General features: G+C 42.7%; 1 protein-coding gene and 1 long non-coding RNA gene across 3 annotated transcripts; one reads left to right on the plus strand and one right to left on the minus strand.

Moving 5' to 3' along the window:
• Window positions 1-17,423: 17,423 nt before the first annotated feature.
• Window positions 17,424-95,464, minus strand: ITGA6 (integrin subunit alpha 6). 2 transcript variants are annotated; one of them, XM_047085750.1, is made up of 26 exons: window positions 95,077-95,464; window positions 56,965-57,089; window positions 55,457-55,536; window positions 53,766-54,021; window positions 51,230-51,361; window positions 47,900-48,110; window positions 46,971-47,164; window positions 46,732-46,820; window positions 45,915-46,033; window positions 42,974-43,072; window positions 42,453-42,514; window positions 38,266-38,426; window positions 37,726-37,869; window positions 35,996-36,111; window positions 35,682-35,871; window positions 35,508-35,591; window positions 35,331-35,410; window positions 35,104-35,181; window positions 34,915-35,017; window positions 33,460-33,633; window positions 31,822-31,920; window positions 31,611-31,721; window positions 31,413-31,511; window positions 24,938-25,063; window positions 21,626-21,755; window positions 19,418-19,505 (listed from the first exon to the last, which is right to left on the minus strand). In XM_047085750.1, the coding sequence occupies exons 1-25, from the start codon at window positions 95,256-95,258 to the stop codon at window positions 21,648-21,650; spliced, it is 3,222 nt and encodes a 1,073-aa protein (XP_046941706.1). In that variant the 5' UTR covers window positions 95,259-95,464; the 3' UTR covers window positions 19,418-19,505; window positions 21,626-21,647. The 2 variants fall into 2 exon arrangements, with proteins under 2 accessions (XP_046941705.1, XP_046941706.1); XM_047085749.1 differs by lacking the exon at window positions 21,626-21,755 and having other exon boundaries at window positions 17,424-19,505.
• Window positions 18,609-20,105, plus strand: LOC124516430 (uncharacterized). The gene is made up of 2 exons (XR_006963045.1): window positions 18,609-18,696; window positions 19,398-20,105. It is a non-coding gene; the product is annotated as an uncharacterized LOC124516430 (long non-coding RNA).
• Window positions 95,465-144,179: the final 48,715 nt, after the last annotated feature.

Raw genomic sequence — 144,179 nt, forward strand, 5'->3', positions numbered from 1 at the left:
ATTCCAAATTGTATGATAGCTCTACACCAGGACACTAGGTCTGAAAGTACCAGTTTAAACATTTATTGGAATTTATTCAGACTTAGGGGTTTTTCCCATCAAGGCAAATGATGTACGCCTCCTGAAAGTCTTTGCTTAGAGTGGCCATGAAAGCAGAATAGTAATACTGCAGGAACACACTGAAAGAGTTAACCTAGTGCATTTGGGAAAATACGATGCAGGCATAAATATGAAGCAATATAATGAACTTTTTGCAATGAAAATAGCAAAGCTTCAAGGATGTATTAAATGCTTGTTATTTCAATGGGGCGCCTGGGTGGCTCAGTCGGCTGAGTGGCCGGCTTCGGCTCAGGTCACGATCTCGCAGTCCGTGAGTTCAAGCCCCGCGTCGGGCTCTGTGCTGACAGCTCAGAGCCTGGAGCCTGTTTCAGATTCTGTGTCTCCCTCTCTCTTCCCCTCCCCCATTCATGCTCTGTCTCGCTCTGTCTCAAAAATAAATAAACGTTAAAAAAAATTTTTTAAAAAACAAAAATGTTTGTTATTTCAAAAGCATTATTTGGAACTAAATGTTATCAATAATATAGTCTGAAAAGTTATGAATCTGGAAACCATGAATTTGGATAAGAATCCAGAGTCAGTTAATAGTCTAGATGAAAAAAGACTTTTGTGAATCTTGAACCTTCTAATCCTTCAGAAGGAGCAAGTGAAAATATTTGTCATGAGATCATGACAAGGTTATTTCCAAAAGGCCATGGTCAAGAGAAGAGGTATTCTCCCTTTGGCAAGGGTTTGGGAAATGCAGACATTGGCACTGTTTCCACAAAAGAGATAGTAGAAGCAAACAGTGAGAGAAAGACAGATAGGTCTGATCCAGACATCTTGGGAAAGCTGTCTCATCAGATGTCTTCTGCTTCAATTCTGAGAAATATTTACTTTCAGGTCACCAGATGGTGTGCAGGTCCAGTCAGGGTTTGGTAGGTTAGGTATGTCACATGAATCTAGGAGTCTATTCCTTGGGAGGTTCCTTGGGCTATTTTCATCCAGTGTGTGGCCTACCCTTCACTAAGCACGTGGACTAATTGATGTAAATCTGAGAAAAATCAGGTTGGTAGGTTTGAATAACTATGTTAAATTCTTCAGTAAACTTATGGGGGCCCTTTAGTTACTTTAGAGAACTCTTTAACTGTGGCTCCCAATTCAGCTTAGTTCAGAGAATGTAAGAATCTTGGGGTTTCCTTAGTTCCTCAGAAGACTTAACTTTAAAGTAACAGGTTTTAAAAGGTTCAGTAAAGGAGAAAATGGGGCGAAGTTTGGAGGAAAAGGGAAGTCCAGCAAAAAGAAAATAGTGCTGGAGGCAGGCCTTGAGCACAAGGTGGCTGCCACAGGTCTGCAAAGAAGATGAGGGAGGTGAAAAAGAGGCCTTGGAAGACATTTCGACTTCTTTCTGTAGAAATAGTATTTTGCAAGGAGAATCCTGAAAACATTTGGAAGCGTAAGGTACCAATTAAAGTATGCATTCCCATTTAGCTTAGTTTGTTTTAGAAGCTGTGGCTTTCTAACTTAATTTGGAGAAAAACAAGTTTGGGAGATTTGAAAGTTCCCCATAATGGCCATTGACGTTCTAAATTACTTTTGGTTAAGTCCATCCATTTAGTTAGAAATGCACAGGAGGAGGGATCATAGTCTTTAAACATAAAATTGGGGTCCAGTAAGGCAGGATGCCCTCAAAGCATTTTGGTAGCTGGGATCCCATTTCTTAGAGGTTTTTCTCTAGAGTAGGAAGAAAATTTCCTAAACAGCACAGTTTCAACAGTCACAGCATCATTCCAGAAGGAATCGGACCAAAGACTAGCACAGTTCCAATAGAACAGTCCAGTTCCAAAAAGAAATCAGACCAAAGGCAAGCACAGTTCCACTAGGAACAATCCATTTCCAAAAAGAAATGACCACAGGCTAGCACAGTTACAATAGGAACAGTTTGGTTCCAAACAGGAGCTGGAACAAAGGTCAGCACATTTTTCATTAGGGACAGTCTGGTTCCAAAAAGGGATTGGATCAAAGGCTAGTGCAATCCCAACAGGCACAGTTCCAACAAGTATAGTCCACTCACAAAAATGGGAGTCAGACCAAAAACTGGCACAGTTCCAACAGGAACAGTCTGTTTCCAAAAAGGGGTTAGACTGAAGGCCAAAGGAATATTCTCAGAAAGAACCAAGTCTTTAATAGAACCCAAATAAAGCTTGGAGAGCTCAAACACAAAGAGTGGAGCTTGAAATCTGGGAGAAAATTACCCTCAAACTCCAAGGTCAGCAAAAAAGCAGTGAGTAGTCCAGTTGGCTCTGTGGGTTCTGATGAGCACCTGTTTGCTCATCAGCGTTAAGGTTGTTGGGGGGTCTTCCGAGGATCCCACCTCTGATCACCAAGTAATGTTAACCTTCAAAATAAAACTGTCAGTTATTTTACCAGCAAAGTGGGTTTATTCAAGAATAACAGAGAATTGCTATTTGGGACAAACAAGCTATGGCAGAACCATATGGAAGTCTAACAAACAAAGGAAAAGAATCTTCTTTTATCCAGAAGAGGGATGAATTTTAGAGTTGTTCTGAAGGAAAGTCCATTGGAGAAAAGCAAGAGTTTAGGGTGATGACAGTTTCTCATTGGCTGAGCTGCTGAGGTAGTTGATTTCTTCTAGGAAATGCAATGTCTTTCCCTGTTGGAATCTGTCATGGATGACTCTTTTCTGTTGATGGTTCTGTCATGATCTGCAATTGACAAGTCTTCCTGTAATTGGCATTGAGTAGTACTGCTACCCCTTCCAGCTTCTCCTTCTAGCCTCCCAAATCCAGTTTAGTAAAGTGCTTTACTAATTTTCATAGTCATGGCCATTAATTTTTATCTTAAGTGTAATTTCTGTTCTTTTATCTTGTCAAAGGAGTCCCTAATGCTAGCTGTTATACTAATAAGACAATTGAGAGCTCTCCATAAAGATTTTTTTTCTTTCAAATATAGCCAACTTAAAGGATCCATCATCTGGCCATTGGCAAGTAGGATCTATTAGTAGTGTCTCAAACCAATAAGCCTTTTAATGGATTAACCAAAGATACAAGAGGCGTTCTTAGGGAATAGATGAATGATGCAGCTTCATGATCCAAAAGTTCCTAAGAAAGCAAAGGCCTTCACTGTATAGGCAGTAAGGATGGTGTATAGTAAAACAGTGTCCCTGGTCTCCCCCCAGAATGTGAGATGCCTCCAGTCACAGATTTGCCGATCTGTGACACCAGGCAGGTGCCACCAGAAAGGGACTTCACAGCACTAACAAGCAACGAAGGTCGAGACAACAAAGATTTCTTATAGTCCGGGACCTCTTTATGACAAACTTCCCTGAGAGCTGGCACAGTCAGACAAGAACTATGAGGGACTCTGTTTTTAAACAGCTGTGTCAAAACACAGGGAATCACGTGTTTTCCCTACTTTGAACAGAATAGGATGACTTACCAAGCCAAAACTTCACCCCAATTTTTGTTTAATTCCCTAAGTTTGAGTCCACAGCCTATTCAGCTATCCCCCAGATGTGCACTGGTATGTACATCCTTCAGAGCTTATGCCAAGCTCTCAGGACATACAAGATGAAAGGAAAACCTCATCTAATTTTTCTTATGTGCACATTTAACAGCTTTAGCTAAGCCACGGGTCTCTTGGAGCCCAACATATTAGGAGGGATGTGCCATGGAGTTAGAGATTGTGTGGTGTTTTACAGTGTACCATGTTGCATGGAAGTTTGCTTGAAGTTGACAGGTGACCTAGTCTCCATCTAACCCATTCTGTGAGTTGATGGATAAGATATGACCAACATATCCTAACACAGGAGTCTTTGAGTTAGGTGGCAGGCACTCTAACAGCTTTTGAGTGTGCAACCCATACCCAACTATTTTGTGGCTTTGGTTTCCAAGATGTCCCTTCGCAACACCCTTTTCCTCATGTGTATGTACATTAACAGCAAAGTTTATCTAAACAGATGCCAGTCTGGTAAGAACCATGAACTCAACAATCTGTGAGGCCAGGTTGAACAGCAGACTTACAATAGGGCCTATGCCTGCATTCTTGCCCTATGGTTTTTCCTATTAATGACAAACAACATAACAAAGATGAGAACAAAGACCATCTCTGGGAGGAAATGGATTAATCAAACCAAGAGTACTCTACCAAATTTAGCAAGAGTTGCTAAGTCCAAGGAACTAGTTTTCACAAATATTTTCTCCTGCTAATCTAATTTAGAAAGAGGGGCGCCTAGGTGGCTCAGTTGGCTCAGTTGGTGGAGTGTCCCAACTTTGGCTTAGGTCATGATCTCACAGTTCGTGGGTTTGAGCCCTGCATTGGGCTCTGTGCTGACAGTTCACAACCTGGAGCCTACTTGCATTCTGTGTCTCCCTCTCTCTCTCTGTCCTTCCCCTGCTTGCTCTCCCTCACTTTTTCCCAAAAATGAATAAAATTTAAAAAAAGAAAAAAATTAAAAAAAATAAATTTAGAAAGAGAAATCTTGTTCCATTGGACCCTGCAGACAGAAATTCTGGGAGGCTGACACAGTAAGAAAACTTACCTTCTGCTGTATGTATGTCAAATGCCCAAGAATATCAGTTGAAGCAGTACTGGGGCAAGCTTCCACAAAGTTGTCCACAAAGTTAAAGTATCCTGCTGACTTTGCTAGCTGTTGGGGAGGAAGAAATTTTACTGTGCCCTTCAAGGTTCTTCTAACTGAACTAAGAATTAAATAGGCGTGAGACAGAGCTGAAAATGAAATTTAATTTTCTATGTACAGAGAATCCACATAGACATGAGATTCCAAAGTCAGGCAAAATGAGGTATATATCTCATCCTGAACTAAGGAGAATGGTAGGGGTCTGGGACTTCAAAGGGAAGGAATACCATTCACAGGAGGATGAAAAGGAGTAAATGCTTGGTAAACAAATGTTTTCTGGGCCATTCAGAAACAATGGGACATAGAGAGGACCTTGACCAGATAGTCCATGCCAAAGTGGTCCATCTTGGGAAGGTCTGACATTGGCCCTTACACAGATAACTCGCTGTCTGTAATGAAAATGATAATTGGAATTATTGAGATCATCTAGGGAAGGTATGAAGCCAGAGACAATTCTCCAATGCAACAGCGTTTAAGTGATGATCACTAGTAGAAACTAAAGGAAGAGTGCTTTCAAAAATGAGGGGGCATTCAACACTGTTAGATATTTCTCAGCAGTCAGGTAAGATGAGAACTGAGAAGTATGCTTTAGATTTAACCAAAATGTTGATGGCTTTGGAATGAGTGGTTTTATGAGAATAGGAGTGGGGAAGTAAAGATAACTAAATAAATACAGTCATTGGGAAGTACCATGGAGTTGAATTGGTTTATTCATGTATTTTACAAAGGGAAGGTTTTGAGTATGTCTAAATGCTGGAGCTGAGGGACCAGTGAGTCAAACTGTATATAAAGAGGGAGAAGTTAAGTACCTGAATAGAGTCCTAGAGGACTGGAGGTTTGCCTGAGGAACCTGTCTCTGATTGGGATGCATTACAGTGTGTTTGAGAAATGTGTGGAATTGATGTGGGCAGACATAGGTTGGAATTAAGGCATCTCCACTTTCTAAACTCTGTAACCTTGGCTGAGCTGCTCATTGTCTTCAGTGATTATGGCTGTTTCTCTTACTGAGCACTCTTTATGCTACAGGCACTAACCAATGAAATCATTTTGTGGGGGTTTTTTTTGTGTGTGGGATTTTTGTTTTGTTTTGTTTTGTTTTTACATTGGAGAATGCTAAGGCTATATAGCCTAGTGGAGAGAACATGTTTGTTAAAGTAACTTAGACCACCGCCCAAATCTAAGCCGGAAATTGAGAAAATCCTTCTATGATAATTTACTTTTTTGTGTGTGTGAAGCAGGAGACAGAATACAGCTGAAGCTAAAGGGAAAGGTGGGAGAAGCCCGCTGTATAAACCATGTAAAGAAAGGAAATTCAGAATGACCAAATATTTATCTACTTTAGATAATCCTGTCAGTGATGTCATGGAGTTGACAGGTTTTACTGTGTATTAGGCAGGACTCTTGGAGACTCCGGTACGGAAAAGCCAACTCAAACTTCCTTAAATAAAAAGAGACTATTTTGTCTCAAGTCACTGAAAAATCTTCAGGTGGAACCAGAGCGTCAGAGTGTATCCTGCCCTCCTTCTTCTCCCTTGTCTTCCTCCCCATATTTCATCTCTGTTTTCTTTGCTGTTGGCTTCACAAGACTGACTGTATCCTTGTAATGACAGAGATGGACAAAGTAGCACCAGCCTGCAGCAGTCCTAGATTGGCAAAATCTCCCTAATGAGCACCTCTCTCCTTAATTGCTCTAGAGAAGCACCAAGATTGACTCTGATTGGCCAAGCATGGGGCATGTTTCCACTCCTAGAAATTGGGAATAGGTTTGGTGATGTACACACACACACACACACACACACACACAATCTCTCCCACTGATTTAGGAGCGGGAAGGATCCCCAAAGAACACAGCAGATCCTTTCACTCAAAGAAAGGATGCTGGGCAGGGGAAAACAACACACTGATTATCTGTTTCCATGTTCTGCAGACTGGAAACATGTTTTTTTATAGTGTATTTGTACTTACAAATTTCTTACTGAATATTTTTTCATTATTGCTAGAATTCCTTACTGGGATATAATGAACACATTCAGTCCATGAAATGTGACATTCTGAAATTTAAAGAATAATGATTATTCACATTTTTCTCTTTTTTATTCCTCTTATTTGGTGATGTTTCTTTTCTAAGTCAGGTAATGCATGTATACATTTCCACCTTCTCTTAGAGGAGATTTAGAAAAAAGAAATACGATTCACCTGAATATGAGTTTATTGGACATAAATCTTAGAAAATCAAGTTGCTCTTAAAAGCAGTGAAAGTATTCTGAATCTGGCAAGTAGCTGGAAAAAGGCAGCCACATCCTTAGTACCTATGTTCTCTTTCAGTTTCTTAGCTCTTTAGCATTTTCTTTGGGTGAGTGGCCATATTAGTCAGGGTTCAGTGAATAAAACAGAAGTCACTCTAGCTATTATTGGCATGAAGGGATTTAATTCAGGAAATTACATGTATACAAAATAGACTAAGGTGAGTTCTAGGCTGGGCCTCTGAGGATAATTTCGAGAATAATGATCTACCTGAGAAGCTTTGGGGAAGTTGCTGAAAGTTCAGGTGAAGACATATACTTGTAGCTGCAGTCCAAGGCGAGGAAAATGAATGAAGAGACCACCACCAGTTAACCCTGCTCTGATACTCAGAAAGCTAGAAGGCTCCCAACACTGAAATTTTGATCTCCACAGTCATGCTCATTAGTAGAAATACCCACTGTGAGTTTACCTTTCAGATCTCAAATGAAGGTATGTATTCATAGTCTCTAACTCACATGCAAAACCCTAGCTACAAGGGAGTCTGGAAATGTCTACTTAGCTTTTCCAACCAGAAGGGTGGAATAGAGGTTGAACAAGCCAATCCACAGTTAATTATCACAATGGCTGAGGCATTTTCTTTCTTTTTATGTTTTCTGGCAGGAGTAGTTGGATTGTTTGTGGTGGGAATAGGCAGAGGAAAACTGAAGAACAGTTGCTGCTTGAAAAAGGAAATGTCGAATTGCAAAAGCTTAACTCTTGGAGTCATCCTGAGCCTTATTTCAATCTTTCTGTTTCCCTACAGACTTAGAGAAGTCACTATAACCAGACCGATATATCACTGTTTCTGTGAGTCATCGACAAGAACTGGCATATTGTTCCTCATTCAGTTCTAATGGTGTTCATTGTAATGGAATTTTGCTTCTAGCAGGGCATGTATCCTGAAGGCATGGGCCACAAAGGCCAATGTCATTATCCTTTCAATATAGTGAATACTGTGCACTCAGATATAAGAAAGATTAAAATGTGCCCCCAATGCTCTTTATCTATATGTTTGAGGATGTTAGGGGGTTGGAGGTTGTATAGAGGTGAGTAGGATAGAGTCTGTTTCCTAGGGGCCTGGTTATTCCATATGCCATTTTACAGATGAAGAAATTAAGTTATTAGGGGTTAGCAATTTTTTTTTTTAATTTCAATTTCCAGTATGTCTTCTTTATCCATTCATCTGTTGATGGATACTTGGGCTGCTTCCCTAGTTTGGCTATTGTAAATAATGTTGACATAAATATAAGAGGTGCATATATCCCCTTGAGTTAGTGTTTTCATATTCTTTGGGTAAACACCCAGTAGTATGATTACTGGATCATAGAGTAGTTCTATTTTCAACTTTTTGAGGAAACTTCATACTGTACCAGTTGGCTGCACCAGTTTGCATTCCCACCAACAGTGCACGAGGGTTCCTTTTTCTCTACATCCTTGCCAACACCTATTTTTTTCTTGTATTGTTGGTTTTAGCCATTCTGACAGGTGTGAGGTGATCTCTCATTGTGGTTTTGATTTGCATTTCCCTGTTGATGGGAGATGTTGAGCATCTTTTCATGTGTCTGTTGGCCACATGTATGTCTTCTTTGGAGAAATGTCTGTTCATATCTTCTGCCCATTTTTTTAAAGTTTATATATCTTGAGAGAGAGCGAGCGAGAGCGCATGCAAGCAAGGGAGGGGCAGAGAGAGAGAGGAAGAGAGGATCCCAAACAGGTTCTGTGCTGTTAGCATAGAGCCCAACACAGGGCTCAATCTCATGAACTGTGAGATCATGACCTGAACCAAAACTAAGAGACGCTTAACCAACTGAGCTACCCAGGGGCCCCTCTTCTGCCCATTTTTAATTGGATTATTTGTTTGGTGTTGGGTTGTATAAGATCTTTATATTTTTTGGATATTAACCCCTTATCAGGCAGGTGTATCATTTGCAGATATCTTCTCCCATTCAGTAGGTTGTCTTTTAGTTTTGTTGGTGGTGTCCTTTTTTGTGCAGGAGCTTTTTACTTTGATGTAGTCCCAAAAGTTTATTTTTGTTTATGTTCTCTTGCTTCAGGAGACCTATTTAGGAAAATGTTGCTATGTCTGATACCAGAAAAATTCCTTCCTGTGTTCTCTTCTAGGATTTTTATGGTTTCAAGTCTCACATTTAAGTCCCTAATCCATTTACTTTATCTTTGTGTATAGTGTAAGAAAGTGTTCCAGTTTCTTTTTTTTTTTTTTTTTTTTTGCATGTAGCTGTTCCAGATTTCGCACCATTTGTTGAAAAGACTGTCTTTTTACCATTGCATATTTTTGCCTCCTTTGTTGAAGATTGACCATATAATCATGGGTTTATTTATGGGCTCTTTGTTCTTTTGATCTCTGTGTCTGTTTTTGTGCCAGTACCATACTGTTTGGATTACTACAGCTTTGTAGTATATCTTGAAATCTGGGATTGGAATACCTCCAGTTTTGTTCTTTTTAAAAATTGCTTTGGCTCTTCGGAGTCTTCTGTGGTTCCATACAAACTTTAGGATTGTTTGCTTTAGTTCTGTGAAAAATGCTGTTGATGAGCACTGGGTGTTGTATGGAAATCAATTTGACAATAAACTTCATATATTGGACAAAAAAAATGCTGTTGGTATTCTGATATGGATTGCATTAAATCCATAGACTTCTTTGAGTAGTATAGATACTTGAACAATATCTGTTCTTCCAATCTATGAGCATGGAGGGTCTTTCCATTTCTTTGTGCCATCTTCAGTTTCTTTCATCAATATTTTACAGTTTTCAGAGTACAAGTCTTTCACCTCTTTAGTTAAGTTTATTCCTAAGTATTTTATTATTTTTGGTAAATGGGATTGTTTTCTTAATTTCTCTTTCTGCTTCATTATTAGTGTATAGAAATGCAATGGATTTCTGTATATCGATTTTATATACTGTGACTTTACTGAACTCATTTATCAGTTCTAGAAGTTTTTTGGTGGAATCTTTTGAGTTTTCTATATATAGTATCATGTCAGCTTCAAATGATGAAAGTTTTACTTACTTCTTACCAATTTGGATGCCTTTTGTTTCTTTTTGTTGTCGGATTGCTGTGGCTAGGACTTCTAGTATTATGTTGAATAAAAGTGGTGAGAGTGGACATCTTTGTCTTGTTCCTGACCTCTCCTGAGAGCATTTCCCCACTGAGTGTGATGTTCACTGTGGTTTTTCATATAACGCTTTTTTTATGTTTTCATATAACGCCTATTTTATGTTCCCTGCAAAACTACTTTGTTGAGGGTTTTTTATCATGAATGGATATTGTACTTTGTCAAATGCTTTTTCTGCATCTATTGAAATGATCCTGTGGTTTTTATCCTTTCTCTTATTGATGTGATGTATCACACTGATTGATTTGCAAATATTAAGCCACCCTTGCATCCTGGGAATAAATTGCACTTGATTATGTTGAATGATTTTTAAATGTATTATTGGATTCAGGTTGCGAATTGTTGAGGATTTTTGCATCTATGTTTATCAGAGATACTGGCCTATAGTTCCCTTTTTTTGGTGGTGTCTTTGGTTTTGGTATCAGGGTAAATGCTGACTTCATAGAGTGATTTTGGAATTTTTCCTTATGGGAATGGTTTGAAAATAATAGGTATTAGCTCTTCTTTAAATGTTATGTAGAATTTGCCTGTGAAGCTGTCTAGTTCTGGACTTTTGTTTGTTGGGAGTTTTTTGATTATTGCCTCCATTTCATTGCTGGTAATCGGTCTGTTCAAATTTTCTATCTTCTCCTGCTTCAGTTTTGGTAGGCTACTTGTTTCTAGGAATTTATTCATTTCTTCTAGGTTGTCCAGTTTGTTGGCATATAGTTTTTCGTAATTCTCTTAGAATCCTTTGTATTTATTTGGTGTTTGTTGTTATCTGTACTCTTTCATTTGTGATTTTGAGTTCTCTACCCCCTCTCCCCCCGAATCTGCTAGAGGTTTATCAATTTTGTTGACCTTTTCAAAGGACCAGCTCCTGTTGTCATTGACCTGCTGTATTGTTTTTTTAGTTTCTATATCATTTATTTCTGCTCTAATCTTTATTGTTTCCTCCTGCTGGTTTGGGGTTTTGTTTGTTCTTCCAGGTTATTTACACTGATGTGGGTGTTATCTAGTTGTATCTATGGAACAAAATGAGGCTAGGATCCTCCTACTCTGCCTTCTTCCCCAGAAGTCAGGGGTTAGCATATTTGTCCAAGGTCACACAAGTAGGAAGTGGCAGAGAAGTAACTTAGACAAAGACTTATCCCTGAAACCATTGCTACCCAAAGTGTAATCCATGGACCAGCAGGTTTGCAGCACCTGGAGCTTGTTAGAAATGTTGATTCTTAGGCTCTGTTGCAGACTGCCTGAATCAGAACCTTCATCTTCACAAGATCTCCAGGTGATTCTTGGCTTGTTAAAGTATGAGGAGTCTGCTCATAGCCACTCTGCTGATTGAGACTTCCTAACCAGGAGTAGCTTTCTCCCTGAGGCAGGTGCCCTAGAACTTGGGTTCTGTCAGTAATTTGATGAAGCAGAACCTGTCTTCCTAGGGGAAAGTGCTCATTTTTTCATTTTTGCCTTTAATAAGTCTTTCTGTCTGTGCATTATGACATGTCAGAGGGAGAAATGGGAGTTTTCAAGCTGTTCTTCCAATAGTAAACTCTAATCTTTAATGTTCATGATGTAAGTCAAGCACAAGATGGGCCCTGTGAGCATTTCCTCTTCTGCATAGCAATAAAGGTAATAAGCAACAAAACGGTAGGGCACCCTCCCACTAAAGGAAACCAAAGAATTGATAGTGTGTGTAAAGAACTAAGAAAGCATTTTAAAAAAGAATCTGCTTTTTTTTACATTCTTCTATTTCAGAAAAAAAAAAAATCCAAAATCAGTACAAAGCAATTTCAAGATGCCTACACACTGACTTTGTGTGCATGCCCCAACCCCAGCCTGCATTACAGTTATTGTATTAAGGGGTAAGACACAGAAATAAGGTCAGTCTTATTGTACAAAGTAACCTATGTTGATAAGCAGTTCAAATTCAAGACTTCAGTTCACAGTACTTTGTAGTTAAAGGTACTTAAGTTTGTAGGTTGTAGCTATAACACCCACTAGTAAATCATGGAGTGTGATAGACATTGAAGAGTGAGACAGAAGGTCAGTGAGAATCAAAAGAAACTATGTCTCCCCATCTGTGAAATGGGGAAGTAAAACTAGATTTCTCTACTTCCTTCCTACTTTATTTAATGTGTTATGATTCTACATAAAAACCAGTGTAATTACAAAAACATTTAACAAGCACTTCCGAATCATCTCATTTACTCTTTACCAGAACCTATGAGAGGGGCATTTGAGGGCTCACTGGGTTGAGCGTCCGACTCTTGATTTTGGCTCAGGTCATGATCCCAGGGTCGTGGGATTGAGCCCTGCATTGGGCTCCATGCTCAGTGTGGAACGTGCTTGAGATTCTTTCTCCCTCTGTCCCTCTCCCCTTGCTCATGCTCTCTCTGTATAATTAAAAATATATATTTTTTTAAAGAACCTGTGAGGTTCCTACTATCAGTCCTGTTTTATAGATGAGGAACCTGGGGCACAAACATGTCAGTCACTCACCAGGTTATATTCTAGGAGCAGAAGCCAATTCACACTCAGCAGTGTGGCTCGAGCCTTGCTCTTATACACCCTGACCACTTGCTTCCTCTTTATGGCAAATATGCCTCTGGCTTCTCAGCTTTTGTTGCTGGTGCGGTGGAAGCACCATAAGCAGAAACGAGGCATTTCCCATGAGTGAAGAGCCCTTTCCATAAATATCCAGGCCACCCAGTGACTTCTAAAGCAGTTGTCAACATCAGCTGCACTTTGAGTCATGTGGGGAACCTTGAACAGCACTGATGCATGGGGTCCCATCCTGAGATTCCAACAGAGTCTATCTGGCATGTCTAAGCATTGGGATTTTTTAAAATTTTATGTTCCTTAGAAATTCAAATGTGCAGCCCAGGTTGAGAATGACTATTCCAGATTTTCCAGGAATGGGGTTGGTTCTGAAGGCAAGTTCTACCCACATAGGATCAGGTACTCCTCTTATGTCAACCATTGATATCTTAATGCAAGATTTTAAATTCTGTTACTTCTATAAAGTGAGTTCATCTGTGTTTGACAGCACCATCTGTTGTTTTATCTAAACATTTTTCTTTCTTAGAGTCTTTTAAGTATTGCAGTATTTTATTACACTACTGGTAAGAGTTAAAAGAAAGGGAAAGAACACAAATTGATTCCTACTGAAAGCATCCATTACATTATTTTACTCTTTGGGAATAACTTTTTCACAAATTCTGATTATGATTTTTGGTCCATTCTATACAAGATCTGGTAAGTAATATCATTATGTAGACAAAAGGCAGTGGATTTTATATTTAAAAGTATAAATTAGCTATCATGCCATCCAACCACTTTTTTGATTAAGTATTAGTTATCATATGGTAAGTTCCACAAGAACAAGAATCAAGTCTGTGTTACTTCTGTATCTCTGTCGCCTTCCATAGACGTTGGCCTGTAATAGGTACTTTAACAGGTTCTTTATGACTATTGAATGTCAAAATAAATGAATTATAATAGCTTCACATAATGAAGAAACCCAAACTATTGCATACTTCTACCCAAAAGTGACCATAAAAGAAAATAAATCATACTTTTGTTAAGATCCTCTCCCATTCTTAGAGGTCAGATAAAAGGTATGGGGAGGACTGTGGTAATGATAGAGAATTTGTGTGTGTGCGTGTGTGTGTGTGATTTTTTTTAAAATCAAGGTATAGTTAACACATGGTGTTAGTTACAGGTATACAACATAGTAGACAAGTCTATACATTATGCTGTGCTCATCACAAGTATAGATGCCATCTGTCACCATAAAATGCTATTACAGTATTAATGACTGTATTACCTGTGCTGTACCTTTCATCCCTGTGACTTACACATTCCATAACTGAAAGCCTCCATCTCCCACTCCCCTTCACCCATTTTCTTGTTTCCTCGCCACACCCCCTTTCCCTCTGGCAACCACCAATTCTCTGTGGTCATCTGTCTCTGCTTTGCTTTGTTTTTTATATTCCACATATAAGTGAAATTATATGGCATCTGTCTTTCTCTGACTTACTTCACTTAGCATAATGTGCTCTAGGTCCACCCATGTTGTCACAAATGGCAAGATCTCATTTTTTTATGACTAATATTTCACAGAACGTAAATACCGCATCTTCTTTATCCATTCGTCTATCAGTGGACACTGAGGTTGCTTCCATATCTTGGCTATTGTAAATAATGCTGCAGTAAACATAGGGGTGTCTGTGTCTTTTTAAATTAGTATTTTTTTCTTTGAGTAAATACCCAGTAATGGAATTACTGAATCATGTGGTATTTCTAATTTGAGGAACCTCCATACTATTTTCCACAGTGGCTGCACCAATTCACATTCCCACCAATAGCACATGAGGGTTCCCTTTTCTCCACATCTCTACCAACACTTACTTGTTTCTTGTGTTTTTGATACTAGCCATTCTGACAGGTGTGATAGGTGTGAGGTGATATCTGATTATGATTTGATTTGGATTTCCCTGGTATTTAGTGAGGCTAAGCATCTTTTCATGTATCTGTTAGCCACGTGTGTCTTGTTTGGAAAAGTGTCTATTTAGGTCCTCTACTCATTTTTAATTGGACTATTTCTACTTTTGGTGTCAAGTTGTAGGAGTTCTTTATGTATTTTGTATATAATCCCCTTATCGGATGTTTCATTTGCAAATATCTTCTCCCATTCAACAGGTTGCCTTTTCCTTTCGTGGGTTCCTTCACTATGCAAATGCTTTTGATCTTGGCATAGTCCCAATAGTTTATTTTTGCTTTTGTTTCCCTTGCCTGAGAAAACCTGGCCAGAAGAATGTTGCTAACTAAGGCTGATGTCAGAGATTACTACATAGGTTTTCTTCTAGGAGTTAATGATTTCATGTCTCCCATTTAGGTCTTTAATCCATTTTGAGTTTTTGTGTATGGTGTAAGAAACTAGTTTTCCCAGCACCATTTATTAAGACTATCTTTTCCCTATTGTATATTTCTGCTTCCTTTGTCATAAACTGATAAGTTTGGATTTATTTCTAGGCTCTCTCTTTTGTTTCATCGATATAGGTCTTTTTTTGTGCTTGTACCGTAGTGTTATGATTATTATAGATTCGTAGTATATCTGGGATACATCCCTTTAGCTCTGTTCTTCTTAAGATTGCTTTGGTTTGCCATCTGTTGTTTTAGGTAAGCTTCCTATAAGAGGTCTCATTTGTATGTGTATCCCCAGAGTCTATTACCATCCTTAGAAGTTTTACTTCCAACTGGAAGAAACAGTTAAATGACATCTATCTCCATTTCACAATGACAGGGTGTTAGCAGAATATTCACTTAAATCTATCTACTGGTTATTGGTGAATTGAATGCTTATCTGCTAAGCTCTGGATAACAAAAGAAGTAATGTCATCCCTATAGTTTGAGACTTTTTTGTGAATGTTCTAGAAGAATGAATAGTAGGAAATTTTCTCTGATCTCTGCTAACATGGGTCTGTTGCTGCCCATTTCCATGCAACAGACAGCCTGAGAGATGGCATCAGAAGGGCAGAGACTGATGCCCATGAGCTCCACTGACTTATAAAATTTGCACTTGACTCCTTTACTCCAAGGTCCTCATTAACCATTCCCTGGCTGGTTATATACTTTGTGGCACCTTCTTCACCCTCACACTGTGCTAGACCAGTTTTCTCACTCTGATTTGTGTTTTATAATTCACTTATTCTTGGAGGATTTAACCATGAATCCTTTCACAACTGTCCCTCTAGATAGGTCTGTTGTTATCGCCTTTGCACACCTGGCCTCAGCCACTGGTACTCAGCACTCAGTGCTCCCCATTCTAACAGCTGGGCCTTTCAGAGTCAGCAAAACCTTTTTTTTTTTTTTAAGAGAAAGAAAGAGAAAGAAAACACTTGCCATTTGACCAGAAGCAGGAACTACTAGAAGAACAGAGGCCTACTAGCTTTTTTTTGCGATAGCTACTGTTTTGAAATCATTCTGAAGTTAATTTTCTTCATCTCTTTGAACCTTGCCTTCTCCTTGGTGGTTGAGCCATGACTGGACCCTACCCTTAGGTGTTATAGAATTGCCTGTAATCATTTACTTTATGCTACCCCACCTGATCACAACTTTCATACATTCCTGTTTTCTTAGCCCTCAGGTTGTATTCATGTGGAACCCAGCCACCTATAGCATTTCACTCTTTTCTTCAAAACAAAACAATCTGTTAATCCCAGTCTGTCTTCCCACATTGTCCTTTCATAGGTTAGTGTACTGGAGATCACTTCTCAATAAGATATTTTCATTTAGAGTAGAAGTCTTGGTCTTATCCTTACTCCCCTGGTCTGGACAATTTAAAGCATTCCCACTTACATCTCAATAGTCTCAACTAGTCTCAACCCCAAGGGCATGACCCAGCATGTGGTTGTGGCAAGTAATCTGTAACCAACAACAAAACGTCAGTGTTTGTAAATGGATCCCATTACTCTACAACTGTCATTTCTAGGCATTCCTGTACGATTTTTTAAGAGGGAGAGAAAGGGGTAGAATCCCTGGCGTCCTATAAAGATTGGCATGATGTCCAGTGCAAGTCATTTATGCCATCACCCTAGCCAGGCGACAGCTACTGACACTCTGAGTGATTACACACTGTAGTAATTAACCTGGGCGGATCCTTGGGACTGTGAATAAGAGGTTCACAGCCACTGGTCTGTCATTAAAAACTACCACATTTCTTTGGGTGGTAATACCTGTCTGATCTTCAGAGAACTAAGACTACAATTCACTATATAATACCAAATAGAAAACTATTAATTTACTAGACAGTATATTTTGCATTGGAAAATTATTCAGGCCAGTGCATGCTGTGTTATCTGAGCACTACATACATGCCTTATTTTTATTTATTAGATTGTGATAAACCAGCTAGAAAAGGTTCATAAAATTGCTTAAATCTAAACAAAATCCTTTGGTGAAGAAAATATTTTCAGACTGGTCAATTCTGCCAGATCAGTCCTTGGTGATTGGTAATGACACATATCTCATCCAAAATACCTTCTAAGAAGAAAGCAACTTTGCCCTAAGAACTTTTACTCTTCATTCCATGGTATCATTGCTAAACGACATCTCTCAATTTGTAGGCATCTTGAATAAACCATCTTTAAGATCATTTTCTTTTGACATCAACTGAACAGTAGAGCCCAAAGGAAAAAAAGAAAACCTTCAATCATATAAAATAAAAACCTCAAATACTTCAGTTTGGCTCCATGGAATAAAAAAAAGCAATTCAGGTTATAATTTTAGAGTTTGTTTCACATATATAATGTGGTGTTACTAAGCAATGAACACTTTCATAAAAAATTTATTTCACACTTTTATACAAATATCCACAGGTATTTTCTAATCATGAAATAATTTTACAGTGCTAGTTAGTATTAAAATGTATCAAATGCAAACAGACCAGTGACTTGACTTGAGATGACATTTTTAACAATATACACCACTACATTCTTGTTTCATTGTTGTTGAACCACCCTTCCACCTCCTCCCTCCCTTTTATTCATTTTTTTTAATAACAAAGGTCTGTAACACTCAAAATACCAGCTTCTTAGCAACCTAGAAAGACAGTGCATTAGGTTACAAGTTACCTAAGGAAGAAATTGAGATTTCAGACACTGGTATGACCGATTTTAGAGAAATTTTTGTAAACAAAGTATCATTTGTAAAACTGTCTTTGTGAATGAAAATCCCAAAGTACAACAAGAGTATCTTAAGGGCATACGATTTCTGAAAAGAAAAAAAAAAAAGCTCCACAGCAAAAATGGCACATATAGCTGTATTTTGTTCTTTTGAAAGATTGAGACACTGCTTATACTATATGCAAACAAATTAGCACCTGCTTGCTATTATTCCCCATATAACATTTTGAAATTTTTTTAAATTCAGCTTTACTATCTATTCAATCTCTGTTGAATGTATAAAAATGCCACTTCATTCTTATAATTAAGCCATTTAAAATTGTGGTTAGTGCAGTCCCAAAGTAATTTGGGGGAATACAGATTAGGGGAGGAAACAAAGTTAAAGACAGAACATTGACTCACTGTTTCCAACATTTAAAAACTTAAAAGCCATGATGTTCTGACTTTCGGTATCAGATACTCAGTAGTCTCACACTGGATCAGTCTGGATCTGCCAGAGGCACCCACCATTTCTTTCAAGTCCTGATTATACAATACTTGCAGTAAGGACTAAACTGCACTGAAGTTCAGCAAACGAACACATTATTTCCAAGGGTTCCTGAAAGTTACAGCACAAAATGCAGGACACATCACACAGGGCTCCAAACTCAGAAATATCCACTGTGTGGTAAGGATTAAACCTCTATGGTTAATTCCTATTTCTTAAACATTTTGGGTCTGGAGGAAGGCGTGTGAGGGCTGTCATGAAGGGAGATGCAGTAGGAACTTTATAAGGAATGTTGTTGTTGTTTTGCAGTAAATCCAAACCAGTGACAATCCAGGTTCTAATTCTGATGGTTTAATCCAACTGGAAGAGAATCTTTGGCCTGCCAATGACAAAATGGTTTATAAAGAAGAAAAAATAAATACCATATACAAGTAAGTATAACTAGCATTCAAGTCTGTTGCACCTGTGTGTTTTAGTGAAAAGGAAGCATGAAACCTGTATGTTATCTAGTGTGAGTATTCACACATCTAGGAAATGGGAAAAAATGGCAGGATGGCAACATCACCTATTGCACATTTAAGAATAGCACTTTAAATCGAAATACAACTCCCCCGACGGCATAGTCTTGTGATGAGGGACAGTTAACTTGCGAGTTCTCGAGTCCTATGGGAAGGAACAATGTGTGCAGAGGCAGCGCCAGGTTAGGACCAGTCTGTTAGCGCCGAGACGGGGAGCCCTCTTCAGCTAGGCTAAGCGGGAAGATGTCACGTGAGCGCCACCCGGCGGTCCCTGTCCCGGCACGTGTAAGTCAGCCACACCAAAACAACAAAGGCAACCCGGAAAGTTAAATTAAGGCAGTGAAAGAAAAATCCATTCCAACAGTCTTAAATTTGGCTGTGCAAAACCGGAGCCTCAGGCTACATGACCACGTCCACAGTTGAAACTGCTCAGTTCGTACTGTGTGTAGTCTGTCTGAAGTTAATATTCCAGGGATGGAGCAGCCTTTTAAGTCCGTTTCGATTTGAGTTGGGAGGGGGAGGGTGCAGTTTGGGAACTGTGAAGCTTTTTCTGGCCCCCTTTAAGAGTAGCTTTCATTTTCATTCCACCTTGTGATCCACTGTTTTTTTTCAAGGTTATCATTATATTTTTCATCTTTGATCTCCCGCTCTTCCTTCCGGATCCTCACAGCATGGTATCGGGGAACGCTATCATCGTACCTAGAGCGTTTAAAGAATCCGCACTGACGAAGGGGAAAGAGAAACAGAAACAAACTAAGTATCTCAAGAAAAGCAAATGCACAAAATGGGAATGTCTAAGCTTTCTGTTCAGCTACGCCTACCTTTGGATGAAGGGGAAAAAATAAAGATGGTTTCTTTTAAGAAGGAACTAGTAGGTCCAAAAGACATACCAGCAGTGGGGATAAACAGAAGAGAAGACAGCTGTAACATTGGAAGAAAAGTCCGTTTTTCCATTGTGTCTCTACTAACAAACTTAAGAGTTATGGAAAAATGCTTCCATTTTTTATAATCACAATATTATATGTTAAAGATCTAATTTTCAGGTTAAAAAGATTGGTCTTTAAAAAATGATATTCTAATAAAGGCCATAAACCAAAGATTATTCATACCCCTTTCCCACTAACAAAATGGAATCAGATCACAAATATTTTACAAATTACTACTTAAATATGCCAGTGTTCAAATGGGCCAATTTAAGAATCTTCTCTCCTCCAAGGCTCAGCACATATCTCTCATTAGCTACCAGGCAATTTACACTGCCTGGATTTCCTGTTGTGCTTATAAATTAAGCTGTTTCATTAATAAATCATGTAGTAACTGTGTCCTGTAATAAAATCAATTGTGTACCACAAAGAACTTGAGGACAGTAGCACTACATTGAATTTCCGAGCACCCCTGATTTTTTTGGCAAAGGAAATTTAACACTTAAATTATTAATATATATTTTATTCATTTTTTAAAAAATATTCAATCTAATCGAAAGTAGATTTTTATTGAGAACATATTAGGAAGTTTTTTACTCAAACTGAATTTTTAAAATGAATAAAATATACGTTTAATGAAACAGATGTTGTTTTCAATTTAAAAATGCAGATAGAGGGAAGATGAGGAAGACAGTTGGAAGGGTCAATTTGTATCACGTAACAGGAATGGAACATTTAGATGTTATAAAAGGTCACAGGGCAAAGTAAAATTATATCCAGGCATCACTAAATCAATAGGAAAAACTGACCAAGACATTTTGTTCTAAGGCCATTTCTACATTGGACTCCATAATTATTCTGTGCAAAAAGCCAAAATACCTATCAGTTACAAAATGTGGCTCATTTAGACAAAGGAGGAAATCAAGGGTGGTATGTAAAACTGAAATGGAAATGCTGGGGTTCATCATGACAATGCCATGGAAAGGGATTATGGAGTCTATCCTCTCATGCCCAGAGAAATGGAAAAAGGAATTATCACCAATTCCTGTTTCCATGGATCTACACACAAGAGAAGCAAAATACATGAACTTAAAATCAACCAAGAACCAAAGTTGAATAAAATCTCTAGGAACATGAAACAAGATCAAACTCCATTACAACAACATTGAAATAGTAACTGTCCAGAGCATTTTTATATTAGAATTTTGCATAATGAAGGTCACTTTAGTATAGAACCATCTTCTGAAACTGGCCATCATGTCCACCATGTCAACAACAGTCATAGTTTGTTGTAATGGTCTTTGACCTGTAGTAGATAAGCAGGAAAAGGAAGTTGCATGCTTAGCTAGCATAAAACAATTTCTGAGCAACAATAAAAGCATTCCAAGCCTTCCCCCATCACTTTATAGCAAGATCAAAAAAGACAGTGAGAAAGCCTTCTCTTCAGGAGAAACACGTTTCCAACATGCAACAGGTTAATTAGGCAGTCAACACAAGCTTCTATCTCTGGGAAATTCCAAAATGGACAAGAAACCGGTCACGATTTCTTATTCATCTTTGAAATTCCAAGTGGGATGCTAGGTACTGGATTGACAACACATGGCAAACTGGGCTACTGTGGAGGGCTAATGCCTCCTTTTGTGTGTACATAGATTACAATCTTCTTCATTGCTGTGGGTGATGTTTGACAACAACACAGAATAACTCACCTGCAACAAAAGATTCTTTGTGCATTTCTAAAAAATAAAAAAACCCTGAGCTTTCAAGTGAAATAGAATAAATCCAAGCAAGGCAAGCCAGTGTGGACATTTGGAAACATCTGTTAATGGGACACACACAGCAAGCTGTTGCTCTTAAAGTTAGCCACCACAACCATAGCACGTCCCACAGCTAGCAATTAAAAAACATTGATCAATTACCAATTACAGAAGTAGATCAATACTATGCATCAGAAGTAAGCCTCTCTTTATCAGATGGCTGAGCATGGATCTCAGCCTTGTGATATGTGGCATCATAATGATCTTTCTTATTTCTCTTGAAGAAACCACACTATAAGGAAGCAAGGTATTTAGTCAGTTTTACAGTTTTGTATATAAGAGCTAAACAAAAGCAAATCTCAGATGTTAACCTGTTTTCTATTTATAGCTTGTTTATTTACAAAGAGACCATGATGGATCAGCCAAAAGTGGACAGCCACCGCACTATGTTACACGGACAGCAACCAAACCAACTCGATTCTCATGGGTCTCTGGTCAGATACTTAGATGACATTACTCAGCTGATTTTTGTATTTGTAACAGAAATCCTGAGGACAAAAATCATTGTAACGGTTACGAATATGAACTCTAAAACAGGCAAAAGACTGACTTTTGCGTTTTACTTAGACAAAGGTTAAGGAAGTTCTCTAAAATTTAGCACAAATCCAAATAAAAAAAGATGCTGCATTTTTCTGCCTCTCACAGTAACTTGTATGGAACAAATGCCATCTACTTGAAGCCTTTGGATTTGTGGGTAAATCACAATATAAATTTGAATTTACCATCATGAAAGAATGATTGCTGTCATTTTCCCAAATTCTGAACCACTATGAAACCCTTAAGTGGTAGGAACCTATGTTCTTCAGGTTAAGTCACTCTAAATGAACACAGAAGTGTAATTCCACTTTCTACTATAATTTCCTTCATTCAATGATGGAGAAATTCTTTGGTCTACTTGTTCATAAGGCTATGGAACTGCCCTTTGAAACATAGCTTGGTCAAATAAACCTGCCCTCCTGGAAAACTGTGCTTCCTAGCCTGGCAACTCATGAAAGTAAAAATCTAGGTCTGTTTTGTATAGCATGCTAACTACTAAGTACATGAGAGTATTCAAATTTAAATGAAAAATACCTCCGTCGCACCAGCCACATTCCAAGTGCTCGGTAGTCACCTGTGTCTCATGACTACACACTGCATAGTGCAGCTGCAGAACACTTCCATTATCACGGGGCGTTTTATGGGCAGCACGGATCTAAACTCTCTATCCTGGTGTTTACTTGTGACTCTCTCCATTTAATACACAGTGAACACACCCAGCCAACTTTCAGTCACACATGCCAGGCAACAGGGTGGGGAGAAGGAATGAGCCAGGAACCCAAAGTCCTGGTCCTGCCTGCAGTTTGGCAACATTCTTAATATCCACAGGCATGAGCATCGTTGTTGGCACAATTAAAGCGACTGGACCAGCCTCAAGGACTTTTTGTCTTTACCTTCCAACAAAACCCTATGTAATATCCTGGAATTTAAAGCAGATATCAGAACTACTCTGGTTGAAGTGGGGATATTTGCACTAACTCCCCTGCCTCACTTCATCTTGGCACCTATGTGGATGTGCAAAACTCACTTTAAAGGCCACTGAATCAGAGTCCTCTCCGGCCCTCCAGTTCTAGGATTTTAACACATAAAAACAAATAGTTCACTTTCAGAAAGAAGAGTATCCGTAAAGTAATAAAAATGATCTTCATGGAGGGGACATAGAGGTTGTCTGAGTTGCACTTTTGAGTTCTGGATACTTTAGAGCTACAAACAACCCATGAGATCACACAGTCCAATGTACGTACTAAAGAGCTAAAACAAACCAGTGCCCTGGGGAGATGAAATGATTTGCCTAAAATTATATAGCTTGGGTTTCTTAACTCTCAACCCACTGCTATGTCTCACCCTCATTAAAGACTGCCAATAAGACCTGCTCTGAAAAAGACGGTCTTTGTGACCTCCTCCCAAGAGTACACGAAGGCCATCCTCAGATATCAAACCTCAAATTCAGTTTTTGATACCAAAATAGCTTCCAGAGCATCTCCTGTGGCTGGCTGTGCTGACCAGAGAAACCTACTGCCTAAAGTGAACATCAGAGGTAGGATTGGCTAATGTCCAATTCAAGGAGGAGTCTTGGCATGAACAATTATGAAGCTTCAATCACACATTTGGAGGACACCAGAAAGTTATCTCACACTAGGAAAAGGAAGTTACTTGGAAAAATAAAACAAAAATGTCCAATATTTGAAAGTGACAATATCCTGACTCCTTGTCAATTATACTTGGATCCAAGGGAAGGATATAGATGGTTTGGTCCTGGAGATTGTTGGTAGAGGTTCATAACCATAATCCTGTGGACCAGAATTTTTCTGGAAATCCAGAAATTTTGGCATCTTAGAAAAGTAACATGCTGCATACATAATGCCACTGTAATCCAGACATTAGTTTCACAGAACTGCTAAATAAAGGATAAAGGGTATATACTGCCTCTCTTCACATGTCGTCTTGTTCCCAAATAAGTCGTTACAAATTTTCAGAGTTTTTTTGCAATTTGTAATTGTCGATAAGGGACTATGAGCCTCCTTTACTCACTTAGAATCATCCAAAATCTATAGGTCATAATCTTTGGCAACGAAAGTATGCATCCATCCCACACACATATTTTTGTAATGTAGTCTATTTACTGGCAGAAATCAAGGGGAAGATACTAAACTTTATTTGCGGGACCAAATTCTCATGAAGAACATCAAATTAAACCCAGATCTTCCTCATGTTTGATAGAGGCTATGAGGACTCCCTTGCAATGGAGTTATTAATTGCATGTTTTTAATGTTTATTTATTTATTTTGAGAGAGAGAGGGAGAGAGAGAATCCCAAGACCTGCTCTGAAGGTGCTGAGCCTGACACGGGGCTCTGTCTCACGAACTGTGAGATCATGACCTGAGCTGAAATCCAGTGTCGGATGCTTAACTAACTGAGCCACCCAGGTACCCCAATTTCATGCTTTTCTATTTCTAATCTGGCTGCAACTGTAAGTAAGCCCCGTTTATTCACAGAAGTTGAAATTAACAAGGATACACATTCAGGTTAATGGGATATCCAACAATTTGGCTTAGATTCCTAATTTAAGATGAAGAAAACGCTGAAGTAGTAAAACTTTTAAATTGTTACTTTCCGAACAGCTAAATTATGTGAAAAGCACCAAGATTTTTTTTATTTAGGAAGCTCCTCATAATGTACAAATGACATACCTTTAAATCTAAGGTGCTTGGTAGATATACAGGTTTCACTGTAAAATTCTCAAGTTTGCTCTATGTTGGCAAAGCTTTATAATAAAATGTTGGGGAAAGGGAAGCATTACAAAGAAATGTACAGACTATCAGTGTAAATTCACTGTTTTCAAAAAACATTAAAACTCAAATGCCAGCCAGGACTTACCTTCCAGAGTAAAAACACTAAGAGAGCAAGCATCAAAATCCCAGCAAGTATAGCCACTAGGATGATCCACCAGGGTACTCCTGAATATTGAGCTACGGTCTTTGAGGGAAACACAGTCACACGAACCTATGGGGCACAAAAGCAAGCACCACTGTAAGTGGGGTTCATAGTTCTAATTCTGTTCCAGACACATTTTGAATACAGCCTAATTGCGATGCCTTTGATCTAATTGATGCGAGATCTTTTCTCAGAGCCTGGAAAATGCTGGACTGTGTTTTGACAAAGTTTTTTTTTTTTGCTAACCCCTCTTTTTAAAACCTTTATATTGAATCAAAGTAGAGAAAATTGTATAATAAACCTTCATCACAAAGTTTCAACACTCATCAATACACAGCCAATCTTGTTTCATCTGTATAATCTGGTATCTTTTTGAGAATGATCACCTTCTCTTCATTTTCACTAATGGAAATAGAAGGACCCAAAATGGCTAATATAGGCCATAATTAGCCTATATTCCTCAGATTAAAAAAATGTTTATATATTTATTTTGAGAGAATGAGCAGGGGAGGGACTGAGAGAGACGAAGAGAGAGAATCCCAAGCAGGCTCCACACCGTCAGCACGGAACCTGATGCGGGGCTTGAGCTCATGAACCTTGAGATTATGACCTGAGCCAAAATCAAGAGTTGGACACTTAAGTGACTGAGCCATCCAGGCACTCCATTCCTCACTCAGATTTTAAAGATGATGTGAAATATGGAAACAGGGATGGAGCTGCATTGCTGATACCATTTTAACTTTTCGATAGGATGTCCAACTAAGGACCCTAATACACAGTAAGGTTTCCTGCAATGGCCTTGTACGTGTGTTCTACAATAATATATTTGGACAAAGTAAGCCCTGGATTTGTTCTTAGAGGGCTTAGAGCTGTAAGCTGCAGCTGGTGAGAAGCCTAAACTCTAACCATTTGATAGCTGGCAAATACCAATGAAACAGAAATAGTGTCTATTCAGAAACCGAAGAAGTTGCTTACAGCAATTTGCAACAACTCAGTTATGTGCGTTTAGGATTCAGGTGGATTTCTGTGAAACCAGGAGACTATTTTCCCAAGCACGTAAAAGACCTGGTGATAGCTACAAACAGGATTTTGTAAACGGATTAGAGAGCTTCCAGTTGGGTTTCTGATATTTCTGAATTACAAGAATGTAAGGTGAAGGGTAAAGAAAAAGTGTGAGTACTTGGCTTCTGAGAAGTGTTTTCAGTCAAGTACTCTGTATTAGTATCGAATTCCTGATGCTGCCTAAAAGTGCTTCTATGTCTGTCTACATTGTGCTTCCAAACTTACGTGATTCTCTTTTTAAAAGAAAACCTCTTCACTAAAATACCTCTCTTTCTACTTATAATAGAAAGTAGCTTCTCAGCCTCATTTACAGAATATACTTTAAAGCAAGAGAATTGCTTTTCTTTGAACATTTAAGAGGAAAGAAGTCTGTTTTCAGCCTGTTACACCAACTCTGACACCTCTCCCAGCTACTGTGTTTCCTGTTATGCTCTCAGTGAGGTATCTCTCAAACTGCCAGACAACTGTGGGGGTGGCGGGCCCCTTTGTTCAATCCTCCCTACCTTCCATCCCCCTTCAGAAAGGCATCCCAGCTGTAAGCTAAAACCACCCCTGATTACTGGGTCTAACACAGGCGTATCCATTTAGTGGGAAGAAAGAATGGTGAGAGACCAGTGATGAAATAGCGTACTCGATGTGACTGGTAAGCCTGCCTACTCTAAACCAAAACAAACAAACAAAATTAGCCTATGCTGATCTCATTTACTTGGTGGCCAGATGACAACCTGGAAGGACCATCCTCATTTTTAAGAATAAGTTCTGATAAATCTGGAAATGGAGAGTGGAGACTGGTCCGTGGCAGGGGACCCAGCCCCACAATCGCACTGTGTATCAGAGTGCCTTTTAAATGGCTGATAATAGGGGAAACCACTCCTATAAATGGCAGCAGTCCAACAGTATAAGAGCTGAACAAGGTAATTTTTGATTTGGTGGGGGTGTAGTGTACATCCTGCTGAGAGGTCTAGCCCCGAGTCTGACTACCATTCAAACCAGATTTTGGAGCCTTTCAGAAACTGTGAAACAACTCAGCGTCGAAGACTGAAGACTGAAGCCAGGAGCAGGGCTACACTTCTAAAGGGCAGATGTGCTCTGCAAACCCAGGCTGTGTGTAAGGCCACACTGCAGTCCAGGAAGGTGAGAGAGGCGAGTCAGCAAGATTTTGTTTTTTCCATAAACTTTCACCTAAATTTTGTTTTGTTTTTAAGACAGTCATTCTCCAGCTGGGACTGGGAATCAAGGGGGAGCTGACCTCAGAACTGGGGAAGGGGAGACCAGAAGTGAGCTGTGACCTCCAGAGCTCTGGAAAGCCTGGTCAGATCTTGCCACAGCAGCTATTATTGATGGACAGTGACAGGTTAAGGGGAGTGGGAATTACTCCAACTCCAAAAACATTTGGGGGGGGGGTTGTTCTTTAAAATCTAGGCGTTTGCACATTTCACATATGCATGTGAAGATGAGGCTTGAGCTCTGCTGACGCATTAAATTCCATCATGAGTGAGCAGTGCTTAGACCCCATTTGCCTGCTCACTGCCAGAATGGTTCCCCTGAATCACTCTCTGACATAGTACTCTCTATTCTTAGAACATCAATGTAAGAAATCACATGAAGGGATTTTCATATCTTTCACAAAACTCTTTATTAAAGACATCATCACCTTTCATGCGCGTTCCTCATATCAGAAACCCATCTTTTTTTTATTTTTTTAATTATTTTTTTAATTTTTTTTCAACGTTTTTTATTTATTTTTGGGACAGAGAGAGACAGAGCATGAACGGGGGAGGGGCAGAGAGAGAGGGAGACACAGGATCGGAAACAGGCTCCAGGCTCCGAGCCATCAGCCCAGAGCCTGACGCGGGGCTCGAACTCACGGACCGCGAGATCGTGACCTGGCTGAAGTCGGACGCTTAACCGACTGCGCCACCCAGGCGCCCCCAGAAACCCATCTTGTAAAAGGATCCAGATCTCATATTCTCTGAATTTAAAGCCAAAAGAAGAAAATCACATTCCCCTGAAGAATGATATGCCTTTTACCTATTTTCGGCAATGAGGAAGCAGATACTCTTTCCCAATTTCCTTAGGAATGAAGTGGGGGATATATAAATACAACCAATAAACAATCTCTTCCTTCCTTGACTTAATTCAACAATTATCTCCTGGTTCACAGTCCCCTAGACCATGAAATTCTTAACAGTCAACACTGTATCTTACTCAGCTTTGCTTCTCTAGCATTTGTTCAGGGAAGGCACGTAGTGTGTGTGCACAATAAGTACTTGTTAACTGGATGGATTTAATTGATGCTAAAATGTAACCACTTTATCTGGTTCAATTAGGTGACCAGCTCTCTGACTTTATTATAACAATGTGCTAAAATGTATTGAGAAGCAAACAGAACACTCTTAAAATTGGTTGGGTTATAAGGAAACTAAAAGGTGTTTTTTGTTTTTTTGTTTTTCTTCCTTTTCTTTCCTTCTAGCCAGGACTAGAGTGAAAGCAAGGAGAAGTTTTAATATGAAGACCAAAAGACAAGACTGAATTACTCAACCTCCTTTGCTTCTATCTCCAAAGAAAAATGATCTCAGGCTAGAAAGGACAGATGGACTAAGATAAAGATGAAACTGAAACCCACAATAAGTGAGGGAATAAAGAGAACGGCATCCTGACACCTGAATTAAGCTCACATCTTTAGGCCCAGGAAAAGTACACCTAAATACTAAAGAAAATACTGAAGAAACATGTAGATGGATATCTGAGCTGCTGTATCTCAGAAATCAGAGTCAATAGAAGAGGTACCAGAAGACGAGAGATAAGAAAATGTCTCCATTTTCAAAAGAAATGCACTCTAGATACAAAACCGTAATACATTCACAAATCCACCCATTATTAAATAACCAAGGAGGGTCACAGCAGACTCCACTTCCCATTAGCATGCACGAGTTCTCCAAGCCCTTACATGAAATGTCCCAGAGAACCTCACTTTCACTTGTGACCCAGCCACTAGACTGGGTACCAGCACCCTAGTCCCATCATCTTCCAGAAAACAAGAGCACTTGATGGGGGCCTGTGAGCCCAAGGTCTGGTCTCACGTCACATGGCGGTCCTGTGACCTGAGGGAGAGACAACCTTCCTTGGATTGTTTTCTCATGGGAATCTGACATCTGGAGACTTACTGGGAAGCAGGCGTTACAGAGTCAAAGAATAGGAGCCCTGAAACCAGAGACTTATAGGTTTCAACTCAGGATCCCAACTGTGCCTGCTTCCTTTTAGGTAAAATGGGTAAGTCTACCTTGTCATTCTTCTGAGGTTTAAATGACTGTACATAGGTAAAATGTCTAGTAAATTGTAGACATTTTATTAATGCTTTATGATGTTTATCCATCCCCTCTAAAGCGCTTCTTCTTTTTCCAGCTCTAAAAACTCAGTGATTCTCAGGGTTACTGTTGTTTTTTTTAAGTGTTTATTTTAATTTTGAGAGAGAGTGCACACAAGCAGGAGTGGGATGGAGAGAGAGGAGCGAGATTCCCAAGCAGTCTCTGCACTGTCAGCACAGAGCCCACGGCAGTGCTCGAACTCCCAAACCAGCAGTTCATGACCTGAGCCGAAACCAAAAGGCAGGCGCTTACCAACTGAGCCACCCAGGTGCCCCTCAGGCTTACTGATTTAAAGTTCTAGCAAGCTATCGCAGCTGCCTCCAGTCAGAGAGGGTAGAGAAGGGCTTCTCAGGAAGGTTATGGCTCCGCTGACCGTCCTCTATGATGCCTTATTGATAAGAGGCAGAAAGGTGGGCTGGAATAACATGCAAAGATAATCTAAGGCCAGGGTGACGTATGTCCTTGTGAGCCTAGGACAATCCTAATTTATATCCCTTGTCCCAGCATCCTGCCCAGTTTAGCATTTGCCCCAGACAAAAAGACAAATGTTTTCTAGTTTGGATGATAGGTTTTAACAGCTAAAAATCACTGTATTCAGAAACGAGTGCTCAGGAGAGCTCACTGCTGGCTCAAAGGACTGAAGCCAAAACACGTCTATAGGCACATCAGTAGATCAGTTTAAGAACGGTAAGTCACAATCTTCTTCTCCAGTCTCTTGTAAAACATCCTGGTCTATGACATGCAGTCACTGTATCTTGAGAGCATGACAGAAGCCCCTGTGGACTACAGACCCCCACAAGGAACCCTTTCCAGTGTGCTCCCGAAGCCACTGCTCCCAGTCCCGTGAAGCAAAGGCACGCATTTAGGGGCGTCTGGGGGGCTCCGTCAGTTAAGCTTCTGACTTCGGCTCAGGTCACGATCTTGCACTTGGTAGGTTTGAGCCCCGTGTCAGGCTCTGTGCTAACAGCTCAGAGCCTACAGCCGGCTTTAGACTCTGTGTCTCCCTCTCTCTCTGCCCCTAACCCACTTGCACTCTGCTTCTGTCTCTCAAAAATAAATAAACGTTAAAAAATATTAAAAGGTATACATTTAGATTTTTAAAAATTGCTCAAGGACAGGATATGGGAGCTATAGCTTGACGGCACATTCTTTTGAAAACACCGGGAAGTTTCAGCAGAACACAAACCGTAGCCGCTAGAAGTGCAAACACAGTCTCCCATGTTCACCACAAGACCAAGTTGTAGGCTGACAGAAGCGTGGGGCCGAGGTGTCTGGAGTTCGGGGCCTCAGGGTGAGGCGAACCAGGCAGACAGCAGGTCCACACTCTGCCCATGTGGGAGTCACACTGCCGGGCCAGTGCCAGCCCAGGAGGAGAGGGCCTGGCATGACGGGTAACTGAAGAGGTGGATGCTTCGCTCTGAACGGAAGGAAAGGCATGTCCAAGGGGCATCTCCGTTTCCTTCAGTTATTCCAAAGGCTGCTACGTGGCTAAGAGAGAGGGCTCATTTGGGACTTGTGCCAAGGTGCATAACCAGGGACCGATTTTATAAGATTCACCTCCGGATTCACATGTAAAGAGATCTTTTCCAATAACTGCAGCTGGCCACATGTGCCATGAGCTGCTCCATAAAGTGGTGGTGACCATCAGCGGGGACACTCCCAGCGATGACTACGGCATCAGGGATGGTCTAAGACTTGGGGTTTCTACAGAGGTGGGAGGTGCACCCATTCTTTCACAGGGCTAATAGCTCTCCAATCTGCCACGTGCACTGCAGAACTAGATGACCCCAGAGGTACTTCTTTTTCCAATGATTCTATTAAAATACAGCTTGGGGTGGCAGCACCTTAACGCATCATCTGACTTCTAAAGGAGGGGTCACGGTGCTGTGAGCGAAATGAGTGCCACGGTAGCATGTCCTCAGGCTGGGGCACAGGGCAGAGACAGAGTGATTTTCTCCAAGTTCAGGCAAGACAGGGGGACCTCTCACCTGAGTGCCTGCGTGTGGCAGTTTGATATTCTCAGCAGCGGCAGCAACATCAATGGAAGCCCGGACGAGAATGTCCAAGTAGTTCATTTTGGAATATTCCTGTTTGGAGACAAAGTCAGCAAATGCATTAAGAAAGTGAGAGATGTCCTAAGAAACAGCAAATGACTTGCAGGGGACAGCCTCACGGCAGGACCAAACCTCTAGAAACGTGCTGTTCCATAACCTCGAGCGAAGGACAACAGAGGCCTTGCTGTCCAGCCCTCGCAGCGGACAGCTTATGTTCACACAGTTCACGTTCATGCTGCAATTCTGGACAGGACATAAGAGGGGCAGTTAAAATCCAACAGTACAGGGAAGACCTTCCCGCCACCATCTGTCAAACAGTCCCGGCTCTTGAAAAAATACTTACGAGGGTCTGATATTTTCTTTCAGCAAATAAAGAAAATTTTCTGCCATCATCTGTCTGTTTTTCAGCAATTTCCCGTTTCCTTCTTGAGTTGTGAGACTCCTGAAATTATATCCAAACCAGTTCTACTTAATGTGATTCTTTGTCCCTAGCATACAAACCCTTGAGCCCTCCCTCCCAAATAACGCCAAATTCACGTAATCAGCAATTAACATCTGCCCGTCTCCTGTCTTCAAAGGCACAGAAATAATTTAAGTGTAAAATCCACAAATGTTCCGATCTCATTGCAAGTTTATTGACTAAGGTCATTTATTCCCACTCTGACTTCAAAACTCAGGCAAAGAAAAAGAGGCTTTCTATGCTCTTCTGTCTCCTCACCAGACTGAGTACCCTGAGTTCAGGCATCAGATTTCATTGCTTTATCTTTAGCACCCAGCTCAGTAACTAATGTATGGTACAAAATCAGCACATCTTGAATAAATAAATGACACTGAAGAACAAGGAAAAAAGCAAAGGAACTAGTCAGTGACTTATTCAAAGTAGAGTACTGAAAAGTAAGCCATGTAAGAATTCTGTTTCAAAATAGCATTTTCCTTAAGACAGGATTAAGAGTAATGGACCATCTTGGGTTTCTTTTTTTTTTTTTTTTTTTTTTAATTTTATTTTAGAGAGAGAGTGATCTGGGGAGAGGGACACAGAGGGAGAGAGACAGAATCTTAAGCAGGCTCCACTCTCAGCACACAGCCCAACATGAGGCTCGATCTCACAACCCTAGGATCATGACCTGAGCCAAAATCAAGAGTCAGACGCTCAACTAACTCAACCACCCAGGCACCCCTGGACCATCTTGTTTTTCAAAGTTGATGAACAGAGGATACTTCTATAAGCCGCCAACTGTTAACACTGGTCATACCCGAGTCACTCTACAACTTAAAAGAAACAGACATGCAATAACAAAGCAGATCCTCCAACTGGAGCATAGATGATAAACCCGTTATGTGCACCAGTACTGAGCAGTTAAGAACACAGGCTCTGAAAACAGGTGGAGCTGAGCTTGAATGCAGAATCTGCCTCTTAACTGCCGAGCTGATTCTTAAAACGTTAATCTCTCTGAACCTCAGTTTCCTCATCTATGAAGTGGTAGGGATAAGAAAAATACCTTAAAGGCCTATCAAGGGAATGAAATGAGAAAAAGCAAATAAAATGCTTAGCACAGTGTCTGAGACACAATAAAGACTCGACTAAGTATTCACTATTTTAAAAAATAAGAATGAAAGCTCTGAAGGTCACTTGCTAAGGTGCCAATATCCTTTGTAATGAGTTTGGTTCTCCCGGGAGTTAACACTGGCTGGCCAACCCCCAGAAGCATATCCTAGTCCTCTTTATAGGTCATGCTGAGCTGTAAAACTCCAGGAAGCGTCATTTCCTTCAACAAGTGCTGAATGACCCTGCCATAACGATCACTAATCAGCAGCAACCCTCAGCCTGACTTGGATACTCAACTGTAACAGAGAAACTGACACCAGAGAAAAAGTCAACATGCCACTATGTCAGTTTCCTAAGGAAAAAGATGATTTTCCCCTCAAAGGTTAGCTTCCCTATTTACATCGATGGAGACAGGAGATAAATCCATCAACATACCTTTAGTTTCAGGGAGTTTATTTCACTTTGCGGCTCACAAGCTATCTTTTCCAAGCCTTTGGATTCTACTTTCACCAAATAAAGCAACCATTTGCCATTGCTAATTTCTTTTGGCCACTGGATATTCAAGGTTGCTGTGCCGAGGTTTTTAAGAGGTTTACCCAAGTTAATAACCTGTTAGAAAATAATACGTATTATATATCTCAGTGTAATTCTCTCAACATAAAATTAAGTAGCAGCTCCTGTTGCCAAGGGAGAAAAAAAAAAAAACCCAAAATATCTGGCATAATCCTACAGTGAAAGTATAGGCTCCAAAAATTGACACTACCGATATGGGGTCCAAAACAGAGATTGATGCCTAAAAAAGGTAAAGAGAAATGATTGCTCATTCCTACCCAGGAACTAGTGTGTGCAACAGCATCTGTGGTGTAGATACGCCACACCCTCAACACACTCGGGAAGTCACCAATAACCTGCTTCTGGGAAGCCCCTCCCACTGTAAACATGAAGCAGGCTCTGTCCTCTACTACCCAGGGGAGGCTTGGGTAGCAACGCAGAGTCTGAGTAAAAACCATTATGACAGCCGCGAATCAGGAGTCCAAGCTGGGGACACAGTAACTTCCCGCAGCAGAAGCCGAAAGAGGCACGAGCTCTCTTTGTTTGTGCGCGGGGACAGCTGCGGAGCCCAGAGACGCGGCTCTCAGCCACCCCTGCGCAGGCATCATCACGGCCACCGCCACCACCTGTCACAGCTGTGTCTATGATGCTGAGACACACAACAGAATTCAACCCCTTCATCCTGCTGGGGACAGGGATGGGCACATTCTTGCCATCTCAGACCCAAATCCACGGATGAGGTATGAGCCACCTCTGTCCTACACGTTTCTGTTCATCCAACCAGACTTAGAGGCACTGTGTGACTCCTATTTTGAAATGCTTCAGAGCAATCAGTAGTCTTCCTCTCTGGCACTGGGCTTGTGAAATGTTAGGGAACATTAGCCACACACGGTAAGAAAGATGTCCTTATGGTGGAGGAAGAAATGAGTCCTAACACATTCTAAAGCCAGATATGAAGTACTTTGAGATTTTTGTTTTACAGACAGACTCTGGGGAGGGGCAAGGTGTTCCTTGGTCTCTACACCACTTACACATTAAAACTCTCTAACAGGAAAATGGCCAAACTGAACTGGATTTTGAAAGTCCTATGTTGAATGACGGTCGTGTTCTTCATTGTGGAGGATAAAACTTTTACCGTAAGCCAGTCTGTTGCTTAAAAATTGGTGAACTCACTTTTAACTGAGCATTTATCATGCTTATTTATTAATATTGCTTAATATTGATATTACATACTAAAATCCATATCCACATTTATTAAAATTACATCACATATCACCATATATAGTATATGTTAGCTTTTAGTATATATAATATGGAAGACCAACTGTTTCAACTCACCCTGAACTCATACTCTATTAAACTTCCCACCTCATCTTCAGATTTCATAGCTTGCTCACCAACAACTGTTCCTCCAAAATACACCTGGGAAGGTTTAGCAACTCTGTTAAATTAAAAAACACCAGTTTTAGCAGGATTGTAAACGGTTCTTTTAAACACTGATTTGTTATGCTAAACACAAACACTTACCCAGAGACTGATAAAAGCAGTTCAATAACCACTTTTGCTGTAGCTGTAATTGAAGCCAAATTATCTTGATTGCTTGTTCTGAAAATGAAAAGGAAACAATAGGGTTTCATTTTAACCGTCAGTTTTCTCATTACAATTACACTTCTTTTAGGAGTTCGAGCAGAGCTGGTTCTTTGGCTGTGTTTTCATGAAATAATTCTGAATGGAAAGGTTGAAGAAACGCTTACGTTTCCAGCTTCAGATTAATATCCAGATCTGTGGTGTCAAAGGTAACCTCAGTTGTACTTAAAATCAAATAAAAAGTCACCTAAACAAATAGAAAGAGATGTTACCAGAGATCAAGCATGTCAACACTGTAATGGCACGTAGAACAGTACAATACAGTATGTAAAGGCATCACCTACACTGGAATTTCTTTTAAAAGGATTTCCAAGTTCACAGTCTGCTTGTGAGCCGTTCTGATTGGCAACACAACTCAACTGTTTCTCCTGTAACAAAAAAAAACATGAGATCACAATGCATTCACTTGCCGCACAGCTCTGGGTGTTTCCTCCTCACAGCTCTCCAAAAACACTTACAGGGAAAGCCCTCAATTCTCTGTAGGCCGAGTAAGTCAGAGTGTCCGGAAAAGTTGCAATGAGTTTAGCTTCATGAGCGTCATCGCCGTCTTTTGTGGGGTTCCTTGGATTGGAAGGGCTGTTTGTCACTGTGATTTCTAAAGCAATGTCCTTCTGGTCTTTTAGAACTAGTTCTGGGACACCTTTTTGACTATTAAAAAAACAATGCAAAAAAAAAAACACAAAAAACAAGAAAAATGACAGAGCCCTCAGTACATTTTCAGTAACCCACTGCAAAGCAGTCATTTTTGCTAGGATGACAGAGTGATTCTTACATTGGTAAATAAGAAAATTTGTCTTGATTTCCTTCCCGGGTACAAAATTTATATTCTAGTTTAAGGTTGCTGTTACATACATTGTCGGCTCCACATCCCTCTTTTAAGAAGTGCACCTGTAGGAAAACAAAACCATTGTAATTTATGCCATTTAGGACCCTCAACAGTGACTGGCTGTTTCCACACAGTCCTTTCCCTGTGTGACAGTTACCACAGCACAAGCTTCAAAGGTACTTTGCCATGCATCCAATGCCCACTCTGTGCTTTAACAGAACCACGCTTTAAGAACACTTTGGCCATGGCATTGAGGTGTAGTAAAGAGCATGAGCCCTGCAGCCACACAGGTCCATGTTCAATCCTGGCTCTGCCACTCACTTAGCCATGTGGCTTGGGGGAAGTCACTTAACCTTTCAGAGGCTAAGTTTCACCTTAGGTAATATGGGGATACCACCACCCTACTTGCTAGGGATACTGTAAGAATTACCAACAATAATGATGATGCTAACACACGACTACATATTTTAACTCAATCCTCACAACAGACTTAGGAGGATATTGTTACGGGCTCCACTGTACAAATGAGGAAACAGAGTTTAAGATCAGGAAAGCAAATGGTACAGTGCTAACAGGTGCTCAAGAATCACACTGATAAACAGGAAAACAGTCTCCCTGTCTGTTATGTTTAACTGGACTACAGAGCTAGGAATAGACACAAGAAATATTCACGTGATGATAACATCCAAAGTCTATGAAAAAGTATACGATAGTGTAAGGAACCACACTTTGTGACAATGAAGACTGGCAACATGTAGACTGAAGCAGGTCTCCCTGCTGAAAGGCTTCACCCGTGGGCCACCAGAACCAAGAGCCTCAGAGTGGATGCTCCGGCACCAACTGGATTATGACAGCAAGTGCACAATGACAGACCAAGATGCCACAGCTCTCCAGCCTAACCCTGTATGGCCACCACCCTAAGCCCTAACAAATAGACCCCACCTCATATGAGGCATACGGCAAGCCACGTTAATTTTTCTTCCCAAGATTACATAGGCTAGGCTACATTAGCCACTAGATGACTATTTTATGGCTAATCTTTTTCTGCCTTGCTGAATTGTTATATGCCTTGACTGTTTTTGAGTTTATTTATTTATTTTTTTTTTGAGAGAGAGAGAGAGAGCACGTGCATGTGCGAGCAAGCTCAGGGGGAGGGGCGGAGACAGAGGGAGATGGAGAATCCCAAGCAGCCTCAACAGGGCTCGAACCCATGAACCGTGAGATCAATGACTGGAGTGGAAACCAAGAGACGCTTAGCCAACTGAGCCACCCAGGTGCCCCTGTGGTGCTTGATTTTAATGTTCAGACTAACAAGTTTGTTTTCTACATTTTAATGTTCTCAATGGTAAAATGCAATGTATTTTTCTTTGTACATACGGCTACAAGAGAAACTTGAAGTGAGAGTAAGTTATGCCAATTATAGTCTCAGTAAGTTCCAGTGGCCAAAAATTATTCAGAACAATACTCTGGTTCCAAATTGTATTCCATATGTTTCTATTCTCACTATTAATTTGGGAAACAAATCTCAACCAAACTTTGCATATATTAAAAAGCTTTACTTAATACAAAGGAACAGATTTTAAAGCAAATCACTAGTCATACTGCCTTCAGAGACATGTGATGTAACATAATAACACGGCAAAAGCTTTGGCCATACAAAAATCAGAAAGACTTACATCTCTATGAACTGTCTTGGGTTCGTTTGAATTCAGAATCGGAAGAATTTCTGGAAGTGAATTCACTCTCCTCCGTGTGGTTGGCTCCTGGATCTCTACTGAAGCAGTTATGGGAATGGGGCGTAGTTTATCTCTGATATTTTCCTGAAAAGTATGCAGAGTTAAGCATGGTGTCAATGCTCCTGGGCAAACAATGATTTCCTTTTTTATTATTTTTTAATTCTGTTATTATTTTTTAAAGAGCGAGAGAGCACAAGTGGGGAAGGGGCAGAGAGAGAGGAAGACACAGAATCCGAAGCAGGCTCCAGGCTCTGAGCTGTCAGCACAGAGCCCAATGCGGGGTCGAACCCACGAATCATGAGATCTCTACCTGAGCTGAAGTCGGACACTTCACCAGCTGAGCCCTAAGCACCCGCAATGCTTTCTTTCGTACTGAATAATAAGCCGCTGGCATAAATTTCAGAAATCTACATACGCCACCATAAAACCCAACTTCTGTCCTAAGTCCTAACAGCAGACGTGACTGTCTGTGGGCCTCACCTGCAGCCAGAGGGTCTCCTCCATGCACGCACTCTGCTTCTGCCTGTTCAGAGTTAGCTCTTGAGTATACTTGGGCTCAGAGCCTTGGTTTCGAAACTGAACTCTTGATGACAGCCCAGATTTTCTTCTCTCCTTTTCCGCCTCAAGTGTACCCAAAATGGCTAGATAAAATGAACAAAATCATATGAACTTTAAGTGCATCCACGTACAGTTCAGCCGGAAGTATGGGGAGTTCCCTTTTGCGTTTAGTTCCTTGCAGAAGAATACTTTTCCCATTGCCCTTGTTGCTCTTCATATTTCCTGATAACGTACATTTTGACTGATTTATGGTGTTTCAAATCAAGCTGTCCTTTCCTGCCCACTGCTGTTAACAGTTTATTTGAAGTTAAATTTCCATTGAGCCACCTGGGGGAGCTCGAGAATAAGTCAAAACCTCTGAGCAGCATCCAAGGATTTCCGGCTAAATTTCAACAACTCCTAGAGAACTAAAGATAATGGGGGATCCAACACTCCTTAAAGGCAGACACTGATTCCCATTCAGCTGTCTGTTGCTTATGTGGGTCCATGTCTGCATATTAACAAAAGGTCTCTGAACCAGGTCTCCTCAGGTCTGTTGGGAATTCAGAATCTCAAGCCCCAGCCAGACCTAGTTAACCAGAATCTACATTTTAACAGGACCATCAGGTGGTTCTTATACATGTTAAAGTTTAAGATGCACTGATAAAATGTTGGCCAAATGGGAATAATTGATATTAGAGAAGTCTTTTAATAGGAGACTTTTCACTTAAAAGAATTAAAAGATAAAACATATTCCTTTTAAAAGCTAGAGGGCCCAGCTACTGTATCTCCCACAACCAAAGTTTCCAACCTCCTCGAAGGCACATCCTGTTCCTGATTATCTGTACCAATGGAGCTCAGAGGGCAAGCCAGGATTTGGACGACCAAAATCTCATTTCTTGACCTCAGAATGCATTCTCTGCTGGTTTGTTGGATGTAGCTACTGTGTTTCTTTATGGGACAATATTTAAATAACTTACATTCACTCACTAACCATCAGGAGGGGAAGAAAACCAAAGTGTGTACAGGGCCACAGAAGGCAGCCTCAAGAAAAGAAAACAAAACAAAACAAAACTTCTCCAGAAAATGTAGAAAATAAACCACCCATGTTCTAATATTCATGCTGGAGTTCAGAAGAGGCCTCAAAGAGCATCTATTTTAATACCCTTTTCTTGCAGATGAAGAAATGGGACGCCCACAGAGGTAGGAGAGTGGCCCAGGATCATACAGTGAGGGACAGAGGCAGCTCCAGCTTCTAAGTCTCTGTCACAAACACACAAGACAACTGCTTGATGAAGGCCTCTTAGATGTCCAGGTTCCCACTTCCTCTAGGCCTCTGCTTCAGTCACTCTCTTCTTCTGCCAGCTGGACCCCTTCCCTCTCCACTTCCCCCTGACTGCCTGGCTAACTCGACTCCTCCTTCAGATCTCAGCATGGACATCAGTTCCTCCAGGAAGACTTTCCTGGCCTCTCCAGGGGGATCCGACAGTATTCTATTTCCCCAGCCAGTGCACTTAGCTACTGTGCTGTGATCGCCCGACCGTCTTCCCCAGGCAAAAGCGTAGACAGGGACCACATCGGTCTGCCCGCCACTGTGTTCCCCAGCAACAGGACAACACCTGATGTAAGTATGATTTTTAGAACAGACGAACGGAAGCGGGAGTGACTGGCACAACACCAACATGTACACCGATGCACACACAGGCATGTGCACAAACAACGTGACGTTATTCTTATGCCGAAACAATAGCCAGTCGGATGTGTGAGACCAAAATTTAGAAACACTGACACTTTCAATAGTAATTTCTGCCAAATGGAATGTGCCTCCATTTTAGCCTTGTAGCCTTGACATCATCCATTTATCAATGACCTGTTAACTTCACAATGAACCAGATGAAGGCTCACATGCTGAGTGCCCCTCACAGCAAAAGTAGGGGAGGGTGTGGGTGCATTAAAACCGTTTATCTACCAGGCCCACTCTAACCTTCCCTAACCCTCCAGACAGTTCACATCATCTTAAAATCCTTGCAGGCCACCTTTGCTGACCTTTTGAGGGGCAAGCCAAGTAGAATACTCATTAAGGCTCAATTATAAATATCTGTATGTATGGAACACCGCATCTGAGGACTATGGAGTTAAAATAGCCTGATCAAACAATAAGCTCACATTCTCAGACTCTGGGAACAGATTTGAGATATATCAACTCATATAGCTTTGTGGAAGTTCTATTTGATTTAGAATTACAGAAAGTACAGGAAATGAAAAACAGGGTCCCTCTAAATGTCTTCACAGAAAAAAGTTCTATCCATATTAGGCCATCGGTAAACACCTGGCTAATGGAGTTGTTCATAAACACTTGGTTAATGGAGTAGTTGCTGAATATGAATTGCATACACAGGGCATCAAATGCTGCACGAAAGCTAGAATGAAGTTCGTGACTGTATAGAAATGTTTGATGTGGGAGGAGACGGGGAGTTCTTGAGGAGGTTTCACGTCTGTGGTCAGAGATGTATGGGAAAATGACTGACTGACTGAGAAAGATGTCTCCCCATTTCCTCTCCTCCTCTAGTCAGAGAATTGCAGTTTCTCCTGGTCTCTCTAGTCTACTCCAAACCCAGAGGTAAAACGCCCATTATCCAAACAGACAAGTGTGAGGTACTGCATTTGGGTAAAAATAACACAAAAGATACTGAAAGGATGACAGGGTGTGAGAGACCATAGAAGAGGTTTTCTTCTCAGTGGGCGCCACGCAAAGAATCGTTTCCAGTACTGAATAAAATACCAGCCACGTCAAAAGGCAAAGGGCACAGGCCATGACACAGCCACACCAAGCACACTTCAGGCAAGGTCTGCAGATCCCAGCGAGAGAGGCTATGGCGGCAGACAGCCCAGAAGAGGGGCCTAAAGAGATCAGGGAGGTAAAGAAACTGCCTGAGGATGGCTCAAAATATGGAAAGACGGAGGCTTAACATACAAAAAGGGGGCCTATGACAATGTGAGCTGGGTGGAGACAGACATGTTTGCCAAATCCTGGGACATCATAAGGGATATACCGTTAATAAAGAAACGGAGTAATACTTTAGGTAACAAGGAGGAAACTTAAGAAAGCTCATTAGCTCCAGTAAAAACTGAACGCCACCCTGTCCCTTCAGAAAGCTGCCCCTGGTAGCATGCTACGCCCTCACCGCAGGCCTCTGGGACTACCGCCTGACCCAGGATGGAGGTCACCGTCACTCTTTGTACCTGCTCTTTGGGAAATGGTTTTCTTTCAATTCCCGTGCCCCCGTCTTGCCTCTGGAGCTGCAGCAGGTGGCTTACACCTGAAAACTCATGGCTGTTACTAAAACATAGCACAGAAGGCTTTGGTGACGAGCACTCCTGTTAGAGTACCATTAGCCTTGTCTAATCCTGGGGCAGAAATCCTGTTTGGATTGTAGGGAAAGGGAGAATAATACCTTGTAAATGACAAACAGCTTTCACCACAGCATCTCCTTTGCTCTCACCACAATCCTCTGTAGTAATTCTATTACAGGCATTTTTCTTACTGACAGGAAAATGCAAACTCAAATGTTAAGAGACTTGCTCTGTGCGGCAGGGTCGGCCAGCCTTGGAGCTGGAACCAGGAGCAGAGCCCAGGGCTCTGAATTCTCAAGACCGGCCTTCCAGCCTTGCAGGAATCTGCACTCAGGGACACAGCGTGGGTGTTCCAGGCCGTGGAGGCCTCCGGGAGGGGACAAGGGAGTGAAAAGAGGCTAAGGCGGCAATTCTGTGCAATGCTCAGGCTGTGGCTCTCACTCTTCTCTAACCACCCCCCACCACCTCACAGCCACAAAACCAATTTTCCACATGGCTCTTCAAAGGCAGAAATGGAGGAAACAGTTGTGGTAGCAAATGACTGCTCTCCCAAGGCATCCTGTCCTAAACCATCTGCTCTGGAAAATCCAAATGAGGACCAAATGGAGTGTTATTCCCTCCTGATTAAAGAGAAGACAACAGATACGCTGAATTCCGTAAACACGAATTTATGAACCCAGCTTGGTCACTGCAGTTTTTATTTTTCCGTTATTTATGCAGAACTTTCACCCTGGCAGATAGAAAATACAGAATTTTTAAATGTACTGGGTACTCACATATCGAAGGATTGTAACCTGTGGGTTTGGCAGTATATTCAAAACAGGCCTTCACCTGGAGGCTGTATAAAATCAAACACATATTCCTTAAAAGATCCATTACTACAGCAGAAAAAAACTCCATGTTCCCCAACTCTCAAATACCCCACTGCCCACCGATGAGTAAAATGTTATATATTCACTTGAGAATCCCTGTCCCCTTTGCCCATTTCTGTCTACCCTTGCCTATGGCTCCCCAGCGCAATCGGGTCATCATAAAGCAGGGCTGTGAAACTGAGGAGGTCATGGGGACCTGGGTGGCTCAGTCGGTTAAGCGTCCGACTCTTAATTTTGGCTCAGGTCATATCTCACAGTTTGTGAGATCAAGCCCCACATCAGGTTCAGCTTGGGATTGTTTCTCTCCCTCTCTGCCTCTCCCCTGCTCATGCTCACTCTTAAAATTAAGAAACTTAAAAAAACAAAAAACAAAAAACAAAAACACAACACTAAGGAGGTTACATACACAAAGCCAAAGCTCTCACCATATCCCACTAGGTGCCCCACAGAACATTTTCTGGCGGAGATCAATCGTGTTCGGTGTTACGGTGAGGGTTTTCTGAATATTAATCACAGGCCGGGACCTGAAAACAAAGGAATAAAAAAACACAGGCTTAGCCTTTTGCTACCTTGAGTGGGAGATGAATTTACATGCTATCAGCTGCCTACAACATCTTAAAAACCAGAGGGGGAAAAAAATGTTCCCCACTGCCAAAGAAAATAACAGATACCATTGAAAACCTGATGACACAATTTTTTTTAAGTTTTAAATATAACATTTTATAATTATAAAATGTTTTATAGTTTTAGCAGAGTTTTTAAATGGTAAGTAATATGTGTGATATGTAAAAGTTCCAGAATTTTCAGGTAAGTGTTAAGTCTCTGTCCCCATCCAAACCCCCAAGTGGCCTGGTATGTATGTCCTTCCAGAAACCTATTTGGTCTTTGTGTTTCTGTTAAAAATATTACCTAAAGTTAAATATAGAAACATACATATGCTTTTCTTCAATGGGAGCTTTACTTGCTTCTTGTTCTGAATGTTGCTTTTTCTAACATTTCAGAGGCCTTCTCCTATCTATCCATAGATCTAGTTTACGGTTTCTCGCAGCTGGTGGTGTTGCTCTGTCCCCACACAACATCATTTATTTAACCAGTCCCTAACGGGTAGACATTTGATGCTGTTTTTAGGCTTCCGGCTCTGACAAACATCCTTGTACCTGCTTCTCGGCACACGTTTGAATTTACCTGTAGGATAAACTCCTAGTGGAACTTCTGAGTCAAAGAATATGGACATGTTTTAAATTTGCCAAAATACGTTCAAAAAGGTTAAAACCCCATATACACCCAACACCTGGGATGCAATCAGGGTTTCTACATACATGAATTGTATTATTACAGGCAATCCTTAGCTCTCGGATATCCATCCTAAAACATTTGCCCTTCCTTGCTCCCATCCGCAGCCTCAAGCCTTTGTCCTCTTGCCACCAGAATGGATCACAACTTTTCTGCCCCAACAGTATCTCTGTAAGCAGAAACTTCAAGCCCTTTGCCTTTTTTCTGCCCTGCCTTAACCCCGACCTCGCAAATGCTCAAGAAGCTGGAATCCCACACCTTTGGTCCTTCTCACCATATGAAAACATCCTTGCTCTGCCTTCCATCTTCTTCTCCCCTACTCCCCACAGCCAGTGGGGTCACCCCCAGCCCACGTCCTGAACTCTGCCGCAGGTACGAGAAATCCAACTAGATGGTGGCTGGGAGTGTAAGTGGATGGGGAGACAGACCCCTCGCATCTCCATCACTCCTCAGCCAGAACTGAGAATGGGTTCCATGGTTTTATTACCACATGGCTCCAGTTCGACTGACTTCAGCAGTCTTCTGGTAACCTAGCCGTCTTGGGTAAGATGTTTGATAAGCATTCCAAATCCCTTACAGGTAACTGGAACTTCTGGACTCCATCTATCGGTAGGCTAGAAAAGGCATGAGAACATTCGTGGGCAAGGTGGAAGCCTATATAAAAGGACAAATGCTGCCCACCTTCTCATTTGTAGATTTCCTTTTATCTCAATTATTTACCTTTCTGTTGTTATTTCAGACAGCTGCTGGTTTCTAAGATGCTAGATATATTTCTAATTAAATTCTAGATATATTTCTAGATATATTTCCAATTAAAGTTTTGAGAGCATATTTAAGAGACAAAAATCCACAGAATCTTAGAACCAATTGCTACAGATGCAAGAGTATTTCATGTATGACAGTATTAAAGCTTTAATGTGACATAAATATCAGAAGGATATATTTTAACATACCTTCTGCCTAAAACATTTTTATTTTTTAAAGTTTATTTATTTTGTAATGCTTATTATTTATTTTTGAGAGAGAGAGAAAGACAGAGCATGAGCAGGGGAAGGACAGAGAGAGAGGGAGACACAGAATCTGAAGCAGGCTCCAGGCTCTGAGCTGTCAGCCCAGAGCCCGACCCGAGGCTCAAACTCACAGATTGCAAGATCATGACCTGAGCCAAAGTCAGATGCTCAACCGAGCCACCCAGGTGACCCGAAATAAATGATTTTTAGTGCTGATTCCCAGCAGTGAAAAGGGGGACTCAAGCAAAGGTGATGGGCAAACTACTGTAGCCCTTCTGGAGGTCATTTTGGTGAATCTGAATCCAAAGTCTGAAAACACATATGCCCTTTGACTTTTGAAATTCACTTTTAGGAATTTATCATAAGGAAATAATTCAGGACATAAACAAAAGTCAAGATTTTACCAGCTTTGTGTATCATCAAAAACAAACCTGGAAAGCAACATAAATATCCAATGACAGTATGGCGGTTCTTAACTAAATTAGGACCCAGCCATGTGACGCCTTATAGGCAGCCATAAACTTCATTTCAGAAAAGTGCTCAACGAAAGGGGAAAAAACACCTGTACATTATAAACTCACTTACATGGAAGAAGTCCACTAATGCATTACAAACTGACAAAAGCAGGTTATAAAACAATATGTACATTATGATCTCGGTTTTGTAAAATATACATGTATGTTCATAGCAAACAAAGGACTAAAAGGATGTAAACCAAGATTTTGGAGCTTACTAATGGATATTAAATACAGGGGATGCTTATTTCCTCCCTTATAAGCTTTGTCCTGTCAAATTTTATGTTTCAGTTTTTACCAAAATATAAGGTTTAAAAAATATTTCCGAAGTAGAATTTTCACCAATTCTGACTTTTTCCTCAATTCAAAATTAGCAAGATTTTACAAAACATGTCACATTGTTATACCACTGTCAAAAGAAAAATCTTCAAAATTCATACAAGCTTTTGACTTTGAAATACAGGTATTACAATTTTCAATTAAAAGGGTCAAAATCTGAGTGTAACCAGATTACTGAACATGCTTCACTGAAGTCAGAGATCGCATACCTGAACACAGTTACTGAGTCTGAGAGTGAACCAACAGCAACATCAGGGTAGGAATTTCTATCAAGGTCCATATTTCCAGCAATTGAATATCCAAAATAAGGTGTTTTACCCTCGAGAATCTGAAATGAACAAAGCATCAGGATGAACGACTGGCCCACCAAAACGAGCTTCTCTGTGCTTTCAAAAAGCCACATGGTTCCTTTTAAACTGAAGTTCAAGAGTTTGCTTATAAATGATACTAAATTATAAATGAGTTATAACTAAGTCTACATGTTATCCAACACTTCATATATTTTATTTCATAGAAGTCATCTGATTTACATTGTATCTCAAAGGTTTTGAGACAAGTTTTGATGAGCTTCTTTACTATATACCAAACAAACCTCTCTGCCTGCTCTCCAAATGTCTTATTCTTCTCGAAAGCAATTTTTAATTTTTGGAGTCTCAATTCTCCATGTAATCACAATCATCTATTTCACTTGCCCCATTTTTACCTCCATTTAGTATGCTACTAAAGGAAAGATATCATATTTCCATCTATTTGTGCTGTCCCGGCAAAATCATCTTTTCCTTTGTATTACTTCAACTCCTAATTTATCTAAGAAATTTTACAATTTAAATAAGCACATCTACATCATTGCATTTGTATCCATTTCCAAGCTATCTTCTAACAGTACATTTTTTAACTACAAAATTCACACTATTATAGATTTGTAAATAAAACATGAGTAGCACGAAAATGCACATAAACCCAAATGCCCTATTACACGGCAAAAAGCTAAGACCCTTATTGTAGAAATCCAGGCTGTCTGGTTACCTGTGTTGGCTTGGTGTTTATTCCGTTTGGGGATCCGTGATAGATAAAAACCTTTCCCAGATCATCATAGGGAGCTCCAACGGCAATATCTGTTGAGGACATCACATTTCAACAAACGCTACATTTTAAAAACGTTCCAATACAACATTTCAAAATAAGATGTCATAAGCACTCATCATCTTAGACAATCAAATAATCTACCTATGAGCAGCATAACTGTTTCACAATCTATTACCTACCTTGGTAGCCATCTTGATTAATGTCACCAATATTTTTTACTGCAATGCCAAACATGGAATCTTTGGTTCCATTGAGACGAATTGGCTTCACATTATTCCACCTGCCTTGCTGGTTAATGTAAACATACACCGCACCTCCGACCTCTCCATCTCTATCAAAATACTGTGGGGCTCCAATAACTATATCTTGCCACCTGAAAATACAACGAGGGATAAAACAACCATCAGCTAAAATGCCAGCAAGCCCACGGAGAATACCTCCAGCCCAGGTATTAGGGACACAGAGACAGGATGTGGAAAGGGTCTCAAATCTGGAATTCATTTCTCATCAATTAAAACATTTTAAGGTACTTTTATGTAATGTTTAGGTAACATACTGTTTAGGCATGTAAATGTTTATGCTTAGGTAAAACATTTTACATGGTAGCCCATAATAAATGCCCAAAGAAAAATATCAAAGAACCTGAAGACAGTCCCCAAGTTAGAATGAGCGTGCACAGAGACTCCCCTCCACCCACCACCCGAAATGGTACCACCAGCCATAACTATTACTCTGTCCCCAATCCAATCCCTACTTTCAAAAGGACATCCTAGATGCTCTGACAGCCCCTGAAGAAATCACAGAAGAACGATGTAGGTGTCATTTTTCAAGTTAACTTTTTTCCCCCAAATTTCAATTCTCACAGACCCAAAACGTGAGTTTTGATCTGAAAACTGAAAACTGAAATGTAATCCTACACCATGGGGAGGGCAATGAAGGTCTGCTGCCAAAATACAAGTGATAAAGATGTGACAGGATAGTAAAAACCTGGCAGCAAAAACACTCTTTGGAATCCACTAACCTGAAAGGATGGCTCTTCTCAAGACCTAAAGAAGCCAAAGAACCAACGATTTCTTGGCAAGCGTAAAATAACCTAAGACCCTCTTACCCATCTTTGTTAAGGTCCACCACTGCCACGTCATAGCCGAATGACGATGCCAGACCCTCCCCGTCGAAAATGTGCTCAGGGAGAAGATGTGCAGACTTCATGTCTCTTTTCAGCAAAACCACAGCTCCACTGTGGTTGGCTCTTGGAGCACCGGACACGAAAGTGAGCTCATCTTTAGAAACGATACCTTTTCCTGAGTCCAAAGAAAAGCCTAGAAACACAAAATAACAGTTCACATCACCCCGTATTTCAGGAGGTATCTACCATTGGTAACTCCATCACTACCTCTTCCTCTGGCTTCCAACCCTCTCCTTCTGAGCCTCTCTACCAGCTTATCACATTTACAACGCGAAAGAGTTACAGAGGTAAGAGGTCTGACTCAAGTACAAAGAAGTAGGCTATTTCATTGCTCTCTCAGGAAATATATTAAGACTTTTAAAGGAAACCACCTATGCTATTTAACATCTGTGTAACTTGAATCATGAAGCATTCATGCATCTGAAGAAGTTGCTCAAACCCCATTTTAATACTGGAACTGTGGGCCAAAGGAGGTCAGGCTAGATACTAAATTATCACGGGAAAGGATACACAGAGATACAACCAGACACAGCATACCTGAGTGCATGTTATAGGGCTCTGCTACAATGTAATGATTAGTGATCTCCTTGGTAATCAGGCAAGAACAAATGCTAACATCATTCGTATACCACAGGCAACATTTCAGTGTTTTGAACCAACTTGATTCTTGGACACAAACATGCAAACAAGACCATGACTTGTGAGATGTAGTATTTGAGAACCCAGTATAAACAATAGAGGTGAGCAAGCTGTCATTGATGACAATTACATACTTGTTCGGAGGGCAGAACATGTGAGACACTGGATTATAAAGCATCAGGTAGGATGTCAGATAACAGACTGAGATCTGGTAGCAAGTGAGTGTAAACACCTCCATCAAAATCACTTGCATTAAGCAAATCTTGCTATGTAAAGGTGAGGCAGATGCAGAATGGTGTAAGCTCCCCCTTTTTAGTGGGATTTATAAAAAGCTTCACCACTACTGTTGTAGTTCTCAAATTGTGAAGTTTGAGTGGCAAAATACGATGAGCTCCAAGTTTAGAAAAGGGTGATAAAACCGAATCCAGCTCTGAAAACCATCCGGGAGCAGAGCCTCAACAGTGGCATGATCTCATGTGTGTGCTCCACTTAAAGGAAATAAAAAATAAAAAGATGGATGCTCTGTATGGATCAAAAAAAATTTCTTAAATGACCATGACCAAGAGAATTTATTTGTCATTTCAGAGGTCACAAACCTAGGTAGCTATTCATCATCACATCAGGGGACACGTTGGACCGCTCCCTGGGAGGCTGTGTTTTGTAAACAAACTGATCAGGATCTGCGTAGGAAACGCTGGTCAAAAACAGCAGGCCTGGACACGTGCACGGAACGGAAGAGATTGAAGGGAAAAGCAATTACGCTCTGTAAGAGGCACAAGAGCTTCGGCTGCTCCAGCCGGACGATGAGGCCACCAGGCCACCACCGCATCTAGCAAGCCACCCTCTTTGCCAGCTTCCCAAACCCCAAGCTGATCATTTTATTCCTTAAAACCACGGACTCATTGAAATGACAGAGGCACAGACAGCACGGACAACAAAACATGTAACGACACAAACTTGACGGTTTCCCCCGCCAGACACCCACATTGGAGGAAATCCATTCATCAAAGTGGCAAATGGGCTTAATAAAAAGTGCTGAATCCTTTCAGATGCTCCAATAGCATCTATGTTTACAAAAATCCATGAGCATCTATCTTCAAGACTAGACCACTGGTTTCTTGACCATGAAGTCAAATTTTCATTTACAATTAAATACTTCTCTCTCTCTCTCTCAAAAATAAACATTAAAAAATTAAAATTAAGTACGTCTCATCACAAATAACCCCTAAGTAACACGCTTGATTGGACAGCACATATATTCAAATAAAATATAGGTTTGTTGACAGTATTTATCCTGAAAAACCGTATTTAATATTGAGACTGCAAACTGCTGGCATCTGCATCCTTTCCTGTCCTGCGAAGCCATGGACGTGGTGGCACTCATGGAATCCAGCCGCTTCCCACCCTGACCCTGTCACTTCCATGAAACTTTCTCTCCTAGGCTGAGGGATCAGTAACTGTATGACCTTAGACTAAGAAATTAATCTTCCTAAGATACACTTTTTTCATCATCAAAAGAGGGATAATCATACTTATTTTATAATGTTTTTGGGAAGGTCAAGTAAGACCTGTAAAATAGTATATATACCACATGACTTAGAGCACATGAACCACACTTAACAAGTGATAAATTTAATTTTGCTCTGCTCTCTTGTATGCTTTCACATCAAATTTTTAATTTGGGGGCAGGAGGGAATGTCTGAAAGGTTGTTTTTTTCCCCTAACTTAACGGGATCATTCATGTATATGTACATAATTAGGCCATCTTAAGAATCTGTTTACTAACACATTGATAACAACTATTCTTTGTGTTGACTTATCTTCCATTGTTCCAGTAACATCTCTAGCACAGGGGGACTTTAAAAAAAAATAGGTTACTATTTAGGTTTAGGAGATTTTTTTACATTTTTTTCAAGAAATGTGCAGTAATTATTCTTTATGTCAACTCATACCAAGAATTAAAGCTTTTAAAAGCCTTTGTGTAATTACCATAATGCACACGAATGATTTAGGACGCCCATTAGTAATGCAGACAAGCCTGAGGAGTTAGGGAACTGGCACTTAGACACGATCTGGGTGTCCTCCAGCAGTCCTGCCCAGCTTCCGCTGGAAAGCTGCCGTGCCACCCGCCAGGGGCCCCGTGACATGGGGGCCCCGATCCAGAAGCCGGGCCAACCCTGGAAGATCGACAGTCACAAAGGAAGGACGCGGAGGTTTTGACCCGCCACTGCAGAGTAACTTCATAAACGGAGCTCTCAAGAGTATCTCTAGAAAGAGGATACGGCTCAGCTGACTGCTAACATCCATGCATTTTTTTTCCCCGCTGCATGAACAGCCTGTTTCAGGTTACAGAGGCCGATGCTAGCCCAAGAGATGGGCTTGAATGCAAGAGGTTTCCCATCTTGAGGGAGCCCAGGTCAGAAGGGAAGGGTCCCAGGCACCAGTCAGGTTACCTCAGGATCACCAAAGCTTAAACCCGACTGCCCATCAGAGCAGCCACGGGCCCCTGGTCCCGCCTGGCCCGTCCTCAGCCTCCAAGTCCAGGTCCAGGGAGGGCGCTGTCACACTGAGGCATCTGAAAAGACAGGCACGCCAAGCTATGCTCATTCCTACCTAAGTAACTGTTAGCAGGAACAGGAACTAGACTTTCGTCATGGTCAGTCTCTCCACCAACTTCGTAAGGCCCATCTTCAAAGATGTTCATGTCAAAAAAAGTGTTATTCTTTTGCTCTACGCGAACAATGCCTACAGGAATGAAATGGCAAAAACAAAAAAACAAAAAAAACAACAACAAAAAACAATGAAGATGAAAACAAAATCAAAGAGATGGTTCCTAATAAACATGCCTCGTGTTATCACTGTCAGTATAGAAAGAAAAGTCTAGAGGAAGAAAAGGCAAAGGAAAGGGGGCTTTTGAAGTTATTAAAGTTTAAAAAATCATGTTCGTGTGAATTTTTACAAAGAAATTGTTCTAGTTATTAAAAAAATGCACCATGCATTTTTAGGAATTATCTTTATAATGCCACCAACTAGATGGAAAATGGAATGTTTACTTAACTAAACCTACAGAAAATAACTTTTTATTTTTTTTTAATTTTTTTTTTTTAACGTTTATTTATTTTTGAGCAGAGAGAGACAGAGCATGAACGGGGGAGGGTCAGAGAGAGGGAGACACAGAATCTGAAACAGGCTCCAGGCTCCGAGCTGTCAGCACAGAGCCTGACGCGGGGCTCAAACTCACGGACCGCGAGATCATGACCTAAGCCGAAGTCGGCCGCCCAACCAACTGAGCCACCCAGGTGCCCCAGAAAATAACTTTTTAAAAGCTATAGGAGCCTGATGTAGCAATCCTATACCAATTTACCTACTTTACTATAATGTAAAAGTGAAATGTTTTGATTCTTTCTCCAAATCACTTTCATGTGATGGAGGAGACTGGATTTCATCTTTCTAAAATTTTCACAATTAACAATTAAGAATTAACAAGATTTCATATAGTAAACCTATTACATGACTTTTTAAAAATGGTAACATTTCAGGCCACCTGGATGGCTCAGTCAATTGAGCATCTGACTCTTGATTTTGGCTCGGGTCATGATCCCAGGGTCGTAGGATCAAGCCCCTCATCAGGCTCTGTGCTGAGCGTGGAGGCTCCTTGAGATTCTCCCTCTCTCCCTCTGCCCCTCCCCTGCTCGCATGTGCTCTAAAATTAAATAAATAAATAAATAACGTTTTAAGTCAGGGTTTATAAAGCATGTAAGACATGTTTCCCATATATATATATATATATATATATATATATATATATACACACACATACATACATAATTGGTGGGTTTTTTTGTTATTTTACTATGTATGGCATCTCTTCTTGCTACAACAGAACTAATTCTAAATTCAATGTGTTATTTTCATTAGGTCAGTATAACCTTACAAATACCGTCATGTTGGGGGTGGGGAGGCCAAAGGAGATTACTCCCAAAGGTTAACATGGATGATATAAAGAGGAAGGTGTCCTCGAGAATTATTTCTAATAGGAATTCGAACTTGAGCAGGGAGCAGGGGGAGGGGGGCTGGCATCTGGGTGGTTCAATTGGTTAAGCATCTGACTTTGGCTCAGGTCATGATCTCGAGGTTCATGAGTATGAGTCCTGCATTGGGTTCTGTGTTGACAGCTCAGAGCCTGGAGCCTGCTTCAGATTCTGTGTCTTCCTCTCTCTCTCTGCCTCTCCCCAGCTCACACATTGTCTCTCTCTCAAAAATAAATAAAAACATCCAAAAAAATTTTTTAAAAAGGAATTCAAACTTGGGAGGTTTTTAAAATGCATCTCCTAAGTGTTTCCTAACTTAGTGAAAGTGTTATAACATAGGATTTATTTTAATAAAAAGAAGTCTTCTGTCTAAATCATATACATTTTTCTTCATTATGCATTAGAGTTAATTGTCCTTTATAACATACTGGTTTTCTATGCCTGCCTAATTTCTTCAGAGAAGTTAAACTTTATATAGGAGCTGACCAGGTTCATCCAGTCAAAACTGAGGACCATTCTCCCCTCCCTCCCTCCCTCCGTCTCCTTTTACCTATATCACAATCATCATTAAACGATACCACTAAACAACTTTCCTGTAAATTATCTAAAATTATCATCCCAAAATTCCCCTAGTTCATCTACCCTTCTAACTTTTCTGCTTTATTAGTAAAACACAGCCTTTTAAGATAATATATAATGAAAGATATATCTGTATTAATACACTGTTACTTATATAGGACACCAATTATTTTGTTTTCAGATCACAACCTTAAAATGCAATGTTTACTAACATTAAAACATAAAACTTTCACCTTCAAGAAACAGGAAAACACAAACAGAAAAAACCCACTAATGTTAATTATTATATTCTTACAGAAAAAGGCTAACTACTTGTATTAATATAAATTGCTGAGAGAAGGAAAAAAATATCTTCAAACATTTCCACCACTGTTTCTGAAATCACATAATTGAGAGATTATAAGATCCTACCTTACTTCTATAATACACAAGTGTCTTGTAACACATTTGGTTTCAATTTAAAATGTTCTCAATCATGGTGCATATAGGAGAACTTACGTAGTCAGTCTAATCTCTATTGCTATAAGTACATGTCCTACCTTTCCAGTTATAAGTGCCTGGGGCTCCAAACACAATGTAATGAAAGTCTTTCGTGAAAGTAGCTGCAACTCCTTGCTGGCAAGAACCAAATTTTTCATGGCCTCTCAATCGGCCATCGCAGAAACTCCAGTCTCCTCCATCCATGTCATCCTCAATCCTGAGATTCTGACTCAGGACGTAACACCTTCCAAAGATGTCGCGGGATTCCTGCTTTGTATTGACGTGTTGCCTTTTTTCATATCGGTGAGCACATGTCTGCAAATAGATGGAATGAAGCTGCCCGTTCATTTCCACAAAACTTAGGTTTATTATGGACAATTTTATGAATTTGTAATAAAGAGGGATTAATTCTAAATGGGATGTGAAACATGTCCTCATCCTGGGCCTGGATCCCAAACCAGCAATTGTTCCCCCAAGTGGCACTAAGAAGACCGTTATCTAGCACATAGGAACTAGGACTCCTGTCTTCTTTTCACCTGGAGAATAAGGCTCCAGTCCAAATACTGAATGCCAATCTGTAATCCACAGGCAATTTATTTGTAAATTTACCTGTCACATAAACAATGGGAAATATCTTATTTCATTTTCTTAATTTAATTGGCTTTAATGGCCGTATGAAATTTCACATCAGTGTGTTTGTGAAAATATGTAATTACATTCCAGAGGAGCGAAATCAGACGTATTTTCATAGGGATCAGGCAAACACAGCTAAGACAAAAACATTTCCCTTTTACCCACACTATTTCCTTATAATCACTCCTAACTTATACTCTAAAGTCTGAGATTAAGTTTATTTTAAAAGGCAGAGAGAATTATACTGCCAGAAAAGATGAAATAATCCCTATAATTTTACAAGATATTCATGGCTACCCTCCATGTAACAGAGGATGAATAGACTTTACAATATCCAAGTTGATTTCCTGTAAGGATCCCTTAGATATCAAAACTTAGTGTTCAGTAAAATTCTCATTTTTTTTTTTTTCAAAACCCTGTATAAATTTGTTACAGCAACCAGATTTTGAAACAGACACGCAAGGATGATCATAAGCGAGCCTGGAAGGCACCACCAAGGCCATCTCACAAAGCCACCTAACAAACCTCTTTTCTTCACTACACTTGTATTTGACTTTGTTCAGAATAAACAACCAGGAAGTTTTAAATTATCTGATCTTACTTTCCATGACCATTCCCACATTTTTTAAAATTTTTTTTTAATGTTTATTTTTGAGACAGAGAGAGACAGAGCATGAATGGGGGAGGGGCAGAGAGAGAGGGAGACACAGAATCGGAAGCAGGCTCCAGGCTCTGAGCCATCAGCCCAGAGCCTGACGCGGGGCTCGAACTCATGGACCGTGAGATCGTGACCTGAGCTGAAGTCGGACGCTCAACCGACTGAGCCACCCAGGCGCCCCATTCCCACATTTTTAATAACTCCTCTGAAAAAGACACATAGTTCCTGAGACAGAAACCATGTCTAGTTTTGTGTTTCAAGGACCATCAGAAATCACAGGAAAAATAATGCCTTGATTTCTTCTTGACACCAATGCCTGCTTTAAAGCAGTCAATCTTCTAGAATGTACAACTCTGTGTGGGCAGGGGCTCTACCAGTCTTGTTCACTACTGTACATCTCATGCTGGCACGTAACAGGCACTCAGACATTGTGGAATGAACACGCTTCTCTACACTTACCACAACTTTGCCCCCTGGACCTTGGCTCTGGACGGTGACCCCCATCCATTGATCTTCCTTGCTTTCTGATGAAGGGTCAGCTGTGGAAAGCAGCGCAGGTGAGATAACACAGTTAGGACCTTCAAAGTGACTGGAGCAGTCAAAAAACAAGAGATAAACACAATACAGGACGGTTTCTAAATTGCCCAGATTCTGAGTCTTTGCTACTTAGTAAATTCATGTACTCAATTCAGAAAAATTATTTCTCATTTTAAGAAAATGGTAAGTGGTTATTGGTAAGAATCTTCTGTAAAATTCTTAAATAAAATATATAGCTCTATTTGGTAGCCCTACATCCTCTCTGACACCTAGGGTCCTGAGTACAGAAAGGCATTTGAAAATTATAAGGCTAAGAAGTAGCCCTCCCCCATATGCCACTTAAAGCAAAGATATATTTAAAAAAGCAGTGATGCAGAAATCCAGTTTCCAAACTCCAGCTATCATCCAAACTAACACAAAATGGGCAGTTCTCTACATAGTATCAAATTTGTTACATAACAGCATGAATCATTCTCTTCATTAGAGATAGGAAGCAAGGCCTCAGATTCACTTTATTATCTATCAATGTCAAAAAGGAAAATAGATATATTTTTAGTCCCTCCCCCCAGGAAAGAGAGATATCACAAACACCATCATGTATGTTCATTTCAGTATCAATCTAATCCTACTGTGTGACCCTGTCTCCAAATTGCTGCCTTCCTCAATGAGAAGGCAGGTATGATTTTTAATCTTGAATCATTACAAAAATGCAAACACTAAGTCACTTTAAGTAGACGGAAGCCAAAATGTTAAAGGGTGATTAAGTCTAAATTACCCACAGGTTTTTGGTTTATTCTTTATACAGGTTGGTGTCTTTTTTACAAGTTTCCCACAATTAACATGTATCATTTGCTAATCAGCAAAAAAACAAAAACAAAAAAACAAACGTTATTTCTAAAATATGTAAAATCAAGAGAAGCACCTAAATGTGAATCTGCAAATCAACTTAGACCAAGTATGTCAAATCCAGCTCGCTTGAGCCTTCTTAGTACACTAACTGCTCTGCTCAGCATGGAGGCCTCACAAAACAAGCCGGTCTGAGCCAGCAGGGAAAAATTATCCACGATGGTCAGTTTTCATTTCAGAGAGAGCTGATACTTAAAACAGACTTTCTCCCACATAGTTTAACAGCAAGCGAGAACTTTTGGCAGCTAAGTACAAGCGATGCCCAATTTTCTTGCCGCTGTGAATTGTTTTAACAGCCTCCTGTAGAACCTCAACACATCACTAGGTGGCGATATCAATACACCATATCAGTTTAGAGAGCAGGATTAGGAAGGGCAGCAATTTCAACCATCCCACCAAACAATTCAAGACATGTAATGAAAACAGGCCCTCTCTCCGAGAATACTTGGACCTCCCTCCCCCCTCATGGAAAGGGCAAGTGGGATACGGGCGAGCTGGCCAAGTGGACACAGTACAGAACACACCATCATTATCAAATTCAATCCGTGTGCAAGGCCCCCGGGAGGTGATGTCGCAGCTGTACAAGCCTCCTGTTCTGTTGGCCCTCTGCAGTGGAAGGGCCACGGCCCGCGGGGCCCCTACGAGCAACCTGTTGACAAAAGAGAGAATTGGGGGATTGGAGTTTAAAACACACTTAACATTTCAATCAGTCAGAACCAAGAGATGTGGGAAATCATTCTTTGTCAAGAGTTCCCAGATGCCCTGCTGGCTTGGGCGCTGGGGAGAGTGAAGGTCGAGTCCCATGACCGGCTCATGCAACACACACATGCACAACTAGCCAAGTCAAGCCTCAGAAGAGGGGTTGTTCAAACAAGGCGAAAAGTTATCAGCCATCTGTCACAGTATCAGCACCTCTCTGCTGAGTAGGATTCTGGTGTTTTAAAAGACACACTTTTCATAGATAGAACATGACCCCTAAACCTAAATCAAGGACATATGGAACTTAACAAATGCTCCCACACGGGAGGGGGGGAAAATGGTCCCGTTAAACTTAACAAGCAATAATGTGTCAATTTCTAACACTGTGCCTTCCTGAGGTATTTTTCAAAGGTAATTTAACGGTACCCTGAATCTTCAGTATACATACTGGCTAAATTAATGAAACAAGGAGGCCATTAGGCTGATGTGGCTCTAATGACGTGGCAGCCTATGTAAGCAAAAAATATCTAAGCCTATAAATGCCTCAAGGTTATAAAATCAAACCCAAGGACAACCGATCACAAACAGCCAGTCAGGCTTTAAGCTACAGCTGATTAAATAATTTTTCTTTGATTCTTTACTCCCTGTAAGTAGGTCTTTCCCCTGGTTCCTGTTGGCAGAGCACTCCTAACCACTTCCAACTTGCTGCTGCCAGATTCCCATTGATTTTTGCTCAAATAAACTCGAAGTTTTTAAAATAGGCTTCAGCTTATCTTTTAACAATACTAATTTAGATCCTAAGCTCGCCCAAGTTACAACCGGCCTGAATTTATTTCCCTCTGTCCCCTTCTCTGCCTTTCTGCATCACTTCTTACTTTTGGCACTCTTGAATCAGACAGGGTCCTCCACATTCCTCCTATCAGCCTGGCACAGAGACCACAGGCAGAGTCTGGGCAGTGCCACCTACATACTAGGTATTGTAATGCTCCTTCTTCTTCCCTCCCACCCCAGTGTTGTTAGCTCCTGTAAGAAGGGGCCTTATCCCCAACCCACAATCCTTAAAGTCTCAGTGTCACAGCCAGGAGGGATCTCTAGAGTCCTACTGTCTTTCTGCAGGGTTCCTGTTGCTAATGCTCTTTACTCACCATCTTTGGGTCTGACTGACTCATGGAACAGCTAGGAATAGAGACAAAGAGAAGGAACACACCTGACTGGACAGAGAGAAGCAAGGCTGGAGCTGGGGGAGAGGGCTAGACGCACAAAAGTGAACAAACAACCCCCAAGCAGAAAATAGGCCACTCCTGGCCTTTAAGAAACCCACAAAACTCAAATGCAAAATAAAAATAATAAAAAAATAAATAAAATAAAAATAAAAAATTTAAAAAAACTCACCCACAAACAGAAGTCTCTACCACCTGTCTCTATGATCCCAATACAGGATTTAACAAAAACAACAACAAAAAATTTAAACCAATACAATGCAGCAGGTGCAACAGAAGGAAATGCACTCAAAAATGGAGGGGCCAGACTTTGTCCAGGGAGGGCAAGTGCAGCCAGGTGTCACAGAATGAGAGCTGGCTCATGCAGGAACACACGCCCCTAGCGCTGTCCTTCCTCCCGGAACCCTGGACAGCAGGCACAGTGAGCTTCCACCTCGAACCCCGTCCTACATTTGAAGGGATGAACAGCATACACCAAAACACAGAACTGGAATGGAGACTTAGCAGGACAAAGGCAGGGTCCTTAGTGCCTGGAAGTTTCTGGCAGAGAGTCGAGGCAAGACCAATGGCCACAGGGACTGCCCCACATACATATTCCATGAATGCTGTCCCAGATCCCAGGAGCTCTGACAAATAACTGAGAGGTGAGCTGGCCTCGACCGTCAGTGAGCAAGCTCAATTACCTGGCAGGATGGGGATGGAACCCTGACCCAGGGGCTGGGTGGGACTAGCAAGGCACTGGGGTCAACAGCGCTGAATCACAGGATGTGAGCACTGGAGGCGCCAGAAAGCATCTAGCTCCCTAATTTTACAGAACAGAAAACAGAGGCCTTTGCAAGGAGGGTAAGCAGTCTGCCCCTAAGATCTCACAGCTAGATATAGGTATAAGCATATATCTATATAGATACACAGATACAGACAGTACAGAAAAATTACTTTGGAGCAATGTTTTTTCCCATTCCTGTTAGATGCTTCCTGGGAAATAAAACCCAGGATTTTCAGGCATTTATAACTTTGCTGAAAGGGCAAAACCTACACAAATGAAACACTGAAACAAGAATTGCTCTGGTAACTGGCAGATGTAAGCAAAATATGGAAAGGCTGAAGGAAGGCGGAGTGAAAGGGTTGCTGGAATTGGGTGGGGTGAAGGTTGGGAAGAGGTTATCTGTAAAGGTAACCAACTGCAACGGGAAGGCTATAAAGAGCAGCCGGGGAGTTCCAAGGTTATTACAGCGTCTTCTCTGACCACTTCCTCTCCTCCTCATCCACACCCGAGGCTAAGGCAGGTGCTGGGCTTGTTATTTCATGTTCACTCATTCACTTATTCATTCCACAAACATTTAAAAACCTTCTAGAATGAGTACGGGTTGCCCTCGCACCCTCCCCCCCCCAAAAAAAAACTCTGGCCCTGAGGGAGGCAGATTCATAAGCAGGTACTAAACCAGAGGGAGGCAGAGGCCATGCGAGGGCGGGACCGGTAATCCTGCGCACGGTCCGGGGGGGGGGGGGGGCACCAAAACCTGCCTGCGGGGAAGGGGGTCACACAGACCACAGCAGAGCTGGGAGTGCAGATGAGGGGCTTGTCACCTGCAGAGGCTGACCGCGGGCAGGGGGAAGGAGCCAGAGGAAAAAGAGGGGTGGGAATCGGTGATGCCACAAGACGGGGCTGGGGAGGCGCAAGCTGGTCAGTGGAGCTGGGGGTTCTGGGGTGAAGGGCCAGAGGCACACGCACCCGCGGAGCCCCTCGGAGCCCCAGGCTGCCGTGCCCTGCAGAGGATAGGCGCTTGCGGACTTCCTGTTCCACGTACATGGACAGTCCGGAGTAGGCCTGCCACCTCCCCCAGCCCCCTTTCTCCTGGCAGAACGGTAGGGCCTCTCCCTCCTCAGTACCTCCACCTTCCACTTGTCCCCCTTATCCAGAGTGGCCAAGACAAGCCTTTAGCAGGCATGTGAGAAATAGGAGGGCTTTCACTCCAGTTTGCCAACTGTGACAGCAAAATTTCATGTGTGCTAAAGACACCAACCTCTCGCAGGAGGGGTCCACCCATGTCTCTCGTGGCAACTGCCGCAGATGAAAGCCGACATACAGAAGAATGGAAACAGCAAGAAGGTCTGAGGGGGTGGGGAGGGGCAGGAAACACAGAAGAGAAGTTGGCAAACACGAGAAATGGACTCCTGGAGAACAACGTTAAGGGTCAAGTCGCCCCCTGGTGGGCTTTGCCTGCACGCGTTCCCACCACAGTCCTTCCTCCCAGGTCCCCGGACAGGGGGCACGGTGAGCCCACTTCAGAACCCATCCCACCCTGGATGGAGGGAGGCTGAGTGCTCTGGGGCCCCCAGCAGACCCCCTCCAGCCTCGGGCCCCAGCCAGTCAGAGGAAGAGCAGACGGCAAGCAAGTACTGGGGCGGAAGGGTGCCCCTGCTCTGGCTGCTCCTGGTTCCCTGGGCCCACACTTAATCGGAAATTCGGGAAAACAATGACTGGGGTGGGGGAGGGAAGGGCAGGTGGAACTGAGTTGGATAAAATGAGAATCGCAGAAAATGCAAGGAAGCACCTTGATGGAAAAACACAGTAACTAACCCCAACCAAATTCAACAACTGGCAGGCGTCTCAATCCTCAAGGTGAAAGCGGTCTTCTCTGGATCAGGAAATAAGCAAACTCTTAATTCTGCTCGAAACCAGCCTTTATCAGGAGGTCACAGCCCGTAAGTGGAGGCTGTGTCTGGCAGGAACAAATACTCAAAAAGAGCCGTGTCCACTCAAACGATACCATCCCCGGTGCAAGTCCCGTCTAAGTCCTGTAGGATGGGCACTGGTCTATAAGCCATTCAAATACAAGCGGCCTCCTGAGCTAGCCGACTGGTACAGCTCCAAAAAGGGTGGTGTTCATGTAGAGGAACCCTGAGGTCACACCAGAGTCCACAGTTTCTGCTCAAAGCCCAGTTTTCTTCACTTTGCCCCCAACACCCCTAGAGGCTGCTTCGGTGTAGGCAGCACACATTCTCTGGGCACGGCCAGGACACCCACAGCGACTCCTAGGACTCAGGTAGTAGCTGCTGGTCTGTTGAGTTCATTTCCTCTTAAGAAGCAGTGATAGCAGCTGCTGTTATTACTAAGCCACATGTATGGAGGAATTCAAACCTGCAGCGACAATTCATATTCAAAGTGGCAGGGGCCAGCGGATACAAGTTATGGCCTTCAAAGGGAAGTGGTGGAAATTAACAGAACTGGGTCTAAGAAGCCTATTCCCATATCAGGTCAAAAGAAAAACTGTCAAGGAAGGGCAAGAATCTAAGTTTTAAACTAAGATTGTCTTAGGCGCCAAAAGGAACAGGAAAAAATACTTCCCAGATTGCTTTCCACAGGGCTAGTGAAACATCACCTTTACTATTTTGAAGCTGCAATCACATAAAAACTGCCCTGGGATTCCAACATATTGGAAAGCCACATTTAAAATATAAAACTCAGAGGCGCCTGGGTGGCTCTGTCAGTTAAGCGTCGTCCAACTTCGGCTCAGGTCATGATCTCACGTTCAGGGGTTCGAGCCCCGCTTCAGGTTCTGTGATGACAGCTCAGAGTCTGGAGCCTGCTTCAGATTCCGTGTCTCCCTCTCTCTCTGCCCCTCCCCCCCTCTCAAAAATGAATAAGCATTTTTAAAAATTTTTAAATACACTACTCAGGGCACTTGGCTGGCTCAGTCAATAGAGCGTGGGACTCTTGATCTCTGGGTCATGAGTATGAGCCCCACATTGGGTACAGAGATTACTTATATAACTAAAACTTTTTAAAAAACCCACAAAATTCAAAACCTGCAAAACCACATCATCATCTTTAAAGATGAGAAAATCTGAAATAGTAAAATACAATATGAAAGGCTAATAATGACACAAGTATGACATAAAACTGAGGGTATGGTATTAAAATTCAAGGTCCTTTTTTTTTTTTTAATTTTTTTTTTCAACGTTTATTTATTTTTGGGACAGAGAGAGACAGAGCATGAACGGGGGAGGGGCAGAGAGAGAGAGAGACACAGAATCCGAAACAGACTCCAGGCTCTGAGCCGTCAGCCCAGAGCCCGACGCGGGGCTCGAACTCACGGACCGCGAGATCGTGACCTGGCTGAAGTCGGACGCTTAACCGACTGCGCCACCCAGGCGCCCCTCAAGGTCCTTTTGGAATCCCGATCAGAAGTCCTAGCACCAAGATTCGGGACCCACTGTCATGCCATTAACCACAAGGTTATTTCAAACTTCAAGTACTCCTATTTCATATACGCAAGTTCTCCCCCAAACAGAGCAGGTATACTTTTGTATAACTACTTCAACCAAAAGATCTAAACACTGGAACACTTTTAAAACTCTAAGCACAATAGCAGCTTTGCTTCATTGCTTTTGGCAATAACTCATTTCCTCGAGGATTAAAGATTCTGCCTCTAGCTATGCAACTCTGTCCCAGGAAACATGAAATATTGCTTCATTAGAACAAGGACACTATTATTGCCTAATTTAAAACACAGTCTTCTTAGTTTCTTCAAATTAAGCATTAGAAAATTAGAAGACAGCCTTACCGTGGATTTGTGTCACCTCTGCATTTAACCCATCCTCAAACTCAAGTTTTAATTTTTGTTAAATACAAATGACAAGAAACCAAACAGAAAGAACTTATGATGGAAAGCAACAGATTCCAAACTCATCCCAAGCCCCAGTCTCTAGGTATACCTCTTAAAAAAAAAAAAAAAAAAAAAGTCTGTATTTACTTCTCCATAATTCCATTACTTCTGCCTATATTTTTATCTCTTGACTTATCAGCTTTGGACAATAACTGTTGACCCCACAACATGAAAAGGGAAGAACTTACACTACTTGGGACTGCACTTTCCCTCCTATGTTTAGCAACTATATTACCTTAGTTCTTGTATTTGTTACCCTTAACATTTTCACAATATACTTAACCCTCTATTTTCCCTTCACCAACTTTCAACAAAATCTGTCTCCATTCCCGAATTGGGGAGACGAAAGCTTCAGCATTCTGACCCTTTCCCCCAAACTTTCCCTTCCAAGTCCTACCACCCATTAGCTAAACTTTTGCACTATTATCAGACTATATTACCACTTACATTTTGTCTTGTGTAACCATAATTTGGTCACCTGTTCTTTTACATAACCAGGTAAATATTCAGCGTTGAATCAAACCACACTGAAATTATCCTTTCTTCTATCTGGGACCTGGGTCAGAGTCCTTGGCTCAAAGGAAACTGTCCCCAGCACCAAGGTCAAATAGACTTCTTACATTCTACCAATGGCTTAGTGTACTTCACATTTGAACCGTGACTTTTGCTTTTCTTGGCATTTCTCTTGCCCTTTTCCTTACCTTGTTTGCTTTTTTCTAGCCTCCATTGTTTCTAAGCCCCCAATCATACCTTGTATTAAATCAGGATTGCTTCTCTGCTCAGGTTTCCTCCTCAGAGGCCTCAGACCTCCCATCACTACACGGATTATTCCAGGGCTGTGGTACTGGGTCACCCTAGGACTGCCCTCCTGGACTGATCTGCTTTGGAAAACAGATTTCCCTCTAATTCTAATTATTTTCTTAAAAACCATCCTACAGGACAGTATATGACAGGTAAACTTAGTCCCTCCATATACAAAAATGTCATTATTCTGCTCTTACCCTTGATTGATAGTTTGGTTGTTTTTTCTAGGCTGAAAAACATTTTCTTCAGAACTTTAATGTTACTGCTGTTATTCTAGCACCCAATGAAAATTCTGAGGGAAGTCCAGTTTTGACTTCTTTGAACTTTTAGGTTCTTCACTTACCCTGGGCCTTCTCAACAGCAAAACACACAACCACCACCATGTATCTGCACGTGAGCCTTTATTCATTACCTGTGCACTGACTGCATGGCCTCGACCAATGGAATTAGAACATTAATTTCTAAGAAACTCGTGGGATGCTTGGGTGGCTCCGTCGGTTAAGCGTCCGACTTCAGCTCAGGTCATGATCTCACCGTCCGTGAGTTCGATCCCTGCGTCGGGCTCTGTGCTGACAGCTCAGAGCCTGGAGCCTGCTTCACGTTCTGTGTCTCCCTCTCTTTTTGCCCCTCCCCTATTCATACTCGGTCTCTGTCTCAAAAATAAACATTAAAAAAAAATTTCTAAGAAACTTGTACAGTACATTTATCACTTTACAGGTTCTATTTTCTGTGCTCTTTCTGGAACTTCCTAACTAGTCAGGTGTTAGGCCTCCTGGATTAATCTATCTTTTCTCTCATTTTCTTCCTTCTCTAAGGCTTTTCAACTTGATTTTCCAATAGTTCTATTGAAAACCCTGAATTTCAGCAGTTATGTTTGTAATCTCCAAAAGCTCTTACTTGGTTCTGATCGTGCCTTTTACATAACAATGCACTCTATTATTAACTTGTGGATCAGTATGTTCTCAAAACTCTAAGCATTTTACCTAGGTTTTTCCCCCCTCAGGTCTCATTCTGTTCCTGGATTATCTGTTTCCCAGTGTTTTCCTGGGTTTACTGCAGCCATTCCCTTTTATGTTCTCACCACATGCCTCATGATCCTTGGTTCTCATGTGTTGGTGTTGTCTTAAAAGGTCCATTTTTGGCTTGGTCTCACCCTGAGAAGGAATTCTGAAGGGAGTCCCGGGTGGGGCCTGCAGGATTCACTATTGGCTGAGTGGGTGGGGAGCTGCTGTCAGACTACAAACCACTCTTCAAATAAATGCTAGAGGAGGAAGCCTTGAATTCTTGGGGTGCCAGCATTCACACCAGAAGACCTAGCTTTGGGTTGTTTTTGTTTTTGGTTTTTAATAACACATATAGCTTCCTTGTCTACAAGAATCTGTTCTTTGTTTCTGAGTTGCAATCAAGCTCTTAAAACCTGTCAACAATCCCATCCCGCTGCCCCCAAAAGGGTGCTATGGGCTTTGGTTTTCGTTCTGGCCACAGTGTTAAATGCCAACAGACTATATCCTCTGCACAGAGTGGGGAATGATGGTGCTATCTGGCATCTGTGGTCCTGCACACAGACCTTCCCTTCCAGATATATACCTCATTCCCCAGTCCCCGCCTTACCTGAGGATTCCAAGGGTGGTCCGTCACAGGTGGACCACCCCCCACCCCCCAGTTCCCACGTGACGTGCTACAGACTGCAGTTCCTCCCCTTGTCACAGTCATAAACCAGAGTCCATCTGCTTCCTGTCTCTCAGTAACCTAATCTCACCCATTATGGAGCCTTGAGGAGCCTGGAGGGAAACCCTGTATACCCAGCCCAGCATCTGCAACCTTAACTCAAAATCCAATAGTTTCTTGAAGGAATCAGGTCTTCATTCCAGCCTTGTTTCCTGGCCATCTGCAGAGGTCTTTGTCCCTCCCAACTGTTTCCATAACACCTCTTTATCATTACTACCCTCTCTCATATACTGTGTATACCTACTTAGAAGACTCCCTGCATGGAAAAAAAAAAAAAAAATCCAAAACAGGTTTTCTAGCCAATTTGTATATGTAAGCTTTTATGAATATAGAGGATAATCAATTGACCACATCTGATCATTTATACATTTTAAATAACACATTAAACATCTAAAAATAGTTTTACTTGTATTTCATGAAGTGATTTTATTCAAACTCCATATGCTTCTTTGACATTACTTTCTGAATGCCAGGTCTAACCCAGTTTTCAGGAGCATTCCCAGGACATTTTAAAGTTTATAACAACATCCAAGACTTGCAATTATGGTGTCAAATCCTGAGGAATTATTACTAAATGGGAGCTAAATTTCTTTGCCTCCTTTTTAAAAGCAATTTATTTTATTTAAAATATTTTAAAACCAATTTAACCTCTATCCGCATCCACAATTATAACTGATTGAGGTCCTTTCAGGCTAATGTGTTTATAACAAACAGAACTTTGTTGTTCAAAATAAAGTAATCAAGAGGGCAGTTCTCACAGAACATCTTTATAAGGGTTCACATAGAAGGAGGAATCATTTGGAGGTAAAAAAATAGATCTTTCATTATATTCAAGGGTGCACAGAAAACAAATCTTCAAGACCCCCCCAGCCGGAGAGCTCCCTGTGCTGTGGACAGGCATCTCAGGAAAGACCTCTGGGTCACGCATTCTCTCCTGGAAGGGGTAGTCCCGTCTATACAAAGGCCGTGTTATATGGAGTTATTTTTGGTCAGCAGACTATCCACAGTGTGGTTAAAGCTTTCAGCACTTAGCTCGGCTGACCATATCCCCAGGTTTTCCCAGGACACTCCTGCTTCACACCTGTTGTCCTGGACCCCCCTTACTCCCACAAATATCCCAGCTTGGTAGACCAATTATACAGTCACCCCAGCCTCAGAGAGAGTGCTAGCAATAGAACTGGACTGATGCAGTGTCTTGAATTTAAAAATGCTGTGCTTAAAACTCCAGCTGTGTGGTTGGATCTGACCATGGCTTCACAAGCACTTGGTGAGATGTTCTGGCCTGGGAGGCCCTATGTTCAATTCCCATATATCTGGGCTACCTGGGGACAGCTTGTCTGGTCCTCAAAGCTCCACTGGCCTTAGGAGAGCTTTTCTCCCCCGACCAGGTTGACTCTCCAGGTGTCCACTGATAGAAGCACTGTCCTGCCTCTGGCTGGAGGGAGAGGTACTTGCTTTCCAAGGACTAGTGGTCAACAGGGAACGTCCATACCCCTGCACCACCACTCGCAACCCAGGTAGCCTGCCAAGATTGCTGAGGCATCTCATCCTTCTTCTTTTTTTTTAATGCTTATTTCTGAGTGGGGAGGGGTAAGGAGCAGAGAAGAGAAAGGGAGACACAGAATCCAAAGCAGGCTCTAGGCTCTGAGCTACCCGCAGATCCCAACACGGGGCTCAAATCCACAAGCTGTGAGATCATGACCATATCAGACCCTTAACCAACTGAGCCACCCAGGTGCCCCCCCCCATTTTTTTTAATGGTTCTTCCCTCTCTTTAAAGACCCTCCTCCTCCTCTCTCTTCTCCATCTGGTAAAGAGAAGCAAAGGCATTAAAGCTTTTATCTAAACCCTGCAACTCTGCTTGAGTTAGATTCCTTCAGGGGAGAGAGGGCCTGCTTTTCTCTCCTTTGCAACTAGAAAAAAATCAATCATCAGACTAATACCTCCTGTTAGGCTTTTCAACCAAAATGTATGTATATGTATTATTAAAGTTATGAAACCTTAAGCAATTTTCCTTATTTTGGTGACTGGTCACTTGGAGATTTAAAAATACATCTGAGAACTCTGCATTCACAAAAAGTTCTATCCAGCAGTCATGAGCTAGAAATCTCTACCCCCACCAGCCCTCTGTGTAAGTTGGGCTGTGAGGCACATGGATTGAAGCTCTAGAAAAGCACAGATCCTTCTGTTCTGAACCCTCGGACTCATCCCAAGCTCCTAGGGCAGGCTCTGGCTCGTGGCAGTGCACCATCAATATTTACTGAAGAAGCATCATGGCTAACTGCCGCAAGACAGGATGCATAAGAGCCACTCTCCGCTGCTCTGAGAAGAGCAAACAGATTGTCAGAGGTCGTTACCACCAAGTGACTTGGTGGCAACAGCCATCTGTGCAATGAGACCTGGAGTTGGGCAGGTGTACTAGTTTTCTATGGCTGCTGTAACAAATTACCACCAACTTGGTGGCTTAAGACGACACAAATGTAGCATCTTACAGTTGCACAGTTCAGAGGTGAAAATCGAAGTGTCGGCAGTTGCTTTCCGAAGGTTCTAGGGGAGAATCTGTCTCATCACTCCAGCCAGCATCTTATGCTGCCCGCATTCCTGCACTCATGGCCCCTTCCTTCCGCGAGGCTGGCAGTGAGTGAGATGTGCAGCTCCCAATCTCTCTTCTGCCTCCCTCTTCCACATTAAGAGGAGCCCTCCGATTACACTGGGCCCACCTGGGTAATCCAGGATCATCTCCTGAATCGTAAAGTCATTTGATTAGCAACCTTAATCTGCAACTTTTAGTCCCCTTTGCCACTTAACCTAATACATTCACAGGTTTGGGAGTGGAGGGGTTAGGACACAGACTTCTTTTTTTTTTTTTTTTTTCAACGTTTATTTATTTTTTTTTGGGACAGAGAGAGACAGAGCATGAACGGGGGAGGGGCAGAGAGAGAGGGAGACACAGAATCGGAAACAGGCTCCAGGCTCCGAGCCATCAGCCCAGAGCCTGACGCGGGGCTCGAACTCACGGACCGTGAGATCGTGACCTGGCTGAAGTCAGACGCTTAACCGACTGCGCCACCCAGGCGCCCCGGACACAGACTTCTTCATAAGCATTATGCTCTCTACCATGGCAAGAAAGCTGAACAGCCTCTTCCCTATTCATCTTCACCAAGAACTTGAATTTTGGTGATAACCCAAAACATTTTTGCAGAGGTTAAGTATGTCTCAAGAGCACAGTCTGAGTTAAACTCTTCCCTCACTCTGGACCCTTTAACTGGATGGGGCTTCTTTCAAACCCCTCCAGCACATGCTGTCTCCTGGCTCAGGACCTTTGCACATGTTCCTCTCTCTCCCTGGAATCCTCCTACTCAGACTTGAGGTCTCTGCTTAAAAATCTCTCTATACCTTCCAGACGAAGCCAGGTGTCACCTCTTGTAAGTTCCCATTTACCTCTCCTTCACAGCATTCACCATGCTTAGTAATGTGACCACTTCCATACTGTTCACCTCCCTTACCTCCAGGTCAGATCTATGGGGACAGGGGCCACATTTCGTCTGTTCACTGCTACATCCACCCCCCAGCATCCAGCTCAGTGCCTGACCCTTAAAGGACACTCAACAATTTTTTTTAATAAATGAGCCCTGTTTGGGGCACCTGGATGGCTCAGGTGGGTAAGCATCTGACTCTTGATTTAGTCTCAGGTCAAGATCTCATGGTTTGTGAGGTTTAAGCCCCACATCGGGGGATTCTCTCTCCCTCAAAAAAAATAAATAACTTTTCTTAAAAAGTCTTAAAAATAAATAAACAAGGGGCACCTGGGTGGCTCAGTTGGTTAAGCATCTGACTTTGGCTCAGGTCACAAACTCACAGTTCGTAGGTTTGAGCCTGGCATTGGGCTGCGGGCTGTCAGTGCAGAGCCTGCTTGGGATTCTCTCTTGCTCCCTCTCTCTCTGCCCCTCCCTCACTCGTGCTTTCTATCTCAAAATAAATACATACATACATACATAAGCCATGTCCATACAGTAATTTACACAATTAAAAGTTCACTGTTAACAATTTCAACACAGCAGATCTAAAATCTGAGAAACCTTCAACCTTCAACCATTTCTACAAGCAGCCCTCTAAAGGCAGGGGACAATGGGGAGATCTTTTTTTTTTTTTTTTAAGTTTATTTATTTATTTTGAGAGAGACAGGAGAGCACGAGCAGGGGAGGGGCAGAGAGACAGAAGAGAGAGAATCCCAAGCAGGCTCTGCACTGTCTGCACAGAGCCCAATGGAGGACTCGATCTCAAGAACCATGATGAGATCATGACCTGAGCCAAAACCAAGAGTCGGACGTTTAACCAACTGAGCCACTGAGCCACCCCAACAACGGGGGAGGATCCTAATACCAGAAAGCCAAACACTCCTTTGAGGGCTCTGGTTTATTTCTGAAAAAAGCATTTGCACTGTGAATTTTTAAATGTAAAAGTTAGACTAATAAACATTTAAAATTAAAAAAATATATATATATATATACACACACACACAGAGAGAGAGAGAGAGAGAGAGAGAGAGAGAGAGAGAGAGAGACATTAAAAACTAAAAAAAAAAAAAAGAAAAAAAAAAAGGGAGGGGTGCCCGGGTGGCTCAGTCAGTTAGTTAAGTGTATGACTTCAGCTCATGTTAAGTATATGACTTCAGGTCATGATCTCACAGCTCGTGGGTTCAGGCCCAGCGTCATGCTCTATGCTGACAGCTCAGATTCCGGGTCTCCCTCTCTCTCTGCCCCTCCCCTGCTCGCACTCTGTTTCTCTCTCAAAAATAAACAAACATTAAAAAATTTTTTCTTAATGTTAGACTGTATTAATGGGACACTGTTTTAAGCAAAAACGTTTTGTCTGTAAACCTTTGAGTGAAATGACATGGAAATGCTGGCTGCCAGTTTCAATCCTCTGTTCGCTCCTTCATTCATTCAGCAAATATTTCCTGAGCTCCTCACTGAATGAGTGCTCTGTCCTACGCGGTGACTGACCCACTTCCCCACCTCAACTGGACCTATTAGAGGAGTCAGTGGTCCCGTCCAGTGATTCCTACTGACTAATGCATTTGCAGAGGAAATGGGTCTTTCAAAACGGGACCCTTAGCAACACCTTGCACAGTGAGCCGTTTTTCCCAGATGCCCACACCACATTTGGAAAGTCAAAAGAGGGTGTACAAGGTATCAAAACATAGCTTTAAGTAACATAAATGCCTTCAACTAGAACTCACCCAAAAGGACAAACACCAAAATAAGCCCATTTGATGGGTTTTGAGAGAAAGCTTTAGAAACTTCTACTTGTCAAATGAAATCTGAACTCTGTTTCTGGTTTTAAACATGCAGAACTCATAGCCCTAATGTTTCTGAATGCCTTTAACTCCACCCACTTTGGATTCTCCACATGGCTGCTTGTACAGATGAGAAAATACAGGAGAATCACCTATTCCTATATAACAGTCCCCCTTATCCGCAGTTACTCTTCCTGCAGCCTCAGTTGCCCGTGGTCAATCGCGATCTGCAAGGTTAACCTCCTTCCAACTACAATCAGAAGGTCAAGAGTAGCCTAACACAGTCTCAACAGCATCACAGTGCCTACATCATTCACCTCACTTCATCTTATCATGCAGACACGTTAGCTCACCTCATTACACAAAGCGGGGGGGGGCGGGGAGTACAGTATCTTAAGAGAGACCACATTCACATAACTTTTATCTCAGTATATTGTTATAATTGTTCTATCAGTTATTAATCTCTTCCTGTGCCTAATTTATAAGTGACAATTCTTCATAGGTAAGTGGGAATAGGAAAACACATAGTATGTATAGGGTTTGGTAATATCTGTGGTTCCAGGCATCCGCTGGGGGTCTTGCAACGTATCCCCCTTGAATAAGGCGGCACTGTGGTATATGAGGTCACCATCTGGAGCTGGTCCTGTACATTCGTCACTTCCCCCTCCACACCCACCTAGACTCCAACCAGATAAACCCTCTGGGTGCATTCTTTCCACCAGGCTGGTGCCTCTGCGCTCTGCAAATGCCATCCATTCCCGCAGAACGTCTGCCCTATATCTTCACTCAACTCGAGCATCCCCTCACGAGTGAAGAAAGCCCTTTCTGCTTCCTCCAGTGCTGGCCGCCATGCATACTCTCTCTGAGCCCTGGTACCCCCTGGGCATAGCCACTGCCCACCAACCCCCACCAGTCCCTGGTTTCCTGGAGGAGCTCAAGAATCCCAGCTTGATCTCATTTGATTTCCTAATTTTAGGGCAACAAGGATGAAGGTTCACAGAGGACCTGCCCAGGTGCCATGGTCAGTTATATACAGCCCTGCATTTAAGAACAGAATGGTGAAAACAATTAACCACAAGGAGAGAGGAACTAGAAGGTCAAGGGTAGCAGGCCAAGGAAACAGACTACCTCTTTCTGAGTCCAATTCTAAACCACATTTCTTTACCTCGTTTGAGAGGAAGCCCCAGAATGTCAAACTCCTGCAGAATCTTAGTGAGATTAAGCACCAGGGGGCTCCTCTTCATTGTTAGAGCTTTAAACAATAATTCTAGGAGGGTACCATGCAGAGAGGGCCCCTCCTAACTGCTTTTCCCCCAGTTTAATGGGAAGTGTCCGTTACCTATATATTCTTCACTTTGGGAACTGTGTCCACTATGACCAGTTTTGTCTTGCCCTGCAAGAGCTCTGAACTGCGGGCTCACTTTCCTTATTTAGGAGGAGAGGGACAAGAGTGTGCCTGTGACTTCCCCTGTCTAGTTCACCTCTGACCCTCAAATCTTGTCCAAGCAGGAACTAGACGTGCCTGGATGAAGAAAGGGCTCACTTTCCCTCCAAACCCACGTCTGACGCATCCATCCATTCTCTTAGCTCTGCCTCCTCATCTCACTCTGACCCACTTCTTGGGGGCCCCTCTGCTATGGGAGCCACCCTCTGGTCACAGCTGGACAAGTGCAGTATCATTCCACCTGGTCTGTTTCTACTCTTACCCACCCCAGTGCATCCTCCACAGAGCAGCCACTGTTTTCTTCTTCTTCTTTTTTTTTTTAACATTTACTTTTGAGAGAGACAGCACAAGTGGCAGAGGGGCAGAGAAAGAGGAGGGACAGAGGATCCGAAGCAGGCTCTGCGCTGACAGTAGCAAGCCCAATGCAGGGCTGGAACTCAGAAACCGTGAGATCATGACCTGAGCCGAGGTCGGACGCTCAACCAACTGAACCACCCGGGTGCCCCAACCACTGTTCTTTCTACATCTTAAGGCACATCACATCAGTCCTCCACTTATCACCCTCCCATCGGTCCCCATGGCCACTCACATGAAATTCAAATGCCACCGTGCTCTGCAAGGTGCTATGAGAACTGCCCTTCATCTGCCCCTTCTCACTCCCCACCCCTACACTGGCCTGACTTCTGTCCTTTAACACATCAACCTCGTTTCCATCTCAGGGTCTCTGCCGTTGCTTCCTTGGGCTCAGAACATTCTTGCCCTGGGTCTTTGCATCTCTCGGAGCTCAAGTCCAGTCACCACCTCAGAGAGACCCTACCTTGATTATCTAGCTAGAGCTCTCCCTCAGTCCCTCCCTACATTCACCCTAATAACCTCCACAGTCCTTACCAGTGCTTGAAATTATATTCATTTTTTGTGTCAACTTCCCACCTTTTCTCCAGAATGCTACCAGTCCACAGGTGCAGGGGTTCTTCTCTTGCTCCCTGAATACAAAACCTGGAGCAGTACCTGGCACAGCCTTGGCCTTCAATACATGGGTTGGCTGTAACCCTATGTAGACACTGTTCATGCATCCCAATGCTTTTCTTAGCAAGGGAGGCAGCACACCTGAGTAGGGGGAACCCGCTTGCATGTGTGGGACACTGTAATTTATTAAAGTTATTCACATACGCTTTTATTCGAATGTTCCAGATAGGTATCTGCATCCCAGAGGTGAAGAAACCGAGGCTGGGACACTGCCTGATTAATACCTTCCTCCATGCCGCCCGCTGCCTGCGACAGCTGAGAGCCGCCCCCTGCACCCAGCCAGGCCCTAGCCATTGGGCACAAGTTGCCCCTGCTCTCTGAGCACACAAAGGCCTCGGTGCCTTCCCTCATGACTTCCCTGCCATCCTGCCCCACTCCAGCTACTTCCAGACTCCAGCTCCAGGCTGTAAATAGAAATGTGCCTTCAAGATTCTGCACTCACGTGTCACCCTCCCCACAGTAAGCTTTCCTAGACAAGGATTTCTCCCAACCTCACTTTAATCAGGCTATAAACTCCTCAAGGGCAGGAATTTGGTCCCATTTTGTGTGTGTGTGACCTCAAGAGTGTTTGGCCAAGAAAAACCAAAACGCTATTTAACTGTACTAACTGGCTGATCCAGTTGGGCAAGTAGGAGTTAAAATTCACAGTGCAACAAATCTGCTCATCTCCTGGCTTCAGGTTTTCCCATTTACACAGAAAGGTGATTAAAAGGCTGAGGCTCCCTTTTGAACTACAATCTCACTTTCAAAAGACTGGATTTCTAATAACCTTCCAAGAAATCACATAAATACACACCTGACCTGCAAATTAGGGCAAACAAGCTATTATTAAGAACACACTGGCAGCCATCATCTCTTATTATATACGAGGCACTCTGAGTTCATGAAGAAGCAGATACCATTATCACCACCCATTTTACAAACGTGGATGCAGGTTCAGAGAGGGCAAGTAACTTGTTCAGTGTCTCACAGCTGGTAAGTGGTAAAACAGGAGTTGTGCCCCATACTCCCTAATCTTTCTCTAAACCACTACACCCTAGGTTTCCTTTCTGCTTGACTGGATAACATCACCAAAGCACTTTCATTTATTTACCTTTACAAAAAAGTACGTTATAAAAGGATGGCCAGTTATAACTAAGGTCTAAAATATAGCGCTTTTTTTTTTAATTTTTTTTTTTTCCAACGTTTATTTATTTTTGGGACAGAGAGAGACAGAGCATGAACGGGGGAGGGGCAGAGAGAGAGGGAGACACAGAATCGGAAACAGGCTCCAGGCTCTGAGCCATCAGCCCAGAGCCTGACGCGGGGCTCGAACTCCCGGACCGCGAGATCGTGACCTGGCTGAAGTCGGACGCTTAACCGACTGCGCCACCCAGGCGCCCCTAAAATATAGCGCTTTGAGATCCATGCCACAGAGGCCCAAAGAATACCTGTTGCCTTTCTGTGGGCCACAAAACCAATAATCTCATCCTGGCCATCCAAAACTCTTACAAGAGACTTTTTTCCTGGCTCCTTGGAGACACATGCCGGAACTAAATCCAGTTTCCAGTGACTATGAAGCTCCCGTGATGTGTGAACCTGAAGGTTCTAGTTCCTACCTGACTGGGTATATTTTCCAACAGGTATGTCTCTGACCAAGAACAAGGAGCTCATGCAATAAAGAAACACACAAAGCACAAAGGGTTTTTATTATCCCCAGCATTCACCTCATCTTCCATCTCAGAAACCTCGACCATCTACCGGGGGAATAAGAGGGAAGTCACGGCACCGATTTCAACTACTTAAATGGAATACCAATGAGAGTGGTCCGATCAGCAAGAGGGAGACGGGTTGGGGAAGGATTTCTGGTTCCATCCCTGGCATCAATTTTTGGAGTGTCTTTGGTGCAACACTGGCTTCTAATCTCCCAGGAATAAGGATTTAAATAATCTGAAGGAAAAATATAATTAGCACCCAATAAGGTAAAATCATAAAAGACTCTATTTAAAATGTCCAAGAATTCCACATCAACAAAAATTGAGAAAGTATAGGTATCGATACATAACCAGCTCATTTAAAAAATAATATCATTAGTGAAAAGAGCTTTTCAGCAGATCAAGCAAATCATTACTGGTATGTCATCACTCAAAGAACTGTAATAAAAACGCTATTATCCACTGCAGTAAGAAAAGGGAAAATGAAAGGTGTCCGAGCAAAACTATTCCTTTAGTTTTACAAAGCAGATGCCTGACCTTGTCAAACGTGCCATTTGATCACTTCCTGTGCTTCTGAATTTTCAGATACCTGACTTCCCAGCTGCCAAATCGAGTCACATTTGTCCTTCTGGTGACTTGACCTTTCAAGGATCCAAGTCTGAGAAGCTGTACGAGCTGGGCAGTGAGCCCAGCCTCCCATCCCCAATCTTCACACACTGCTTGGCACACAGTAGGTACACAGTAAGCTCAGTTAAATGAATGAAGTTTATTTTAGAAGTAATTTATTACATGTAATAATTCTAGACTTGAGTATGTTGTTACCAAGCAGGTTTTTATATGCCCAATGTACCATGCATCAATCGTATCAGTGCTAACTCTTGGGGGGGAAAAAAGTCATTCTTAAAAGCTGGTACCAAATAGTTACTTGCAAAGGAAAAAGTGACTTTCAATTTCCATCATTCTTCAGTAAAATATTAATAAAAACCAGGGAGACAAAAGGTATATTTAAAAAACACACACCTGGTTAGTCACCATATCCATTTTACTATTCCAATATCTCAGGAAATCCAAATGTTTCAATGTTTAGAAAAGGAAATTAATATCACATAGTTTATTTTCTAAATGAGCTAACTGAAACGACAGGCTTAGCTGGGCCAGAGGCTGCCGGCTGTGGCCCAGTACCGACCGGTTCTCCGCTCTTCCCACAGTGAAAGGATTACCGAGGCACCAGGCCACCCTGAAAAAAGGCAGCTCATGCCAGCCTCCCTTTCCAGCTGGACGTGCCACAGAACTCGGTCCTGCTAAAGGGGATGCAAGACAAGGTATCACACTGCTGCTTCCAGGAATCTCCTTTAAGAGATGGCGCCCGTGTGCCTTTGGCTCTATTCTTTGTCCCCTCGTTTGTCCCCCTAGAACTCAGACGCCACCCTCCTGGATTACGAGGTGGAGGCTATGCATGGTGCAGTAGCAGGGAGAAGGAGTTCCGGTTCCCAGACACCTCAAACCAGCTACCCTGATTTTTATACGCTATGGCAGAACAATCAACACCAAAAACAACACAAAAAAGCAAAGCCAAAAGAGGTCTTTCAGGTAAAAAAAAAAAAAAAAAAAAAGATTTAGAAATAAGGATACTGTGAACAAAAAAATACCATTTCAGAAGTGTATACAAGATTTATAGAAGGTACACTGCTAAACATTTATGCTGTTTACCACTCCACGCCTGCATTTAAAGATATTTAGAAGTATTTAGTGACCAATTAGCACAGATGGTGGCAAAGTATTGGAGATGCACCCAGAAGCCCCCTGTTGTGTTAGGACACCTCCCCTTTAGTGGCTGGATTGTGGGGAAACATGGCGGGAGCATCCAGGCAGAGCGGCCAGCGCAGTTGTCAAGGGACACTCAGGGGGTTTGGGACATAACTATTTGCCAACTAGAAGCATTTCAATAGCCTAACAACAAGTACTGCTTCACCGGCATACCCTGGCTGAGCAACAGTTCTGCTTGGACCTGCTGCGGTCAGAACAATAGGGCACATGCTTGTAGCAGTTACCGCCTAGTGACCTGTCCCGGAGCAGACTGCCAAGGCAAAAACCATAATCGGAAACACTGAGGGAGTTACCAGAAGGCCTGATGGGTTCAAATCCTGGCTGTACAGCTGGGTATCATCTGTGAAATGGTTCTAAATTTTCTCATAGGGTGTTGCAAGGATCAAACAAAAAAACATCAAATAACCTTGTAAACTCTGATGCAGTGATGCTCTTATCAGTATTCAGTTAACACACATTCCAACATGCCACTCTGACTTGCAAATAGTTTTTAACAAGTCTAAGTACAGGGGGAGCACAAATGCTGAAGCCATTAGGAATCCAACAGTTTGAATGTAAGACTGTCGATTGTAGGGGCACTTGGGTGGCTTAGTTGGTTAGGCACCGGACCCTCACTCAGGTCATGATCTCACGGTTCATGGGTTTGAGAGCCCCATGGGAGTCTGTGCTGACAGCTCAGAGCCTGGAGGCTCCAGGCTCTTCTTCAGATTCTGGGTCTTCCTCTCTCTGTCCCTCCGTCACTCACTCTCTGTCACTGTCTCTCTCTTTCTCTCAAAATTAATAAACATTAAAAACAATTTTTTTAAAAGACTGTTAATTATAGTTGTTGAGAAGATTCCAGTAACCCCAATAGCAGGGTAGTAGTCTGTGACAGTATCAGATGGTAGGACATCATTCGTGATAGGCAGTCACGAAGAGCAGCCAGTCACTCCTCAAGAATCAACTATGTTCATTAAAACAATGCTGGGCAAACCACCATGCTGGGAATTGACCCTTGACTTAAGGTAAAGCAAAGCAGGGCATAAAGTTCTTCACTATAGCACTGCTTTTAACAGCAAAAGATTAGAAATTACTTGAACATCCAGACTGGTTAAATTAATCATGGCTCCCTCTTAAAACTGAATACTATGCAGACTTTAAAAATATCAAGGAGGGGTGCCTGGGTGGCTCAGTCAGTTGAGCGGCCGACTTTAGCTCAGGTCATGATCTCGTGGTCTATGAGTTCGAGCCCTGCGTCGGGCTCTGTGCTGATAGCTCAGAACCTGGAGCCTGCCTCGGATTCTGTGTCTCCCTCTCTCTGCCCCTCCCATGCTCATGCTCTGTCTCTCTCTGTCTCTCAATAATAAATAAATGTTAAAAAAAAATTTTTTTAAATACCAAGGAAGCTCTTTATTTACATCACACAAGCTCTAAAACATGTCAAGAGAAAAAAACAAGGTGCAAAAGAATATATACAGCATGTTACCATATGTGTAAAAAAAAAATGCATGTATTTGCTTATAAATGTATAAGTGCCTGTGCAAGGATTCACAACAAGCTGGTTAAACAACGGTTGACTCTGAGAAGTACAGAGTAACTGGAGACCAGGGGTGGGAGGGTGATTTTCACTTCACATCTTTTTGTAGCTTTTGTATGTGTACCTGTGACTATATTACCTATTCAAAAATAAACTTAAATGTGCTTTTAAAAATAACGTCAGCCGATGAACACTGGGTCACTGAAAATCCTGCAGAGTAAAGGACAGAGATGGTCACGGAGGTTAAAATCCGTGCCTGGAAGTCATGAAGAAAGCAAAGCTCAGAACTGCAGAAGACAAGCTCACACATGCTATCTTTATGTAGGCAGCTGCAGGCAGGCAAAAGTCAAAAGCTGATTTTTACAGCCCATTCCAGAGGCATGAGGACACAGCAATAAAGAAGCATATAACCCGTACTGTGCTGGCCATCTGGGCATTACAATCAAGTCCACATGGAGGGCAGAAGTTGAAAGATACTGAGGAGAAGAAATCCAAACAACTGAGAAGGTGGACAAGCTTCCCGCCATGGTCAAGTGAGCTAGAGAGTAAAATGCATGGACACCAGAGAGGAAGCTGCACACTCATCATAAAAGTCCACACTGCTAATAGCATTCAGGGGAACATGTCAGCTACAGAGGAACATCGACACAATTCTCACTCCTCATATCCTCCTTTAGAAGGGAATGAATCTACCGAGTTCAGAGGCATCCCAATATACAGAGCTATTTATAAATAGCTGCTGGGTTTAAATGCCTTAGTCTTCCATGCTATGGACACTACCCAACCCTCTCCACAGTAACCACCTGCTAAAGGGAGGAGCAGGAATGAGTCATGGCCTGAGTCAGGCACCTCACCTTTCATCTAATCTACAGCATGAATGAGAGGAGTGTAGGCGACCAGGACTCCCGGTCCAGGAACATACCAGAGGGTGTGGGGATCCATACAGGGAACACATAACTGCTTCTGGATTTGTGGTCAAAGGCAAATCCAGGCCCAGCTCCTCATCAAGAAACGCTTAGCTCAGTCTCTCTCTGTCCCAAAAATAAATAAACGTTGAAAAAAAAAAAATTTTAGGGGCGCCTGGGTGGCGCAGTCGGTTGAGCGTCCGACTTCAGCCAGGTCACGATCTCGCGGTCCGTGAGTTCGAGCCCCGCGTCGGGCTCTGGGCTGATGGCTCAGAGCCTGGAGCCTGTTTCCGATTCTGTGTCTCCCTCTCTCTCTGCCCCTCGCCCGTTCATGCTCTGTCTCTCTCTGTCCCAAAAATAAATAAACGTTGAAAAAAAAAAAAAAAAAAGAAACGCTTAGCTCAGACTCAAGATGGCAGCTCTTTTTGATGAGAAAAGATTTTCAGAGAGGCTTGGTAGGACTTGAACAGATCTGCTTAAGCTTCTCTTATAAAAACAGAAGCATGGACTACACAGACCCCTGCTTGGGGGTGGAGGTGGAGGACGGGGTTCAAGTGTACAAAGACTTCTGGATGGAGGAGGGACACAGGGGCAGCTCCACCAGTGGCTGGCTACATGACCTACAACAAATTCTAGGCCTCCATTCCTTGATCCATAAAACAAGGGAGATGGTCTACCTTTCTAGATCATTTATTGGGTTCCTTGCCAACTTCTGCAGGTGATAAATAATTCCAGTGATAAAGAAATCCACAAAAGCATTATTGGGTGATATTACTAGAATACGCCCACTCTTTGTGTGCAGATGAAAACATCTATGGCTTGTGCATAGGCCTAGATTTCTTTTAAAGCACTTTTCTGTTTTATTTTGAGGAATGACGTGTGCCAGGCTCCACATTAAAGCCCCAGGAAGGCACAGGTAAATCAGACGCAATTCTGAGGGCCCACAATTCAGAACCATCAGTGAGTTTCTATTCTGACGGCTCCCAAATAGCTTACTAGAAATTCCATGATACACACATCAGTAAGAATAAAAAGAGTTTATTAAGCTAAACAGAATAGAGAAATTAGTCACTAGAAAAATCAAAGAGATGAAGAACAGAGAAAGAAAATAAAGCTGCTCCCAGGTAACAGATGAACGTGGCTCTAAAGGAAGCTGGGGGTGGGGAGGTAGGAACAAGGAAAGAATGTGCAAGACAAGCTAATGATGACCATACTGCTAGGGACAGCTGTTAGTCTAATCTGATGTTCCCTGAACGAACACACACACACACACACACACACACACACACACACACTTCCTTTCAAACTTCAACCGGCAAATGTGCCACTGTCAGACCAAACCTCAACTCTGACCTGACCTCGGGGTGCCACTGAAATGGAGGTTTCATTCTAAAGCTGCTGAGTTAGGAAGAGCAGCAAGACGTAAGTGACAAACGAATACGGCCAGGCTTGGTATTTGCTGCGATTTTCTCTTTCACTCAGTTAGAAACTGAAAAACAATTACTTTAGTTTTTCAAAGGGCAGGTGTTGAGGAGACTGGGCGTTCCACACGTGGAGCTGGGAGCACAGCTGTGGGTCCAACCGGAGCAGCCCTTCCGAAACTGGAAAACACACACTAAGCTACGCAAGGGGGTTTTTAACTTCTACCGTAAATTTGTTAAACTTTTAATTCCGTTGCCACTAATCTACATTAGAATATTCTATCAGATGACAGGATGTAGCACAAGTCTCTATTTAGTTATTTTAAGTTTAGCGGGTCAATATTTTCTGGCCTCATAACATGGACAAGCTGATTTCTGGTGGCTCCAAAACAAGTTTAACAAGTACCAGGCGCGTCTGGGTGGCTCAGTCGGTTGGGCAGCCAACTTCGGCTCATGTCACGATCTCATGGTTTGGGGGTTCAAGCCCCGCGTCGGGCTCTGTGCTGACAGCTCAGAGCCTGGAGCCTGCTTCGGATTCTGCGTCTCCTCCTCTCTCTCTGCCCCTCCCCTGCTCGCACTCTGTCTCTCAAAAATAAATAAACATTGAAAAATATTTTTTAAAAAGAAGTACCAAAGTATTCACAACCACGTGACTATATTTAACACTACCGAAATGTACACCTAAAAATCGTTAAGATGGTAAACAAAAGAACAGTACCAAAATGAAAGGATCATTCTTAAAAAAATGGTCATCCCACTTCCTGTTCTCTAGAAGTCTTTAACGTATTTGGGAAATTAAATCAACTCCAAGAGCTCAACCAGTACCACCAGGTACCCATTTCCATGAAATCCGAGCGAAAAAAGGACAAGCTATCAGCCTTGCTCTTAAGAAGCTCTCAAACCGGTAGGGATAATATCCATCAGGCAGACATTTATATAGAGTGCCTTCCATAGCAGGGGATCTGGCCAGACCAAGTAGGCAAACAGGTGTTGTCTTATGTGCAGACAACCATTCACCAGCGGAGGCTAACTTATGCTGACCTGGAGAATTCTAAGACTCGGCTGAAAGAAGTGCCATGCTCACTTGGAGTGTCCACAATTAGCAGGGTAAAAGGGCAACAGTGGCTATATACTTGCTGTCCTTATTCCAGAGAGACACTTAAAAGCATAGGACACCGCTCTATTAAGGGCAAGATTATGTGGCCCATGATTAATTCCAAGAACAGCCTGCTTCACCAAAAGGTAGAAGGGTAGGGCATAGCATTAGAGGGACTAGGCATCAGGCAGCCGTGTGCCAAGGCCCTCACTGCCATTATCTAGCTGTCACTATTCTAGGTCTCAGCTGTCCCTCTATAGAGAGGAGGCTGGTGGGTGCTTCTCAACCACTTCTACGAAAGCAGTGAATGACCAGGGAGAAGGTGAACATGCACGGGGGCATAGCCCAAAATGCCTAAAAGCTTAAACTGTCTTTAAAGCCTCATGTTTTAGGTTAAAAACTTACATATATTTCATTCTGCACTAGAAAGAGATAACCTTTTTTTTTTTTAATAACTCACCACCATGCTGCCTCAGGGAGATGTTCTGTAATTAATTTGTGGCACACCCCAGGGCAATAGAGGATAAGGTCCTGATGAGTCATCCTCTTGCATAATTTCAGAGACAGTCTATTTCCTTTTAGATTCAGATTTACCTCAAGCTACCTAGTTAGCCTATACCACTTGACTTGTGAGAAGAGGCTGAAAATTGGCAGTATTTTAGACTCCAAAGGGTTATTTAGTCTAGTTTTCTACCTTCTTGACAATTCAACGAGGCCCTAAGTCACTCTGACTGGATACACACCGTGGTACACTAGATACGTTAACCAGGATTACAAAGACAATCAACCAGGCCCCAGGAGCAGGAAGCAAGGCGACAGCACTCCTGCTGTGTTCCTGGCTCACTGCCACCCTGCACAGCACATCCCTGCCTGCCGATGCCCTGATGCCTACGGCGGGAGGATGATGGACACATGGGCACTACGCCATCCTAGACCGTTCCAGATCCTGGAGCTGCATATACTCCCATATGGGTGATGTTCACTCAACACCTAATACGAGCCTTGTAAGAATTGAACAAAATAAAAAGCTGCAGTTTTCTGCAGCTCAAATATAGCACAAGGAACTAGAGATGGCTAAAGGATTTTGATGTGTTGCCATTTTCTCTTCCTTCTTCCAAGTCCCATGTTTCCCTTTCTTCTCAAGGCGAGACTATAGTTCCTGTCTGCCTACGGACAGCCCCCAACTCCGGTGACAGCCCTGCCCGTGGGGCAACTTCACCTTTGACCTAACCCCCCAGAGGAGCATCTGCTGCCTGCCAGACTGTCGAGACAAGATCGCTACAGCAGCCTTTACCGCTACGGGGCCCACAACAGTAAAAGATGTTGACTGGATGTGCCAGGCACTATGCCAAGAGCTTTATCCTCACTGCATTCCCTCTTCACAACCCTATGGGGTAGGTACCGTTAGTACCTCCACCTTCCTGAGGAGGACAAGCAACCCGCCCAAGGTCAAATCCACAGAAAGTGAAGAAGCGGGGATTCCAATCCCACATTCCTCTATCTCTAGAATGGAGTTCTTACCCCTGCAAGGCAAACTTCTACACAGGTATTGAGTAACGTTGGGCTAATGAGCTACTGTTATTGATGAGAAATGAGAAGCAACCAGAAAAAAACCTCTCGCAGCCTCCCACCAGGACAAGAACCCACCGGCCTGCATCTGTACGCCCTTACTCTGTGGTATGATGAGCCACCTGTGCTGTGGTCCCAGCTAGCACACTGACAACCCTCCCCTCTCCTACGCTCACTTTGCCTTTTCTACTCAATCATCCTCATCAATGGCCCAGCTCACTATCAATTGCTCCCACCATAAAAATAATAAAATTCCCTCTTGACCCCATTTTCTCCTCCAGTTCTTGCTCTGTTCCCCTCTTCAACAAAATTTTGACTTCCTACTTTTTGTCTCCAATTCCTCTTCTATTCTCACTAACCCTCTCCAGCCAGGCATGGCTCCCAGACCTCCACAAGTGCTCTGATCAGGTTGCGGATGGCCTCCACATTGCTATCCCAGTAATCAGCTCGCAGTGTCATTGACACAACTGATGGATCATCTCCTCTCCAACATGCTTTCATCACGTGACTTCCAGGAGAGCACATCCACTCCTGCTTACTAGCCATGCCCCCCTTCTCCCTAACCCCTGCACAGGAGTACCCTAGAGCTGTGCCCTTAGACTCTACTCCCACTCCCTTGACCTCATTCATCATTCAGTCCACCAGGAGGCCCAGGACTGTACTGTTTGTATCTCCCACCCAAACCTCCCCAACTTAACTTCACACTTCTTCAACAGCCAACTCAACACCTCCACTGGGGTGTCTCAACCTCTCAAACCTAACGTGTCTAAAATCAAACTCCTGCTCTTCCCCCAAAATCCATTCCTCTTATGCTCTGTCCTAAACCATCATAGGACAACTTTATCCTTCCAGGTGCTCAGCCCAAAAACCCTGAAGATACTGTTTTCTTCTCTCTCTTGCTTCGTCCTATTGACTCCATTTTGAAAATAGATCCAGAATCCAATCATTTGCAACCACGTTGGTCCAAACTACCATCATCTCTTATCTATTATTACAGGAGCCTCTTAATTAGTATCACCACATCTATCCTTGCCCTCATAGAGTCTATGCTCAATCCAGCAGCTAGAGAAAACCATTTAAAATCTAAGTCAGAACATGTCATATTCTTCTCAGAACCCTCCAATGGCTTCCCACCTCAGTCAAGAGTAAAGCCAAAGTCTTTCAATGATCTATGAGGTTCTGCACAATTTGCCTTCAAGGAAAATACAGGCTTCCTTGCTGTTCTTAATTTGCTAGGCATGCTTCTGCCCCAGTACCTTTGCACTTGGTGTTCTTGCTGCCCAAAACACTCTTTCGCCCCAATACTGTCATGGCTTGCAGTTTTGCCTTCTCAGTGAAGTCCTCCCCGGCTGACCTACTGCCAAACAACCCCCCAGTTCCTTTCTCCACTTTCTTTTCCTCTGTATTGCTTACTACCTTCTAACATAATACCCCTATTTGTCTGTCTCCCCCAACAGAACTAAGCAGGGATTTTATCTATTTAATTTGCTGCCATAGCTCCTGCACTAGAACAGTGCCTAATACATAGTAAACGCTCATTGAGTATCTGTTGAACTTACAACTTCTATAGCAAAACCCCAAAAAAGTTGATTATGGTTTCTCCTAGACGTCCAGAGCACGTTCCCCTCTAAGTTTTTACTTGCTCGTCATGGTAAAGTAAGAAAAAAAAAAATCCCTTTAAGTTGAAACATAAACTATACATTTATACATAAATGTGCACACATAGAAATAAATGAGCTTACAAAAGATCAATTTCTTACCCTACAACAGTGAAAAACCTTCTCAGACGGCTTCTGGATCATGGTGCTGTCGAACTTGGGGGATTCTCATCTTGCAGCCCTCACCTCCTGGGATCATCCTGAGTGAGGAGGCGTCTCCACATCTCCACCCTCAGTTAATAATCTCTGTAGCAGCCCTGGGCCCTTTCTAAATATAAGGCTTAGAAAATACATGTCTTTCTGAACTGGCTGATAGGATATGGTATCTCAATTGGCTTTACCATGTCCTAAGCATTAAAACTCTTTTCCAGCTGGCCCCCAAAGCCCTCCCTTGGGCTTTGGATCATCTAAATCAGTACCCGCCTTCTCCAGGTCCTCTATCCTTGAGCCTCTAAAAGGCCCAACAGTGTCCAGGCCTACCTCTTGTATTTGTGGGTTCATGTGAGACCTCTTCATTACCCAGCTCTTTAAGTCACCTCTCAACTTTTTCTGAATATTGTCCCAAGTGTTGGCACCTAGGCCAGGTCCCACTAGCAGCCAGAAGGCCTCAAGGGCAAGTGCCATTTTCCTAGAATTATGTCTTTACGTATCCACCTGATCACATCTGAGTCTCTTTAAGCTTCTCCTTGTTTGAAAACTCTTAGGTTTATTTGAGTCACAGCAAAGCTGGATTCCTTAAGCCCCAGTCAATTGGTTTTCAACACTTCTCTTCACCCCACATATTTTTTTTTAATTTTTTTTAACGTTTATTTATTTTTGAGACAGAGAGAGACAGAGCATGAACAGGGGAGGGTCAGAGAGAGGGAGACACAGAATCTGAAACAGGCTCCAGGCTCTGAGCTGTCAGCACAGAGCCCGACGCGGGGCTCGAACTCACAGACCGCGAGATCATGACCTGAGCCGAAGTCGGCCGCTTAACCGAGCCACCCAGGCGCCCCTCACCCCACATATTTTAAACACCTTTTCCTACTGATCTCCAATCTCACCAGAGCCTTGCAGAATTCTGAACATGTCCATTTCACTTCAAAATACGTTCTCGGGGCGCCTGGGTGGCTCAGTCAGTTAAGCGTCCGACTGCGGCTCAGGTCATGATCTCACAGCTCGTGAGTTCGAGCCCCGCGTCGGGCTCTGTGCTGACAGCTCGGAGCCTGGAGCCTGCTTCGGATTCTGTGTCTCCCTCTCTCTCTGCCCCTAACCCACTCACATTCTGTCTCTGTCTCTCTCGAAAATAAATAAACACTAAAAAGAAAAAAAAAAAAGTTAAAAAAAAAAAAACAACAACTCTTGTTCTCATGAGAGGGTCCTACACTGCCAGTTGGAGGGGGCTCAGACCATCATCTGACAGATGGATCAGTGGGAAAGGGACCCAGGAAGGGCTGCTTACTCTCCTCAGCAAATAGAAAGAAACACAGGACTTCAAAATCCCACTGCTATCAATCAAGCGGTCCATTCACACCAGGAATAACCATCCCACAGCCCTGGCTGTGACTCACCTTGATGAGGATCCTCTTGCTAACTTTAGATCATGCTGCTTTATCAATGGCAGTATATCCTAAAGAGAAGGGCTCTAATTCTGCAAAGACAAGAGGCTTTTTGGCTCAAGAGACTTCTAGTTCAGTGACATCCTACCCTTATGGGCCTGAAATGTTTACCATCATTTGTACACTTCCCCCCACACCCACGCTTAAAATAACCTCAGTACAAATCGATGTCCTTTACAAAATGAAGAAACTACAGTGACATTGGTATCACCAAACAAAGCAAACAGAGACCTCGGGTAAACAGGCATTACTCTGTGCTCCGTTTATTCTTCATCTCATTAACCAGCATGCCCCTTTCACATTATTCCAAAGTTTATTTTTATTTCTATGCTTCCAGGCTTAGAAAGCATATTTTGCTAAAAGGTTTTCCTATACTATATCTGAAGTGGTTCTTCAAAAAAAAGTAATCTTCGGATTGTACGACACGCAAAATATATGTTCCTGGTTTGCAAATAAACACGCGAGCGGACATCTGTGGCTTCATGGTACTTGCTTTTGCCTTCCACGCTTGCTTCAGTAACGCTTGCCCCACCCCCCTAACTCAGAACAGCCTTCTGTGCAATTTCATTGGTTTTAGAGTCTTAAACGTTTTCTAAAGTCTTTCTCCCAATTTGGGATTAGGCAAAGTGACAACAGTAACTGACCCTAGCATCCAGCATGTGTGTGGGAGAGAGAGAGAGAAAGACACAGACACACAGCGAGAAAGCAAATTGGGGTCTGACCGGGCTACCCTGTGGCCTGTGAAAGAAGTCATTCTACACGCACACCAACTATGGAGTAAACTGACTTGGGATTGTCTTGCCTTCTTTACCCATAACCAGAAAAGCCAGACAGCAGCAGATTAGATGGTGATCATTCCACCCTGTTATTAGGCTAATAGGCACGGACACTTGTGAAGAACCAATCTACCTGTCCTAGTTCAGGGCTAATTAACAATTAGTCTCTTAATTTAGTTCCAAGGGATCACTCATTTCCAATTCCAAGTGCCAGCTTAAGAAACAGAAATCTGCTAGAACATTACTTCCACACTTTGTCCGTGCACCTTCAACGTTAAGCAGCTTCACTGTGAACAATCCGACCCAGCTTTGCACAAACAGATCCAGCTTTCCTACCATACATTAATGCCAAAGGACCAGGAAAATAAATCATCATCAACCCTGCCCTGGGGGAAGTGCAAATTACCCAGTCTCCCAAGGATAAGGATGAGGGGGTACTTCCAAAGTCAGAGGTCTGAGAAGATCTGGAAACCGAACAGTTGGTGTTCCTTATTAACTGCATCCTGCAACGTCACAATCCACGCTCCAAGGGTATCCTGTGCACAAAGTCACTGCCCGCCCAGCACCTCACTGTCCCTGCACCAGTCTGCCTCCTGATCTCCTCCACATAGTGAAACCACACTGGTATTCATCTACTGCTTGGCAGCTACCAAAAGGCTACGAGGCACAGTTCCTCGGAGATGTACTTTCCAAACATGATAACTACAGAATGGAATTAAAGCGAGGATGTACACTTAACCACGATCAAACTCAAACCCAAAAGGAGAAACCACATGCTGCACAGGCCAAGAAGGATGCAAGATGTAGATTGAGAACCAACCTGCCCAACAATGTGCCATGGTCACTTCACCTCCTTACAGCCTTGGTTTCCACATTTATTTAACAAACACCAAGTGCTTATTCTGGGCCAGGACTAGTCTAAGGTACAATTATCCTCCTTTACAATTGTGTAAGGAGAGCATAGACAGATTAGATATTGTGATTTGAAGTAAGAAATACATATGTTTGGGGGTGCCTGGGTGGCTGAGTTGGTTGAGCGTCTGACTTCAGCTCAAGTCATGATCTTGCAGTTCGTGAGTTCCAGCCCTGCATGGGGCTTGCTGCTGTCAGCATGGAGCTGGCTTCAGATCCTTTGTCCCCCTCTCTCTCTGCCCCTCCCCTGCCTGGGCGCTCACGCTCTCTCTCAAAAATAAACATTTAAAAAAGAAATACATATATTTCGTCTTTATCCATGGTTCCTTTTGGACCACACTTTAAGGATGGGGGCTGGGGGCGCCTGGGTGGCGCAGTCGGTTAAGCGTCCGACTACAGCCAGGTCACGATCTCGCGGTCCGTGAGTTCGAGCCCCGCGTCAGGCTCTGGGCTGATGGCTCAGAGCCTGGAGCCTGTTTCCGATTCTGTGTCTCCCTCTCTCTGCCCCTCCCCCGTTCATGCTCTGTCTCTCTCTGTCCCAAAAATAAATAAACGTTGAAAAAAAAAAAAAAAGAAAAAAGGATGGGGGCTGACTGCCATGAGAACCAACTGCTTGATTAGAGGGTTGGAACTTCCTAGTCCTACCCTCCTGACCTCCAGTTAAGGAAAGGGGCTGGAGGCTGAGGTCAATCACCAATAGCCAATGACTTAATCATTCATGCCTATGTAATGAAGCCTCCTTAAAAACGCAAAAGGATGGAGTTTGGAGAACCTCTGCTTAGTGAACATGTAAAAATTTAAGGGAGGGTGGCACACCTGGAGAGGGCATGGAAGCTCGGTGCCCTTTCCTCATCCCTGTCCTACGCACCCCTCCCATCTGGCTGTTCTTGAGCTGTACTTTTTTTATAATACACCAGTAATCTAGCAAGTAAAATGTTTCTGAGTTCTGTGAGCCATTCCAGCAAATTAATTGAACCCAAGGAGAGAGGTCATAGCAACCTCCAATCTACAGCTCATCCATCACAAGCACAAGTGACAACCTGGACTTGGGACTGGCATCTGAAGTGGGAGAAGGCAGTCTTATAGGACTGAGTCCTTAATCTGTGGGATTTGATGCCATCTCCAGGTAGATGGTGTCACAACTGGATACTGTAGGATTACCCAACTGGTGGTGTGTGGGGAAAAAGCCCATACATTGGAACCGGGTGCAGAATTATAGCTGTCCTGCACAATGTCATAGCTAGTAAATGGCAGAGCAGAATTTCATCCCAGCTGACTCTAGGCTCCAGCTGGGAACTAGACTATAGCTCTAGGATCTGTTCTTACCCACTACATTATGCTATCTTCTGTGTAAAAAAAGGAAAGCTCATCTGGCTCAAACCTAGAAAACTTTAAGAGCAGATTCTTGGATCACATCCACATACAGTAGACCTGGGATGAGCCTAGAAGTGTATCTTCATATAAGTTACCCTGATGGCCAACAGGTTTAAGAATCCCTAATATTCTGGGGCACCTGGGTAGCTCAGTTAAGTGACCGACTCTTGATTTCGGCTCAGGTCATGATCGCATGATCTTGAGATTGAGCCCTTCATCAGGCTCCATGCTGAGCGTAGAGCCTGCTTAGGATTGATTCTCTTTCCTGCATGCATGTGTGGACGCTCTCTCTCTGCCCTTCCCCTGCTTGTGCACACACACATGCACACTCTTTCTCCCAAATAAACTTAAAAAAAAAAAATCCCTAAGGTTCCTTGCAAATATAAAGTTATTTGATTTTCAAGTTGTACACAAACACAGAAGGGTAAGAAAGAACGGGGCTGGCCTTGCCCCTGGTGCCCATTACTGCAGCTGAGTCTTGACCACCCTCCCAAGAAGCCGTCCGAATTTGTTTCTGACACAAGGTCCCAACCAAATCACAACTGGGATCTAGACTATAGCTCCCACTGGAGGAAGTTAACAGCTTCCCCACCATGGCCCCTAGAGTTACACATATCCAAGATTCCCTTACCAGCCATGAATAACTAAAGCCTTAGCCATCAATTCACTAGTACCCTCACATGCTTACTCCCATTTGACCCATGCACATCCTTGCCAAGTGCTTTCAGGATCTTGTTCTACAGCCATCATCTCTATCTAGTCTCATTATAACAACCAACAAATCCTAAGAACCCACTGCAGTGTGGGTCAGCCACCTTTAAGGCAAAAATCAAATGTAATTTAAAATCACTCCTGAAAATCCCTTAGCTGGGACTGGAATCCTTGAAAATTCAAAAACCGAGAATGAAGGTCTTGGAGGCCTATTATGCCTATTATGCCTCCCTTTCCTTGGGGGTAGCAGAGTCCAAGGGCTACTTTGAGCAGGGAATGGCAAGGGGTTAAATAAGGGGATTTCTTTCTCTCTCTGAGCTGAAAGAGTGGATTTCACAAGTTACATTGACTGTGTGATAGGACTTCATGGTATTTTCAAGGCATATGCTAGGTGCTATCAGGCAAAGAAATGAACATAAAACCCCTGCCCTCACATTACCTATAATCCAGCTGGGGAGACTGGTTCATCCTTTGAAAATGGTAGATAACAGTTAAACACAAAACCATCAGAACTGTCAGACACATGATACTAAGTGCTACAGATTTCAAAGAAGAAATTGCTATAGTGTAGGTTGGGCTCAAAAGGCTTTCGTGGAGAAATTTAAACTGGCTCCTGAGATATGATTATGTTCTTTCTTACGATGGGCTGCCTGAGAACCAATCAGTGTTCCACATAAAACCGACCTGGTCAGCTAAACATACAATAGTATTTTCTATTACGTCTCCACTATCCCTCTTGAAAGTGCCAAATAATTCACCGGCCAATTCTGTCCACAGTAGTATGTGGAGCCCAGGTCCCGGGGTAACCATGTGCCATAGCTCGAGTTCCATTTGGTTACCAAAGCTTAAACTAAATCTTAATGTTATTGTTATGCTAAAACAGAGTACAATACAACTAAGAACACACAGTGACTGCTTCTTTACAAATGTGGAGAGTCTTACAAGAGCATTTAACCTGACTCTTAACAAATTATTCATACCATGGGTACTCTGATCTGTTTTTCAAACCCTAAGTCATTACCTGGTTGGTCTCACACCACCCTGTGTTAAAATTAAACTGGTCTATTTCTCTTTCTTGCGGAGTCCTAAGATCTCTAAGTCTCCCTGCCCATTTTGGAGCTTTCTCTAATCTCAGGACTCAAGGTGACCGAGCACAGTCCCTGGATGCTGGCCCTGGGCCACATGGCACTGTGAATGCACTCAAGAAAGCAAGCGCTAAGGCATACATCTTGGATGCAACTCTGAGCCCTGGCTGGCTCCAGCCACCCCTCACTGGGCTTTTTTCAGAAGGGGAGGGAATAAGAGGCAAAGAAAGAAGAACCCGGAAGCTGATCCAAGGCCAGCTGGATAAGGGTCAATTAGAAGAGAGTCCAGGCACAGATACTTAAACAGATAGCCCCGATTCACATGGAAAGCAGTTTAATAAATCAACATAACACAGTGCGTTTCCAAAACTCAGATGCCGGCCAATTCCTCCAGGTCTGAAGGACATTTCTGACTTTTCCTTTAGGAGATGGCATGAGCACAAGTCAGAAACACCAAGTTCAAATCCAGATTCTATTCAGATTCTGAACCAGTTGTGAGACTTTAGACATTTCCTAACTTTCAGCTTCAGTTTCTTCATCTATAAAGGGAGTCAGTCGGACTAGATGACCTCTAGTTAATGATTTTTAAAGCAGGAGCATCACTAGTCTGAGAAAAATCAAAAGCAAACATCACAGAGTCAGAAGGGACAAGGGGCCTGGAGAGCCTCTGGAAGATGATGAGGATCAAAAAGTTCCCCAAAAGAAGATAATGGGCGAGGAAAAACCCAGAACTGCTCTACAAGAATTGCACTTACAGATTTCTTCCTTCTAGTTTCTGCTTTATAGTCAAACATAGATCCGTCTCTTCCAAGAAGAGCTAAGGGTGATGATTCATAGAACGGACATACCCACAGGTGTCATCCTGCACCATCTACCTGGCAGGGGTGGTAACTCAACCTTAAATATCTAAGAGAAACGAAAGATCCCAAGGAGTGCAGACCCTGACCTCGTTAACTCAGACGACTATCTCATCATCGTTTGGAGTCTCAAACTTCCTTAATGCACAGCCTAAACCGTGACTGAAGTTTTATAGTCTCTAGGTCAGTTTTATAGTCCCCAAAGTCCTGGGAACACCCAACATGTCCCAAGGCTCTCAGATACGTTATTCTGTTATAAAATCTTAACTTGAGTTCAATTGGTGTTAAATATTTAAATAACACCGTAGAAAATTTAAGTCACAAAAATCTATGACAGTTTCGATAACAGTGCATTCATCTGATATTCCCACACATCTTTACTTCTCCTGCCTCAATGAAGTCCCTTGGTCAGCAAATCCACTTTTTGTTATCAGTCTAATTATGACCAATTAAAGTTAAACTGCTTTGAACACAGGTTTCATAAATGTAACTTAAGAGTTTACAATATCCATCACGCCACCTACAATAATAAACTTTGGCTTTGCTCTTTGGCAGTCACAATCAGAATGGTTAACACCAGTCCAATAGCTGGCACATAGTAGGAACTGAATTAGTGCTTCTAAATTTATCAGCACTAACAGCCACTTAGTCAGCAAGTACCCATGCCAGGCAGGAATTGAGCACTGTACGTGCTATCTCTTAATCCTTACAATAACCTTATTAAGCAGTAATAGCTCCATTTTACAGATAAAGAAACTAAGGTTCAAAATAAATTAACAGCTGCTACATGGTCCAGAAGGAATATGAGCTCAGGCCTCTCTCACTGGTTCCCTGAAATACTCCTACTGAGCTTTTCTATAGAGTGCAGAGTTTAGGACACTGGACCAGAAGTTGTGGGGTCTCAATCTCACTGGCTGTTATTTACACCCACAACTGTTACAGTCAAAGGTGACAACTGATGTGATTATGGCCTGTGTGTGTGGTTTTCCCGGGAGGACCAAAGCTGCTCCTGAAGCTGGAATACTTTACCAAAAGAAGGGGAGGGGACTCTAACAGCAGTAACAAGTTTTAGCAGGCATGCTTCGTAGTGACAGAGATTCCTGGCTAAAGTCACATTTTGCAAGTCTCCATCCCAGATACTTCCTTGCCCCAATACTTCCCCTTCACAATGTTTGCTTGAACAAGTATTCCAAGGAAGCCATCACCTTCAGTAGGCGTCAGGTCAAGAGAATACCAAGCAGAACGTATTCCCTCCGCTGTCCCACAATCATTGCTGCACTAACCAGTTCAAACTCTCCATATGGGTGGAAGCACATTTACACACTAAGTATTCAGAAACACTAAACGTCATCCATTAACTGAGGTAACAGAAACCACCTTTCATTTCAGATTTACAGCTTGACAATTATTTCTACTAAAAGAAGGCAGAGCCTCAGACCACCAGCCCTGGGCCTCCCCACCCCCTACTAGTTTCTTTGCTTCACTAGCAGGTGTTATCAGAAAATCCTGACTTTAAGATTCACCAATTCTGAAGTTCTTAACTCAGAAATCAAAAGGTTTCCTCCAGCTCTAGGATCCCATTCGTCTCTCATAAACACAGTCTTCTCTTTACTGGGGCTGCACTTTGTTTTCTCCGGTCTGTTGGTCCTGGAAGGGCCTCGGTTCCACTAAAAGCCTTGAGGGAGGAGGGACCTTCTGTGAGTTTATTTTTCGGTAGTACAGATCAAGAATGAAGGCCCACAGCGATTAGGGCGGACTAAGCTCCCAAACCCTCTCCAGCCTAAATAGTTTGATCATGTGGGAACCAACACCGTCTAAGAAAGAAAAGGAGAAGCTAAGCAGTGCCAGTCTCCACTTTCTCCCGGGAGGAACACCGCTATGCTATGGTGGGGGAGGGGGGTCATTTCCAAACCTTGTTTGCAAAGCCCCAGCCCAGATCGGACATTTTGCTTTAACCCTTCAGCTTGGGCCTGCCCAGTGCAGGGGCCCAAAGTGTCTTGAGGTACCCCCCCGCCGGGCGCTTTGGGGCCTGGGCGGGGGACCGGGAACACCACTCATAGGGGCTTGTTTTCTCAGCTGATCTTAGTCAAGAGAACAGGTGCTTGGTCAATTTCATCTTTTTTTGGGGGGGGGGAAAGTTGGGGTGTAAGAGTAGCCCCCAGAGGAGCGCCCGCCGTTCAGAGAAAGCCACGCAAGACAGGATAAAAAGTGGCTTTCCAACTTCTGCCGGGCTCGCGAGTCTTCAAGGAAACCAGGTAGTGTGTGCGGTTGGGAAAGGCCTGGATCTTTCCGAACAACGCTCCCAGCAAGCCCACAGCAGCGATGCAGCGACACTACACCCCGGGTCACCCTCGCCCCAAACATACACGTGAAGCTCAGCAAAGCGTGCCACCTGCCGGGTTCCCAGCAAACATGCCCGGAGGGAAGGACCTCCGGAAAGCACTTTTGTTTAAAAAGAAAAAAAAAAAAGTAAACTCTCCCGGGGCCGAGGACAGCCCCGCCTGGCACCGGGGCCGGGGTCCGCGGAGCTCAGCCCTCGGGTCCTCCGGCTTCCAAGGCCAAATGGGGGGAGGCGCCGCGACGGGCGGGGCGGCGAGCAGCGGGCCGCGCTCCCCCGGGGGCCGGCAGAATCCCGGGCGGGGCAGACGCACGGGTAGGGCTGGCTGGCGGGAACGCGGCGCGCCCTCACCCCTGCTCGCGCGCAGGCCGGCGCCCTGGCGGGGGTGGGAAGTCGGGGAACTTACAGCCGCCTGTCCTCGGGCTTCTGCTGCCAGTGCATGGCCAGCGAGAAGCCGAAGAGGCTCCCGGGGTCCCCAGTTTTCTGGATCACATTGTCCTCGCGGGTGTCCAAGTTGAAGGCGGCGCCGAGCCGGGGCAGGAGACCCGCGGACAGGTAGAGCAGCCACAGCTGCCCGGCGGCCGCCATGGGCGGGCGCAAGTGGAGAGGAGCGGGAGCCGCGGCGGCCGCCCTGCGCTCGGGGCCGGGTTCGAGGCTGCCGCGCTGCTGCTGCTGCTGCCGCTGCTGCCGCCGCCGCCGCCGCCGCGGCCACCTTAGTCTCCTCCGGCCACCGCGCCCGGCCCCACCCCCGGGACGAGCTGCGCACTCCGCCTGGCCGCTCCCCCTCGCGGGCAGCTCCCGGTGGCTGAATGAGCCCGTTGTTCTCTGGAGACTCGCAGGCGTTTTATCAAGTGACGAGGACGCCGGCCCCGCCCCTCCCCACCCCTCTGGCCCCTCCTCGCGCGCCCGCCACCCGGCCCGCAGCCGGCACCTTCCCGGCCGGCCCGGCTGCGCTGCGTCCCCGCGCTGCCCCTCCCCGGCCGGCCCCTGGCCGCTCCGGCAGCCGCCTACCTGGCCCGGAAGCCAGAGTGGGAGACTGGAGTTGGGGGGTGGGCCTTGAGCTCTCGGCCCAGCAGCCCCGTCTGGGGGGTCCTTCGGGAAAGAAGCACTGGGAATTGTGGTTGCAATTCGGCGCCGAGCCAGAAAGGCGTTTACTATCTGTTAGCAAGGAGACTTGCCGGTGTTGCGCCGGCACTGATCGCCTTAAGCAGCGGATTCTCGCCGACCCAAGCCCACGTGCAAATGCGCACTTCATTCAGTTCACAAGTGTTTATGGAGCGCTTAACGCGTGCCAGATACTCGGGGAAGGGAGCTGCATGGATTGTTTTCAGCCCTCAAAGAACTAACCGTCAAAAATGATCATAGCCCAAACTTTGATGGTGCTATACAATTTACAGCTCACAGCTATTATCTCATTTAACCCTCCGAACACTCCTATGAGATGGGTATTTCTTTTGCAGATGAGAAAAACTCAAGCTCAGCCTGGACCCAGAGCACCCAGGGAGGGATCTGACCAGGTGAAAAGGAGAGCTTTTGGGAGAAGTCACACTGGTATCAGCAATTTGAAACTTGGTTTGTAGGTGCTCTGAAGCTGAGAAGAAGCCCCTCAACAGTAAAGGATGGGTGTTTAAGGTGGTACCGACAAGGGCTCAGGAGCCCTTCTCTCCTGCCCCCCAAATTGCCGGGACTAGGTCCCCACCCAGAGTCAGCTCTGAGCTCTGTGTGGGTGGCCTAAAGGCTCCTGCCTCCAGAGCATGGGTGGGGCCTCCAGTGAGGTGTTGATCTCTGGGGCAACTTTATCCCCAGGGATTCTTAACCAGGGAAAAGAGAATTCAGAGTTACTGTGAAATTTGGATGACAAAAAAAATTTTTACATTTTTATTTTCACTAACCTCTAATTGGCATTTAGCATTTCCTTCCTTTATGAAGGTAGGCAACGCACCACGGGCAGTAGGATAAGTACCTATGCTTTAGTCTCGAGTAGAACCCATAGATTTTTTTACATCACATCATAGTTACAATATCTTCAATTACAGTCATTAGATAGACCCTCCACTAGATCTTGTTGTGCAATAGGTCAATTAAAAAGTATATGGGGTGCCTGGGTGGCTCAGTCGGTTAAGCTTCTGACTTCTCTCAGGTCATGATCACATGGTTTGTGAGTTCCAGCCCCGCCTGGCTCTGTGCTGACAGCTCAGAGCCTAGAGCCTGGAGCCTGGAGCCGGCTTCAGATTTTATGTCTCCCTCTCCCTTTGCCCCTCCCCCACTCTTGTCTCGCTCTCTCTCTCTCTCAAAAATAAACAAACATTAAAAATCTTTTATGAACACGTCAGGAGACTATAGATGCTGGAGAGGATGTGGAGAAACGGGAACCCTCTTGCTCTGTTGGTGGGAATGCAAACTGGTGCAGCCTCTCTGGAAAACAGTGTGGAGGTTCCTCAAAAAATTAAAAATAGATCTACTCTATGACCCAGCAACAGCACTGCTAGGAATTTACCCAAGGGATACAGGAGTGCTGATGCATAGGGGCACTTGTACCCCAATGTTCATAGCAGCACTTTCAACAATAGCCAAATTATGGAAAGAGCCTAAATGTCCATCAACTGATGAATGGATAAAGAAATTGTGGTTTATATACACAATGGAATACTACGTGGCAATGAGAAAGAACGAAATCTGGCCTTTTGTAGCAGCATGGATGGAACTGGAGAGTGTTACGCTAAGTGAAATAAGTCATACAGAGAAAGACAGATACCATATGTTTTCACTCTTATGTGGATCCTGAGAAACTTAACAGAAGACCATGGGGGAGGGGAAGGAGAAAAAAAAAGAGGTTAGAGAGGGAGGGAGCCAAAACATAAGAGACTCTTAAAAACTGAGAACAAACTGAGGGTTGATGGGGGGTGGGAGGGAGGGCAGGGTGGGTGATGGGTATTGAGGAGGGCACCTGTTGGGATGAGCGCTGGGTGTTGTATGGAAACCAATGTGACAATAAATTTCATATTAAAAAAATTTTTTTAAGTGTATGTACTGCTACAATGTAAGTTTCTTAACATTTTGTTAATTTATCTCAATATAATTGGTTTCCTTTGTAATCCCATGTATTTTATTTTATGCATTTAAAAACCTTGTTCTGAAAAGGGATTCGTGGTCTTTGGCAGCCTGCCAAAGGGGTCCCATGGCATGAAAAGGTTTCAGAAGTGCTAGCCTGAGGCTCTTGGAATGCCTTGGGGAGGCTGTCTTGGAATCTGATGTCCCTGCATTGGAAAGGGAAGCAGAGCACAGCCCCAGGGAAGAGCTGGAGCACTGTGTGTGCACGTGGGGATGGGGATAGGAATGCCCCTTCACCTCAAGGAGTATTTGTACCAAGGGAGCAGCCCACACCGCACAAAACTGCCTGAACACCATCAAGGGTCCACGGGTGGTAACAACTGCCAGAGTGTGTCCCTCAGGTAAGAGGGGCGTGTCCTACTTCTCTTCCAATCAATAACTCCAGTCAAGTATTGTCAAAAGTGGGGTGCAGAGGACTTCAACAGGAATTCCACAGAGGGGAGGGACACAATTCGGTCCATTAACACTTGGCTTTTCCAAATTCTAGAGGCCACCTGCTTTTCCTTGGCTTATGGCTCCTTCCTCCACCTTCAGAGCCAGCAGTGTAGCACCTTCAAACAGAGTCTATCTCTCTGACTCTGCTTCCATTATCACATCTTCTCTAACTCTGACTCCCCTGCCTCCCACTTTCCCAAAAGGCCTCCTGTCATTAGCACCAGGCCCACCAGATAATGCAAGATAATCTCCCCATCTCAAGCTTCTTTATGACATCTACAAAGTTCCCTTCGCCATGTGAAGTTACATAGTCACAGTTCTATGGACTAAGATGAGGGCATCTTTGGGGGCCAGTATTCTGCCAAAAATAGCCACTCAGCTGGTTAGTCCGTGACCAACAAGCTACTGGGCAGATATCTTTCCAATAGATATCCAAGCATGTGCTGGTTACAGCACCTTGCGTCTACTGAGCCCCTTGTGTAACTTGAACTCCAGTGCTTGTAACCACATCATTGGCAAGGAAGGATGATGCCGCAGATGGAGGGTCAAAACATAGCCCAGGATTCTAGAATCCTGGAAGTATGGTCCTTCCATCTGGCAGGTACCACATCCCAGGTGCATTCATTACCCCATCAAATTCTTGTTGCTTTTCATGGTGTTTTGAATTGAGTGAATAAACCATGTGATTTGAGCATCTCAAAAAAAAGTGGGGTGCAGTGAATTCAAATTCAGTGGGCAAGCTGAAGATCACACTGTTTTAACAAATGCGTAATAACCGTGGTAAGATTGAGAAACTGTTGGAAACTAATTGAGAAAGCTAAGGAAAACATCTGTATTATGATGTTTCATGCAAGATAGCCTTTCTTCTTCATGTTGAACACCTACTATTCCAGAGAAACAGATCGGAGCTATTACAGTGAGAGTACAGTGAGCCTCACTGCAAGCTGGTATTCAGGGAGAGCCACTGATGCAGCTGTACTGGTTGCCCTTGTTTTTTTTTTTAAGTAACCCTTTGTTTTTTTAATTTTGAAATGCGACTCGATTTGACACCTGACACTGTCCAGCGTAACAACGCTTCCTTCCTTCTCTAAGCCATTGCTCATGCAGTCCTCCCCACCGCCTTGTATCATCTTTAATACATATTCCCTACCGTGTTCAAGGTCCAGTTAAGGCCCCACCTCTGCCTTGTGTATCTTCCTCCCACTCCACTGAATTTCCATCCTCTTTGTCTTCTATTTTAGAAATTTAATATTTACATGGTTAAATGTGGTATTATTTTATTCTCCAGTGGTTTCATTTTTAAATCTTGGGTAATGATTAAAGTCAAGAACTTGAAAAGGGCAAACACATTATACTTTTTAATCTTCTAAACTACCTAATACAGGGCTTGTAGTATAGGCATAATAAATGCTGATTCTCTTTAATGTACTAACTCATTCTCAAAAACATTTAAGTAAGTTTTTTTTTCCTGATAGTAAATTGTTTCATTTATTTTTTTTATTTTATTTATTCTCAAGTTAGCTAACATACCATGTAGTCTCGGCTTCAGGAGTAGATTCCAGTGATTCATCTCTTACATATATCACCCAGTGCTCATCCCGACAAGTGCCCTCTTCAATGCCCATCACCCATTTTCCCCACCACCCCAACCCCCATCAACCCTCAGGTTGTTCTCTGTATTTAAGAATCTCTTATGGTTTGCCTGCTGAAATACTTCTGAACTGGTTGATAAAAACTCTGCCCTGAGCTCCCCAAGTTCAACTGCCCCTACCCTGGCCACTTTCCTAGGACCCACCCCCACAATACAGCAACTAAAAGTTTAAACCCTTAAGCCCTTGTGTTGCAAGGGCATCTGGTGGGGTGTGCCTGTGTCATAGCAGCTGTTCACCATACTGGAATATCACTCCTTGCTTCCAAGGGTAATTCTGTGCACCGTTTGCTGCCTCCATCCCAAGATATGTTTTAGTAGATGATGTTTGAATGGCCAGTTATCTACTTGATCCCAAATATTGATTGTGCTCAAATTGACATTTTAAATAATGTTAAACTTAAAATAGCAACTAACTATAGAGTGCTATGGAATTGAATGATGTGTGGGAAAAGAAAGGGATAAGGAAAAACAAGGATAAGAGACTTGTTCTGGAGTGTGCCGAGTGCCCATGACAGATGGAAAACTTTGAACCACACTCCTACCTTCCACCTATCTCCTGCCTAGGATGCCAAACATACTTGAAGTTGAGTCAAACTCAAAGACTCTTCACAATAGTCTCTTTGAAGGCTGTCAGCTTTTCCTGATTAACTGTAACAAGTTTTGTGAATCAGTTGTCATTTCTGTGATAAATAGAGTTAGGCTAACGTAAGAGAAGTCTCAAAAGGGAGATGTAGACGACCTTCACGATCTGCTGAGGACATTGTCAGTTTCAGGACCAAAAGAAATGAAAGAACCAAGAAAGCTAAAAATTATGAGGTAAAGACCTGGGGAAAGAGGTACATAGTTTTAACGAAAAAATAAATCTGGGACAAGAAGACACTTGTCTGGAAGCAAAGGGAGGAAGTTAGCTCGAAGATGTGCTGACCGTATAGGGCATGAGGTGTGTGCATACACATATTGCAAGAATTGCTTGACAAATCCAGTAATGACAAACTCGGGTCATGTTCCAAAAAAGGCTGATTAGAAAACAGGAATACCTAAGAATATGACTATAAGATCATAGAAGATACTTCTACAAACCGGAAATTTTAAACAAAAAGGCAATGAAAGCTATGAACAGACATTTGCTCAGATGAGAGCTTTTGAATTATGTTTTACCAATACACTTTTCAAAAGAAAATTATTTGTTCTATATCCTACCTTAGGTAGGGGAGCTTTCAAGTAATTTTAAACTGTGGGTCACCTGTGGAGAACTCTGAGAAACTCCCATCATGCCTGAAATATTTTCCATTTCCTAGGACCTACTGTAATACTGTAATCATTTTGCTATCAGGTTCACAGTTGTACTGACTTCATCATCACCAACTGCAGAGAACATCATGTTTGCTGCTTTTAGGCAACATGGAAACTAACTATTGAAAACATCTCTTTATTCTCCTTCTGTGGTTGCATTATACTAATGGTTTTACATGTTTCCTGGAGCACATGGTCTGTGGACCCCATGCTTCAAATTCTGCCTCTGTGTCCAGACTGGCCACATGACCTCATGTCATTTAATCTCTCTATGCCTCAGTTTCCCCAGCTCTGAGATAATGATAGCATCTACTCCCAAAGAGTTGCCTTGCCTTAAGGATTAGTAAGGTAGATGGAATCTGAAGCACTTAAAATGTTACATTAAAATAAAAACTTTCACGTGTGTACAAGCTTTCAAAATCTGGCCTTTACAAGTTATGCGTTGACCCATGATACACATAGTTTTGTGAGCTAAACTTTTCAAATAGGGATTCTACTATTCAGTGGCAGATTTTATGTTTCAGAAAATGAAAAAGAGTCTTCCATGTTGCTTTTTTGTCTCTTTATGTAAGCGGTCAGAGATTTTCCTTCCACACTAAAAATGTTTTTTGTTTGACGTTTTATTTGCTCTAAGTCACAGCACATTTTCTAGGGGCAAACCTACCTCTGGCTGGAATCAGGAGAAACCAAATTTCCAGCTATACCTTAGTTTAAAACCCAGATCTATTTTATTTATTTTTCCAGACTTTATGTACATTTTTAGTGAAATAATCACCACAATAAGTTTAGTTAACACCTGTCACTTCACAGTCCGATTTTTTTTTCCCCTGGTGATGAGAACTTTTAAGATTTACTGTCTTAGTCACCTTTAAATATAAAATACAATATTATTAACTAGAGTCACCATGTTGTGCATTAAATCCCCAGAACATATGTATATTATTAACTGGAAGTTAATTTGTACCTTTTGAACACCACTCCCCCACCTCTGCTTGTGCTAACCACCAATCTGTTCTGTTTCTATGAGTTTGGGTTTTTGTTTTCTTTTTTTTAGATTTCACATATAAGTGAGATGATACAGTATTTGTCTTTCTCTCTCTGATTTATCTCACTTAGCATAATGTCCTCAAGTTTCATCCATGTTCTCATATATGGCAGGATTTCCTTCTTTTTATGGCTGAATGATATTCTGCTGAATGATATCATTCAGAATGATATTCTGAATATCATTCTGAATGATATGGCTGAATCATAGTATATATATTATATGATATATATATATATATACTCACACCATGTTTTCTTTATCCATTAATCCATCAGTGGGCATTAAGGTTGTTCACCCAGATCTATTTTAAAATAAATTTCACTTGGGTATTTCAATTCACTTACAATGAACTCGTTAAAATGGTCACTTTAGGTGGGATTCTTTTCTTACTGTTTGTTTTGAGGGAATTTTTCTAAGCCAAGAAGCCACATTTTGCTAGACAGCCAAAAATAAACTAAATTTTAAAAGAATCAAGTGAAATATAAAACTGAGCTCCCAAGGCTGAGGCGAAACCACCACTTGGAAAATTTGGTTTTCCATCCCACCATCATCAGAAACAAACATGAAGTTAAGTGTAGCTCATACCATATGCAATGTAGTCTTTTTTCTTTTAATTCAGTTGTAATTAATATACAGTGTTAGATTAGTTTCAGGTGTATACTATAATGAATCAACAATTCTATACATTACTCTTTTTTTAATCTTTCGTAATGTTTATTTATTTTTTTAGAGACACAGAGAGAAACAGAACACAAGCAGGGGAGGGGCAGAGAGAGAAGGCATAGAATCTGAAGTAGGCTCCAGGCTCTAAGCTATCAGCACAGGGCCTGATGCAGGGATGGAACTCATGAACTGCAAAATCGTGACCTGAGTGGAAGTCGGATGCTTAACAAACTGAGCCACCCAGCACCCCATGATAAGTGTACTTGTAACCCCCCTCACCCATTTCACCCATCCGCCCCTAATCTCTCCTCTGGTAACCATCGGTTTGTTCTCTATATTTAACAGTCTGTTTTTAGTTTGTCTCCTTTCTTTGTTCTTTTGTTTTCTTTCTTAAATTCCACATACGACTGAAATCATACGGTATTTGTCTTTCTCTGACTTATTTCACTTAGGATTATACCCTCTAGATCTATCTATGTTGTTGCAAATGGCAAGATTTCATTCTTTTATATGGCTAAGTAATATTCCATTGTATAAATATACCACATCTTCTTTATCCATTCATCTGCTGATGGACATTTGGCTCTTAACGTGGCTATTGTAAATAATGCTGCAATAAATATAGGGGTGCAAATATCTTTGGAAATGTAGTGTTAGTGTTTTCATATTCTTTGGGCAAATACCCAGTAGTGAAATTACTGGATCATATGGTATTTCTATTTTTAACTTTTTAAGGAACATTTATACTGTTTTCCACAGTGGCTGTACCAATATGCATTCCCACCCACAGTGCACGAGTGTTCCTTTTTCTCCACATCCTCTTGGGCAATATTTCTTGTGTTTTTTATTTTAGCCATTATGACAGGTATGAGGTGATATCTCGTTGTAGTTTTGATTTGTATTTCCTTAATGGTAAGTGACACTGAACATCTTTTCATGTGTGTGTTGGCCATCGTCTGTCTTCTTCAGAGAAATGTCTGTTCATGTCTTCTGCCCGCTATTAACTGGATTATTTATTTTTTTGGTGTTGAGTTGTATAAGTCCTTTATCTATTTTGGATATTAACCCCTTATTGGATATATCATTTGCAAATATATTCTTCCATTCGGTGGGCTATCTTTTTGTTTTGCTGATGGTTTCTTTCACTGTGTAAAAGCTTTTTCTTTTGATTTAGTCCCAATAATTTAATTTTCCTTTTGTCTCCCTTGCCTGAAGAGACATATCCAGAAAAATTTTTCTACAGCTGATGTCAAAGAGATTACTGCCTATGCTCTCTTCTGGGAATTATATGGTGTCGGGTCTCACATTTAGGTCTTCAGTCCAATTTGAGTTCATTTTTATGTGCGGTGTAAGAAAGTGGCCCAGTTTCATTCTTTTGCATGTAGATGTCCAGGTTTCCCAACACCATTTGTGGAAGAGACTGTCTTTTTCCCACTGCATATTCTTGCCTCCTTTACTGAAGATAATTGACCATATAATCGTGGGCTTATTTCTGGGCTCTGTACTCTGTTCCATTGATCTATGTGTCGATTTTTGTGCCAGTACCATACCGTTTTGATTACTACTGCTTTGTAGTGTATCTTGAAATCTGGGATTGTGCTGTCTCCAGTTCTGTTCTTCTTTTTTCAAGATTGCTTTGACTATTTGGGATCTTTTGTGGTTCCATACAAAGTTTTGGGGTGTTTGTTCTAGTTCTGTGAAAAATGCTGTTGGTATTTTGATCGGGATTATATTGCGTCTATAGATTGCTTTGTGTATATGGACATTTTAACGATATTTGTTCTCCCAATCCATAAGCATGGAATGTCTTTCCATGTGTATGTGTATCTTCAATTTCTTTCATCAATGTGTTATAGTTTTCAGAGTACCAGTTTTTCACCTCCTTGGTTAAGTTTATTCCTAGGTATTTTCTTATTTTTGGCGCAATTATAAATGGGACTGTTTTGGGGCACCTGGGTGGCTTAGTCAGTTATGCATATGACTTCAGCTCAGGTCATGATCTCATAGTTGGTGGGTCCAAGCCCTGCATGGGGCTCTGGTGTTGACAGCTCAGAGCCTGGAGCCTGCTTCGGGTTTTGTGTGTCCCTCTCTCTCTGTCCCTCCCCTGTTCTCTGTCTCTCTCTGTCTCTCAAAAAATAAATAAAAAAAAATGTTTCAAAAAAATTTAATAAAAATAAAAGGGACTCTTTTCTTAATTTCTCTTTCTGCTACTTCATCATTAGTGTATAGAAATGCAATGGATTTCTGTATATTGATTTTCTATATACTGAAAGGCCAAACTTAGAGGAAACATTTTTAAAAAAATTTTTTAATGTTTATTTATTTTTGAGAGAGAGACAGAGCATGAGTGGGGGAGGGACAGAGAGAGAGGGAGACACAGAATCTGAATCAGGGTCCAGGCTCTGAGCTGTCAACACAGAGCCCGACGCGGGGCTCGAACTAGTGAACCAGGAGATCATGACCTGAGCCGAAGTCAGACGCTTAACCGACTGAGCCACCCAGGCACCCTGAGGAGACATTTTAAAAATTGATTTCTGTAAAGAAAAAATTGTTTTGCTTTCTAGGGGAGCCTGGGTGCCTCAGTTGGTTAAGCGTCTGATTTCGGCCCAGGTCATGATTTCACAGTTATTGGGTTCAAGCCCCTCATCAAGCTCTCTGTTGTCAGCGTGGAGCCTGGAGCCTGCTTGGGATTCGGTGTCTCCCTCTCTCTCTGCCCCTCCCCCACTCGTGCTCTGTCTCTCTCTCCCTCTCTCAAAAATAAATAATAAACATTAAAAAAAAAAGTAAAGAAAAAAATTTTGCTTTCTACAAAAAGAACTTCAATGAAAAACAATAACAAGCTGACTCTGAGTCAGGACTTAAACCAGTGATGTCTGGAGTGTGTCAGTTCAGATCAAGGCAAGCACTCAAGAGTGGCAGCTTAGCCTCACCTACTGAGGTGAGGGGCTGGAACGATTTCCTCTGCATCTCAAGGACTCGGTTTTCTAATCCACAAAATGTCCAGCATTCTTGTCTCCCTGGGTTGTTACACGAATTAAATGAATTATGGATGTGAGGTATGGAGCACAATGCCTACCAGTAAATACATAGTGAGTAAAATAGTAGCTATGAAAATGAAGGAGGAGAAAATATTCTAGAAAATAAAACAAGAGCAGGCTTCAGGCAATGGGTATTAAACACAGGGCAGAGGCTATGTACATGAGGTCACCTGCACCCCACAGTCACTTCGTGTAAATGGTCCGGATAAACCGTTCCTTCCCTTTGAGCTTGGCCAATAGTCCCTGTCATTGCACTTCCTCAGTGCCTGGCGTTTGGGCGCAAGCACGTCCATGCTTCACACTAGCTCTGGGCCACTTGCACCTCTTGCCGTGTTTGCAGAAGCAACGATGGGCCCCAAGCTCCACACCAGAAGCTGGAAAGGGAAAAACAGCTCAGAGGACCAGCCGGCGAGGAGGCCGGGCGGGAGAATGAGGTGAAAGTGGAAGGACAGGGGCGCCTGGGTGGCTCAGTCAGTTAAGCATCCGACTTCCGCTCAGGTCATGATCTTGTGGTTCCTGAGCTGGAGCCCTGCATCGGGCTGTGCGCTGACAGCTCAGAGCCTGGAGCCTCTTCAGATTCTGTGTCTTTCTCTCTCTGCCCCTCCCCTGCTCACACTCTGTCTCTCTCTCTCTCTCTCTCTTAAAAATAAAACATTAAGGGGCGCCTGGGTGGCGCAGTCGGTTAAGCGTCCGACTTCAGCCAGGTCACGATCTCGCGGTCCGTGAGTTCGAGCCCCGCGTCGGGCTCTGGCTGGCTGATGGCTCAGAGCCTGGAGCCTGTTTCAATTCTGTGTCTCCCTCTCTCTCTGCCCCTCCCCCGTTCATGCTCTGTCTCTCTCTGTCCCAAAAATAAATAAACGTTGAAAAAAATATATTAAAAAAAAAATAAAAATAAAAATAAAACATTAAAAAAATTAAAAAAGAAAAAGTAGAAGGACATTTCCAAACACATTCTTATCTCCTTCCTTTCACAGTCTGTCCAACCAGGGGAAACGTTAGTGATAAAGATCCTCCAAAACCGTGGCCGACTTAACAAATCACTGCTACTCTGTTTGAAACTTTAGCTTATTGAATACATCTTGCTGCTAATGTTAAAGCATCTTATACTATTGAAAAATCAATTGGCGAGGTAGTTAAGAGAACCTGCTGCTTAATAGAGAAATCAGACTCTGAACGTCAAAATTTCTTCACAGTTGAATCTGGAAAGCAAGCCATTTGCACATGAATAATTAAGAACTCACTATTCAATAAGTCGCTTCTGTTAGCACATTAGCAAGACGTTTGAACTCAAGGTAATAAATTCTGCCCTGTGAACGTACCACTGTATAGAACAAATAACAAAGAAGGAAAAGAATGCAGAAATTTGGACCACCTAATAGTTGAGAATGTTCCTGTAACAATGGCTTTGCTGTCCCAGATCACAAGATTAAAAGTGAGGGGCCTAATGATTCTGCATTATACAAGGTATTTCTGGGCAGTCCTGGTGAAAAAGGAGAAAAATGGGCTCACTGGCACTTATATCACATTTCATCTCTCAAAAATCTTTAGAAAGTCAGTGCATTTCCAAAAGGCAAAGCCACTGTCCTAATTTTATATCTGGAGACATTAAAGCAGGGACTTTTCCTAAGAGAGAATGCCAGGGTCTCTGAACAAATTAAGACTCAGGATATCTCGACTTCTGATTTGGTAACCAACACCACACCTTTATAGTCTCCTTCAGCTTTGGTGGACAAAGACCAAATTTCCTGCCTCCCAAACCAGGAACTGTAGCAGGTCACCAAGAGTAATCTCCTGGGGCGCCTGGGGGGCTCAGTCGGTGGAGCCTCTGACTTCGGCTCAGGTCATGATCTCGCGGTCTGTGAGTTTGAGCCCCGCGTTGGTCCGTGCTAACAGCTCAGAGCCCGAAGCCTGTTTCTGATTCTGTGTCTCCCCCTCTCGCTGCCCCTTCCCCGCTCATACTCTGTCTGTCTCTCTCTGTCAAAAATAAATAAACATTAAAAAAAAAAAAAAAAGAGTAATCTCCGTCCAAGGTGTTCTCTGGCAGGAAACCACCACCAGGAACATTGTATCAGTTAGGTTGGGGTGTTCAGACATAAACACATGTGCTCGTTCTTCCTGCTTACAGAAGGGTGGAAAGTGTAGAAAGGCTAACCAGGGGGATTCACTCTCTACCCAGTCCAATGAACCAGGGTGAATTTTTTTTCAGCCTTGGACCCTACTAGTAAATAGAGTCTCCACGCCATTGCTCCAGAAGTTTGCTTTCCCAGAGTAGCCAATCCACCCCCAGTTGCTATTGGTTACAGAAGAGTTTGGGTAAATGCCACACTGGTTGAAAGGAAGGTAAGAGGGTGTGGGAGACAGTCAGCCCTTTGATTTTGAAGGGCTATTAGAATATCCTAATTTACACTCTGTAAATAACCAAAATATTTTATTTCTCTGAGCTTTCTTTATGTGCTGGCTACAGTCATCTAGCAATGTCTTTAGTGGTTATAAATAATTTCTAGCTGTATTTTGTAAACAGTTCAAACGCAGGAAAAATAGTTTTAGTGTTATGTGTATTTTTAAAATATATTCCTTAGTTGAAATCTTTTCAAATGTTAATTAAAAGGATATAGATGTATATAGAATATATATATATATTCTATATATATATGCTAGCCATTAGCCACTTACAATAAATACTCAAAAAGGAGAGTAGCATTAAGTAGACACCCTGTCCATCTGTTCAGATTCCATCAACAGTATGCATACATCTCTCTCCCACTTCATATTTGTGATACTGTGTTTCATCTGCTTACAAAACTGTCTGCTACAGGGGTGCCTGGGTGGCTCAGTTGGTTGACTTCAGCTTAGGTCACCATCTCGCGGTCGGTGGGTTCAAGCCCCGCACTGGGCTCCATGCTGACGGCTCCGGGCCTGGAGCCTGCTTCCGATGCTGTGTCTCCCTCTCTCTCTGTCCCTCCCCTGTTCACACTCTGTCTCTCTCTGTCTCAAAAATACGTTTATGGAGCCCAGCGCGGGGCTTGAACCCACCGACCGCGAGATCGTGACCTAAGCCGAAGTCGGACGCTTAGCCGACTGAACCACCCAGGCGCCCCTAAAATGAATTTTTTTTTTAAACTGCCTGCTACTAAACTTAATTCCTTCAGTGTGGAGGTCAGCTTTATTCAAGCTTTATTCGTCTTTGTATCCCTGGTACCAATAACTAGTCCTGGAACACGGAAGCTAGAAAAAATGACTGACTATGGTACCTAAGCATTTTTTTTTTTTTTTTTACAGAATATATGTCACCCTTGTATTATATGCTGCAAATGGAGCATACCCAACAGTATACTTTATTCAAAGGGCACATCCTCCCTCCCCAGATTCCTCTAAAGATCAGGAATTCTCATGGAAATGCAAAACGCCTTCCTCCAGTCAGCCAATTAACAAGGCACCATTCTGGACTCAAGGTCTCCAAAGCGCTAATCCCGCCAACAATTCAAAGACAGCTAGGAAAAAGTGAAAGTGGACTGCATAATCTGGAGCGGAAATTCTTAGCAAAGGATTTGGGGGAGGTTAGAGGGAGAGTGAAGAGGTGGGTGGATGGAAGAGGGGGGTGTGAAAGCTGAAAATCCAGAAGCCTTTTGAACAAAGAAAGTAGCAGTGTCCTTGGAGGGCTAGATCCCCTAAATTGGAAAATCCATGGTTTCACTCCTTGGTCTGCTGTCCCAGCGTGCTCACAATGCTGCCACCGTCAGTGTGCCTCGTCCTTTAGTCACCAAATAAAAAGATGTAGTGACCTGAAGTAGGAAGGGTCCGGGTGACATGCTTCCTAATCTCCCCCGTCTCCCCCGCCCAGTCCACCCAACAGTGTGTGACTGGGACAGTCTCTGCACCTGGCCTTCTCCCAATCCCAGCTGTCCTTGCCGAACTGGGAGAAAGCTTAATGCCAGCTAGGCCTTCTCAGGAAAGGATTTCTGGGAGAGAGCATGCATTGAGTATACATGGCAGACCAGCTGAGGCTCACAAGCTTGAAGCAATACTACAGATGTAACTTTTTATTACAAAAAAAATCAAAAGACCTGAGAAAATAGGCTTCTGTTCGCCACTACAAGGATGATATATTATGGTTAAGAGCCACAACTATAGTTTACATAGAATTCTGGAGACACGGTTAGTGTGTGTGAGGGCATATGGTTACGGCAATAAATGACAAACCATGAGGTAAACAGCGGGAAAAGGCATCCAATGTGTGAGTCCCAGAGTTTAATACTTACAGACTAAATTGCTTTATATAAACATCAATTTTCTCTGGGATTTGTTCAAGGTTGATAGTAAAATTGTCAGCCAAGAGTTATCTGTTTAGAGCCTGTGCAATTACTCTCAATCATATATTCCATTTAATAGATCTCTCAATTGTTACTACATATTAAGAATTCAGCACATACCAAGGTTTACTCAATATTATTAAATACTCAGTGCATGCTCAGTGTATACATAAAGGTTTCTTGAGAGTTTTCTTCCATTTTTTTTTCCATCATTGGGTAAGAGATTTGAGAAATGACTTGTAATACTGAATTCATTCTTAGAGTTCTAAGGTCACTAGAAAGTGTTTGAGGAAGACTCAAGATGGCCACACGTTTTTTGACATTCATTTCATTGAGAGATGGGGTCTAACTCCCTCACCTTAAATCTGAACTGGCCTTAGAGATTTTCTTGACTAATAAAAATGAGCAGATGTGATGTTCTGAGACTTCCCAGGCTAAAGCGTAAGGAGCCTTACAGCTCATTCCTGGGACTCTTGGAACACTCATTCTTGGGCCCTAAGCTATGCAAGAAGTTCAACTTCTATGGCACAAGAACCATGAGACCACATGGAGGGGGAAAGGTCCAACAGAGCCCAGCCTTCAGCTGTCCATGGCAAAGCGCCAGCTATGGGAGTGAAGCTATCTTGGGCCCTACAAACCTGCCCAGCCACCAGCCGAATACCGCCAAGAAATCCCAGCGGAGACCATGTGGAGAAAAAGCAGCGTCCAGCCAATCCCTGCCTGGAATCCAAACCCACAGAATTGTAAGATGTTCATACAGCGGTTATTGTTTTGAGACACTAAGTTTTAGGGTAGTTTGTGATGCAGCAACAGCTAACCACAACAGATGAGGTATAAAGTTCCCACGTGGGACCCTTCTGATGGTGAGCATCACCTTCTATTCAGCTGGTCCGTCCTCTGACATCTTTCTCAGTGGGAGCAAATCCACAGTGCTAGGCCGTGGTTGGCAAAATTTTGGGGTCATGATCTTCGATAAATGAGGGCAGTTATACTTGCTTAAAGGTGACTAGACAGAGTTTTGAGGGTGATGATTTCATGGCTCCATGACTAATTTTCAATCACTCAATAATAGATCCAAAGCATGTGCAAATAGGGTAGGCTTTGTATGGTTTCTCCCAGCCTCTAGCATGGGGGATAGGGGAGGAACAAAAAGCGGCTCTGTCTGGTGTTGTGCGGTTCATAAGAGCTTCTGCTGAGCCACTTGGTGCTCCCTGACCCAATTTTACCTTTAAGAGTCTTTTCTAGTGCCTAGGGCCAGTAATGTTACATATATCCATTATGACAACAAAATGAAAATGGCACCGCAGAGTGTCAGGTAAGCAGGAAGGCAAATCCCAAAGTGTCATTCCAACACGGAGTGGAAGAATCCCAGCCGAAGGGAGGCTGCCTAAAACTTAAAAGATCCCCCACCAATGTCTGTCAGCCTCCCTCTTCATTAAAGGCCTTTCTCCCCCTCTCTCCAGCTCTAGTTTCATTTTGTGAGAAGGTTCACTGCCTTATGTGCCATGAGCAGACAAGCTTATCGAATGAACTGTAAATCTAATCAGTTTGGCGCAGGGGTTTCATGGGAGCCGTGTAAACAATAGCTGGAGTTGTGTTAAGCCTCACTGACTCCAACTGATTCCCAGTTTGGTTCATTTGTGCAGAACAGTTGGAGATACAAAGCCAAGCCCATTAATTTCCAGAGAGCAGTTGTAACAGAAGAACGAGCTGTCAATCCCCAGGAGGCTTTCAATCCAAGGTCTAACTCCAGGATTTTATTCAAGGTATAAGGTGTGTCTTTGAGTTACTCAGTTTCTTTCCATTTCCTCAATATTCTGCATTTCTAGGGAGATTCTGGCAATTCTCGTTGAAACTGAGATCCTGTGGAGAAATGGGCAGAGAACGTCTCCAAGTTCTTATAGCCCCTCATAATAGTGATCAAAGTATGGTCCTGAGTCCCCACCCATGATTTTTTCTTAACATGGTTGTGCCCCAGATCACCTCTGAAAAACAGACTTAATTAGCTCCGGCAGCTAATTCAGTTCGATTTCTCATTTGTATACTTTTACAGCAACACGTTCATTTTTTTTAATGTGAAATACACCCTCCTGACTGTAAAGTTTATATAGTTACAGTGCTGAAGTCACACCAATTTTCAATCTCTTAAATAGCATATGTTTAGTTTCCAGATGGAAAAAATGAATATTCACCACGGCTCCGTTAGGAATACCAATTTCCCATCACTCCCCAGCATTGGGCAACGCAGTTATAATACTGTGTTAATTTAAGGCATTTTCTGGTCCTCTGAGCCTTGTATTTACATTCTAGCTGAAACTGCAAATGGCAGTGAATGGAGATGATGATATTTGCCTTATCTCAATTTTTCTGTGAGAAGGAGAAAAGCACTTAAGCTTGAAATAAGCAGATGTGGAAACACTTCTCACTAATCAAAATGTTTACCACTGGGTTAGAAGAGGCTGCCTGTTTACAGGCATTGAACCTGATATGTATCCTTAGCAAGATGAGTGTATTTAGTGTGACAGAACCTTGGAGCAGAACTTGCGCAGCTTAGTTCAGATGACAACTAGCAAAACCACATTTCTTTATTAGGCTTTTCACACTTCGTGAACTTGGATTCAAGAGTGTCTCTTGTGTCTATTTTACTATAGACTCCCACACCACATACTCACAGCTTCAAATCACCATAGCCAGAAGAAATAGAGAGGAAAACAAAACAAAAACAATGTCACTACAAGATTCAAAGAATCAGCTTTGCAAAAATATTTTATATTAAATGAAGGACGCTTTAATTGGAATAAATGAAATTAAATATCTAATATTCTGGAAAACAACAGAAACTGTGCAACTGCTCTCAATTTGATCCCAGGCAGTTGAAAATATTCATAACAGGAAACTAATGAAATAATATATATGAAGATGACAGGAGATTGCCAGTGTGATTCTGTAAGGAGCTTGGCAAAACAAACCAGTCTCCAGTCTTTCTATAGTAAAATCATGGCCACATTGATTGGGAGAAAGTGACAAGAGACCCACCCGCATTTTCTTGAAAAAGACCACCATGGTTTAAAAATCACAGAATCCCACCTCAAACCAGCTTGAGCTATACAATCGGTATTCAACAAAAGTTGTGGCACTACTTATCACAACAATAACAATTATGGCTTATTTACCGTGTGATAGGTAGCTCCCAGAGAACATTTAACATTGATTCGTTTATTTAATCTTCACGAGAACCTGTATCAGAAATATTCTGGAGGGGGTGGGGTGCGCCCGAGTGGCTCAGTCGGTTAAGAGTGGGGCTCTTGATTTTGGCTCAGGTCATGATCTTACAGTTCCTGAGTTCGAGCCCTGAGTCGAACTCTGCCCTGACAGCATGGAGCCTGCTTGGGATTCTCTCTCTCTCTCTGTCCCTTCCCTGCTCTCTCTTTCTCTCTCTTCCTCAAGATAATTAAATAAACCTAAAAAGAAGTTATTTAAAAAAAATATATTCTGGGGCACCTGGGTGGCTCAGTTGATTAAGCATCGACTCTTGGTTTCAGCTTAAGTCATGATCTCGTGGTTCGTGGGTTCGAGCCCTGTGTCAGGCTCTACTTGGACAGTGCAGAGGCTGCTTGGGATTTTCTCTCTTTTCCTCTCTGTCTGCCTCTCCCTTGCTCTCTCTCTCTCTCTCTCTCTCTCAAAAATAAATGAATAAACTTAAAAAAAATTTTTAATAAAAAATATTCTTAGTGGTCCCATTTCACGTATGTACGAACAGCAGGGTCACATAAGTCCCCCAAGTTACACAGATCAGAAGTGTCAAGGCCAGATTTTGATTCTAAGTAGGCCAGCTCCAGAGCCTGTATACATGACTCCAACCCCCAACCAATTCCCAGAATATGTGACTTTTTAAAGTTATCAATCAAGAACAAGTATTATCTTTTGGTTTTATTTTGGTAAGAGTTGGAGTCATGGCTTCTAGACTTAAATCACAAGTTAAAAGTGGTCAATAGGGACAGTGTCCACCTGTGATGTTCTGAAGAGAGTCCCACGGGGTTCATTCTTAGAATCTATCTCATTCAGCATCAGTATTTATTAGGTAGATAAAAAGAGACTGTGTTTCCTCAATTTCTGTATGCTAATGACTTCAGTGAAATTGTTAACAGTATGCTAATGACTTCAGTGAAATTGTTAATATCTTGGAAGACGATGGAAATTCCAACTAACTCTCAGAAAAGGGGGGGAATAATTCTATAAAAATTATTCAATTCACTTTAGATGTGCCAGAGATGTTTATTAAATACAGTGCCAAATCAGCCACTCCACGCTACATGTGCTCACGTGCCCGGCATAGGTGATTGGATTGGACCAACACTTGACCCAGGGGTGTTGGACTGCCCGTGGGTCACAGTCTGTCCATAGGCTGGAGTGGGCCTATCAGATCTCTGCTCTTGGCAGTTCTCTAGAAAACAGAGTGTCCCAGTGGGCTACAGCAACTCAGGTTGAAAAGTTATGATATAAGGAAAGAAAATGAGAGGCCATTGTGGCCATGTACACATGCAAGCCAAAGCTACGGGGGAGCAGAAGCTTTGAATGAGCAGAGCAAGATGGCCCATTGGGAGAGAAGGATGAAGAAGAGATACAGAGTGAAAGAGAAAGGGAGAGAGACGAACATGAGAAATCAGAGCACGGCTATGCTTTGTGCCTCTCCAGATTCTGGCGGTGCTCATGTTCCACTGTGGTCCACAGGAACTCTTACAAGCCCCATGGCCTTAGAACTCAAGAGGGACTCTGTTCCTTGCAAACAGAAAAACCTAACCTGAAAATTAGATGAGCGAAAAGCAATTCACTTTTGGACAAAATCTCTCTACTCCAAAATAGGTTAGGGAAATGTTGATGCACGAAGAGAAAAAGAAAAATGACTTAAGGAATAATTTTACCTATGTGAAACCATTTTTCAAAGAAACAATACAATACTGACCTATATGAAAAGGAATGTATTACATAAATCATGATTTTTTAAGAGGCAGGTTTCAAAAAACTTTCTGCTCTCTTTTAATCAAATCTTACTTAGCACACAGTGTCATTTTTGCCATCCTTTAAAATAAAAAAGATATAGGGGTGCCTGGATGGTGCCTTGGTTAAGTATCCAACTCTCGGTTTAGGCTCAGGTCATGATCTCATGGTTTCATGAGTTCAAGCTCAGCATGGGGCTCTGCACTGGCAGCACGGAGCCTGCTTGGGATTCTCTGCCTCCCTCTCTGCGCCTCCCCAACTCGCATTCTCTGTCTCTCCCAAAATAAACTTTAAAAAATAATAATAAAATAAAAAAAGATACAGAGATATAGATCTCCTGGCAAGTGTTTCAAGAAATTTTAAATTATTAAAGTATGACTTATAAGTGAAACTGTAAGGAATTGGGGCTCTTTGGTCTAGAGAGAAGAAAGTTGAGTAACTTTTTATTGTCTTCAAAGGTATGGAAGGTTTTTAATCACAATTATGTCTTGTATTCATAGAAGTAGGAATGAGCTTCGGTCAAATCTCTTCTGTCAAATAGGAGGAGGAGTCTGTTCACAGGTTACACAAGGCCAAGGACTGCCTAGCCCTGGAGACATGTTCAAGAAGAAATTTAGAAAACACATGGAAGTCTCGCATGGTTGACAAACAGAACTCAGTAGCATCTTTGGATCTGAGGCTGCCAACAAAAATACCCAATGCCAATCCAGAAGTGCCATGGGGAGCCATGAGTCAGATGAGAAGGAATAAATAAATAGAGTATAGAAGAACAAGAGAGGAAGAAGAAATAAACAGATAGGGACATGTGTCAGAGGAAGTGGTCATGTTAGCTTTCACCTTTCAGATGATGTCCAAAGGTCACTCTTTGCTCTCTTATTTTGTACAATATACTATGCAACGGGGTAGCTGTCATCAAATCACATCCCGGTTTAGAAGTAACCCAAGTTGAGCATGACAAATAGAGTGGCCAAGAGTTCAGGCACTTCATGTGTAGTCGTCCTTCCTGATCTTCACAAGACCTTCCTGGGGGAGACACCTGAGAGTCAGTCTAAGACTGACTCATCAACTACCTTCAGGAACCCAACTGAGAGTGGACCCTACCAGAGTGGGAATGCCTTGACCACAATATCAATCATGGTGTCAACTTGGAGTGCCCATTCTATGCAGAGCTCTGCCCCTGGGCAAAGGTGTCACTTGAAGGAAAATGGGTGACGCGGTCCTTATTCCTAAGGTACTGTGCTGATGAAGAGAGATGTGAAGGCAGCTTTGTCTCCATGTTGGAGCATAGAGGGCTAAATCCTAATTCCAAGTCCATGCTTATTTTATGAGAAACCTGAAGCATACCACTTCTCTTGGTTCTCCAATTCCATTCCTATAATACAGGGGAGGCTACAGGGGAGGCTGACTTTTCTTTGACGATATATCATGTTACATATGACGTACACATATGTGACTGAGTTGCTGTGTTTAATTAAAGTTGGGCTTTTTTTTTTTAAGTTGTGCTCTTACTAATGAGAAAGAAACGGTATGGTACTCACTACTCAAAATTCTTGCTTTATGGACCGCCTTAGAGGTCATAAAGCTTTTGTATGAAAAGAAACTTGAGGGATCATGTATAATTCAATCGTCTCAGGTATACAGAGTTGAGGAAACTGAAACCCATAAAGGGTTAGAGGCAGAATCAGGATTAGATCATGAGTCTCCCTAATCTCACCAAGTATTTTCCCTAGCAGGCCAGATCAACACAGAGGTGACATGCTCTTTTTTTCAAGCACAACCCCCCACACTAGAATTCCTAGGGCTTTGCATTGGAACATATCCATGGAAGTTATATTTGCCCAGAGATGCTAAAGTTGTGAGCAAACACCTGGCAGAGTTTGAGGTGATTTCATGACTGTGTTTTGCCATCACATTCTACTGAGGCTGGATCTTGTCTGCTTTAATAGGGTCGCCAGTCACTGCCACTCAGGTTCCACACAAGGGCTTGCAGTCTCTCTGACTTCATACTACTTCTAATCCAGACATGGAGAGAAATCATCCCTTCCCCCTCTTCTAGAGGTTCTACCCCAGATTGTGTCTATGTTCACAAGTTCATCCTGAAGTCAATCAATTCAAATGAACTTATTCTAATGTGCCTTAGATCATACTTGCTCTGGGTTGAGTGTGAATCTAGTTTCATTTTCCATAAGGGAATGAAATTATTCTAAATAAAAACAGTGTTTTTAAAAAGTTAGAATATGACTCACATGCTCACTATTAAAGCAACTGAGACAATAGAAGTGTATAAAACAGAAAGTGACATTTTCCTCCCTGTCTAATGCCACTCCCCTGAGATAATCATTGTTAACAGTGAGGTTTACATCCTCCCTTTTATGCATGTAGGAACATGTTTATAAATATTTGTCTTCCAAACCTTGCACGATTTAAGAAGCTCCTTATTAGAGATCATAGGTCAAACTCCCTCTTAAGAGTGTATTAGGCCCTACTTTGGGGACCCTGAAAATGATAATAATATAGGTATGGAACAGGGCAACCTGGCTTACTAGTTTGGGCAGGTTACTCTAAACATGCAAATAGGTCAAATTTGGTAATTTAAAAATAGGATGCCAGCTCTTACTAGAGTTAATAATAAGAATTATGGAACTGAAATTATTTCTCAGTGCTCTTCTGCTGAGTTGCAGAAAGGTTTCAAACATAGGAAAGTTATATTTAATACTAAATGGTATCTTATTTTACATTAATTAGGAATCTACTTGGCACAGTTTGGAATTCTATGTTTGCTGGTGATTTCTTTTGGTTATAGTAGTCACTAATGGCTAGGTGATGTTCCCCTGATATTTAGGGAAGCGGTTATGACTTCGTCTGATTTGAAGGAATATTCTCTCTAGTCTTACTATGACGAAGGCAGGTCCATGCCCAAATACCTGAGGGCTGTGCCTGCACATGCCGCAGTTGAGGCAATGTAACCTGAGGTACTATTTACGTGAGGGCTCCCAAGCTGCTGAGCACCTGGCGGCTGCTCAAGGAGAAGGGACACCTGTACTTGGGAAAGAATAGTAGCTCCCCATGGTAAGCATTCACCCCTTACAGGTCTGTAATTAGAAGTGGATAACACCTTTAAGCTGACTGCTGGCTCTCATGGTCTCAGACAAGCTATTAGCTTTCATTGAGTCCCTGTAGCTGAATAGGACACATGGGGGTAAGGTACAGGGAGTGTGTATTTAGCACAAGTGCTCAATGAGGCTCTGTACCTTGTGGTCTGAGATATCAAGGAGTCCTGCTTAGCCAGAAGAAGAAAAGAGGTAAAGCCTAAATGATTGTCAGAGCAAGCCAAAGGCTCAGCAATTTGTGTGATTACCACTCACTTTCCCTATCAATGAGATACAAACGACTTCGACCTCTAATCTAAATCTCACCACAATTTTCTCTGTGCTCCCGAGTGCTGTTCGCTGCCTCAATTTCTTGTTCTGGAAAGTAGGGTTAGCGGTGCCTGTCTCCAAAGGAGGATCGGTTGGTTCATGCCACAGATGGTGTTGAAAATATAGATCAACGGTCAAAAATCTATTTACAACAATCACAAAATGTTGCCCCATTTGCTCTCTTATTCTGGAATTAAAAAAAAAAATCAATTACTATTTGAAATAGGCTAGGGCAATGTTTCTCAAACTAAGATTTATAAGCTCTGAAAGAATTTTTTAATTCAGAGTTTTCTTTTAGATTATAATCTAAGAAAAGTAATACAAGAGTGTTCTGGACCATTGGGATGACCACTTATGACCAAACACTATCTTGAGTTCAGCATATGCATTTGTGTTTCCATGAGACCTGGTGCCAACCCTACAGTGTTGTACACAACATTGTACACGAATTATATGCTAGGCAATGTACTAAATTCAATGGACAACCACTATAGAGGATCAATGGATAGAACTGCAAAAACTAAAAATAACAGCAGTAACACCGAGGAAGCCTCAGATAAGGGTCCTTCATATTGAAGATTGAAAGAATCAAGTCAACTAGTGAAATGTACAACAGCTAAACACATCTTTCTATTATTAAACCCAACACCAGCAATTTGGTTTTCATTAAACACCATCTATTGCTTATTTGGATTTTACTGGTTTTATAATATAGATGTTTAACTGATAAATGCATTTTGGTATTATGCTTGCCTAATATTCATAAACCTAGAAAGGATATACCTAGTTTTACTTGTATTTATGTTTAAGTACCGTTACTTTATTATTATTATTTTTTATTTTAGAGTGAGAGTGTGAGTGGGGGAGAGGGGCAGAGGAGAGGAGAGAATTTAAGAAGCTCGATCCCACCACCCTGGGATCATGACCTGATCCCAAATCAACAGTCAGATGTTCGACTGACTGAGCCACCCAGGTGCCTCTAAGTAATGTTACTTTAAAAAAAAATTAAGTCATCACTTGGGCTTTTTTTTCCATGAAAAGCAGTCTATAAATTAATTTAATTTGAGAAATACCTAACTAAGGTATTAGCTGCAGTTTGGTTTGTTAAATAGGAAATCTCATTCTAATGCCAGCTGTTGAAAAGGAATTTTGTCAGCAACTCCCAAGCGGAGATTTAAAGCTGGTGGACCATCCTAACGTTATTCAAAGTTTTCTTTCCAATGCACATTTATTAATATAGTCACTTATGCATCAAACATTGAATACCTCTAGGCACTGTTAATAAACTGAAAGAATGCCCAGTAGAAATGTATTTATCTGGGAAGTAAGAAGCCTCTTTGGGGAAAGAAACCCCAACTATATGTGTTCACTACCATGTCCAGCCAACTGGTGGAGTGACCAAATATGTTACTGATTCCTGTCCTATTTACCTATTCCTGTGATAATGCCATATTAGTTTTTTTTTTTAATTTTTTAATGTTTATTTATTGAGAGAGCATGAGCATGGGAGGGACAGAGAGAGGAGGAGACACAGATATGAAGCAGGTTCTAGACTCTGAGCTATCAGCACAGAGCCTGATGGGGGGCTCGAACTCACAAACCATGAGATCATGACCTGAGTTGAAGTCGGACGCTTAACTGACTGAGCCACCCAGGCGCCCTATAATGCCATATTGTTTTGATCAAAATAATTATGATACATTTTTAAACGTGGGCAAATCCTACATCATTATTCTACTTTTTCAGGATTTTCCTAGATACTTTTATCATGGATTTTTTTCTTCAGACAAACATTAGAACATTTTTGTCAAGTTCTCCCTAAAATCCTCCCTAAAATCCTATATCCCAAATATGTAATGTAAAACATTACAAATTTGTTAAAAATCAAAGCTTAATTAAAGGGGATTGACTTACTAATGGATATTATTATTATGTCTTTGCCAGGAGAAAAATAGAATTCAAACCTCCTCTTACATGTCTCAAAAGGAAACTGGGTTTTTTTTCTACAGTTAGGTATATTCCTATGTTGTTGATGTTTTGTGTGTTTAGTATGAACGGGATCTGTATTTTTCTTATATTCCTATGTATTGCTTGCATAGGGGAGCAGTCTTTTTTTTTTCAATATATGAAATTTGTTGTCAAATTGGTTTCCATACAACACCCAGTGCTCATCCTAACAGGTGCCCTCCTCAATACCCATCACCCACCCTCCCCTCCCTCCCACCCCCCATCAACCTTCAGTTTGTTCTCAGTTTTTAAGAGTCTCTTATGCTTTGGCTCTCAATAGGGGAGCAGTCTTGATCTGCACAATTATCTTGTAACTAATCCCCCTAAATGCTTATTCTTTCTGAGAACTGAGTACTTTCAATTCTTTTTACCTGAATGCTCCCCATGGCAGATACCATTTTAACTAATGTTATTAACTCAGTATTTTTTTTTAATATTTATTTATTTTTGAGAGAGAGAGAGAGAGCATGAGCAGAGAAAGGCCAGAAGGAGAGGGGGACACAGAATCCGAAGCAGGCTCCAGGCTCTGAGCTGTCAGCACAGAGCCTGATGCCAGGCTTGAACCCACAGACTGTGAGATCATGACCTGAGCTGAAGTCGGACGCTTAACCGACGGAGCCACCCAGGCGCCCCTAACTCAGTCTTTAAATCTCGCGCTTTGCGGATATTTGCATTTGATTCCTTACTACAGTACTTGTGATAGAAATACATTTGGAGATACAATTTTATTAATAAAACTGATTGTCAAGGATGATGTGTGATAGATCATTCCCAGTACATTTATTCCAAAGTAACAAACAGAATTTGTTTTTCTGTTGCTTCCCTTGGTTTGGACAGTCTTTCAATATTTACATAAGGAGTACTTATGTCCTTTTAAATATCTATCTCTCGCAAAACATTTTGTTATAAAACAGCAAAGTAACAGGTTCGCCACCGTTTAGTCAGATGCCTTACATTAACTTTGAATTTAGTGATAACACTGAATAATAACACACTGTTTCATATTTCCAAACAGTGACAGGTCAGAAGCGAAAATCTGGTTGCTAATCTGCTGTGCTGGTGCCATGTTAAACTCTGGTTTTGGAGCAGCAGAATTTTGGCATTTTTGTTCTGCTTGCTCACTGCTCTGGCCCAAGGAAATGAGTTGGATGAGTGCCTTTCTTTTTTATTCAGAGATGCCATAGATTAATTTTAAAGACTGCCTTTCATCTACATAACAGAATGAGTTCAGATAGCCTTTTAAGCTATTATCTGCAGTTGGGAACTTTGTGCTGGAAAGTCATCCCGGTTATACAAAAGAGGTCTGTTGGAAACACTGAACAATGAGAGTTTGACATTTTTCTCCTTTTGCCTCCAGAAAAGAAGCAAAGCAACTATTTTATTGCATTTATGTGTTTCATAAAAGAATGTGGGGTTATATTTCTATGCCAGCAAGCTTCATGGAAATGACACAACTGTGCAGCTTGTTTAAGGGGACACTCTCATTAATACCTCATCCTCACTGAGTTGGTTGAAAGAAAGGGGCAGAAAATTATTCCATGTGTCCTCATAGGCACTCAAACTGTGTACTTGTTTAAGTGTAAGAAAAATAAGGAGTTAGGCTTCACGTAGGACGGAACTCAGCCTTATTTTGCAGGGGGAGGGCAATCAGGGAGGGGGAGAATAGGAAACAGTATGCAACACATTTAGAATTTTGGCTGAAATGAGGCTAGGTATACAAATATTCTCAATAGAAATTGAACACAAAGAATTTCTTTTTGCCCTTCCACATAAGTGCCACTTGGTTACATTCTTTTTTTTTTTTTTTCCGTTTCCTCTCTTGATTTCATTGATTTCGTGTGAGCCTGCATGTGCATACATTCTTTGAATATAAATTGCTTTAATTAAGAGCCACCTGAGCCAGGGAACTCAGTTCTCAGCTTATCAGGGTGAAGATTTAGCAGAAGGGTTTTTGCATCCTGGTTGCCCTTCCAAAGGAGCTGTGATTTTCCAGGATAATCTCTTCTTTGAACCCAACATGAAAACACATCAGAGCTCTTTTTGGAACAAAGAAATATACATAGGAAATAAAGACATTGTTTTATCAAATCCTCATCTTCTACTCTGACGTAAGCTGGCCAAGAAAGAGAGTGTCTCCTTCCAAGAGGAAAGTGGATCGAGTCTGTTTTCTCCAGACTGTATCCCGTGAAACTCAACTGGTATGACCACTTTGTAGCATATACAGATAGCAGATTATTAGGTTGTAATTTGAAGCTAACGTAATGTTATATACGGACTTTACCTCAATTAAACACAAAAACGTAGAAGCAAGCTTTCCTACTTTGCTTCCCTGGAGTTTCGTCCCCTCCCCGCTCAGTGCATCGACTGACTGTCCAGCTCATGTGAATCGCTGGCTGTGTAACCAGGCGGGCCTGAACGCCTCTATGCAGACTGCTTCTGGCGCATTATTATTCATATTTATTCTAGCTGATTCAGCCTCATTCTGGGATGAGGAGGAGTTTTGCTGTCTGAATCTGGGCTGCTCAGGATAGTTAGGAAAAAAGCAACAATCCCAACCTGCAGCCTGTCTTTCCATGAGACTGGCACAGCTTCAGGCCCCAAAAGTGCCCTGGGGGAGACTGATCCGGGCTACATGTACCCAGGGTACGCTTGTCTACTTGGTGTCCTCTGACCCCCATGGAATGTTTGTGGTGGCCCTCAAGCTTGCCACTGCAGAGAGCCAACAGACCGACTCCTTCCTATCCCTTTCAGAGCTCACTCATTACCCCTCACAATCCCTTTCCACCCACAGACTCCATTGTAGGTTTGCAGTGACAAGGTCCTTGCCGCATCCTGGTGCCTCTGGGAGTCTTTCCAGTACCTTCCTTCAGGGGTCTCCCTAGCTTCCTCTCCCTTCCAGATTCTCTACTTGGAATCCACTACTTGCTCTCCACCTACGAGTATGAACTTGACGCCAGGCCTACCCCTACACTCATTTTGGCCACAAACTCTAGCCCCATACACCCATACACCTCCATCACCAGTCTGAGGTCTTAAGACCCCAGCTCAGTCAAAGACTTGGGCCCACTCTCCAAGGCGCCTAATGAAGACATACCTCAGGACATAAAGAAGGTTGTGTGATGCACAGAATGCCCAGATTGTGTTCATTGTCTCTGAGTTTATTCTCATCCTAAGAGTAAGAGAAGTCTAGCCATGCTACTTAATAGTCTGCTACCTGGGGACATTTAAGGAACATCCAAATCAAGTGTTGACAAAAGTCACATGGCTTAGTACACATTAAACTAGCCAAGCACTTCAACAGATACAAACAAAAGGGTACATAATAATCTGCCAGTTTGCAATGTTTTAATTAAAGAGCTATAAGTTTAAAATATCTTTTACACTTATTTAGCACCCACTATATATCCCACTGGATGAGGTGACAGATAACAGGTATTCATAAAGACATAGTCAGTTACCACGAGGAATTGTACAATGTGATAGGGGAAATGAGACACACAGACAAATGGCAACGGTGTGCACTGGGCACAGTAGGGACCTGCAGCAGAACTTAAGGGACTCTGAGTGGAGGGAATGGGTCATTCTCCAAACACTTATCAAAGGCCCACTATGTTCCCGAAACTAGGAATAGTGTTAAAATATAGTTCCTATTTTCCAGAAGCTGGGCGTCTACCAGCAGAGAGCAAGATAAACAGAGAAATACCAAGCAATGTGATACTGGGCATACTAGGGAGATATATGAGATTCAGTGGAACTCAGAGAAGGGGCTCTAGCTGTAGGCACTCCAGAAAGATAACTGACCAACCAGAAGTGACTCCACAAGTAAACCATTGGCTCCACAAAAGGCTATACCCGCTGATTATGAAAGAATCTTGTCCCTAGCCCAGGCTGGATGGCTAGAAAGCTTCCTGGAGGAAGCAATGCCTGATTAGACACTTAAAGAACAAGTAGAAATTGACCAGGCAAGGGCATTTCAGACAGAGATAACAGTACACGCAAATGCTTGGGAGACTGAGCATGGTGCATATCCGGGAGAATCGGGGTGCCCTCTCCAAACACACCCCGTGAGCACCCAGGCCATGTACATCCAGTGGGGCTTATCAGAGCAGGCCCTATGAAGAGAGGCAGCCCGCTTGTTGAAACCATCTAGAAGCTGTCAGAGGTGACAGTTGACAATAGTCAAGATTGGAAACGACACTACATGCACGCACACACTCTCACACACACGCACACACACGCACACACATACACCACTGCTGTTAATAACCAGAAGCCCAAAATACACCCTGGATGACGAAGACCAACCTGTGAGCTGAGGATAAAAAGGGAGAAATAAAAGCCTGGTAAGTAAAGAAAAGCGGACCGCAGGCTACCTTAAGAAAGGCCTGAAAAGATTGCCCAAAGGGGGAAAAAAAGAGGTAAAGATCAAACCATAAAACTGTCCCAATAATAACCTAATGCAGGACTTAAGACTGAATGCAAAAAATGAAAATTAAATGGAAAATGAGTAAATCCAATGTAACAAGTGGAGTGAGCATCCGTTGTTTCCCTGTCCAGAACCACCCCCATTCTTCTGTAATGAAGCCCCCCCTTCCTGTGAGGGCCTTAGATCACGTGGCTCAGGGGAAGCTGACCCTCCCAGCCCCTCTTCCACCCCAGGTATGGGAATGTGACCCAGGCCTATCTGAGGTGGTCCATTCGCTCAGGCCCCAGTGATGGCTCACAAGTACACGTGTAATGGAAGCCTGACCAGGCGTCGTTGACAGGGCTTCTCTGGTGGAGTTTAATGAAGGACCTTCTTCATCGCTAGGAGCCGGAAGCAGGTGGCATGTGAGCCTTAGGGTGCTGGAGACCATCTTCACCAGCGGTTAGAGACGGGGTCTTGATGATGTCATTTCATCCTCTAGAGCGGATATTCATCCCAATAACAAATTCTTTGGTATTTGAGCTAATTTCTCATTTTCACTTGAGACTAATTTGAGTTGGAGACTGTTACTCATAAACCAAAAGGTCCTGATTAATTCAAGGAGACTTTCAGTCACTAAAATAATGTTTTCAAGCAGCAAGCACTCTGGCCAGTGGCTAAGGACTTTCCTAAATGGCTAGACCTGGCACACACGAAGCTCTCACAAACGGATGCCATGGAAGAGAGAGCTAGGTAGGGTTCACAGAAAGCACTCGGTCCTGGTTTATTAAAGAATTTCTGATGCAAAAAGTTCATGCCAACAAAAAGCACTGAATAAGGTGTCTCTCAAAAATATTTCGCCTACATCAGAAACAATGCCTAATTGATACCTTCACTCCATAAACACTTACTGAGCAGGTCCGGGGCCAGGCACTGTACTTGGGGCTAGGGAGAAATGCGAGACAGTGTCCCTGCATAGAGAAACTCGCAGTCTGGGAAGACGGACATGGGAACAGGAGCAGAGTAAGACTATAATCCAGGAGAAACAAAGTGCCGAGGGAGCCCAAAGGGGGGAGCAAACAGTTTCCTTGTATCAGAAGGAAAAACAACCCTTCCATTTCAGGGGAGATCAGATCACCACAGCTTACCCATCGCATTTGCTTTAAACACATTCATTCAGGAGGAGAATCCCTGAAGCTTTGAAATGTTTCCACAGTCTGGTGGAAGAAAGGGCACCTAGAGTGGTTTGTTGAGTCCCTGCTCTATGCTGGCACAGGTACTTTGTCTATGTTAACTCAGAGTGGATGGCTCACCGTGACAGAGAAGTGCCTTGACATGTTCTGAGACCATCAAAAAAACCAATTCAACAGCTAACTAATCAGACAGTACTGCTCATTAAAATACTATTGGCTCAGCCAAAATGTCAGGGGTCGCCGAAGAAATCAGTAATCCAGATAATTAATATTTTAATGCAAAAAAAATCCAAAATAAACAAAATATCAAAATTTTAAATAAAGATGGGGTTAAACCTTCACTTATGTGACTTGTCCTCATTTTCCTTCACTCCAGTTCCAGTCTTGCTCTGGAGGTGGTGGCTCCACGCACCCTGTAAGGTTTGTCATCTCCTGTCTTCTGGTCCTAAATAGCAGAACAATCCTTAAATTTTTTTTAATGTTTTATTTATTCTTCAGAGAGAGAGAGAGAGAGAGAGAGCATGAGTGAGGGAGGGGCAGAGAGAGAGCAGGACACAGAATCCGAAGCAGGCTCCAGGCTCTGAGCTGTCAGCACAGAGCCCCATGCGGGGCTTGAACCCACAAGCGGTGAGATCACGACCTGAGCCGAAGTCGGACGCTCGACTGACTGAGCCACCCAGGCTCCCCGCAAAACAATCCTTAAAATGGGTGTGGTTGGTTGCCCATATCTAGGAAACACCAAAATAATGTGAAGCCAGACACCGTACCTAAGAACTGTGCCTCCCTAGAGACAGAAGGAGGCAGAGTGAAGCACTCTATACCCATCTAGGCTTGGTGGGAAGAGGAAAGCCAGGGTGGGTCATGGGGCCCCATCTTCACTACTTGAGATAAGGACGAGGGGACTATCAGGCACCCTATCAGAAGGCATTGCTCACCAGGGTTATGAAAACAACATCAGACCCTCTCTAGTTCCCTGACTAGCCAGATGGGCTCAGGAGTTTTGACCACAGTGAGTAATACAATGCAGGCCGTTCTCCCTGTTTCTGCTCTCAGTCCCTAATCCAGCTCCATCTTCCAGGTGACTTTGGGCCCACTATCCCAGCTGTAGAACTGTCCTCATCAAGCTCCATGCAAAGTACAGGGAATGAGGCAGAAGTAAAAGGAAGAACTAACGGGCTACCAACTCAGAATTAGTTCTCTGAAGAGAGATTGGGACCTACGATTGAGCCAAATTCTGCTAGACCATCAATTTCCTTCATCTATAAATGTAAGGGACTGTTTCTTGCCTTGCTGTGTGAAGGCATTCCTAAAGAACGATGACTATAAAACAGACAGGACTTCAGATTTAAGAAATTATTCTCTATGCTTAACTGAAGAAGTTTCCCAAGTCATTCTTTGTTTACTTTTTTTTTTTTAATTTGCTTTTAATTTAACAAAAGGTTAAGGGAGTTTTTGGCATTCGCTGTGATTTGCACTGAACGAGGAAGCTTGCCGTTTCGTTATCTACGTTAAAAAAATCAAAGTAGCTAACATTTACATGTCACACACCATGCTACGTTTATATATATTATCGCTTTTAAAGGTAGGGTTTTTCTTTTAACAGTGGAGTTCCAAGAAAATTAAAAGGACTGGGGCACCTGGGTGGCTGCATCAGTTAAGCATCCGACTTTGATGCAGGTCATGATCTCATGATCTCATGGTTCATGAGTTCAAGCCCCATGTTGGGATCTGTTCTGACAGCTTGGAGCCTGGAGCCTGCTTTGGATTCTGTTTCCCTCTCTCTCTGCCCCTCCCCCGCTCATGCTCTGTGTGTGTCTCTCTCAAAAATAAATAAATAAACATTGAAAAAAATGTTTAAAAAGAAAATTAAAAGGACTTCTGTGTCTTCTGTTTATTAAAAGATTCATTTTCCATTCATTTATTCATGTGACACATATTTATGGATGGATAAATGAGCAAACAGGCTTTTTACTCCTTTTTTAAAAATGTGTATTATTTATTTTGAGAGAGATAGAGCACAAGCAGGAGAGGGGCAGAGAGGGAGGGAGAGAGAGGATCCCAAGCCGACTCCGCACTATCAGCACAGAACCCGACATTGGGTTCAAGCCCACAAACCGTGAGATGATAACCTGAGCCAAAATCAAAAGCCGGATGCTCAACTGACTGAGCCAGTCAGGTGCCTCACAAACTTTTCACTTCTACATGTTTAAGACCTCATAGGATTACTTCATGTCATCTTGGGAGACTTTGGATATTTTTTTTTAATTTTTTTAAAAGTAGGCTTCATGCCCAGCGCAAAGCCTATCATGGGGCTTGAGCCCACGACCTGAGCTGAGATCAAGAATCAGATGCTTAACTGACTGAACCACCCAGGTACCCCTGGAGTCTTATTGGTAAGAAAGAAAACCAATTTAATCATAATTTTATTATACCAATGCCAAAGTTAACTCAGTGTATGAACTCGTAGTATTTCCTCTATTGATACCTTGACACCGTGAAGTTTTAAAACTATTTTGACTCTTGGTAGTCTCATTTTTCCTGGAAAATCACCAAAATGCCCTGATGCTGTTCCTTCAGTCAAGTAACATTTAGTTAACCCTTACTATGTGCTAAGAACTATATGCTGTTAGTTGCTGAATGTACAGGAATAAATAAGGCACGACTCTCACCCTTCAGGAGATCATTGTTAAGTACAGGAGAAGGACACAAATAATATAATACATCATGGTTTGTGACACCAGACAGGAATGCACAAAAAGCTGTGGGCACATGAAGGGAAAAGGTGTAAAACCCATTTCATCATAATGAGCATTGAGGGGTATTTTCAGACTCAAGAGAAAGATCTACAACCAAGGAGGAAACAAACCCAGGGAGAGTGGTGTTTGGAAACCTTATCAGGAAGCATGGATTATCACACTCTTGAGAGCCGTCCGTTTTACCCTAGTGTGCTAGTCTTTTGGAGTCAGATGGTGAAATCAATCATTGAGGCATAGGATTTCAGAGCCAGCTGGGAAGAACTGGCGTGATTCCACTTCTACAGAGTGGCCGGAGAGAGGCAGCTCTCTGGATAGGCATCTCACGCTATTTGCTTAAATCCCTTTCAGACTAAGCTATAGGCAGCAGCTGAATGCACTAGGACCCCCATCCCCAGGCCTTTCCCAGGTGTTCTGGTCAAAACCCACCCCTGGAAGTCATTGAGTCTGGGGGATGGAGGACAGAGAAACAGAGCACAACAGAACTTCTGAAATGAGTCGGAAAATGAATTCTCTCTCTTGCCAAGTCAAAGAGGATCCATTTAATCTACTGAGGCTGCAATAAGGGGGACAAATTTCTTCCAATTAGCCTTTTATTTTGGCCGCATCTCCACAAAATAAAAAGAACTGACATCCACGTGGATTCAAGTCACTTGGAAATAGCCCCCTACCATTCTTGCCAGTGCTTGTAACTGGTTTCCTATACATGTTATTTGAAGGCTATTGACTGTTGACACCTTATATAAGGAGTAATTTACTGCACCACAGAAGTCGCTAGCACAGGTAAATATCCAGCGGTGAGAAATCTGAAGCCTGGACAAATGTACTGAATTGTCACATGGGAAGTTAGTGGTAGAATAAAGTGTACAAGACCACACCTGAGCTCTGGACTCTGATCTAAGGGTTTTGGTCAGAAGCTGTCTTGCATATATTAAGGCCCTCACCCATATAATAATACTGAAGAAGAATGATAGTGTTTACATTTGTGAAAGATCTTCTACATATTAACAAGTTCTTATGTACTTTCGCTTTTTCTTGGCAAGGCTGTTGTCTCTTCCTAGCTATCGGCTCCGTCCCTTATTGTGCTTCAGATCCTTCAAATCAGGGTGAACAGCCCTAGGGCTCAGCCTGAGAGATCTATTCACATTCCCCAGTCTCCTCACATCTGCTGTGGAAGATCCACCTGGAAGCCTCCCAGGGCAAGTCCCCCTGAGAGAAGGGGAGAGAATACCACCCAAAGAGCTCTGTGAGCTCCCACCACTTCTAATGCGCTTGTGTTCTGGGCTCTGGCAAAGACCATCGCTGGAATTTAGCAAGAAGCCTGCAGAATAATTACTATTGCTGTGCGGCGGACAGCTGTTAAGGACTCATTAGGGAGTGTCAGTTTTCCAAGGCAACTGTATTTCTGAGAAAAGGGCCTGACCTTGGGGCGGGGGAGCCCACAAAACCAGCAGCTATTTCTATTTCAAGAGGACAAGCTGTCGAACCTCAAGTGACAAGAGAGTTCATAAACCCCTTAATCGTCCACTTCTGGCACATTCCATCCACTCTTATGACTAAGATGTGGATCAGGACTATAAAATAAGCACTTGATGAACATTCCTCTTCCCTCCTCCAAACACATGCTAAGAACATAGTAAATTGCCTTAGGAATTCTTCGTAACCATGGAGGAAGTTGGGGAGACTTGGTTTTGAAAGATGAGACCAACCAGTTATGGCACATACTTGGATATTCATTAATCAGCTCATATTTGGAAATGCCAGTAAGTGGCTGGTACTTTGGAAGAAAAGAAAGAGGCATCAGATAACATCCCTGCCCTGAAGGAGCATACAATCTGGAATGAGAGCTAACCCCTTGGAAACAAAGACCAAAACAAGACTGAGCTCCACACATAATTCAGAGACGGTCTCTTGTGGCACATACAGAGTTTAGGGACCAGAGAGGTCACTGAGAGCTGGAGTGTAGTCCCCAGCCTCCCTTTCTTCAAGCCCTCTGTAGACACTTGCTTCTCAAGAGTCTGTCCCAGTCTTCTCGCTCAGTCTGTCTCTTCAAGTTCAGTGGTTCTCCAGAACCTATTTCAGGGCTCAGTTGCTTTTGGATACGTACACAATTTGAATGAGCATAACTCAGCGGGTCTCCACCTTGGAAACACATTAGAATCACCTGGGAAGCTTTAAAAATTACCCGGGTGGCTCAGTCGGTTAAGCATCTGACTCTTGATCATGGCTCAGGTGGTGATCTCATGGTTCATCAGATGGAGCTCCACCGAATCAGGGTCTGTGCTAAGGAGCCTGCTTGGGATTCTCTCTCTCTCTCTCTCTCTCTCTCTCTCTCTCTCTCTCTCTCAAAATAAATATATAAATAAAACTTCTAAAAAAAAAAACAACAACCTATCTGTGCCCAAGTCCTATCCCCTACTGACTGAAACAGAGTCCCCAGGTAAGGTGTTCAAGCATCCGATTCTAATGGGCAGCCAGGTTAAGAAGGACCAATTGAAGCAGAGGTGGCATTTGCAGACTCGCAGAGGAAAACCACAGGAAGGGCCAGGTGGAGCTGCCCTTAAGGACGACCAGAACCAGGACATTGAACACTGTGAAGATCCTCTCTGCCCCCTTCTCCCTTCTCCCACATATATCTGCTGCATCTTCTCAGGCCAAGTCCTCTGTGAGATGGGAATCACTTCTACTAGCAGCTCTGACTCGCACTTCAGCACCTAAAGAGGACAGGGTTTCCCTCTCTCAATTCCATATTGAGCCCCTCAACTCCCCAAGTTAAAAACACAGAAACTCTGATTGGCCCCACATGGGGCCATGTGCCACCCCTTGACTTGTGTTGAGATATTATCATTGCTCCAGCTTGGCTCATGTTCACATTCCTACCCCTGAGGAGGGGTGCTAGGAGACTAAATAAAGCCTCGCTATTCAAAGGAAGGGCCATGGACTGGCAGTGTAGGCATTACCTAGGTGCTTGTTAGAAATAGAAATCCTCAGACCCATCTCAGATCTGCCGCCTCAGAACCTGCCTTCCAACAAGATCCCCAGGCGATCCGTATGAACACCAAGGCTTAAGAGGGACTGCGCTATGCGCTGTATCATTTTTTCAGGTTGGCAAGAGTACAGGTGTTCCTTTCTCTTGGTTTCGCATCACAGTGTCAGGAATAGGAGGCCACCACTCACTCCCCCTTTTCTGCTTCTGAAAGCAGCAGCGCCAGCACCCGGTCTGGCCTGATTGGCAAGAAAGCTAATCAAGAGCCATGCCCTATTTCATTTTCCCCTTCTTAAATCTGGCCCTGCAGGCTTGTGGGATGGGGTCTGTGGTTTGCTGCAGTAGCTGATATGGAAGAGGATGTGCTGCTCCGGGCCAAGTAGGGTCCAGCAGCTGGTGCTTATCAGCCACACCCCAATGTACACACAGATGTGTTCATGCTGACCTTCTGGCTGAGGATGTGTGGGAACTCGGAGCTTCCCATGGGAATGGATGACAGAGCAAGGAAATGAGAAGGTTGATGTAGGTGTGGTGGCACCCTGCCAGTTGCCCCTGAGAATGGAGCCCAACACCTCTGCTAGTTGGCGAGAGGGATTTGCCTCTGGAAGCACGTGGGAGGCACAAACACAGAATCTAAGTGTCTGGTCACTCTCTTTGCTTGGTGATGCTCTCGGTCCTCCCTGGAGGATACCATTTTCACACTCAGTGTGCTCTCAAAGCCCCAAACCCACCTTCTCTGTCCAGGCAGTCAGCAGTTTTTTCTCTTACCTTTTTCTTTCCCTGTCCATTCCTTTCCGACTCCCAGAGGAAAGGGTGAAAATCAGTGGTCACCCAATAAATATTAGTTGAAGAAATAAATAGATGCATAAATTAATAAATGAACTTTTTCACATTTTTGGGAAAGTTGAGCTCAGCTTTCATCTGCTTTGATGGATAAATAGCTTCAATTCTGGGAAACTATATAGAATGACTACATGAAAATCATCATTTTTGTTTATAGCCATCCTCCACAAACAAGAAGTCCTCTATATATTTGTGCTTGAGAACCTCAAGTTTTTATTCTTCCTAATATGAGCTATAGGAAAAGCCTAACTTTGGTCTCAATGGTTTCTTACCAGCAGTGCCTTTAGGGGTGGAGACAATTTCCCTCCAATCATCTGAGTACTTTCATCCCAAGAGAGATATATTTCCATCCCCTTATCCCAGAGCAGAATTAGAACTGAGAGCTGGTCTATCTCCTTCATTTTGTAGACGATCAACTGACCTCTAGGAAGGGACTAGTTCTGTCTAAGGCAACACAACTAGTAAGAGTTTCCTGAGTTTGGATCTGGTTCTTTCTCCTTTCGCACCACAACGTAGCCTACTGATGGCCATGCTATCAGCCCTCAACTTAGGGGCAACCTGCTGTCACTATCCTGTGACTAGAAGGCAGCCTACGAAAGGACCTCTAAATGTTCAACCTAGTGGCCCCACCTCCAGGGGGGGCTGTGGAAGACAGACCAAATAGGATTCCAGTGGCCAGTTTCACACCATCCCCACAGTTACAGACCTGATTTTCCAAAGGCCCATTTTTTTCTGTCTCCTTAGCCAACCCAAGCAGCAGTGGAGAGGATTTTGCTCAGACTTTCCAAAATAACTTCCCTTTGGGCTGAGACCAAACATATGTAGCTTCAGGCCAAAGGAATATGGAGAAGTTTATGAGCCACTAAAAATAGCCAGTTACGACAGAAACTCCCTCCTCCTTCTGCCATTTTCCCTGTTGGCTACACAAATACGGAGGCAGACTCCAATCAGGAAGGGTGGGAAAAACAGCACATCCTCCAAGCCACAGTGTAATCAGATGGGAAATAAGGAAGAGTCGTGCCATTTCAGGAATGGGTCTGACCCAAATATCACACCTGGACAGTAGAGAACCCGTTGGCATATCCTCTGGCTCTGAATTCTTCCTCCCACAGCCAGAGAAGGACAGAACTAAACCACAGCCAGGGTGGCAAACCCACCATAGACCTCTGCTCATTTGCAGGCTCTCATGTCTTTGGGGAATGGAAGCCAGATTTAACCATACTGTAGATTCAAGAACATTCCAGAACAATTCCAACAACACATATGGTTTCTCGGAAGTATGTTTGGGCTGGCTATGCAGACTATCCTTTGCCTTCTGCCTAGACTAGGTCTGTACCTGAGTGCTTTAAAGATTCTGTTTCACTTTATTCACTTTCTAGAGCCTGGAAAATAAACAAGTTAAGTCTCCAGGTCCCAGCGCAATGGGTTTCCAGCCTGCCACGAAGCAGAAATCCCTGAAATACACTCCACTGAGGTTAAGGCTGAAACTTAGAGGCTTGAGTTAGTCCAGTGTCCACGAGGCCTGTAAGGCTCTCTATATGGCACGGGGATGAAATCATAGAATGCTATCGAGAATGAGGATCAACACAAGTGCTTAAGAGGAAGCAGTGGCACATTTGGTGTACCTAAGCAAATGACTTATGACCCTCAGACTATACTAGGTCTGCCATAAAACACCTGAAGTTACACAAAGTCATAAATCAAAAACAACAGAGGTCTACAGAGGAGAAGGCATATCTTTTCCATCCACTTTGTCCAGAGGGTGAATGGGGCCCTGATATAATTCTCCCAATACTGGTTCTCCCCCAAGGGAATAATTTAAGGTTGTGCATGTTCCAAGCATCACCTGGGTATTTCTTGTACTTGAACTCTCTTTATAGAACCCCACATTGAACAGTGACCCACTATTGTAGGATGGCTCTGTTCTTTCTGTTTTTAAAGACTCCCAGAGGAGGAGGAGAACCAGAGCCCTCCTGTACTGGCCCTTTTAGTGTTTTAACAGCGCTTTAGAGAAAATAAAATCATTCCTAAACTAAATCCTTCATGCTGCTGTGTAAATCCATTTCTCCTTGTTTGGGTCTTGGTAAAGATAGGAAACACCTGGCTCCCTTCCTGTGTTGCACGTGTTGTCTCAGGTTTCCCATTTTAGTCTTCTCTTCTTAGCTTAGCTGTCTCTAAATTCTCCATCTCCCCTCCCCGTTATGATCCAGAAGTATTCACAATACTTGAAATTGGACACTGGTGCCCATAATGTGAGATTTATGTAATATAATCTTATATAACTATACACATAATCTTTTTTTTTCCTTTTTTTTTTGACCCACTTCATGCAGGTCTTCCACCCCCCTACACCCTCTCTCTGGCAACCACCAATCTGTTTTCTGTATCTATGAGCTTGGTTGGTTTGTTTGTTGTTTTGTTCGATTCCACATATAAGAGAGATCACACGGTATTTGTCTTTCTCTGTCTGACTTATTTCACTTAGCAAAATGCCCTTCAGGTCCTTCCATGCTATTGCAAATGGCAAGATTTTATTCTTTTTTATGGCTGAATAATATTCCATCATATATATACATATATATGCATATATGTATACATGTGTATGATATATATACATATATCCCACATCTTCCTTATCCACACATCCACAGACAGACACTTAGGTTGTTTTCACGTCTTGCCTATTGCAAATAATGCTGCAGTGAACATGTAGGTACATATATCTTTTCAAGTTAGTGTTTTTGTTTTCTTTGGATAAATACCCAGAAGTGGAATTGCTGGATCATAGGGTAGTTCTATTTTTAATTTTTTGAGGAACCACCATACTGTTTTCCACAGTGGCTGCACCCAGTTTGCATTCCCACCACCAGGGCACAAGGGTTCCCTTTTCTCTACATTCTTGCCAACACTTTTTATTTCTTGTCTTTTTGATAACAGCCACTGTGACAGGTGTGAGGTGATATCTTACTGTGGTTTTGATTTACACTTCCCTGATTTTGACCATCTTTTCATGTATCTGCTGGCCATCTGTATGTCTTCTTTGGAAAAACGTCTACTCCGCTCTTTTGTCCACTTTTTAATCAGATTTTTTTTTGCCGCTGAGCTGTAGGAGTTCTTTACAAATTTTGGGTACTAGCCCCTTATCAAATATATGATTTGCAAATATTTTCTCCCATTCAATAAGTTGCCTTTCATTCTATTGATGGTTTCCTTTGCTGGGCAGAAGCTCTTTAGTATGATGTCATCCCGCTTATTTATTTTTGTTTTTGTTACTTTTGCTTTTGGTGTCAGATTTGAAACATCATCACCAAGACTGGTGTCAAGGAGCTCCTGCCTGCTTTTTTCTAGGAGTTTATGGTTTCAGGTATTATACTCAAATCTCTAATCTATTTTGAGTTAATTTTTGTGTGTGGTGTAAGAAAGTGATCAAATTTCTTTCTTTTGTATGTGGCTATCTAGTTTTCCCAACACCATTTGTTGAAGAGACCGTCCTTTCCCAATGGGTGTTCTTGCCTCCTTTGTCACAAATTAATTAACTATATATGTGTGCATTTATTTTAGGGCTCTCTATTCTGTTTCATTGATCTATGTATCTGTTTTTATGATACTGCCATAATGTTTTGATTACTATAGCTTTGTAACATAGTTTGAAATCAGGAAGCTTGATGCCTCCAGATTTGTTCTTTTTTCACAAGATTGTTTTGGCTATTCTGAGTCTTTTATGGTTTCATACAAATTTTAGGATTATTTTATTTCTGTGAAAAAAATCTCATTGGTATTTGATAGGGACTGCACTGAATCTGTAGATTGCTTTGGGAAGTATGGTATTTTAACAATATTGATTCTTCTAATCTATAAATATGGAATATCTTTCCCTTCTTGTGTGTCCTCCTCAATTTCTTTCATTACATCTTATAGTTTTCAGAGTACAGGTCTTTCACCTCCTTGGTTAAATTACTTCTAGGTATTTTATTCTTTTTGATACAATAGTAAATGGGATTGTCTTCTTAATTTCCCTCTCTGTTTGTTTTTTGTGTACACAAATGCAACAGATTTTTGTGATTAATTTTATATCCTGCAACTTTACTGAATTTGTTTGTTCCAACAGTGTGTGTGTGTGTGTGTGTGTGTGTGTGCGCGCGCGCGCATGCACGTGCGTAATATTTATTTATTTGTTTAATTTTTTTCTTTTTAAGTAGGCTCCATGTCCAGCATGGAGCCCAACTCGGGGCCTGAACTCACGACCCAGAGATTAACACCTGAGCTGAGATCAAAAGTAGGACGCTTCACCGACTGAGCCACCCAAGTGCCCCTATACCATCTTTAAAAAGGGTTTTAATTTGCACTAGCTCAGCCGAGCCTTAAAACCAACATTCTGTGAGACGGGTGAGCAGCTATTATTATTTCTATTTTGTAGATGAGAAAATGTGGGGAGTTGAAGTAAATTTCCCAGGGTCACAAATCTAGTAAGAAGCTGAACAAGGAGCCAAACCCAAGCCTTCTCATCCCCAACACAGGGCCCTTTTCCTGACACCTTCTCATCTGTCATGAGTAAATCCTGCATAGAAGGACTGTGTGGACCAGGCCTCTGTCTGTCTACACCAGGCCCGCTTCCTCCTTAGTTCCTCTGCATTCTTTTCACACTTGTGTCAGAGCACAGCAAACAATCCGTTCCACTTGTGTTTTACTCCTGGAGGGCAAAGACCAGGCTCTACTTATCTCGGAATCCTGAATCCTCTTACCTTAAACAGTGGATTGGCCCCTGTAGATGCTCAACAGGCAATAAGTAGAGTGAATGAATAATGAACACAGAGAGGCATAGAGAAGGGTATTTATGCAATTAATTCTACTACTATGAGACAAATAAGCTTAACAGAATAAAAGGTAGAATTATACAACTCTTTTAGAGCATTAAATGAAGCTTCCACATTGATAATGCTTATGAAGTAAGCTTTACTAGTCACAGTGTATTATCCAGCATTAGAACATTCATATTATAAGCAGGTATTTTTGTGGTTATAAAATATTAGAAATGTTTATTAACACTAATGTTAAATATTAAATCAACTGGTTCATGTCACTTCAAGTCAGGAAATTCTTTTCTCATGCTAATGGATAGTCACATTCTCCATAGTAAAGTGGCTTTTTCTTTTTAAAAATTTTTTCCAGAACATTTTTCAAACAGTAAATGTCTAATTTATCACAGAGCACAGGGCAAATATTTATTGCTCACATTGACGGGGCACATTCTTATTCCTCACTTCCTATAGGATGTTACATAGGATAAGCTTAACACTTAGGAAACATTGCCATCGCTTTTTGTCCCATAAAAAATAACAGTATATTAGAAAACTCAACTTCTGTTTAGAGAATGACCTGGCTTTTAACTTCTTTATGGCGTGGGAGAACTTAAAGTTTTGATAGTTAAAACTAAATATTGGAGCTATGGTTCACATCTAAAAGCATAGTTTTAATCTAAGCACTTCATACAGCTGGAAAATTTACGTCCTCAATGACATACTGTAAAAATGGTCTTATTCTTTGCGTGGGGAAAAACAAAAACTTCCATTCAGTTTCATAGTCATGCATGGCTTACAAATTAGGAGCCAGCAATGCATCAATAACACTGTTTTCTTACAACTAATGAAAGTCCTTAAAAACCAAGTACTTAAAATATTTAAATTTTCTTTTTCTTTTTATTCACTGTGAAAACTTAAGGCAAATAATGGTGTCTGATGTTATTGGTAAAGTACTATTAAAGGATTAAGAGAAAAAAAGGCAAAGGCTGAGTAATTGTTTGTGTAATTATTTATGGCTTCTTATCTAAGATCATTTTTTTTTTTTTCGGTCCTCCAAAGGGAGAAGGGAAGTGGTTGTTTCCTGTACACAAAATTTGCTTTGTCACAATCAACAGTTTGGAGACCATAATAAGCAGTGCAGAACCTGATGGTTTCTCCACCAGCAAGCACAACTCCTTAAAGACCTTCAACTGAGCTCTTCGATTTTGATGAGCCCAAAGTTCTCTTGCTGGCAGCCATCATGGTGCTCAGCAGGAGGAAATTTCTGGCATTTTCAGTTCTCACAACTTGGAGATCCCTTTTCACTAAGAGAAGTCCAATGTGATAAAGAAAGGATGGATCATTTCCCACGAATTGAAAATTTTGATCATAAGCTAAAGTGTTGTAGCCGGGACTACAATTTAGTACAAAAAATATCTTAGTGAGCTGAAGGGAGAACACAATAATTCTTGAATGTTAGTCAGACTGAAACTGTAGGTAACCAAAGACTGGCTTCCAAAAGACACCACACTTGCTTGCTGTAGGGTGTTGAGTGTTTGGGAGGTCACTCTATCGTTCCATCGCAAGTTCTTTTTTCCAAAGATTTGACTAAGGAACCAAATGAGAACCAGAAAGTGAGATCATGGCCATTGGAAGGAAGTTTAGGACTTGGCATAGACAAATCAGACCTTAGGCTTGATGGGGCTTAGGAATCTGGAAAGTTGATGACTTAGCGCAGACTGCAAAAAAGCAAACATTAAAGGTGAGCTGACTGGATTCAATGACTAGTCTCTTAGGTGGGATCATGTGGTCTGAGAACATGGTTGGGGTCAAAGTTCAACAGTGTCAAAAAGATAGGGAGGAACAGATGGTACCCATACTAGGTTTGAAGTTCAAGAGTTTGAGGGCTGCCAGGGTGGTTCAGTCGGTTAAGCGTCCAACTTCGGCTCAGGTCATGATCTCACCATTCATGAGTTTGAGCCCCACATCGGACTCTGTGCTGACAGCTTGGAGTCTGGAGGTTGTTCAGATTCTATGTCTCCCTCTCTCTCTGCCCCTCCCCTGTTTGCACTCTTTCTCTCTCTCAAAAATAAACAAACATTAAAAAAAATTGAAGTTCAAAACTTTGAGAGCCATCATTGGTTGAAGGATGTGAAACCGACAAAGTGGAGTAGGCAGGAACATAGGTTTGACTTCTGCTCACCTAGCTCACCTCTCAGTCTCATCTGAAACCAAACACTCCAGCCGTATTGAACACCTTGTAACTTTCCTGAAGAAGCTAAACTTTGTTTGCCTTGCTTCTGGGACATTCCACATACTGCCAGCTCTGCCTGGGAGGTACACAATCTCCTCACCTCACCCTACACACACATTTAGAATTCACATTTTATGGAAAGCTTTTCCTGATCCATGCCTGAACCCCAAGACTGGAGTAGGTGCTCCTCCCCATGCACCTCCATGGCCCCCATAGAAACACTGCCAGAGTATTGGAATTATATATCGCATAGGGTTTCAAACTTATGCCTAATTAACAGAGTATTTTCTGGAAAAGAAATCTTACTCAGAACTCAATGCAAAAGAGCAGGTCCTCTGAGGATGTGGAAGCAAGAGAAAGGAAGACCCAAGGCCCTGCCTGCTTGGCCCCATTTCTTACCCAAGAAATTTCCAAGGAAAGGTTAAAGAGGCTCAGAAATGCTTTTAAAATCCAAGGCCTGATCTATGTGATTGATTATACATAAAATACAGGCATTCTTCATTTAAAATTGTACCATGAAGTATTTATTTACATTAATGCTATTAATCACTGAAATAGTTCCAACCTGTATGGCATAACACCAACTAATCAGAAAATACACCAGCTATTAACAACCAGTGTAGCTGTCCTGATGCATACTGGATGAATGTAAGAGCTGAATATCCACTGCCTATCCAAAATTTATCCACCTTAGAAATCTTTTATTGGTGTGTATTTTATCTATGCCACCAGCCCTCAGCCACACACTCTCTTCAATAAATGACCATATTTTTAACGCTATGTGGTCTCTCTCCATGCCCAACATTTTACTTTATGGTGAACACCCATCATGACCAATAAAGTGTGAAACGATGGAGTTGGGCCTCCCCAGGAGCAATGGAAGAGATTTGGAATGCAAATCTTAGGAGACCTCCTGCCACCTCCAAAGAAGTAGCTAAGGAAACAGTTATATATCAAGATCAGCAGGCAATTAGGGACTGGTACACAGCACAGATAGCACAGGCACCTGGGAGGATGAACCCATAGTTGTACAAATGAGAGCCAAAAAGAATAAAAGTGTGTATGCCAGCGTACCAGGGCTGGGGACACTGTTAGGGTGACTCAGTACACTTACCCCTTGTCAGGGACCTCACGTCCAGAAGGCATCTACTGTGTGCCACCCCCCCAGATTCCTGCATGTGCTTTTGCACATATCCCTGGAAGCATTTCAGTTAATTGGTTGAAGTCGGTGGGGAGGGGAACTGGGAATCTGCACAATAGGAGTGGGAATTAAATGGTTGACTACAAATCTTCCATACGATGTGAATTTTATACGTTCATGTAAAAAATCACAGGCCTTTTTGCCTTGTCCATTAAACTGTCAAGTCCCTTGAGGGCAGAAACCATGGCCTCTTTATCTCAGTATCCCCTGCACCAAATGCAGCACCTCAAATGTAGTAGAAAGGTAATCAATGGATGCATGGATTGATAGATGAATGGCAGACCAACAGTTTTAGCATCAAAGGGGTATGATGGCAGGGACCAAGGGCCTGGGCAAAGAGCCCAGGGAAGGAAGATCTCCATAGAAACAAACAAGTGAGTCTCGGAATCTAACTGCAGAGTGAGGAAGCAGCAGGTGCAGAAGGGTGTGGCAGCAAGACTGACCCCTGCCCAGAGCTACAGAGCACAGGTGAGGGCTGCCTACGGTCCAGGGTCTTCCCAGAGGCTTGGAGTGAACGAAGCTCCATTGTGCACAGATTTGCCAGGAAAGTCAGTAGAGGGACATTTGAAGCCTGATGCTCAGAGCTTGTAAGATACTTATCTGTCTCTTACTTAAGTGGCTTTCTCAGCCCCTAGAAAGAAAATGAGCATTATGAAAGGGGCTTAATTGGCCTGAACAGTGCCAATAGTTACATAAGTTGCCATGGTAGCTAATGCACACACTTCCTTCCCAATAAATAATGCCTCCTTATCTGCTTTCCAAACAAAGAATGAATGAAGGAAGAAGAAAAGAAAGCAAAACTACACCTCCTGCAAAAGCTATCCGTTTCCTTCTGCGTTCACTTTTCTGGATTCCAGTTGCTGCCTGAGAAGCTGCCCTGTGATTATTTGGATCTCCAAGAGCAAACAACCCTGACTTCTAACCGATATGGTAGAGCGGCATGAGGGGACTGTTACTGTTTGGTGGCTATGAGGTGGAGGCGTTTTTGAGGCAGCGGAAGGAATTGGGAAAATGAGGCCGAGCCCACTCATGAGGACGTCTGCCCGAATTATAGAAGAAATGGGAACCCGAAAGCCTTTCTGCAATGAATTCTCTCTTTAAAGTGGAAAGGATGATCTTACAATATTTTAGGATGGCAGTATGTGTGGACGCTTTTAAAACGTCTTCGGTGGACACAGTCTGGAATCAGAACCCAGCTAAAGACTAAAGGTTGTGGGGGTTGTGGGGGTGGGAGGGGGTATGAACTTCCGTCTTTGTTTCATGGTTCAGCTCCAGTCTTTCTCCTTCATAGAAACCAGACACAGGAAAGAAACTCTGAGGTCATCTTATGGATGCCCTGCAGGGTCAGCGCCAGTCTATTCTCCTTATGTCTGAGTGAAGTGCTTTATTCAGGCAATTTTGAAAGGATTCAAGTAATGCAGTTCCCACCGCTTCCTTTGGCAAATTTTAGTATTCACAGCCTCGAGCAAAGCTTTGGGGGTTTTGTTGTTGCTGTTTTACAAAATGGCAGGCAGATAATGGCTGGCCCTTGCTTTCAGGCCAGCAACCTGCAGGCTCTGTTGTTGGTAGAAATATGTAATAGGAACCTCGCTAAGAGCAGGCTCCCAAGATGCCTTGCGATCAGTGGTGCTCTCAGCTTGCTGTGGAATTAAAGAAAATTTCATTTTCTTCCTTTTTACATTTGGTCTTACATTCTGGAGGGGACCACCAAGTGCTATAAGCTCACAGTCTTCCACTAGGGAAAACCCCCAAGCCCACTGCTAGGAGACAGGACTAGGCAGGCAATCCACAGTCCGGCGAGTGGCCCAGAGCATTGCTGGTGGCAAACCCAGACCAGTCACATTCTGTCTCTTGTAGATTCTTGAAGATAAGGTGTAAGAGCACTGTTTGGCAGTGAGCAGTGAGAGTCTACGAGTGAACCAAAGTCTAAAGTAAAGAGAAGTCTGATCTGTGGGCTAGCAGAAATTGTTAACATAGGAAAAAGATACATAGGATGGACCATGATGCAGGTGTTGATGTTGGGAAAATCCAGGGAAAGACAAGACGTGCTCTACCCCTGTAATGGTGGAAGTTCAAAATGAAAGAACAACAAAAGAGGCCCTAGGCTAATTTTAGATCTTTCTAATTCCTGAACTCTATTTCCTCTTCCATGAGGACCCTCTGTCCCCTAGTCTGGGTTCTCGTGGAATCCTCATCTCCTGCATTGCTGTGTCTGTTCTTACAATACCCCACCACCACCGTTACCTGAGACAGCCTGACAAACCAACCCCTACCCCAGAGCCACAACTACACCTTGGATATCACACGAATGGGCTTGGACCGAACAGGGAAGCAATGAGAGTAGAAGTTCTGGTGGAAAATCCATAGGATGTGAAGTACAATTTAAAAGGCCAAGTTCTGAAAACTTGATCATGAGCCTTCTTTTGGTCATTGGTCTCTACTGGGACAATACAATAATTCGCCAGATGTTTAGTATGTGGCAAAACCAGAAGATTCTCTCCCACATGGGACACATCTTGGCCCTCAGAGATGGGCTCTGGCTCAAGTCTGAATGGCAGCATGCTGGGGCCGAGGGCGGAACGGGGGCAGAGTCATAGGTCTGCCCAGTCCTTTAATGTCTTCCCCTCAGGCACAAGCCTGGGAAGCCACAAACCCCAGACCCAGCCTTACACAATTCCAAGGTGAATGAGAGCCCCGGAGTTAGTACAAAAGTCAGCCCTGCCTGGTAGCCCTTTAGAAGGATCAGTGCAGGAAAGCATGCAGCCCCTGTGCCCGCCCCTCCCCACCCTATGCCTCCAACCTGTGCCATCTCATTGTGCTTCTAAGAGACAGCCCCAACTTGATCGCTTCCAAACACCAAAGTCATCCTGCTCAGCCTCCCTTTGTGCTTGCCTTACAGCCCCTTTTGCTGTGACAGAAAAGAGAACCCAGATCATTAACATGAGGCAGCCATGACTACCAGCCGCCAACAAATGGCGACTGTTTCTCTTTCTGAGTAAGGAGCAGGTGATGCAGGATTCCCTAGGGAGGGACCAGGGCAGCCATGGGTATTCAATTTGCTCTTTGATGAAAAGAAGCCTGCAGGGGCTGCTAAGGAGGGAAGACCAGTACAGAGCAGACACA

Source organism: Lynx rufus, unplaced genomic scaffold (genome assembly GCF_022079265.1).
Source record: "Lynx rufus isolate CCGP_SWC_20201006 ecotype Redwood Valley unplaced genomic scaffold, mLynRuf1.p SCAF_2, whole genome shotgun sequence".
Taxonomy (NCBI): domain Eukaryota; kingdom Metazoa; phylum Chordata; class Mammalia; order Carnivora; family Felidae; genus Lynx; species Lynx rufus.

Coding starts and splice junctions, on each gene's coding strand:
- ITGA6 (XM_047085749.1), bottom strand. CDS start 95,258: ATGGCGGCCGCCGGGCAGCTGTGGCTGCTCTACCTGTCCGCGGGTCTC. Junction 35,182..35,330: donor ATTAATCTGAAGCTGGAAAC/GTAAGCGTTTCT, acceptor TTTCATTTTCAG/AACAAGCAATCAAGATAATT. Junction 31,921..33,459: donor TAAACTCCCTGAAACTAAAG/GTATGTTGATGG, acceptor ATATAATTTCAG/GAGTCTCACAACTCAAGAAG.